Source organism: Triticum aestivum, chromosome 5D (genome assembly GCF_018294505.1).
Source record: "Triticum aestivum cultivar Chinese Spring chromosome 5D, IWGSC CS RefSeq v2.1, whole genome shotgun sequence".
Lineage (NCBI taxonomy): Eukaryota > Viridiplantae > Streptophyta > Magnoliopsida > Poales > Poaceae > Triticum > Triticum aestivum.
The window spans coordinates 566,315,214-566,453,749 of NC_057808.1; the positions used below are offsets into that span (position 1 = coordinate 566,315,214).

At 46.2% G+C, this 138,536-nt stretch overlaps 4 protein-coding genes across 5 annotated transcripts; 2 read left to right on the plus strand and 2 right to left on the minus strand.

The window, feature by feature from the left end:
- Positions 1-10,367: 10,367 nt before the first annotated feature.
- On the plus strand, positions 10,368-22,895 carry LOC123126288 (ankyrin repeat and SOCS box protein 5-like). Of its 2 annotated transcripts, none has more exons than XM_044546649.1 (11): positions 10,368-10,572; positions 16,110-16,280; positions 16,483-16,614; positions 17,328-17,467; positions 18,264-18,350; positions 18,757-18,876; positions 20,055-20,204; positions 20,802-20,903; positions 22,041-22,211; positions 22,313-22,392; positions 22,608-22,895. In XM_044546649.1, exons 1-11 carry the CDS (start codon positions 10,449-10,451, stop codon positions 22,657-22,659), a joined length of 1,329 nt encoding a protein of 442 aa, XP_044402584.1. In that variant the 5' UTR covers positions 10,368-10,448; the 3' UTR covers positions 22,660-22,895. The 2 variants fall into 2 exon arrangements, with proteins under 2 accessions (XP_044402584.1, XP_044402585.1); XM_044546650.1 differs by lacking the exon at positions 10,368-10,572 and adding an exon at positions 15,893-16,029.
- Positions 22,896-38,284: 15,389 nt separating this feature from the next.
- Positions 38,285-38,822, minus strand: LOC123126289 (DNA polymerase delta subunit 4-like). Its single transcript, XM_044546652.1, has 2 exons — positions 38,678-38,822; positions 38,285-38,558 (listed from the first exon to the last, which is right to left on the minus strand). Exons 1-2 carry the CDS (start codon positions 38,820-38,822, stop codon positions 38,350-38,352), a joined length of 354 nt encoding a protein of 117 aa, XP_044402587.1. The 3' UTR covers positions 38,285-38,349.
- Positions 38,823-58,336: 19,514 nt separating this feature from the next.
- LOC123126290 (heat shock protein sti1 homolog) lies at positions 58,337-59,639 on the plus strand. The gene is made up of 3 exons (XM_044546653.1): positions 58,337-58,504; positions 58,603-58,682; positions 59,543-59,639. The coding sequence occupies exons 1-3, from the start codon at positions 58,337-58,339 to the stop codon at positions 59,637-59,639; spliced, it is 345 nt and encodes a 114-aa protein (XP_044402588.1).
- A 3,021-nt stretch (positions 59,640-62,660) lies between these two features.
- LOC123121255 (methyl-CpG-binding domain-containing protein 9-like) lies at positions 62,661-82,121 on the minus strand. The gene is made up of 11 exons (XM_044541162.1): positions 81,351-82,121; positions 71,023-71,152; positions 70,358-70,680; positions 69,063-70,187; positions 68,278-68,952; positions 67,227-67,520; positions 66,187-66,522; positions 65,897-65,992; positions 65,070-65,579; positions 63,424-64,875; positions 62,661-63,241 (listed from the first exon to the last, which is right to left on the minus strand). Exons 1-11 carry the CDS (start codon positions 82,119-82,121, stop codon positions 62,993-62,995), a joined length of 5,961 nt encoding a protein of 1,986 aa, XP_044397097.1. The 3' UTR covers positions 62,661-62,992.
- Between the last annotated feature and the right edge of the window lie 56,415 nt (positions 82,122-138,536).

Below are 138,536 nucleotides of genomic sequence, written 5' to 3' on the forward strand. Positions count from 1 at the left end.
ATGGCTATGTGTGCAGTGCTTGATGTGCTTCGATTATACTCTTGTATCATATCATGGGAAAGATTATGTTCCGTATCTACTATCACCTTCAGATTACTTACTTGTTTGTTTGATATATTCGGAGCTGCAGGCACCCTCCGTGGATGAGGACGACAACCAGGGCATCCATGGTCGACAGCTCGATGGCTCCTCGGGGGCAACACCCCCACATGGTCGCTTCAGTTTTCAACGCCTTCTTTTCTGTTTGTGTGGGCTGAAAATGTGTGAGCTTTATATGGCACAAGGGTGTGCATTCACTGATGAATCATTATATCTTTGATATTACGAATGTTTGAAGTCTGAACCTCCTATGTACGACGATGTGTATATTCTGTAAAATGTGTATTTTCATCATTTGTCCGACAGTCTAATACTGAGCTTAAACATGTACTCTTGGATGATATGCGTGAGTTGTGGACTTCCTGCCCTTTATCACAAATCTACAGTACGTGCTTCAGAATTTAGTTGGCATAAGATTAATTGTGCTTTTTATTTTGAGGAGGAAAGAGTACCTTGTTGAACCAACTCTTTGGGACTAATTTTAGGGAGAACCTACTCGGCGGTCCTGATGTTGCACTCGGCAGCGGCGCCGGCGGTGGCATCGTCTTGTTTCAGATTTACTAAATGTGAGTGTGCATCAAGTTTCAGATTTGTGCAAGAATCATCTTGTGTCTTTCGCGTTGTGTCTTTGTGTTGTTGAATTCAGGTTCCTGTCTTTCTGTTCGTGGAAAATCTTGTTCCTCCAAATATATTAGAGAGAGAGGATTGCGATCTTGCTTGGGTCGTGTAATCAGATTTAAAGGACACTATTTATAGTAGATAGGCATATGGTTCATTGCTAGCTTGCTAGACCTGCGTGGCAAATGCCAGTGTGTATTTATGCAAGGTATAGCTTTCTGGATAAGTAATACCCCTTTATCTGTACATATAGTGGCCATGAAGGGTGGCTGAGCCATCAGGAGCGGCAGCGGTGGCCTGCTGCGGACGCTGCTGCGGCTCCCTGTTCTTCATCGCCTGCGTCTACCTGCTACGTGCCGACCCCATGTATATCCTCTCCTCCCCGTGCTTCTCTTGCCTGGGAGGCAACTCTTCAGTGTGCTTGACATGGTCCATCTTCTCCTCCCCATTGCTCTCTCTAATCCCCAATGTTCACATTTGGTCTGCTCTTGTCTTGTAGATGTGCAGGAAGAAAAGGGCCATAAGATTGTACAGGCAGAACAGGATGTTGTTCTGTTCAACCACATTGCCCCTGGTAAACACGATGTAGGCAGTGTGCAGGCCCGGTCCTGAGATTTTGAGGGCCCGGGGCAAGATAACAAAAAGGGGCCCTAAACCCACATAATTTTTTTTCTATTTCAAATGCAAATGAATACTAATTACACTAGAATTTACGTTAGGTTGTTATTCAGCAATTTTATCATCCTATAATTTTTGGCTAGGTTGTTATTCAGCAATAACTAACTAAAGCTAATTCCTCGAAATCCCTAGCAGAGGTACTTTCTTTATTTGCAGGGAATTAGTACATGTACTTTTCTGGGACTCAATAAACTCATTTGCATGTTCTCTTTTTTTTCACGTTGTTAGATGATATTATTCAAATAAAATCTACAATACAAGAAATTAAGAACAATACTAATTAAATAGTATATAAATGCTAAGAAAGAGTCATGGAGCGATGTACCTGGATGGCTAGAAAATTCAAAATTGCAAGCTTTTGCTTCTGCTTACGAATCACGAAGAGAAATCCGAGTTTCCATTTTCTATTCCCAAACAATACAAGAAATTAGAGTGTGAGAGAGATATGCACGAGAATTAACTTCACGAACCGAACAATCTGACAGGACTAAAAACAGAAGATTTGCGTTGAAGAGGAGGTTAATGGAATCTCCGAAAATCACAAGTAGACAACGCAGGCGACCTTGGTATTAGACTGGCTGTTTCGTTCCAGAGAAGAAGTAGAAAGATGAGAAGACCACGCGAGTGCGGCAAGGCCGGAATTAATCTATCTGTTATAGTTGTTTCCCTTTTTGAGAATCAGTCAATCTGTTACATGGGAAAGAATTCTTTCCTAAAAATCACACATGTTAAAAATCACTCGATCTGTAAAATGGGAAATAATTAATTACCTTTTTAAGAATCACTCAATCTGTTAACATGGGAAAAAAATGCTTTCCTAAAAATCACAATTATTTTCTAATCTAAATATCACAATGTAAGGAAACCAAGTCATTAGCCATCGGGGGCCCTTCCTAATCCGGGGCCCGGGGCGGCCGCCCCTCCTGCCCCCCTCAGGGCCGGCCCTGGCAGTGTGGCGTGGATAGCCGATGCTTTAAAATAATTGTAGCGTTGATCCACTTTTCACATACTGAATCCTAATAACAGGGAATAAGGGCTAGGATCAAATACAATGAGTAAGTAGCAAAATTAGAACGATAATTGTCAATTAGAAGCATTCATCCGGATGGATTTATGAGATGCATATATAATGATGGCTCTAGTTCAAGTGATGACATAGCAGTAGCTGAAATAGAAATTCAGTGAGCATCTTCGCGTTAGATTTCATTTAGTTTCAATTAGCATTGGGCACTGGCTGGTTTCAATCTTGCTACCATCTATTTGGGAGCCCCCTTCTAGGGGTTGGCACGGGTGAAGTGGCAGCCACTGATTGCGTTGTAAACAACATGAATAGTGAGCCTGATGAGCAGGCTAACGGTGCGGGCGAGATCAGTTAGTACGACAGATAGAATGTTCATGCATATTGAAATGTGCCTTATGGACTAAATTTGATATTAACATGTGTCGTTCACCTTACGCGCAGATATGGTTGCAAAGGTTGAAGAAGAGTATGTCGATCCGGAGCCTGAGCAAGCTATATTACCACCCCCAGCCAATAGTAAGTTCCTGCAAGACAAACACAACAACATGTGTGTGGCATAAGTAAATAACTGAGTTAATTTTGTTCCTATGATATGACCTGAAACATCTTCGCGTTAGATTTCATGTACTTACTAATGCTTTGACCTGAAACTGGAACCACTGTAGCTGTTCTGCTGCCAATTTAACTTCGTTTGCATTTAGTTTGTCGTAATATTAATTCAGGTTCTATATTCTGCTAGGTTAAGTTGTTTATTTAGTTAAGTTCCCATCTAATTGCCTGAATTAGTCATGTATGGAGAGCAGCTGAAAGTTAGAACAGGGTATGCAACAATAGTGTGATTTATGTTGCTGGAAGTACTGCCAATGCTCTTGTCATTTTTTAGCTTTGCTCTCGGTTTTGTTGGCAAGGGGTCTTTGGTCATGAATCCATTGTAGAATGGAAATAGTTCAGCACCAAGGGACAATCGAAATTACTATCATGATATTCTAGGTAGTAATTACTCAAAAATAATTTTTTTTTGTTCTTTCATTTTTCTCCTTTAGTTTGGTATGATGATGAGTTGATGCCCCCGTCATGTAATTATTCCAAGATAGCCTGACTGTAATATTTCTAGGAGAAATATTATTACGAATGGAGAAAGCTTTATTTCAGGCATCTCAATTATCGTCCTAATATTACAGTCAGACTATCTTGGATGAAAGACATAGTTCGTGTGCATCATGACATTCCCTGCAATATTTCTTTCTACGTAATCATTCATGTGTGTATATGTGGGTATGTTTGTTGGTATCTACTCACTATATTATATACTGTGTTATTCAGAGATCCCGGGCCCTGCTGGGAGATCAAAGGCTGGAAGTGCATGCAAGAGGGCATGTTAATCAGGCAGATTATCATTCAAAGTCTGGATCTACGATGCTTCTGGCGCAGGTCCTGTTTCTCTCATTCCTCCCTCCCAATCCTCAACTTTCTGGATCATGGACGTAATCTCGGCACAGTCACATCTTTTTTTGGTAAATGCATATGAGCAACGAACTTGGGAGGATTTTTATTCTGTTGTTAGTTTGCTTCATCTAAATATATGATGTATTAATTTGTACGCTGATGAAAAATTTGGCTGATACATATGGTTCCTTAGCTTATATTTCCGACCATTACAGTTAGGTGTCTTGATTGGCTTTGTGACTTGATAACATATTGTGGTTCGACCAGATTGGATTGCGAGATGCGACATTATGCAGGGGAGTCCTATTTTTATTTCAAAAGCTCGGTATTTTTTTACAATGGATGGCACAACTTAGGCACGCTTCGCTTCTTTGCCCAACCTGTTCCCGGAATGTTTATTTTAGTTCCTTCCCGCATCAGTTCTTTTTTATCTTTAGGCTGAATGATAGAGTGGAGATGTTAAACTCCTTCATGATTAGAACATGGTGATTAGGAGAACATCTTTTTTGAGTTATGATTTATTTGAGATGTTTAGACAACGATTGCTACTTTCAAATTGATTTGATATGTTTCTCTGAAGTTTCATTCATTTCATGTGTGTTCAGGTATATATACTAGAAGTTGTTATGGCTCACTTCCATTTATATCATGTCGACACGGCGAATCAGCTGATTAGAATTCTGTATATTTTTCTTCACCTTGTGAGAGGCACATCTTTCAACCAAGAATGTCAGTGACTATCCAGAGGACATGGTAAGAATACAATCTCAGCACTTGCATTTTCATCTCCTTCTACCTTTTTGTTTCTTGAGGTGTTAGAATTTGTGGGAAACAGTTCTGGATTTTTGTGTGTATGGTAGTTTGCAAGTGAATTTGCGACTATTTTGGATACTGCCCCCAATTAAGGTTAATTAGAAATTGTGGATGCACACGTGGTTTGTGTTCTTTATCATGGGGTATCTGTTCTTTTGCACATAGGTAGAACGTGCAATATAAAGATTAATTAAAGGTATACATTAGTGTCTATGCATTTCTAATCTCTGTTGAACTGATGAAAGGATCCACAATTATGTTTCTACTTAGGAAAACCAGTTTGATTAGAGTTTTTCGTTCTCGTGAACTTTGGGACGGTCAATGTGATGTTCATTTAGCTTTCGACTATGCAATGTGAGGCAAGCCGCGCCCCCTATATCACGTTTGTGGTAAATGTAGCAAAGCTTGTGCCTACCCTTTTAGTATCAATATGGTTCAGATGCAATATTTTTTATTTCATTTTTTTTGCTTCCATCACACATATGGCATTAAAGTTCTTTATCATGTATGTAGGCAGAGTTGCTTTATCACTTACTGATGCTCTTATGGTAAACTGTACAATATTAAGGTGTTGGGCCCAGAAACAGGACGAGTAATCCTCTTTCAAGGTTAGTTTTGTGCCTACTTCTTTATGTACATAACTCGTGATTTGATGAATAGTTAAGTTCCCTATATTTTAGTATTTCTTTCTCTTTCTCTTTCTCTTTCTCTTTCCTATTTATGGTTCCGGAACTGAACTTCTACCATTTTCTACAAAATTAGAAGAGCAAATAATGTTGACAAATGATTATGATTGCTTATTTATTTTCTTGGTGTTAGATTACTAATGTGGAGAAATGTAATTACTTACATACCAATACCATGAGTCCGCTGTTCATTAATGTTCACCAAAAATGATGATAAATTGGGTGATTAATTGGTGTCTATTAAGTGTAAACTTTATTGAAAAATATTTTGTGTTCCGGGCCTATGAGTCTTTGTTTTGTTTGTTTTCCAGAGCACACAGTAAATACAACAGAGCACAGAGCACAGAGCAGTAGCCTTTGGAGCAGGTTACAATTTCTACTTGGTGTTGGAAGAATTTGGAGCAGGCTACATCTATGATGACACGGATTGGTTATGCAGGATCTCTTGGTAATGAAACTCTTCCATTGGTTGTACCTAATCTTGTATGTTCCATTCTTTTTCCTTTTGAGTGGATTGCTATATGGAATACCATCTATTTCTAATGAATTTATATGTTGCTTGCTGCCTTTTTTAATTGGATAGATCCAATAACTATACCAATTAATAGATTTTTTTGACTGATATATGATTCAATGATATAAATGCTATATATTTTGTATCCGATATGCAAGGTTACTTGAATCTCCTCGCATATTTTTTTTGCCATTGTTGCTTTGTATGGAAAATAGCCTACTTAGTTGATTTTGGTTTAGCCTTGGATGTGGTTTGCTTACTCAATATTGACCTCAGTGCCACTATGCCTGCTTTTGAAACTCTTTAGCACTGATAAATATGCTCTGTTACTCTTAATCAAGCTGCTTTTATACTGAACTTTATGTCATGCTGCACTTACTCAGGCTAAATCCTTCTGCTTTACCATTAGGACAACAAATAGTGGTTACTTCTCATCTGAGCTTGAGTTGTGGTGAATGCGACCGATGTTTCGACCGCATATGAAGATGTAGTTCTTTTGGTTTATCAACTAATATTATCGTATATAGACGTGATGCCTGTACAGAGGCGATTTGAATCAGTATGGTAGCAGATTACCCTGTCCTTATCATAAATTATGTGTGATCACCGCTATGAGACAGTCCTTCAGATGGATTTACCACTCCATGGTTATTGTAAATTATGAACGAATTATGTAGTTTTAGTATCGGTTCTTTAATCTACTTCCTTTGCCTGTGTTATTCTTTGTTAATGCATATACAAAACCTGGATTCCTACTAACTTATCATTACCTGGTTGACCAAAATGTTGGGACCGGCACCCTCGCGCCAAGGCGCGATCCCGATCTAGTATTGAGAGATTTCTGTACACCTGAGGCATGTGTGCAGCACTTGCGTTAGCTTGCTATTTCGGCATGGAACGTGTGACACTTCTGGGCTAGTGCAGATGATGATTTGTTCAGTCAGCTAGTCTTTCTCACACTCGCAAAAAAAAAAGCTAGTCTTTCTCACAATGTCAGCCTGAGAAACGAACCCAGCAACGGCCGTCCTGGATAGCAAGGAGCTCTCGCCAAAGCCCTTCTTGACGCTGACGGCGAGGTAGCTCCGGGTGGCGGCGGCAAATCCTTGGGTCACCCGCCTCGATGTTCGGTCCATCATTGGCCGGTGTTGGCGGAGGGCAAGTGCGCGGCATCAGTGGATGTCGACCTCCACTGCCGTTAGCGGGATGAGAGAGGGAGTGGGGCCGGGCGGCGCCGAATGCGGTGTCGGCGTTGTGGTGGCTTCCAGATCATTTGCGTGAGGTTTCCGGTTCGAGGAGAAAATTTGAGGCAGGCAGGAGGTGGACGAAGCGAAACATTTCTAAGGGGAGAGGAAACTTTTTTTTTAGGTTGTACCAATTTCTATCCATTTCCGCAACAAGTAATTCTGAAAGGAGAGAATAGTATAAAGTTGAAAATTACAACACATGGATCACTTTAAACAGCACTAGAGAGGACAATCGTATTGGCACATAAGAAAAAACACCCGGTGTAAAAGAATTTTACGGGTACGACTTTGAGGGAGTTGACCGCTGAACGCCTGAACCAAATCGTCATCGTCCACCATCCACCAGCCACGGTGTTGATGTCATTGTCATAGAAAGCGCAACCATCAATAAACCCTATTGCATCACTGCTTTGTGAGCCGTAGAAAGCGCCACCATGGACGGCGGAACGCATATCGATGTGGCGCATTGGTCGGGGTTCAACCCTGTCATTCTTGGGCCTCAGATCCGCCGTCCCTAGTTGACGAATACCACCGGATCCGCCTGCCTGTAGACCATAACCCAATGCTAAATCAACAACCACATTGAAAGAAACCGTCGTCGCCGCCGCATGAAGCAGCGGCCGACGACGAACTCCTGTACGTACATGACACTTTCCACTCACTCCTCGGAGCCTCCTCAAGAAGAAGCCCTGCGATGGGGCCGAAGTGAGGAACACCTTATTCTCCGCGGTGGCGATGCCCACTGTTCAGAAAAACTACTAACCCTAGACCACCAACCAGCCGGATACGGAGCACCGAGATCCCCACCTCACCTGCTACCGCTGAAGCAGCAGGCGGATGTGGAAGGGATCCACGAGCCAACCGGCTGAAAGCGACGGGGACTTGGTCGCCTCCTCTTCGCCTGGGAAAGAAATGAAGACTGGATCCGCTAGTCGGGTTCACAACTCTTGAGTTAAGGTCAACGTGCCAAATCGCTCGCAAATGTCCTCATCATATTGTTCGGACATTTTGTTGTCACCCAATGGCGGTCGAAAAAATGTCAGGACCCGCAAACCGACATCAAATGCAGGGAAGTTTGGTGGAGTCCGGTTGTCTGTTGTCCGACAGCCATGGCCCACCCAAAGCCTTTCCCCCCACTTTGTCCCTTCCCCGTGATGTGTATCTGCACCATCGGTGACCGACGTTGCTATTTATCACCGTTCATATATGTATTCCCAAATTCAAATGAGTATGCATGTTTGATAGACCAATCTCCGTTCATATCTTCGTTTAGCCATTTGCAATGGTACAGACCATCGATTTCTGAGAGAAAACATAAAAAATGTTACATAGGTCAAGAATTGTATTCTGGACATGTGGGTCCATTTTCCCTGTAATTGCAACCGGAAGTATATGTGTGATCATCGAAATATTTCAGAACTTTCATTATACATATTTAAGATTTAAGTATGTGTGTTTGAATTCGGTTTAGCTAAACCTCAAGTGCCTGAAAAATATTCTTGGTGTCATTCACCTTTTTCTTCTTCCCGAGCGCGTGAGATGGGGAGGTTGGACCTCGCTGCAGACGAAGTAACCTTACTATCTATCTAAGGGATGTGGGGGTGCATGTTCATTGAGAAAGCAGCAACCTCACTATCTGAGGGACACGAGGGTGGGGGTGGGGGGCGGGGGGGGGGGGGTGTCGTCGGAGTTGTTAACCATGCATGGCTTAGAAGGATGGTCGGGGCGGCGACCAACACTACGGGGATGGGGGGAGAGGAGGGCGGGCGGTGACAGCCGCTGGCCGGGGGAGGGGGGGCAGTCGGTTAGGGCTAGGTTGGCCGGCAGCTAGCTGCGCGAGAAAGAAGAAGTTGGAGGTTGAAGATGAACGATGCCTTAATCTATTTTCAGCCGTTGGATGGAGATCTAATGGAATGAAAGTAAGTGATCCAACATATTTTTCAGGCAGCTGATGTATAGGTGATCCCGTTTGAATTTTCACATAAATATATACGAAAAGTACCAAAGTTTTGTTTCATAAAACCTAGTTATATGCTAACTACATTATTTATAATCTTTCTTCGCATTTGAATTTTTTTATTTCTAGTTGGTGCCTTCCAGCTCAGTTTGATGTGGTTGGTGGCCTCCGGCTCGGCTGGATGTGGAGGATTCAGGCCCGATCTAGTCCTCTATCAATCCCAAAGCCCGGCGGTGGTTTGGACTGCGGCTAGTTTTGGCCATGTCCAGAAAACCCGGGCCAATGGCTCTATGCCAGGAGGTAGACCGTGGCGGCGAGGTGATGAAACCGGTCATGGCTTGGTGGTCGTGATCAAAATTTGATCGGCTGAGTGGGGTAGCTGCGGATTATGTTGCAGCGATCTCATACGGCTCCGCGATGGTGATGGTCACCGAAAGATCTTCAAGAGTGTTCATCACTCAAGATCTAGTGGGTCGATTTTCACGATGAGATGCAAATTATGAACGACGACTTGACGCGGAGGGATGGTTATGCTGTGGCGGCGGTCGCATCGCATGTAACTGCTGGAATCGTGGAAAAATGGTGGCGACAACACTTGAGTGACTTCGATGGTGATGCTAATCAAGCACTTGGTCACGAGCTCCAGGATGAAAACCTAGGCCTGACCAGTGACGGTTATACCTGGCAATGTCGATGTTCTTAATTACGTCGTAACCTAATTGAAGGCATTACTCGGATATGTTCGGATCGATTCTCCAGGGTGAAAGCTTAGATTCTGGCCTTTGTGGTTGGATCCGGTGACGACGATGCTTGATTGTCGCTACCTTGTTGAAGGCGTTGCCGTTGAGGAACCTTGTCGTCTATGTGATGTCATGAGATGGTTGGTGCGGATGCGGTATTTATTATAATCTATCGATCACGGACCTGATCACTTTGTTTTTTTTCCCGCCTACATATAGATTTGGTCTTATGTGACTTTGCTATTTGCCGACGTGTTTCTGTGTGTGTGGGTTCGTGTTAGTTGTGTGCCGGGTGCATCCTAACTATGCAGAAGCCGGGTGTGTGCTCTTTGGGTTTGTATCCTCTTAATGCTTCTTTTTTTTGAGCTAATAAAATTCAATCTTTATAAGAAAATCGTAGCTATACGGACATGGATGTATTTTTTTATTTCTAGTATTCTTTGTACTACCTTGACGGTAGGTTTTCAAGAAAAAAAAACAGAACAGAAGGTAGTGCTAGTCCAGTCCACGCCCGTGTACACCCAAAGCGTGCGCGCAACATTTTACATTTCAACCTTTGACTGACACGCCGCCGTCCTCCGCCCGCTGCCACCCCCCTCAAAAACCTAGGCCCATCGCCGCCGCCGGCCGCCATGGCGCCGCCTCGCTCCACCGCCGCCCCTCCAAACCTCCCTATGCCCGACCCTACGGCCGTCGACGAGTTCAATCTGCATCTGCTCCACGCGGCGAGCGAGGGCGACCTCCCGCTCTTAAAGTGTCATCGCCCCTAATCTGGCAGGCGATGCAAAGCATGGCAATGAACCACCAAAGGAGGCGACAAGTAACAGTGAATGATTGAATTCAAGTAATTGGGCTGAGTCGAGTTAGTGGGCCGCGGGCCATGTAATTGTGGTGGTAGCGTGTGAGTGGGAGAGCCTGATATAAGCTCAACCTCTGTAGCTGTCCGGCAGAATAGAAAATATCTGAAATGAAATAGTCTATTTTCCCCTCCCGTGCTCTGTTTCTCCTTCTCCCTGAGCTTCTTCTTCTCCACGCCGCTACCTGCTTTTCCCCGTCCCAAATCCTAGGGTTTACCCAAGGCAAGGACACGACAGTTGGTATCAGATTGCCTCTTCGATCCGTTGATCCCCGCTTCCTCGAGATGGGACTATAACATCGACCGATCGGTTGTGTGGCTGCTCCGGTAGCCGCCTGTAAATCCGAGATCGGCGTTGGTCCGGTTCAGAGAGGGTGACGACGGCGCCGTTCAAGCCGAGCGCGCAGACTCGACATCTGGTGGACGTAATGCCGACGTTTGAGGAGTGCGTGTTGAAGGAGTTGGCCGCCCTCAAGGAGATTGGTGAACAGGTCGCGCGAATCGACGGGATCAGTGCACGGCTTGATGGCCTCGACATGAAGTTCTCCAAGCAGGTGCAGCGCCTGGACCAAGTGCAAGCGAAGGTTGATCTCTTGGTTACTTCCATCGGGGAGATCCACCAGGAACAAGTGCAGGTGGCTCGCGTGATCAAGGAGTCCCATAGTACTCAAGATGCAGATCTGGACCGGCTCGCGCAGCCCAGCTATTTTGCGGCGTCTCCGACAGCCGCGCAGGCAGCGTCCACCACCCAAGTACCCCCTCCGCTCCGTCGACCCTTCGATCCTGGACGACCACCGCAGTCCCCGCGCCCCCTGATGAGCAGAGCTCCAAGCGGCCATGGATGCCGAAGATGGAGTTTCCCCGATTTGATGGCGAAGGGGTGCGCATGTGGTTGGATAACTGCGAGGTCTACTTCCAGCTGTACCAAATTCCCGAAGGATTCAAGCTTATGTCTGCGTCTCTGCATTTACAAGGTAATGTTGCCCATTGGTATCAAGCATGTAAGCACACAGATGCATGTGCAGACTGGCCACGGTTTAGAGCAGCAATTCTGCGGGAATTTGATGTCAATATCCATCGTAATTGCCCACGCGAGTTACTATTACTCAAACAAGATGATACAGTTCAGCAATATCGTACGGCGTTCAATCAGCCGGTGTATCAAGTGAGACTGTATGACGCAACTATCAGTGAAACTATGCTGGTCACTCAATTTATGCTGGGACTGAAAGAGGAAATCAGGTCTGCGGTTGAGATTCAGTTACCTGCTACTGTGGGACTGGCAGCAGAATACGCCTTGGTGCAAGAAGCAGTTTTAGAACGTCAGAAAGTGCAGACAACAAAAATTCAAAAACAGTTCAGCAGTCCCAAATACACTGCAAATCGCCAAGACCAGTCTGTTCGACCCCAGTTCACTGCAGGAGACTTATGGCGTGCAAAACAACTTAAGGAATTCAGGAGAGCAAATGGACTCTGCTACAGTTGTGGAGAGAAATACAATCAGGGTCATGTGTGTGCCAGCAAACCACCTCTGCAACTCAAAGCTCTGCAAGCGCAGGAAATTGAAGGACAGTTATCGGATGAGATTCTGAACGCCATTTCTGCTGAGGAGGCTGTAGAAGAAGTAGCAGCTTACTTATCTGTCAATGCTATAGCTGGTTCTGAAAATCCTAAAACAATCAGACTTTGGGCTCTAGTTGAAAACAAAGTTATGTTACTACTAGTGGATTCAGGGAGTTCTCATACATTCATTGACAGGCAATTAGCAGACAAACTGAAACACAAAGCAACTACTCTCACCAAACCACTGCAAGTGAAAGTGGCCAATGGAGATCAACTTCAATGTGATACTGAAATGGCAGGCTTACAATGGTGGATCAGTGGACACACTTTCACTTCTGACATGAAAGTTATTGATCTTGGTGGGTATGATGCAATCTTAGGTATGGATTGGCTTGCCAAGTGGGGAGCCATGACTTGTCACTGGGAAGAGAAGTGGCTACAGTTTGATAAACAAGGTCAACAGATTAAACTACAAGGGGTGATAGAGAAAGAGCAAACTGAACTCAAGGCCATTTCTATGGAACAAATGCTCAAATGGCACAAAGGTAATGACATATGGGCTACTGTTGTACTATCTCCAGCTCTGCACACTGAAAATCAGGAGATGCCAGAGTGCATTACCAAAGTCCTAGCAGATTTTACTGATGTGTTTGAAGATCCTCAACAGTTACCACCCCACAGAGTGTTTGATCATGCAATCTCACTGCTGCCTGATAGTGCACCAGTTAATGTAAGGCCTTATAGATATAATCCACAGCAGAAAGATGAGATTGAGAAACAAGTCAATGAGATGTTAGCTTCTGGACTGATTAAACCCAGCATGTCACCATTTGCTTCTCCGATGCTGTTAGTCAAAAAAAAAGATGGGCCATGGAGATTCTGTGTGGACTACAGAAGACTGAATGCTTTGACAGTGAAGAACAAGTTCCCTATGCCTGTAGTTGACGAATTGCTTGATGAGCTAGCTGGGGCAAAGTGGTTTTCTAAATTGGACCTCAGATCGGGATATCATCAAATAAGGATGATAGAGTCAGATGAAGCGAAAACTGCATTTAAAACTCATCATGGACAGTACCAATTCAGAGTGATGCCCTTTGGTCTCACAAATGCTCCTGCAACTTTTCAGTGCCTGATGAACATCATTTTTGGCAAATATGCAAGAAGATTTGTTCTGATTTTCATGGATGATATATTAATATTCAGTGAAACACTGGAAGAACATGAGGACCATTTAAGACAAGTCTTACAAACTCTGAGGACCAACCAGTTGTATGCAAAGATGAGCAAATGTTGTTTTGCAACCCAGCAAATCAGCTATCTTGGACATGTGATTTCTGACCAAGGTGTGGCCACAGATCCTGAGAAAACAAGAGCTATGGAACAGTGGCCCCAACCCACCTCTTTCACTGAGTTGAGGGGATTTCTGGGTTTAACTGGGTACTATAAGAAGTTTGTTCCACATTATGGCATTTTGGCAAAACCACTGACATCTCTGTTGCAGTTGAAGAATTTCTAATGGACACCTGCAGCACAACTGGCCTTTGAGAAGCTCAAAACAGCTATGTCTTCCACACCGGTGTTGGCCCTGCCTGATTTCTCCAAATCATTTGCAGTAGAGACAGATGCCTGTGATACGGGTATTGGTGCTGTCCTCACTCAAGAGGGCCACCCTGTGGCCTACTACAGCAAAGCTTTAGGAGTCAATAATCATAAATTGCCTACTTATGAAAAAGAATTCATGGCAGTAATGATGGCAGTGGATAAGTGGAGGTCTTATCTCAACAGAGGACCATTTGTAATTAAAACAGATCACACGAGTTTATGCAACTTGCAAGACCAAGTACTTCACACTGAATTGCAGAAAAAAGCAATGGCAAAACTGGCAGGCCTACAATTTAAATTTCAGTACAAAAAGGGCACAGAGAATAAGGCAGCTGATGCTTTATCCAGAATTGGACATGTCTTTGCTGTGCAAGCAGTGTCCACTGCTCAACCAGTTTGGGTGCAAGAAGTGGCAAACTCTTATGCAGTGGATACCAGAGCACAAGAATTACTAACAAAATTAGCTATAACACCTGAGGCTGAACCTGGATTTGCACTGTCACAAGGTCTCATCAGATTTAAAGGAAGAATTTGTATTGGAGCTAATGTTGGACTGCACACCAGGTTAATTGAGGCCTTTCATGCATCTCCTATTGGGGGACACAGTGGAATTCAAGCTACTTATCAGAGAGTAAAGAAGTTATTTCACTGGAATGGCATTAAACAAGATGTGCAAAATTTTGTACAACAATGCCAGACATGTCAGCAGGCCAAGCATGAACATTGCAAATATCCAGGTTTGCTTAATCCTCTACCTATTCCAGCCAGAGCTTGGGAAGATGTAACCATGAACTTTGTGGAAGGACTGCCTAAATCAAATGGACACAGTGTCATTATGGTAGTGGTGGATAGATACTCTAAGTACAGCCACTTTATTCCCCTCAAGCATCCATATTCTGCTGCTACAGTTGCTCAAATGTTCATGCAACATGTTGTCAAGCTTCACAGCATGCCTCCGACAATCACTTCTGACAGAGATACCATCTTCACTAGCCATTTCTGGAAGGAATTGTTGGCAATCTGGGGTCCCAAATTACAGATGTCCACTGCTCGACATCCTCAAACCGATGGGCAAACGGAAAGAGTGAACCAATGCTTGGAAATGTACCTGAGATGTGCGGTACATGACTCTCCCACCAAGTGGCATAATTGGCTAGCTCTGACAGAATTATGGTACAACACTACTTATCACTCCTCTTTGGGCTGCTCCCCTTTCAAGGCTTTGTATGGGCAAGATCCTCACATGGGACAGTTCCTTAGACCTCCTGAAGAGGCATCTCCTGATGTGCAACAGTGGCTTCAGGAAAGACAAGCTTATGCTGAACATCTGAAACATCACCTCCAACGAGCTCAACAGAAGTGCAAAGCAGATGCTGACAAACACCTCTCACCTAGAGAATTTACAGTGGGGGAGATGTGTTCCTGAAACTGCAACCTTATGGTCAACTGTCTTTGCTCAATAGACCATGCCCCAAGCTTGCTTTCAAATATTTTGGACCTTTCAAGATCGTGGAGAAGATTGGACCAGTAGCATATAACTTGGAACTGCCCACAGATGCTCAAATCCACAATGTGTTTCATGTCTCTCAGTTGAAGCAACATGTGCCTGATCACACTCCAGTATTTCAGTCCCTTCCAAAACTACCACAATTGGATACTGAAGATCTTTCTCCTACCGAAATTCTGGATCGTCGTTTGGTCAAGAAAGGCAATGCCGCCTTGTTACAAGTGCTCGTGCGTTGGGCGACTTTGCCAGTTGAGTTTGCCACATGGGAAGATTACACGGCGCTCCAGAAGAGGTTTCCACGGGCAGCAGCTTGGGGACAAGTAGCTCCTCAAGGGGAGGGCACTGTCATCGCCCCTAATCTGGCAGGCGATGCAAAGCATGGCAATGAACCACCAAAGGAGGCGACAAGTAACAGTGAATGATTGAATTCAAGTAATTGGGCTGAGTTGAGTTAGTGGGCCGCGGGCCATGTAATTGTGGTGGTAGCGTGAGTGGGAGAGCCTGATATCAGCTCAACCTCTGTAGCTGTCCGGCAGAATAGAAAATATCTGAAATGAAATAGTCTATTTTCCCCTCCCGTGCTCTGTTTCTCCTTCTCCCTGAGCTTCTTCTTCTCCACGCCGCTACCTGCTTTTCCCCGTCCCAAATCCTAGGGTTTACCCAAGGCAAGGACACGACATAAAGGGTACGTCTTTCGGGTGGGCTGGCGTCTGGGATCCCAGGGCAGGGAGGTACTGATTTCCCCCGGGGTTCGTCGTGTTGCAGGGCTGGTGCGGGCGCTGGAGAAGAGCAGGCGGGATCCCAGGGAGGTGCTGGATGCGACCAGGGAGGCAGGCCTCGGGGCGCTGCACATGGCCGCCAGAATTGGGAGCGTGCCGGTGTGCAGGTACCTGGTCGAGGAGATAGGGGTCGATGTGGACGCCGACGGCACTGAATGTACTTTCCTCTGGCCCTTAATTTGTCTCTAAAAAATGTACTCCAGCCCTCTTGGTAGGTGCGTTCGGAATATAAAAATTCCTAGGCCAGCAATAGATTCCATGCTGTTAATTACTGTAGACAACAAAGCATGCTCTGATAGCCAGAGATCGATGATCCCGGTATACATCTCTTTTCACTGACGCTCGACTTAACCTGATAGCCGTAACACCTCTGCTTTGCGCAATGTTTGGTGGAAGCTTGGATACTATCCGCTATCTTCTCGATCATGGGGCTAATCCAGACAAAGTTGTTAGCGACGGCTTCATCCCGCTTCATCATGCCGCTGGAATGGGTACTTCTCTGCTAGCACATGGCATCTTTCTTCCAGTAGTATTGTATTGCAATATTGTTCTACTCTGATATGATTCCCATGCGTGTTGGAAAGAGAGTATGTAGAAGATGGTATTTGCAATAGATCTACTTTGGGAGTGGCAAAGTATTCAGATTTATTTCCTAGCTTACGCTCTTCTTTTGAATAGGATTCCTAGCTTATGATGACAAACATAAACGGCTAATCAACCAAAACTACCTAGCTTACATCAAGCCATCTACTAGTTTCTTGCTGGTATTTGACTTATGATGTAAAATTATGCGCCTCAGCTTCTTGCTGATATTTCACAGCCATTTTCCTTCCCTGAGCTAATGTAAGGAAAATGGGTTATGTTCACACTGATAGTTAAATTGATGTGAAGTCGACAACAGCCAAACTTTTACAAAGTGACCCTCTTTTCATGGGGGTGTTCTATTGTTGCCTGGCTAGAAGTTGTCTGACAAATTTTTCATGGTTTTTATTGTATACTTTGGATATCAGTGCCATTTCCTTTTTATCTCAAAAGTTGCCCATTTTCTCATATTCTTCTCCCTTGTCTGTTTGTAACTATTCCTGGGAATGTAGTTTTAATTGGTGTGTGTCTTGATCATATAAAATCCCCCCGTCACACAATTAGTTGTACTTTGTAGCATTTACATGTTGGATTCTCTTTTCATCTTTTTTCCTTCACTCAGGAGACCGTGAAATGGTGGAACTCTTGCTTACAAAAGGAGCTTCTGTTGACTCAGTATCTGCCAGTGGGACACCATTGCATATCGCTGCCTTCAGAGGGCAGGATGAAGCTATGAAAGTTTTATTGGAGAACAACGCAGATGTAGGTTTAATAACACATTGTTTCCTCCCGAGGTGTAATTTTGGCTAGCTGCATTGTTCCGATGAAACTACGCGGATGTTTCATTTGCTTTGCTGGTTGTGTTGAGTCGGCTTTACTGCTTTTGTTCAGTTGTTTTGAAGTCCGAGGGCAATTATGAGCTAACTTAATACATTTTTCTAGCAACTATTAAAGATCATGCCTTTGTAGCAGTGACTAAGTGCACCCTGTTAACTTTTGTTTAAATTCTACTGAGGCCAGAGTGGTTTCTCTGTACTCCATAGGCTGTAGCTTACATCCCATTCGTACCTGCTTCTTCAATATAGGCTCCACTATACACGCAACTATATGTTGTCCAAATGCCAATTTTAAGGGCATTGCAACATTCTGAATTCGTATCCCCTCTAGTATTCATGATGATGTATGTTTTTCTTTCACATACGCTTATTCTGTCTGGTGGCTCTTGGTGGGTTCATCCCTAGGCTCTAGCCTACCCAGCTTGGCTGGGAACAAAAGGGTGTGCTGTTATGTGGTACTTCTCCTTCAAAGGGACACATGGGACAGAATTGATAAAACGGTCTAATTGCTTAACATGGCCACTAAGGCATTAATGCTCAATATATTATTTCAGAAGCTCTTGTTGATACATGTTTGCTTTTGCAAAGCCATTGAAAGATTTTTCTTATTACAGAAGGTCCTAGGACCACAAATCATTCTCCTTTTTTATTTTTATGTTCTTTCCTACATTTTACTTCAGTATATATATTTAGTAACTCATGTGTTATTCGTTTCTCACCAGCATAACAAGATACTGCCTGGTATTGACACCCCCCTTATTTCTGCCATAACTGCTTCCTCAGTGAAATGTGTCAAGCTCCTGGTTGAGGTATCATGAATACAGTCTCATTTTCATTGCGTCAGGCCTCAGAATTACTTAAGAAAATTTCGGTTCAATGCTACTCCTTCCGTTCATTATTATAAAGACGTTCTAACTTTTTCTGATTCTGATGTATATAGACACATTTTAGTGTGTTTGTTCACTCATTTCAGTCCGTATGTACTCCGTATTGAAATATCCAAAACATCTCATATTTGTGAACGGAGGGAGTACATTTTTGCACAGTAAAGTAGGTTTGGCCTTCTTTAACGGTGTTTGTTATGTGATCTACCTTTGAGACATTTTTGTGGATGCGCTACACTAATTATTTCCACAAGAAAGTGTCGTTTCTAATCGGCAATGAGCTCATAGAGTTCCTCTAGAAACTGATTCTTGAGATCATACTTTTTGGTAGGCTGGTGCTGATGTCAATGACGGTCTTGTACCCCCTTTAGCTGCTGCTGCGGATAAAGGCTTAACTGCATGCTTGAAATGCTTACTGGAAGCTGGTGCTGACCCTAATGTTCCTGACCCCGTAAGATTTCTTTACCTCTATGCCACGGCATGCCAATTGCTTGAACATAGGTACTGCTGTTCACACACATAAGAATACTATTTAGAGGTTTTCATGATTGGGACCTGCATTACATCACAGATACTTTATGAGTTTTGATAGCGCAATCTAAGATCTACCAGATTCTGCAAATTGGAAGCCTGGCACATATTTTAAAAGTGAATTCTTGGAGCTGTTGCTCTTCCAAACAGGTCCAATAATTCATGAAGCTGGGTATCCATAGTTCCAAGAATTCACTGAGCTGGAATTGGGGGGTTTTGGGTGTGTGTTTTGTTTGTTAGGCTTAAATCATCTTATTTTAGCCTACATATTATCCAAGAGGGTGAGGTCTTCCAAACATGCCCTAAGATTCTTGCTATAATAAAATTGTTCCACTCAATCCAACATCCTAGAATCTTATATTTAGACTGTATGTGCTGTCACATGTTGCATGCAAATATAATTCTAGGGGTCATGTGTTTTCTTATGAAATTAGACTTAATTAAAACTGCCATTGAGACTTTTGGCTTTCTTCATTTGTTAGACTTAGGCGCGCTAACCATTGTATTAGAAATATTTCCATGATCGTAATACATCCTAGCAATTGCATACACACTTACCTTTCTGAATAACACTAGAACCAGTGAGCTGCTGGCATTTTTCATTTCTTTTTAGGACTGTTTATCTATTTTTTAGCATGCTGTGTTACGTAATTGGAATGGGAGGCCATCAAATGATAAAAATACATCTCTAGTAACTCTTCAATAATGTCGTATACATCGCCAAGTCATTTTGAAATCCTGCGTATCTTGTATGAGTTAGTTGTACAAGATTATCTTTACTAGTGTTTAAAGACATAATGTCATTGCCAAAGAAATATTTGTAAGACAACTCGGAATCATGTTTCAAGTTGCATCAGGGCTGTCAGTTTGCAGTCTGAACGAGGGGATATGCCAAAAGGAAGGGGTTCAAATTTTGATTGGACAAACATGGGTTTTTGACAATCATTTTAGCAATTAGTTCTCATATTTTTTTTCATAATTATCTAAACCCTTTTTATCTTACTAATGATCTAGTGGAGTACACTTTTCCGCCTTAGCTTCCATTCCCCCTGGCCTTTCTGAAAGTGCCTTTCTGAAGTTGAACTTTGTGTACAACAGTCGGGTAGGCTGCCAATAGAACTCGCTGCACTGAACGGTACAAGGGAAGATGTTGAGATCTTATTCCCTGTAACTTCTTGTATTCCAACTGTGCATGATTGGAGCATCGACGGAATAATACGCCATGCAAAGTCAGTGTCTATGAAACAGGTATGCATTAGATCCTGTGTATTTCATATATTTTCTAGTTTAACAGTGGGATCAACTTTGAATCCATGGTTCCGAGTTTGAATTACCATACATAAATTAGCCGTGTTTCTATTTGCCACTTTTGATTCGATGAACAAGAATTTTATACATGCTATTGATAATATTTTATAAGATTCTTTGGTTGGGGGTGATGGCCTGATAGGGCTTGTGAGGTTATATTTATGTAAAAAGTGCTATCTTGGTAGTATTTATAGAAGTTTCTAAAATACGCAGGAGAACTGCGTACCTTTATTCAGTAAAAAAGAACTACTGCTATGTTGATAGTGTGGGCTTTTGTGTGGGTGGGTGGAAGATATCACGAGTTCTCAAAATTAATATTTCCTTGTACTATCAGGAGCAAGACTGCGGACCGAGATGTTTCTGTAATTAAACATGACTGTTCTGCTACTTTTTTGTGGCAGAATATTATGCGCTGTTTCAAAAAGCGGCCGCACCAGTCAAGCACCTATCGCTTTTAAGAACTAAGATAGTATATGCACTGCTTTATACTGGCATTCTTGGGTCTTCTTGATTCACTTGTTTTTCTTGATCATTTAGGGTGATTATTCAAATCTAAGAAGAATAGAAGAGCTGAAGTCACTCGGGGTTAAGTCTGTCAAGAGAAATGATTATTCTACTGCGGCAACAATGTATAGTATGGTATGCTATTATACCTTATTTCTCAATGTGCGGTCTTGCATATATCAGCTGAAGTTACTTGAATAGAGGTTAGGTGATCGTGATCTGGTTTCACATAATTCTTGTCATACATGCTCCCTTTAGAGAGTGATCATCTTTCTGGCCGATATGTACAGTTGGCCTCACGCTTTGCTTTGAGACACATATCTCTTCAATTTATTGAAGATAATTTTTATTGCCATATGTAAGTTTGACTATGAGGATCTGACAAGGACTTCTGTATCCTTAAACAGCAGCAGAACTGTTGTTGATTTCATTTTTTGATGGGGGACGGCAGGAGCTCTGCTTTTGCATTGTAGAAGAGGGAAAAACACAGTACAACTGTACAACAGAGAAAAACGCTAAGACTCACACATGGAAGTTAAACTAAGCAACCCATCACCCTAGCTCGGATGAGCAGACTTGAGGATCGAAACATCCTCCTGGATGAAACTAGCTAACGCAGCCGCTTTCATCACTTTCTGCTCTAAGATCCTTCGGCTTCTTTTTTTCTAGAGATGCCAAACGACATAAACTGTGATGTCTGCCTGACCATGATTCCCTTTTTCCGGGATCCTCCTCCACGACTTGCAAATCCTGAGCGAGGAAAACACAATGGAGGAAATTACGGGGTCGTCAAGCTGGAATTGTTGCCACACATCCTTTGCATAGAAGCACTTGAGAGAAAGTTGCAGTGCACTCTTAGGTTCCTGGTCATGCAGGCAGCAAATACCGTTGTGTGGCCAACCTCGTGCACTGAGCCTGTTCACTGCCTAGTTGTTGATTTCTGGGCTGTGGGTTTGGACTTTAAGAGACTGATATCTCTTACTTGCAAGGAAGAGTGGAGATTATTTGTACATATAGATTGAACGTGTTTGACAATTGTCCTCACTTCAACATTGTCCATTCTTGTACTTTAGTTACTGCTATAAGGACATTAGCTTGAATTGACTATATTGTCCAGACTAGTGCATTTTTAAGTTCTAATCCATCAGAAATTCAAGGTTTTCTTTCTTGCCCTGTGAAGTACAAAAAGTTGCAAGCAAGATGTGATTATATATATATATAATCAGATCAGACATGTCCTAAGTTTGGTCTCAAACTGTTGGATGCATGCAGGCAATGGAGCATGACCCTCATGATGCTACCTTGTTCTCGAACAGGAGCCTTTGCTGGCTCCGCATGGGCGATGGACACAAGGCTTTGCAGGATGCCCTTGCATGCAGAGAAATGCGGCCTGGCTGGCCAAAGGCCTGCTACCGGCAGGGCGCAGCGCTCATGTTATTGAAGGTGTGGTCGACTATATCTATCTGGTTGGCTGGTTTGTTGCTCCTTTATTATACCGCCGCATGTTGTCCATTGTTTTACACCTTGCATTGTATCATCATCAGGACTACGGGGGTGCACGTGATGCTTTTCTGGATGCAGCCAAGTTGGACCCGCAGAGCTCTGAGATCAAGGCTGCGTTGCGGTACATTTCAGTCTCACCCATAACCTGTCATATCTGAATCTACAGCCGATTTGCACAACTACTGATCTTGATCTACATACATACTCGAAGGAGATTTATGCACTGCATACATTTATTTGTTAGACAATGTAGTCATGCATTGAAAAGCCTAAGCCTAATTTTGCCAAAACCCTAGTGATTCTGATATACAGTTGGTGTTGGAATTAAACATGCAGGGAAGCTATGAGTTCCCTGGAGATATCCCATGGCGCAACAAAGACCACTTGAACAGTATGGAACTGGAGTTCCCTGGATCGGCCTTGTTGTTTCATTGGTTAAGTTGGTGAACCAGTATGAGGAAAGAAGTAGCATTAGGGATCGACGGAGGGCACTTTTGTCATTTCCAGCTGCTGCCTCGGCTCTTTTGTTTCCTATTTTCTTTTACTTTGGTTAAAAAAAGTAGCAAGAGATGCGTCGACCTAGTCATCAGTGGCTAAGTAGCCCAAGATACATGGACCAAACTCCAAAAGAATATGCAACAGAAGAAGCAAACAATGCAATATATCTTTGCTACTCATGTACTCCCTCCGTTCCAAATTACTCGTTGTGGTTTTAGTTCAAATTTAAACTAAAACTACGATGAGTAATTTGGAACGGAGGGAGTAGCAAAAGAAGTGGTCTTGGTGAGAGGAGCAATTAAATCCTCTCTCTCCCAGAAAAGAAAGGAGCTGCTGGTGGTGGTAATGGTACCGGTGGGTCGATGGCCGGCTTTGTCCCGTCGGTCCACATATATGCCAGTGTACTATTGCCTTAACTCACTCGACGACTCCCACGCTCAGTAGACATCGGCTTTCGTGAGTTGGCATAGTTGTATGTTGAGAACAAACAAACCATGCGTCTCCAAGAGAACAGAATTTAAACGAATAATGTTACATCTATCCGGGAGTTGCGGAAGATTTACGGGCTAACTAGGAAACGAGTTGACATGGCTGCCAGCCCGTGTGGTATGCGCAGCTATTTTATGATGCAAGGAAAAACCAGAAGGCAACTCAGTTTTTCCAAAGGGAGACGAGGTTCACTTTTTTGCATCATTCTTCTTTTCTTGATCAAGTCCAAGTATATATGCTACAGTTGGTGTTTTGAGTTGACTCTTGAGTTGATTTGAAGGAAAGCAACGTGCAACTTGAACACGAGCATAATGAATCTCGATCACATGCGTTACTTAGAGATCCTGAATTGGGGATGATCTTTCATACTGAGAATGAGGTGCAAGAGTACCTACATCAAATATGCTAAGGCAAAATGCTTTGCTGTGACGAGAAGAAGCTCAAACCATGACAAAGATGGACAACGGAAGTACCTTACACTTTCCCACTCTTGCTATGGCAAGACCCAGTCCAACTTAAGTAGTATGTCGAGGCCCAAATCCAATTGGCGAGATAGGATGTAAAGATAAAATTAACATCTTCTCAAAATAAAAGAAGAAGCTAAAATTAACATCTTCTCAAAAAAAGAAGAAGCTAAAATTAACATTACTCGTGGTCCTAATGGGAAACTTTATATTTTGACGGTCATTTTGGATCATAATCACACACGAAGTTCACATAAATCTTGGTTCACATACAACAATGAGTTGGATTTACATGTCAATTGAAGGCTTGAGCTGAATGATCGGGCCAGAATATGACTAAACAGGAATGTCAATTCTTTTGTTGTGGCAGGAGATGGTCATGCAAACCTAACTTTTGGTGAGAAAAATTGTTGCAATTTTCTAGAGAAAACAAGAAGGTTAAAGCTTGGCAGTGGTGATGACGAAGCAGTGTGTCTGTTTTGTCAAAATGCAATCCAACACTCCATTTTTTGGCTTGATGCAAGAAGTAGAGCAGTGTGACTCTTTTCATGATGTCATTACTTTTGAAACAACATAGTTGATGAACAAATATGATATGTCTTTTGTTTGTTTTGTCAAACTCAATCATCACGGCCAATCGGTGTCATGGATTATGAGTCCAAGGACTAATCAAGACTAGTCTATGAGTCTCAACTTCAGGGCCGACTAGACTTCAGTGTCGACTAGTCTATGAGTCGAAACTCCAGTATCAATTCGTGTCGATTAGTCACGCTTAGTCTACGAGTCTCAACCTCAGAACGACTTGTCGACTCATCGACTCGTAAACCTTGATCGGTGTTGCTAGGATGTGCTTTATTATCAGATGAACATTTCTTTGGTTACTTCAAGCATGCCTTACATGTATGTCAAATCGTCAACCAAAAGATATCATAACTGACCAAGCAAAAGCAATTCAGAATGGTGTGGATTTTTTTTCCAGAATCTCGCTCCATATGGTGTTTGTGACATATAAGGAAAAGGATATCCGAGAAGTTAGGTGGATACGATGAATATGATCACATCAAGGTTGTCGTCGGCACGGCAATTTATGACTCATTAACAATTATGTAGTTTGAAGTTGGTTATGCTTGTGAAGTATAATCTTGGTGACAATGAATGGTTTAAAGGGTTTTATGACATTAGCACCATCAGGATAATAACTCGGATTCAAAATTTAAAGGTCAGATTATCTGGCTAGAAAAAACGGATTATCATGCTGCGTCATATACTAGTAATTAATACCATATCCTATTAGTCGGCCTCAAATTCAGATCGGATTGTTGTCGTGTGTCAAAAATCCTACTCCCTCCGTTCGGAATTACTTGTCGCAGAAATGGATGTATCTAGACGTATTTTATTCTAGATACATCCATTTCCGAGACAAGTAATTCCGAACGGAGGGAGTATGAAAATGGATCCGCGAACGGTTTCGAACGGAAATTGTCCTAACCGTTTTGACCTTACAAGGAAGAGGACCGGACATGTCCGCGGACAAACGGGTACCAAATTTGAGATTTGTTGTGTACACCCGAAGCGTGCGCGCAGCATTTCCACCGCTGATTGACTCGCCGCCCGCTCGTGTTCCCGCCTCCGCCTCCCTCCCTCCCCTCCGCTCTGCCTCCGCCTCCGCCCCCCTCCAAAATCCCACCACCTCGCCACCGCTGGTCGCCACCCATGGCGCGGCTTCACCCGCCGCTACCTCGCCACCGCTGGTCGCCATGGCGCGGCGTCACCCCGCCGCCACCTCAGCCAAGCGCGGCGCCGCCCCTCCAAACCCTAGTCCGCCCCCTCCGCCCGCCGACGGATCGATTCCGCTCCTCCACGCGGCGAGCCGCGGCGACCTCCGCCTCTTCAAGAGTACGTGGGCGATTCCGGGCGGGTTTTGTTTGGATCTGGGACCGGGAGGCACTGACTTGCTCGTTCGTCGAGTCGCAGGGCTGGTGAGAGATCTGGATAAGGGCAGGGGCCGTCCCAGGGAGGTGGTGGAGGCGGCCAAGGACCAAGGTCTCGTGGCGCTGCACTGCGCTGGCGGGAAGGGAAGGCTACGGGTGTGCAGGTACCTGGTCGAGGAGCTAGGGGTCGATGTGGACGCCGTCGACGATGGAGGTGCGTTTAATTTGCCTCTAAACTGTAAATGTGTCTGAACTGTACTCCTATATGGCTTGCGTTCAGAATTGGGCTATAGGAAACTGTATATTGACCAGCAATTTACAACCGTCATGCTATTTTGTGAATCAGATGCATATAGACACGTTTTAGTGTGTTCGTTCACTCATTTCAGTCCGCATGTATGTACTTCATACTGAAATATCCAAAACATCTTATATTTGTCAACTGAGGGAGTAGAAAACAAAGTGTTATGTTATGACACATTTATGTATTAACTTTGTACATTCTGACATTCTCTAAGAGGAAACGTCTTCATTTTGATAGGTCGAACACCTCTGCTTGTGGCATTGATTCATGGAAGCATGAATACCGCCAGTTATCTTCTTGATGATGGGGCAGATCCAGGCAAAGCTGACGACAAAGGGTTCGCCCCACTTCACCATGCTGCTAAAGCAGGTACTTCTCTGCCAGAACAGCACATGGCATTTTTCTTCTAGTGCCTTACAATACTGTTCCATTATGATGTCTATGTGTGTTGGAAAGATGTAGAAGAAGAACTTGTTTGACAATTTTTTCATGATTTTAATTGTATGTGAGTAGAAGAACATTGGTGCCATTTACATTTTGTCTTAGATGATTCCCTTAGGATTTAAAAGTTTTCCATTTTCCCATATTCTGCCCTCTTGTCTGTTTTTAACTATTCCAGGGCATGCACTTTTAGTTGGTGTGTATCTTGATCATATTGAATTTTCCCCATCACACAATCAGTTCTACTTTGTAGTAATTGCCTATTGGATTCTCTTTTCATCTTTTTGCTTTAATTAGGAGACCGTAAAATGACGGAACTCTTGCTTGCAAAAGGAGTTTCTGTTGACCCAGTATCTTCTGAAGGGACACCACTTTATGCCGCTGCCTTGGAAGGGCATGATGAAATTATGCAAATTTTGTTGGAGAACAATGCGGATGTAGGTTTAACAACATACTATTTCCTACTAATTTTGGCTAGCTGCATTGTTTCATGCTTCGTTTACTTGGCTGTTGTGTTGAGTCCGCTTTACTGCCTTTCTTCAAAAGTTGTGAAGTCTGAGCGCAATCAGCTAAATTAGCACATTTTTTAGCAATTATTCAAAATCAGGCCTTTGTAGCAGTGACTAAGCGCACTCTGTTAGCCCTTCTTTTAGTTCTAGTAAGGCTGCATTCTCGAAGAGCTCTGGCCATCTATGATTTCTTTACTTCGCAACAAAAATCTAGCTCCATGCATACTCTACACACCATATCTTCTTGCAGCTCGCCAGCTCCACTCTACTTGCTTCTTCAATATAGGCTCCACGGCAACTTTCTGAATTTGTATTCCCTCTAGAAATTCATGACGGAAGATGTTTTTCTTTCATATACGTTTACTCCTTTTGGTGCCTCTTGGTGGGTTCATCTCATGGCTCTAGCCTACCCAGCTTGCTTGGGAATAAAAGATTAAACAGGTGTGCTGTTATTGTTGTACGTCTACTCCTTTTAAGAGATACATGGGACTGAATTAAAAAGAAAGGTCTAATTGCTGAAAATGGCCACTAAAGCATTAATGCTCAATATATTATTCCAGAAACACTTGTTGATACATGTTTGCTTTTGCAATGCTATTGATTTTTTCCCTTTTTCTTTAACAGAAGGCCACAGGACAACAAATGCATTCTTCCTTCTATTTGTTGGCCCTTTCCTACATCTTACTTCAGTATAGTAAATCGTGTGTAATCTGTTTTTGCCAGTGTAACAAGAAACTACCTGGTGGTGTTGACACCCCTCTTCTCGTTGCTATAACTGCTCCCTCACTGAAATGTGTCAAGCTCCTGGTTGAGGTATCGTGCCTGCACTACCAGAATAACTGGTTGCGCCGACGGCCTCATCTATGCCGACGGCCCCCGTCGGCATAGATGGACCTATGCCGACGGCCAAGGACAGGCCGTAGGCGTAGAAAAGCCGTCGGCATACATCCATCTACCGTCGGCATAGACGAGGCCGTCGGGACCGCTCGAGATATGCCTACGGGGACCGTCGGCATAGGCTCGGCCGTCGGCATAGCCCGGGCCCACCTACCCGGTCAGCGCTGACCGTTTGACGGTGTTGAAACTACGCCGACGGGAGGTAACGGCGGCCGTCGGCATATCTATGGCAGAGGTATGCCTACGGCATAGCCGTCGGCATAGACCTGGCCCATGCCCCTCTGCCACGTCATCGATCCGTGTGCGCAGCTATGCTGACGGCCTCGCCGTCGGCATATGTTTATTTAGTTTTATTTTTAATTTTTCTTTATACTATCTATGGCAAAGGTATGCCTACGGCATAGCCGTCGGCATAGGCCGCTCTGCCACGTCATCGATCCGTGTGCCATGCCACGTCATCGATCCGTGAGACTGCATCTCCGTGTGTGCACAGACTTGCCGTCGGCATACATTTATTTTACTTTATTTTTTTATTTTTACTTTATTTTTTTATTTTTACTTTATTTTAATTTTTGTTTTTCCATAAGATAATTATGCCTTATCTAAAAAAACATACCCCGATGGTATATCGATTGCCCTCCATTACGAACGTCGCTATCGCCGTGTCATGGAGGGGGGGAAACGGTCGACACGGAGGGAATTCTGGTTGGTGGGGGATTCGGGGTGTAGCTATGTCACCGAAACATCGCACGGGTCCTGATGCATATGTGAAAGTGTTCAGGCATGCGTAGATGCCCGTCTTGGGGCTCCGCGGTGTGCCCCCCTGCACGCAAGGCAGTGCCGCCGTCACTTGGAGGGGGCCAAACCCCGGAGACGCGTGCCGCCTCTTCGGACATGCTACCACACCGTACGGCATGTATGAGGTCCCGGTGCGATGCTCGGGTGGCATTGCTACCCCCGTAGGCCCCCCGTCCCGCCTAACCCTGTAGCGTTTGACCACGGGATCTAGTCCTTTGACTTTGCATGGACGGGCTTTGAGCAGTGGACCTATCCACCCGGTTGTGTTAGGTAAGCCCATAGGAACACTTTGGAGCAACATCCGGGCCAGACCCACAGCAAGATCCCCTTCGTGTAGACCCGGCGCATCCGTTTCCCCCCTCCAGGTGCCGGCGGCGGCACCGTCCGTGAGGGGGGGCACACCCCGGAGACGTGTGCCGGGCGTTTGCACCCGCCACAACACTTCCAGACTTGTGAGAGGCCGCCTACGCAAGATTTGGCGGCATGCTAGCCCCCGGAGGCCGCCGACCACAGTCGTAGACACGCAAAGAGCAATCCGCATAGAGGGAATTGTTTAGATACTACTCCATCACGAACAATTATGAAAAATTACCATCAGTCCTACAACACATGTGCCCGCGTCATGTAAAAAACTCATGATTTTATCGCGCTCCGAGTATTTAATAATATTCACGCCGCATCGTTACCGTAGAACGTCTACTACCGTGTCATCGCCGTTCGAGAGGGGGGGCACACCCCGGAGACGCGTGCCGCCTCTTCGGACATGCCACCACACCACCCCGCATGTATTGGGGGCCCGGTGCGATGCTTGGGTGGCATTGCTACCCCCCCCCCCCCAGGGCTCCCGTCCCGCCTAACCCTGTAGCGTTTGACCACGGGATCTAGCCCTTTGACTTTGCACGGGCGGGCTTTGAGCAGTGGACCTATCCACCCGGTTGTGTTAGGTAAGCCCATAGGAACACTCTGGAGCAACATCCGGGCCAGACCCACAGCAAGATCCCCTCCGTGTAGACCCGACGCGTCCGTTTCCCCCCTCCAGGTGCCGGCGGCGGCACCGTCCGTGAGGGGGGGGGCACACCCCGGAGACGTGTGCCGGGCGTTTGCACCCGCCACCACACTTCCAGACTTGTGAGAGGCCACCTACGCAAGATTTGGCGGCATGCTAGCCCCCGGAGGCCGCCGACCACAGTCGTAGACACGCAAAGAGCAATCCGCATAGAGGGAATTGTTAAGATACTACTCCATCACGAACAATTATGAAAAATTACCATCAGTCCTACAACACATGTGCCCGCGTCATGTAAAAAACTCATGATTTTATCGCGCTCCGAGTATTTAATAATATTCACGCCGCATCGTTACCGCAGAACGTCTACTACCGTGTCATCGCCGTTCGTGAGGGGGGGGCACACCCCGGAGACGCGTGCCGCCTCTTCGGACATGCCACCACACCACCCCGCATGTATGGGGGCCCGGTGCGATGCTTGGGTGGCATTGCTACCCCCCAGGGCCCCCGTCCCGCCTAACCCTGTAGCGTTTGACCACGAGATCTAGCCCTTTGACTTTGCACGGACGGGCTTTGAGCAGTGGACCTATCCACCCGGTTGTGTTAGGTAAGCCCATAGGAACACTTTGGAGCAACATCCGGTCCAGACCCACAGCAAGATCCCCTTCGTGTAGACCCGACACGTCCGTTTCCCCCCTCCAGGTGCCGGCGGCGGCACCGTCCGTGAGGGGAGGCACACCCCGGAGACGTGTGCCGGGCGTTTGCACCCGCCACAACACTTCCAGACTTGTGAGAGGCCGCCTACGCAAGATTTGGCGGCATGCTAGCCCCCGGAGGCCGCCGACCACAGTCGTAGACACGCAAAGAGCAATCCGCATAGAGGGAATTGTTCAGATACTACTCCATCACGAACAATTATGAAAAATTACCATCAGTCCTACAACACATGTGCCCGCGTCATGTAAAAAACTCATGATTTTATCGCGCTCCGAGTATTTAATAATATTCACGCCGCATCGTTACCGCAGAACGTCTACTACCGTGTCATCGCCGTTCGTGAGGGGGGGGGGCACACCCCGGAGACGCGTGCCGCCTCTTCGGACATGCCACCACACCACCCCGCATGTATGGCGGCCCGGTGCGATGCTTGGGTGGCATTGCTACCCCCCCAGGGCCCCCGTCCCGCCTAACCCTGTAGCGTTTGACCACGGGATCTAGCCCTTTGACTTTGCATGGACGGGCTTTGAGCAGTGGACCTATCCACCCGGTTGTGTTAGGTAAGCCCATAGGAACACTCTGGAGCAACATCCGGGCCAGACCCACAGCAAGATGCCCTCCGTGTAGACCCGACGCGTCCGTTTCCCCCCTCCAGGTGCCGGCGGCGGCACCGTCCGTGAGGGGGGGCACACCCCGGAGACGTGTGCCGGGCGTTTGCACCCGCCACAACACTTCCAGACTTGTGAGAGGCTGCCTACGCAAGATTTGGCGGCATGCTAGCCCCCGGAGGCCGCCGACCACAATCGTAGACACGCGAAGAGCAATCCACATAGAGGGAATTGTTCAGATACTACATCATCACGAACAATTATGAAAAATTACCATCAGTCCTACAGCACATGTGCCCGCGTCGTGTAAAAAACTCATGATTTTATCGCGCTCCGAGTATTTAATAATATTCACGCCGCATCGTTACCGCAGAACGTCTACTACCGTGTCATCGCCATTCGTGAGGGGGGGGGCACACCCCGAAGACGCGTGCCGCCTCTTCGGACATGCCACCACACCACCCCGCATGTATGGGGGCCCGGTGCGATGCTTGGGTGGCATTGCTACCCCCCCCCCAGGGCCCCCGTCCCACCTAATCCTGTAGCGTTTGACCACGGGATCTAGCCCTTTGACTTTGCACGGACGGGCTTTGAGCAGTGGACCTATCCACCCGGTTGTGTTAGGTCAGCCCATAGGAACACTTTGGAGCAACATCCGGGCCAGACCCACAGCAAGATCCACGGGATCATTACCTTGTGGTACATTTCACCGTTTTGTGTTGACATGCCATTATGCTTTCATTATGTAGTTGTTACCAAATTGGTGTTATGGAAAAGACGAGTCCTGGGCGGCATTGGTGGATCTTTGGTGTGATTAGGCTGGAGCCTGGGCGGCTATGAGAGTCAAAAGCAAGGCTAACCGAGGGAAGGAGGGAGTACATGCTCAGGGAAACCGAAACCACTATCTCCACAAGGCAGTTAATGTATGACTAACCCCATTATACATTCTTCTTCTTCTATTTACCATTACTTTCTTATGTATGACTAACCTCTGTTTGGTGGTGCAGGAGGAGAAACTGAAACGGCCGCTCTCACACATGCAGGCGTGGGAGATCGCCCATACGCGGAAGGACCCCAAGCCTGGCGAGCCTAAGTACTACGGCAAGAAGACCGCGCATAGGAAGAAGGCCTACTCCGATGGGTATCTGGCGTTACATCCTGACACACCTGACCCCATTGCGGCGGATCTGGACGAAAGGGTGGTGGTGGGCATGGGGCCGAAGGAGCACGGTCGGGAGGCGGTTCTCGATGCTGTGATCACTCCTACTATCTCCTACACACAGCTCCATCGGATCGACCCGACCCTGAGCCAGCGCACGAGCACGCCCATGAGCAGTGCACCGTCACTGTCCCTCTTTCAGGAGCAGCAAACTGTAAGTATTTTCCCTTTTATCTTCATTGCTCCCTTTATTTTCCGCATTTAGTAGTTTTATGAGTTTCATCATGTCATACTGTAGGCCTACATGGAGTACACACGCCAGGAGACCATGGCGTTGGCACGACCGCCTTCATGCATACCATCAGCAGAGGGATCGCCAGATGCAGCACGCTTTTCAGGAAATGGCGGCCGGCAGGTGTCCTCAATGGCCATCAGCAGAGGGTCCTCCAGCACAACCAACGTTGCTGACCTTTGAGGAGTTTGTGGCACTGGCACTGGACGCTGGCCCCTCGCCGGTTAGTTCATCCCCAATCTATTCACTCAAAGCATATCATGCCTTTCAACACAGTCATATATCCCGTTAATATGTCTTTTCAACATTCAGGGAACCGGTGGATCAACCGTTGGCGGTGGTCTTCGCAGCACTCCCGAGTCACGGAGCCCGACCACTCCGATCCATGGAGGTGGAGGCGGTCTTGGCGGTAGCGCTGCCGCTAGCACTGACGACCTGGGCTTCAGCGGTCTTGGCGGTGACGACCTCTGCGGTGCTCGACGTCCTGGCGCTTAAGCCTTTTGGTTACTTGTGTGCTTATGCTTATGTATCTTTAGATGACTTGTGTGTGGTGATGATGATAAACTTGTGGTCTTTGATGGTCCTTTAGATGACTTGCGTGCTTCTTTATATGCTTATCCTTATCTTTATGTTGATTATGATGATGCTTATGCATATATTGTTGTGATGGTGACGGATGATACTTAGATGTGTTCTATATGTCTATTTCCATCATATATATCTGCTGATATGTGCTGTATATCTGAATTGAATTGATTTGAAAACAAACAGAAAAAAGAAAAAAAAATAAAAATAAAAACTATGCTGGCCTGAGCGCCCAGTTGCTGACGCGTGGCATCTATGCCGACGGCTAGTCGGCATAGATTTAAACTAAGCCGACGGCTAGGCCGTCGGCATAGATGCCACGTGTCATCAACTGGGCTCTCCTGGGGCAAGGCTATGCCGACGGCCTAGCCGTCGGCATAGATTCAAACTAAGCCGACGGCCAGGCCGTCGGCATAGCCTTGCCCCAGGAGAGCCCAGTTGTTGCCACGTGGCAGGCCTATGCCGACGGCCTGGCTGTCGGCTTTAGTTTAAATCTATGCCGACGGTCCTGGTCTCATGGGTTGCTCTTGCGACTCACAGGACGACTCGCCGCCGCCGCCATAGTGAGCGTACTCACGGCACTCCTCCCTCGCCGCCTGCGTCCCTTCCTTCTCCTTCTCACCTCTCCACTTGATCCCGCGGCACCTCCCGGCCTCCACGCGCTGCTGGTCCCTGTTCGTCTCGATCTGGTGACTCAGACGCTTGTGGCGGCGCTTTGGCAGATCGGCCGCTTCATCGGGCTCCCATTGTTGTGCCTCGGGCCAGGTCAGGGCCCCTGCCCACGTATGGTCTGGCCGCAGCCAGTTCGTCGGATCTGACGGCGGCTGGGTCTGGCTAGCCGTTGGTATCTGGATTGCACGGGGATCCGACCCGTGCAGCGCGGCGGCGGCGGCGGCAGATCCTCTAAGGCGTTGATCTGGAGGGCGGCGGCGCCGCCCGCGACGGCTTCTCCAGCGACGGTGTTGCGGGGCGGCGGTGGCCGGTTAGTGGCTTGATGGGATCGTGTAATGGTTTGGCCCTAGCGCTCTTCTTTCACCAAGTCGTCTTTCTGCCGGATGTCGACCTCTTGGATCTGTCCGCTGATGAGTTCCGGTATTCCCCATAGGGGATCTACACGGATTGGCGAATTTTGCCCCTGGATAACTTTATTGGAAAGGCTTCGGTCACGCGCGCTCATATTATCATCCAACGTGGCCTGAAGAGGGTGCGACGCGAAGCTTCGATTTCTTATTGGTGTCATGAGACATGTCTAAGTCAAGATTCCCAAGGCATTGATAGAGTGGAGAAAGTCATGGCAACTGCGACTGGGATCTTGAAGCTTTGGTGGAAGGGTGTATTGGATGCGATGAAGACTCTGTGCCAGGTGCCAGGTGTTTGGTGACTTGCAATAGCGGCCTCGGCAAGTGGGGGTGGCAGCACTGGAGGACTGCATTTTTGGTGGTGCTCCTCGAGTACCGAGTCTCGATTCCAATGGTGAAAACCCAAGGTTTGGCTTTTATTGGTTGTACCTGGCAATGGCCGTGTTTAAGGCATTGTTTTTGGGTGAACTCAGACTTTTCGAGGGTGAAAACCCAAGATCTTCGATCGGGCAACAACAACGCTTGTGCATTGTTTCCTTCTTGAAGGCGTTGCTTTTGGAGAACCTCTTTTGTAATCTGAGTATTGTCTTTGGTGGTGGTTAAAGTGCTGTTGATGCTAGTGATTGATCACCATCACGGAGTCTTTTTTTCTTCTGTTCTTTTTATTTTCTTTTTTGGCTGTGTGTATCCTGGTTGCCTTTGGGCATCTTGTTGGTACAAAGACAGGGTGTAATTGATATCTTCACGATATTAATATATTCCCTTTGTCGAATTGTTTGGCGTGGGGGTAATTCCATTAGTCGACCATAATCATGGCTCATAACGCCATGTACAATGCAAGGCGCTTGGTGGAGGTGCTTTGTAAAATAAACCTGGTTTTGTTCAAGCACCGGTGTTTGTCCCTATATCAGGGGCGCTTAATTAAGTGTCTATCCTCTACAAATAAGCATCAATGCTTAGAAAATTTGGTTTATTTTTCTAAGCACCTCCCATAAGCACCCTACATTGTACAAGGCTTAACAACCATTGTTCTAGGAGTAGGGTGTTATCTCCAGAACATGGCGCCGGAACTTGGGTAAAACCTCTTATGTGTGAAATCCCGTACCTAGATCATCCAGGTGCGCCTCGCTTGCACAAAACCCACAAATAATGAGTATTTCCATGAAATCCCCGCGATAATTGACGCCCACGGGCAAGCGCGCGCGGGAGGAGTGGTCTAGTTTGGATCTCCTCTGGCAATCGGCGGTGGGCTTAGGCCCAGGCAGCTTGTGCGTTTTGATATGTTCCATTTCGTCGCCGATGACTCTGCATGCATCCTGCCTCTGCAGTGCTTCTTGAGGGCATGACGACCTTTGCTGGGAGCATGCACTTCATCGCCAAGCGATCCGACATAATGTGCCTTCAACAATCTTATTCGCTCTGACTGGCGGGGTCGAGTCTCAGGCATTCCGTGGGATCTCCACTAGCGATGCACGTCGACAAGGCTGCTTCCCAGCTTGTTGGCATGGTCAATTCCAACTTCATTTTGCCATTCTTGGATTCTGAGTCTGGCTGGCATGAGAGCTCATATAGTTCCCACTTCCGTGGCGGAGGTGTACATGACCAACAACAATGTTGGCGCGGCTGCGACAAACACAGTGGCCTGAGAGGCGGTGGATGATCATGCATACCCTCGTCGAGGGCGACTAGGAAAAAAAAAAGGATGTCAAGGCCTCGCGCACGGTTGTTTTTGCTGAGAAGGAGTAAATTGCACAGAAGTATCACAATTGGGGCATTGAAAGCAGATTGGTACCAAGTTTGGTAATTTTTACATGTCAGTATCAAGTCTGGGGCTACACGTTACAAAAAGGTCTAAATCGCGTATAAACGCGTATTGACAGTATATCTGACCGGCAGGGCCCGCCTGTCAGCTCCTGACGTGGCATTTTTTTTGCAGAAACCCCCCCACGGTGTCGCTCCGCGCCCGCCTCGCCGCCCTCGCCCTCGCCCTCTCCCCGTGGCGACCTCCTACCTCAGCCGGCGCGCGCACGACCCCAGCGCGCCGGTAGCGCCTTCTGACTGGTGCTCCCGCTTCGCCTCCCCCGCGGCCGCCGCCCCGCCCTCCGCCACGCCGCCGCCGCCGCCCCTCTTCACGCTCGACGACCGCTTCGCCGCCGCCGACTTCTCGCCCGACCCCACCGCCTCCGACCTGCTCCCCGTCGCCTCCTCCCCCTCCCCCCGCGCCGGGGCGGGCGCCGGCAGCCGCTCGCCCTCATGGGACCGCTCCCGCGGCAAGGCCTCCGCCCCCGGATCCCCCATGGACGGGGTCGTCGAGCCGCCGCCCCGCAAGGAGCTGCTCGCGCTGCCCCCGCCGTCCAGCCCCTGCACTCCTCCTCCCCCGACGGCGACGGCCGTGACCCCGGCGACGGAGCCGGCGGCTCCGGCCAGCGAACGGAAGGCAGATGGCGAGGAGTGGGTCACTCTATTCGGGTGAGGAAACCATGATGCTCTTCTTTACTTGTTTTTTCAGGAAGCTATAGCCTGCCGCATGCGCATGGTAGATTCAGTTCTGCAAGTAGTAGTATCTTGGTGACCGCTGGACATGTATGTAGCCATGGAGCTGAAAATATTGCTGCTTTGCGTAGGTTCATGGCCCTGGCATGTGCTTGCTCCTGTGTATGTCAATGAGCAACAGCAAAATCGATCATTTAGTAGCATATCGCTCTTAGACCTTAGTGCTTGTCCTAGCAAGTGGATATACCGGTTTCATGACACCATTGATCATCTTATATGTTCGTGGAATTAATGGTTGTCTACTTGTTCAATTCACACGTTGTATGGCTGCACTCAGTTAAAGAGATGCCTTTTCGTTCAATTTTAAGATGGATTTAGCCTAAAGGTTGCATTCTCTTTATTCCAGTTTCAGTGATACTAAATGCTGTGGTGTATGATTTGGCTATCTTTTGAACATGAAACAGATAGTGAAGTTGGTTTTGGCCTGTTGAGTATGTTTTTCATCATCACATGTTCTAGTCTGGATAATCTGTCTTTGTGCATTCATGCATGATGTGAATTTTTATAGGTTTCTCTGGCCTGTGATTGCTGGGATAAGATTTATTTAAAGTGATTTCTGATGTCTGGAACCTAGCTCTTTTCTTAACAAATGTTTATCTCAGTTCCGCTATGCCCGTGCATCACATGATAGGTTTCTGCATTATGGTGCGACAATTAATTCCTCTGGCCTTCCATCTTAAACTGACAATTGTCTTCACAGCACTCTTACGATGCCAGGAAAGCCCTCCAAAAGAATGGTATCCAACTATGCAGTGGCGTCATAATTGGAGTAAAGCATATTGATCCAGTGCACCGACAGCAGCTGGATGATAGGCTCGCTGGAATCAATCAAGGAGGCTTCATGGTCTCCCTGCCTTCGAAATCACTTGTCCTGAAGAGCAGGACAGGTGCATCAAACCAGTTGGGGGCCTTGCCTGTTGGCTGTTGTAACTTTGTGTTCTGGTGGGTGCTGTCATGAGCAATGGCTCTGGATGAAGGATGAAACTGAGATCTCAATATGTATTTATTTTGTCCGTTGTAATCTACATGAGCTCTGATATATTTGAGAATGTTTTTTTAAGAAATGCCATCATGGCCACTATATTGAATTGGTAATATGGTTACATCGTTTACAATGGCATTCACCAGGAAAGCTGGGGGTTCATCGACCCAATTACAAGAAGCATTATCGTCATAAGCAAATTTCGCTAAAGAATGAGCTACCTCACTTGTATCACAGGCATAGTGTATAAATTCAGCCGATCCTATCAATCTATCATCCCAGCCAAGATGAAACACTATAGATAGCCAAAGCTTCACCCCAAATTCTATATCTTGTCCTGCACAGGCATTGATAATTTGAATCGAATCCGACTTGGTCTTATTGAGTGTAGCAGAAAACTGCATTTTTCTTCTGATTTGATTTGAGAGCGTTCGTATTGGATCAAGTGCGGTCATATAGAACGTTCATTCTAATTTTCAATCAGGGTCATCCGCGTGCATTCCCAAATAACATTGCTCAAAAAACCTCAACTGTAATGGGATATAGAGAGATTTGCAACACACCAGATGCAGCAAAGATTATACTGAGATTAATACAGCATCGCATCGGATCACACGGCATCGCACGCACCCAGCAAGATCGACACAAACGTACAGACGAAGACTGAAGACAACACGAAGACTGATGGCTACAAAAGAAGCAGTAGGCAGAACCACGAGGAGTGGCGGATCGGTGATACGACGGGGCCCTGGGGCGATGCCCTAGTCTAGACGCGGCCCTCCCAGAGGCACGGCTGGTCGTCGGAGCAGAGCGCGTGCGGCGGCGGGGCGAGGCCCAGCGCGGCGGCGCGCTGCCAGCGCTGGGCGGGGGTGACGCCGAGGCAGGGCCCGTAGCGCATGTCCATGTCGAACTCCCTGGCCTTCCTCTCCGCGTTCTCCGCCTCCTCCCTCCTCGCGTCGGCGCCGTCGCCGTGATCTGCCGCAAAAGCAACAGCAGATTGAAAATAAATAAACACCAGATCGATCGATCGAGCGGTCAAATCCGCGTTGGGCGTATGAATCGGCGGAGCTCGAATTGGGCGTACGGCGGCGTACCTGGCGTCGGGCGCGCCGCCGCTTGCTTCTGGTGGTGGTGGTGCGCCGGCTTCTTGGAGACGCCGCTGGTGGGCTTGGCGGCCGCTGCGCCGGAGTGGGCCTTCCGCTGCCGGAAGAAGGACTTGACGTCGCCGCCGCTCCTCATGGCTCTCTCTATCTCTCTCGCCGGCGGCGCGATCTCTCTGTTGTATTTCATTTCTCTCTCTCGCCGGCGGCGCGATCTCTCGCCAGCGGCGCGATCTCTCGCCGGCGGGGTCAGCACCACCGGCGCGCTGGGGTCGTGCGCGCGCCGGCTGAGGTAGGAGGCCGCCACGGGGAGAGGGCGAGGGCGAGGGCGGCGAGGCGGGCGCGGAGCGACACCGTGGGGGGGGGGGGGGGGTTTCTGTAAAAAAAAATGCCACGTCAGCAGCTGACAGGCGGGCCCTGCCGGTCAGATACACTGTCAATACGCGTTTATACGCGATTTAGACCTTTTTGTAACGTCTAGCCCCAGACTTGATACTGACATGTAAAAATTACCAAACTTGGTACCAATCTGCTTCCAATGCCCTAATTATGATACTTCTGTGCAATTTACTCGCTGAGAAGTAACGTCTCACTGAGGAAAGAGCGGCCCTTGGCACACAAGAGTGTGAGCTGCCGTCGGCGTTGGCGCGTGGGACACGGCGGACGCGCCTGCTATGGGGTGCGTAGCTCCATGAGAAGCCAGGAGACAGAGGGCGCGCACATTCATCGTACACCTGCCAAGAAGCCGTTGTGCGCTTGCCAACTTCCTCTTACTCGTCGCGTTGCTGTGAGTAACTGTGGAGCACTAGAACATGGCCATGTCATCACAATGCCTATTGGCTTCCAGGTCAGTACAGTGCATCACCTTGGACTCGTCTAATCCAAGTCGATCCGACAATCGCCGGCCTAATGCGCCTAACGACACCAATTGAATCCGCACGGAGCGACATCAGCTTTGCCCTCCTCGGGGCCGGGGACCAGGACCTTGCGACATGTGGGATGACATCGAGGCTATCCGAGTGGCCAAGGTGTGTACCAATCGCCTTGGAGATGAGGTTGGTTGGTCGTCCGGCTTAGGTCACTTGATCTTATGTGCTTCAGTTGGCGCATATGGATCAAGCCTTTTCTAGAGTGATTCTAGATACTTGGCTTGCTAGCAACATTGGTGGAGGCAACGAGCATGTTGCCCTCCGTACACCGGTAGAAAAAAGCCCTTTAATCCCGGTTCGCAACAGCCTTTAGTCCCGGCTGTGCAACCGGGACTAAATATGCGCGACTAAAGACCCCCCTTTAGTCGCGCCTCTTACGGACCGCGACTAAAGGCTTTAGTCTCGGTTCTTGTGGCTGACCGGGACTAAAGGCCCGTCCACGTGGGCGCCAGTGGTCCGTCGGGGCGGAGGATCTTTAGTCCCGGTTCTCGTGGCCAACCGGGACTAAAGGCCTCCTCCGCAGGTTTAGGGTTTTAGCCCCCCTAAACCTGGTTTCTTTTTAGTTTGGAGTGTTTTATTTCTTTTATATTTTATTTTGTGTTTTATTTTAATTTTGATAAAGTTTCAGTACACATATTCTACGCTACTATATACATGCATATGAAATTTCAAACAAGAAGAATTCAAGAGGAATATATAATATATATTCAATCTCGGGTGACCATATACAACTTCGAACAAGTTTCCATACACAATTAGGATGGATGACCATATACAACTTCGAACAAGTTTCAATCTCGGGTATGCATATAAATTTCTTCGTCCTCGGTATAGTGTTCTCCTTTAGGATTGATGACTTCCCTCATGAAAAATCCTGCTAATTCTTCTTGAATTGGTCGGAAGCGAGCTTCTGGACTAAGCCTCCTCCGCAAGTTATCCGTCGCGTTCCGCACGCTATCCGATGCCTTCCGCTCAGAGGTGTGTCTCCGGATGTTCTCACAAACATAGTATCCACATAGATTGGTCCCCGGTGGCTGCTTATCCACATTAACTAACCTTCTGAAACCTAGCTCATGTTTGAATTCATCGACAATTTCTTCTGAGAACCGTCTCCAAACCCTACAGGGCAAAGAAAATTAAATGAGCAAGGGAGTTATTAGTTACTTGATATTAGGAAATGAACGAAAGAGACCGATCGATATAGAGCTCAAATGATTGAAAATAATTACTTTTGCAGCATTTTTCTCATGTCGGCCCAACGCTTTGGATCCGAATCCATAGAGTCCATGATTAGAACTATGGAGGTGTGAAGTTCAATATTTAGCAGAATCCAGTGGAACCTGCGGACACGTTACATGCACAGTCATGCATAACTCATCGATTAGACATACCATGCATGGAGTAAACAAAAGAGAATGGCCACAAGAGAGAAACACTCACCCAAAATGGTAAGGAAATAGAATATGACTTTTGAGTTGATGCTTTCTAAGAAACTTGTACAAGTCTTTCTCCACGTCTTCGGGGTGATGTTGTAACACATGTCCATTAACGATATGTGGGTCAATGAACCCAACATCATGGATGTTTCTTATTTTGCATTCCCAAATCTTCAATCTGCATAATAGCGTACGCAACAATATAGTTAGGACAATATATATATAGTGCAGGCAATGAAGAACGAGATGAGGTAGAAATAAATCACTTACAGAACGTAGCAACTCAGCATAGATTTGTCGAGGTCGCGCAGATTGAACAGCTGGAACAATTCACTCATATGAACTTGTACAGAGTACCGTTTGGTGTGATGCTCATCTGTAACATCCGCATAAACATATTCTTTGTCGGCCCATGTTATGAATTGCTTGTACCAACGTAGCAGATTTCGCATTTGTGGTGGTAGACTCTTTTCCCGCGCAGGCTCGACGAGAGGCCCATTACGCACATATTGTAATGCTATCTCACATACTGGCGCATCCTCAAGGCCTAAGAAGGCACGAAGAGTCAAACCCATCTCGGACGCTTGTTTCATGGCACTCGCTACAGTCAATCCAAGTGCTGCCGCAGCTGCTATGATCTCGGGGTCCTCTTCCGGACCGGCTTTCACTATGAGCGGGGGGATCGATTGTTTCTTCTGCATCCCGAGCTGGTCAACTTGTTTCCCGCTTTTTTTACTTTCTTCTTTCTCCTCCTTCAATATTTTTGCTTGCCTACGAAGTTCATGTCCATAGTCGTCAGGCATATTCAGCTCGGCTTGGGACGGTGTCGTCAAAAAATCCTTAGCCCACTTCTTTTGCTTCTCAGTGAATACTTGCTTGGGCTCAGGCTCTTTTATCGCCTTCATATCCGCCTTCCATTTCTCATAATCAGCAGACGCGGCCAATTTGGTTTCAGCTTCACTAAGTTCCCAAGGCCTTGGGAGGAGAGGCTTCAGTGATGGCTCCGGTACCCTTGCGGTCTTAGGTACATAAGGGTCTGGGTTAATAGTCCAGGAGCGGGTTTCCTTGCTGTCCGCCTGCTTCTGCTTCTTCGCCGGAGGTGGATTGGGGGGCGTCGTACCCGCCGGAGGAGGATTGGGGGGCGTCGTACCCGCCGGAGGTTGTGGATCGGGGGACGGCGTCGAATGGCGTGAAGGAGGTGTAGGTGAACCACCACGACCACCACCGCTGCCACCACCGCCACCACCACCACCACCACCATCGGAGGGGGGTGGACTTGCTAGCCTTGGCGCCTCGCCTGGAAACACTATGTACTTCTTTTTCCATAGAATGATCTGGCGCTTGACATCTCCAAGTCTTCTCTCCCCTTCGGGTGTAGGTTTGTCAATCTCCAGGTCCTCAAACCCTTGGACTATGTCTTCCACCGTGACACGAGCATAGCCATATGCAATGGGGTTGTTGTGGTGGAGTGCTCCAGGTGTACAGGGTAAAGCACTGCCGCTAGCTACCTTCGTGGAAACGTTCCCCACGGGATAATGCAGATCACATTCTTTCATCTCCTTTACATCATCCACGGGGTAGTGAGGCTCCGGTGCACGAATCTCGATCATCGGTGCATTAGCACCAGGCGGGGCATCCGTGGAAGCCACGCTGCTTCTCCGCTGCTGGCTTCCGCGATCCGCTTCATGATCTTCATGCGGCCCTGCAGCCGATTTTTCTTTTACTAGTTCATGCACGGTCTGCTTCAACTCATGGAGTTCCGATGCAAACTTCGTCATAAGATCTGCATCCCGGTCCGTCTTTCTCTTACGGCTTCTGTAACAGTACGGGTCATTGTCCTGGGAAAACCCTACTTTCCACGGAACTTTGCCTTTGCCTCGTACACGTCCTCCGTGTTCATCATTCCCGAGGGCTGTTGTCAGTGCGTCTTTCTCTCTGTTGAACTTGATCAAGCCCTCTTGAGCTTGGGTCATTGCGTCAATAAGGGCTTGGGTGGGAGCAAACTGTCTCTGCCGGTGAACACACACCCCTGTCTCCGGGTCTAGCGATCCCCCATGCCCGTACCACCAGCTTTTGGCCCTTGGGTCCCATCCCTCTGTACCTAGAGGGATTCCTCGCACCCTCAGGTCCTCCTCCATCTTCTGCCACCTAGGCTCCGAAAGGCGGTATCCTCCTGGCCCCATAATATGATGGAACTTTTTCTTACTCGCATTATCCTTATTTTTTTCGATATTTCCTTGAAATGCTCCGATTGCTTTTGCCTCACAAATTCTGGCCAATCATCTTTCAGTTTCTCATGTTGTCCATTGAAATCCGGAGTCTTGCCCTTGTTGACATAGTCACGGGTTAAATTTTTCTTGAAGTTCCGGAATGCTTCGCCCATCTTCTGAAGAGCGAACTCTTTAACTAGCCTCCTCCTCTGACGTCCACCCGGAACCTCGTTACCGAATTCATCGACTTTGTTGTATTCCGGAGGTAGAATGAAATGTTCCATAAGCTTTCTCCAGCAATCCTTTTTCGTTCTCTTGTCGACAAAACTGAAACCAAGACGTGCCTTCTTTGGCTCCTTCCATTCCTGGACGGTGATCGGGACGTTGTCTCTAACAACGACTCCGCATTGGTTGATAAACTTTGAGGTGTGCTGTAGGGGCTTGCCGGTTTCACTGACAAACTCAATGGCATATGTTTCTCCTGTTTTCATCGCCTTGGATTTGCCACGCTTTGTCGTACTCGATCCGGAGGGCTAAAAAAAGAAAGAGAGTCACGCGCGTTAATACATATGTATTCACATTTCAGTAAGTTTGTATCACGAGAGGCTCAATGTATATATATACCTCGCCGGAGGTGGTTGCTACTTGCAATTCGAGATCGTCGTTTGTTGACGGTTGACCTCCGTCGACAATGTCCGTTCCTTCACCTTCTTGATCATCGACAATCTCTGTTCCACCGTCAAGGTTCAGAAAAGAAGAGACTACATCCTCTTGTTGCTCATATTCTGAGCCCGGCACATAAGGAATCTCGTTGTTGATGATGCCCATTAAATAACGTTCAGCCTCCGGATCCCTAAGCGGCTCGGCTCTATCGTCCGCCATATGTCACTCCTGCATGTAGTAAAAATTCTTTAAGTATAAAGGAATTAAAAAATAAGATTAAGGGGACATAGAGGAGGAGGAATTAAAAAATAAGATTATTGAGCACTGCCAAGTATTTTGTTTTGTTTTCTTTGTTTTCTTTTGTTTCTTGGTTTTCTTCTTCCTTTTTTCTTCTTTTTTTCTTCTTCTTCTTCCGTTCTTCTTCCTCTTTCTTCTTTCTTTCTTCTTCTTCCTTTTTCTTTCTTCTTTCTTTCTTCTTCTTCCTTTCTTCTTCCTTTCTTCTTCTTTTTTTCTTCTTCCTTTTTCTTTCTTCTTTCTTTTGGTTTTCATTTTTTTCTTCTTCCTTTTTCTTTCTTCTTTTTTTCTTCTTCCTTTTTCTTTCTTCTTTCTTTCTTCTTTCTTTTTTCTTCTTCCTTTTTTCTTCTTTCTTTCTACTTTCTTTTTTTCTTCTTCCTTTTTTTCTTCTTCCTTTTTCTTTCTTCTTTTTTTCTTCTTCCTTTTTCTTTCTTCTTTTTTCTTCTTCCTTTTTCTTTCTTCTTTCTTTCTTCTTCCTTTTTTTCTTCTTCCTTTTTCTTCTTTCTTTCTTCTTTCTTTTTTTCTTCTTCCTTTTTCTTTCTTCTCTTTTTCTTCTTCCTTTTTCTTCTGTTTTCTTTTGTTTTCTTTTATTTTTCTTCTATTTTTTTCTTCCTTTTTTCCTTTTTCCTTTTTTCTTCTGTTTTTTTCTTCTGTTTTTTCTTCTTTTTGTTTTTCTTGTGTTTTATTTTGTTTTTTTCTTTCTTCTTCCTTTTCTTTTGTTTTCTTTTTTTTCTTCCTTTTTCCTTTTTTCTTCCTTTTCTTGTTTTCTTTTGTTTTCTTCTTCCTTTTTTCTTCTTCTTCTTCCTTTTTCTTTCTTCTTCTTTCTTTTTCTTTCTTCTAGCTTCTTCCTTTTCCGGCGGCGGGAGCTGCGCGGAGGACGGCAGGTAGGGGCAGCGGGCGGCGGGCGGCGGGCGGTAGGGCGTCGGGCGGCGGGCAAGGGCAAGGGCAGGGGCTGCGGCGGGCAAGGGCAGGGCACGGGCGGCGGCGGCGCTCACTGGGGACGGGGGCGGCGGCGCGCAGGGCTTCGGCGTCGGCATCGGGGCAGGGCTTCGGCGTCGGCGTCGGCGTCGGGGCAGGGCTTCGGCGTCGATCGGCGTCGGGGGCAGGGCAGGGCTTCGGCGTCGAGAGAGAGGAGAATGGGAAGTGGCGAAACTGCTAAGTGCAGTATATATAGACGTACCTTTAGTCCCGGTTGGGGAGGCGGACCGCGACTAAAGGTACCCTTTAGTCGCGGTTGGCCACACCAACCGCGACTAAAGGGTACCTTTAGTCACGGTCCGCCGCCCCAACCGGGACTAAAGGGTTTTGGCGCCGCTTTCGTTCCCGCGCAGAAAGACCCTTTAGTCACGGTTGGGGACAACAACCGCGACTAAAGGGTACCCTTTAGTCGCGGTCCGCCTCCCCAACCGGGACTAAAGGCATTGTGCTGCTACCACTGCCGCTCCCCTCGCTAGTTTAGTCCCACCTCGCTAGTTGAGAGGGGCGCGCAGTGGTTTATAAGCCCCACTGCCGCTCCCCTCTTGAGCTCCTCTCCATTGCAGGCTTACGGGCCTAATTGTCACTGCTATGCCTGATGGGCCTACTGGGCCTTCTGCGGGCCTGAATCCTGGCCCAACGATGGGTTTCTAGTCGTATTCAGGCCGTGGTGGCCCAGTAGGTGGCATATTTTTTATTTTTTGCCTGTTTTTTGTTTTCTTTTTTGCTTTATTTATTTTGTTTTGTTTCTACTTACAACAAAAAACTTATTTATTTTATTTTATTTTGTTTCTAATTACTTATTTATTTTACTTTATGATAATTATTTTTGCTATTAAAGTTTCTAACAAAAAAAGTTCTTTATGAAAATTCTTTTAGCTTTCAATGATTTTGAACAGAAAATACTTCGATAATTTTAGTTGAATCAATTTTATTTATGTTATTAAAATTTATTTTATTTTGTTTGTACTTGTATATTTTATTAAAGTTTATATTATTTTGTTTCCAATTCATTTTAAAATCTTTAAAATACAATTATATATAAAAAATCAGAAAATAAAACTAATTCATTTTAAATTCTTAAAAATACAAATAATATATCAAAAAAAACAGAAAAATAAAACTAATTCATTTTAAAATCTTAAAAATACAATTATATATCAAAAAAATCAGAAAAATAAAACTAATTCATTTTAAAATCCCTTGAAGGTTTGACAAAAGGTTTGATACATCATTCAGTTCATCGACCAAATACAAAGTTTGGTACAATAAATTATTACACATCAATTCTTCCCTTGTGTCCCTGCTTGCTTACGATTGTGCCGTATCCATGGAGCATCCTCATCATTTAACTTAATGCTTGGGTCAGTGTTCACTTTGAAGGGCGGAATTTCACCAAACATATTATAATCTTCTGACATGTCTGTCTTGTCCTCCACTCCCACGATGTTTCTTTTCCCTGAAAGAACAATGTGGCGCTTTGGATCATCGCATGATGTACTGATCGTTTTCTTATCTTTCCGTTTCCTCGGTTTGCTACTCATGTCCTTCAAATAAAAAACCTGAGCGACATCTTTGGCAAGGACGAATGGTTCGTCAAGGTAACCAAGATTGTTGAAATCCACCATTGTCATTCCGTATTGCTCGTCCACCTTTACCCCACCTCCTGTTAGCTTGAACCATTTGCACCGGAACAAAGGGACCTTAAAGGAGGGTCCATAGTCAAGTTCCCATATCTCCTCTATGTAACCATAATATGTGACCTTTCGCCCATTCTCGGTTGCTGCATCAAAGCGGACACCACTGTTTTGGTTGGTGCTCTTTTTATCTTGGGCGATGGTGTAAAATGTATTCCCATTTATCTCGTACCCTTGGAAAATCGTTATAGTCGAAGATGGTTTCTTGGCCAACATGTACAGCTGATCTCCAACATCATTGTCATTCATTAAATGTTTTCGCAACCAACTGCCGAAAGTCTCCATGTGGGCCTTTCTAATCCAGGATTCAGGCTTCCCCAGGTTGTCCGAGCGTAAAATATTCTTGTGTTGCTCGAAGTACGGAGCCACAAAGCTGGAATTTTGCAGAACTGTGTGGTGTGCTTCAGTCATAGAATGACCGTCCATACATATCATGGATTTCCTTCCGATCTTGCCTTTTCCACTTAGTCTCCCCTCGTGCCGCGATTGAGGAATACCTATCGGCTTAAGGTCAGGAACATAGTCAATACAGAACTCAATTACCTCCTCATTTCCATAGCCCTTGACGATGCTTCCTTCTGGCCTAGCACGGTTACGAACATATTTCTTTAATACTCCCATGAACCTCTCAAAGGGGAACATATTGTGTAGAAATACAGGACCGAGAATGGAAATCTCTTCGACTAGGTGGAGCAGGAGGTGCGTCATAATATCGAAGAAGGATGGTGGGAACACCAACTCGAAACTGACAAGGCATTGGACCACATCGTTCTGTAACCGTGGTAGCTCTTCTGGATTGATTACCTTCTGAGAGATTGCATTGAGGAATGCACATAGCTTCACAATGGCTACTCGAACATTTTCCGGTAGGAGCCCCCTCAAAGCAATCGGAAGCAATTGCGTCATAATCACGTGGCAGTCGTGAGACTTCAGGTTTTGGAACTTTTTCTCCGCCATGTTTATTATTCCCTTTATATTCGACGAGAAGCCAGACGGGACCTTCATACTGCTCAGGCATTCAAAAAAAATGACCTTCTCTTCTTTGGTAAGAGCGTAGCTGGCACGACCTTGAAACCATTCCGGATGCCGGTCATCTGGGTCTTTCAAAAGTTGCTGGTCCTGCCGTGCTTCCTTTGTATCATTTGTCTTCCCATACACACCCAAGAAGCTTAGCAGGTTCACGCAAATATTCTTCGTAACATGCATCACGTCGATTGCAGAGCGGACATCTAGGACTTTCCAATATTCTAGCTCCCAAAATATAGATTTCTTCTTCCACATGGGTGCGTGCCCGTCAACTCCCCGCGGAACTGATTGTCCGCCAGGACCCTTTCCAAAGATGACTTTCAAATCCTTGACCATATCAAATATCTCAGCACCAGTACGTTCCGCAGGCTTCGGCCGGTGATCTGCCTTGCCGTTGAAATGCTTGCCTTTCTTTCTTACGTTATGATTTCGGGGAAGAAATCGACGATGACCCAGGTACACGTTCTTCTTACAAGTAACCAAACGTACACTTTCAGTCGCATGTAAGCAGTGCGTGCATGCATTGTATCCCTTATTTGTCTGTCCCGAAAGGTTACTGAGAGCAGGCCAATCGTTGATGGTTACAAAAAGCAACGCTCGTAGGTCAAATTCCTCTCCTTTGTGCTCATCCCAGACACGTACACCAGGTCTGGCCCACAACTGTAAAAGTTCATCAACTAATGGCCTTAGGTACACATTGATGTCGTTCCCGGGTTGCTTTGGACCTTGGATGAGCACTGGCATCATAATGAACTTCCGCTTCATGCACAACCAAGGAGGAAGGTTGTAGATGCATAGAGTCACGGGCCAGGTGCTATGGCTGGAGCTCTGCTCGCCAAAAGGATTCATGCCATCAGTACTTAGACCAAATCTTATGTTCCTTGCGTCAGCTGCAAAATCTTTGAACACTCTGTCGATCTTTCTCCATTGCGTTCCATCAGCAGGGTGTCTCAACTCCCCGTCGGACTAAAGGCCTTCGGGGACCTTCAGTCCCGGTTGGCCAGGCCAACCGGGACTAAAGCCCCACCCATCCGCCAGCTGGATGGGCCTTTAGTCCCGGTTGGCCTGGCCAACCGCGACTAAAGGCCTTCGGGGACCTTTAGTCCCGGTTGGCCAGGCCAAGCGGGACTAAAGCCCCTCCCGTCCGCCAGCGTGCGCTGGGCCCAGATAGTTGGTCGCGGGTCTCCTCCCGAACCGCGACTAAAGACCCCTTTGTTCGTGGTTCGATTATTTTGGGGACTAATGGGGGCGTATGGAAGCCTCTTTTTCTACTAGTGGTAATCTTCGCTTGATGTTGGAGGGTTAGGCGTGAGCATGGCTTAACAACTTGCTAGTAGACAACATTTACGAGGATGACCTATGTGATACCTTTCTCAAGAACTTTGAGGGCACGTACGCAAGGGCCCGACAAAGTGTCAGAATCCTTGAAATTGCGTCTAGAAGGACGAAGCGCCTGTTCGTGAATACATCAATCGCTGGTCCCGTCTTCGCAACTCCACTGAGAACGTCGTAGAGCCGCAGGCCATTCAGGCCTTCAAGCAGGGAGTTACCTATGAGCACCTGAGGTAGAAGCTGGCCTGCACCGAGGTGCTGACCATGGGTCGGCTCATGGAGATTGCCAACAAGTACACCATCGGTGAAGAAACCATATGCCCAAAGGTCCCGACTGCTTAGGACAAAGGCAAGGCGAATGTCGAACCCTCTAGGAAGAAGGATCGCTCTGACTCCAACGACAGCGACAATGTGCAGCATATCCACTAGTGGCAGTATAGCAAATTTTAGAAGTTATCATTTGATGAGATCCTCGATCAGCCCTGCAAGTTCCATGACATGAAGGAGAGGCCATCCAAGCATCATGAAGCGCCTTCAGTCGGAGAGGCCATGGAGGTCGTATTCGGCGACGATGACAACTTTTGGTTCAAGATCCTTAGCTTTGAGGTGGTTAACCTTCAGAGTGGCTACCACGCCATCTTGGGCTGTCTGGTTATGCCAAGTTAATGGCTAGGCTTTGCTACGTCTACCTCAAGCTCAAGATGCCAGGCCCTAATAGGGTGATCATGATCTCGGTGTCACGACCCAAGTACGGAGATGGGATGGACAGACGGATTCAGTACCAATCGTTGATACAAGTTGAAGATACAATGAGGATTTGGGATGAGAAATCAGCAAGGAGATGTGAGGAATACAGAGAGGTGGTGAGGGGCTTCAGAAGTTTCAGTCATTCATTCCCTGACTTCTCCTGTGATTCCCTTGTTATATATGTAGCCTCGCATCCAGTGACTTCCATGTGGGACCAGCCTCCAAGAGATGTCCCACCACCTAGTTGTGCTTACTAGTGGATAGGCCGGGCATGACACTCGGTCAACCCTAAGCACTCTAATCAGTGCGATGACGCCAATGCGGCCATCATCGAGACCCTGATTGTGACTGAGGAGCTGGTTGAGATCCAGAAGGAGGCTGATGCCGAGAAGCTGCCATCACACAAGAAGCTGACCACCAAGTCCTCCTTCCAGTTGGTAAGGACACCAAGAAGGTTTGAATCCATCCCGATGACTCATTGAAGACAACGCAAATTGCCACCGATCTTCTTGCCCAAGGAAAGTGCGCTCGTGGAGGAACTCCATGAGAATTAGGAAATTTTCGTCCTGGCATGCCAGGGTCCCAAGGGACATTGCCAAGCACAAACTCAACGTCATTAAGGGGCGAAGCTGGTAAAGCAGACCCTTAGTCGCTTCGCGGAAGACATGCGCAGAGCCATCAGTGAAGAGATCACCCGACTACTCAAAGCCGGCTTCATCCGAGAAGTCTTCCACCCGGATCGGCTAGCAAACCCAGTCATGGTTCCCAAGAAGAACCAAACATAGCGCATGTGTGTTGATTACCAACCGTTTGAAAAAGGCGTGCTCCAAGGATCCATTTGCTCTGCCCCGTATCGACCAGGTGATTGATTCCACGACTAGCTAAGAGGACGCCTATTTAGGCTACCACCAGATCAGAATAAAAGAGTTGGACGAAATCAAGACTGTGTGATCTCAGATCCAATGTTCACCAAGAGAGCTCGTGAATTTTTGCAAAAATCCCCTAGGAGTTTGATAATTCTCGCAAAATCTAGATCCAACAGCAGTGTTCGCGCTGGAGCACCTAAGCTTATGTGGTCCTGGAGCATAGGTTATTCTCCCGACCGACCCCCATGATGCACAGGGGCAACTAGACACTGCAATTTCAGCCGGCCACAACTTCAGCAAACATCTAAATCAACACAAGTACCGAAAAGCAGGGTCCTCGTTCGAGCATCTTCACTACACACGCCGGCTAGTGCATCCGACCTGGGGATTGTTGGTGAGGGCGCATGATTTTGCGTCTCTGGGTTTGTCGGCGCGGCGTGCGTTTGCTTGGCTCCGGCTCTTCCTGTGTCCCGTTGGGCTTTGGCTAAGACGTTTCCGATCTAGTAACCTCGTAGCCACCCTTCTCTTCGGAATTGTTGTGGTTGGGGGATGGACCTCGCTCACATCATCATCCTTGTGATCGTCTAAGAGGCCCAGCAACTAATCCATGCCTTCCATCATCTCCTCTTCGCGCACCACATAACCTTTGTCATCAAACATGACCTCTAGCTGAGGCATCTATGCAGCCTGACCACCCTCGGGATCGGGCTGCATGGAGGGGAGGATAAGAAATCCTGTGAAGTGAAGATATGTATTTAGTGTGAGAAACAGATAGAAGAAATTTCACTTGAGGGTTTCAACCAACTTACATCGGGAGGTTGGTTATCAAAGTCGAAGGCCGGTACTGGTGCCAATGGGAAGAGCTTCTCGCGTTCCTTAGTCATGCTCTCCATCCAAGCAAAGAAGTGCTTGTCTTTGGAATCTTTTGGGGACGTTCAAGTGGAGTCATTGGTGCCTGAGTACTCCCACATCGGGTGAGCTCTCACGTGGAGGGGTTGGATGCGTTGATCAACCGAAGTCATGATCATGTCGACCCTAGTGAGTCTGTGATTCTTGAGCTCCCGAATCCTCTCCATCAAGAGCTTGGCTTCATGCCTCTCCTTTGTCAGCTGAGGTTTCCAGCCAATCGAGCTCACGGGAGGTCTTGTGGCTAGCTTGTGTGCGCACATCCTGGATGTAAAACCAGTCGGCTTGCCAGAGCTTGTGAGTGTTGGAGAACATGAGCGAGAAATAAACATCTTGCGACACAAGCTGAACGCCGGTTCCCCCACAGACCGACATCCGCCCACCTTTCTCCATTGTATGTGGCTTCATGACGAAGATCCACTTCCAGAGACCCCAATGTGGATGGGTGCCTAGGAAGCACTCACACAACATGATGAAACATGCAATGTGCAAGACTCCATTCAGATTTTGATGGTGGAGTTCAATGATGTAAAAGAAGAGGAGCCCTCGCACGAAATCGTGTAGGGGCAGGGACATACCTCGGTCAATGAATGGCTTGTGAAGTACATGCTCGCTCTCCCGTGGGTTCGACACTGCCTCTTCGTTGGGCATCCTTCTCCAGGTCAGATCTTTCGACGGGCTCATCCGTATGGAGGCAAGTCTCTCCATCCGCCCCTCATCCTCTCGACGTATCCTGTCCAGTCGGTTGCCGAGGCTACAACCACGCCACGCATGCCTCGCATGGGAATCTGAGGAGCTTCTTGGGGCAGTGCCCCGGGTGGCATCCACTTGATTGCTCGCATTAATTGTGCGTAGTCAATGAGACATTAAAGTGATCCGTCTGACAGTCGCGGCCCTTTGTGCGTCGTAGAAGTCTCTTTGACCGAAGCTTGACCAATTCAGACGGTGTCGCTGGCGGTTGGTGGATACAACATGATTTTGACTCCGCTCACAACACACCCGGTTCTTCACTGGTTGCATCCGCTCGGACACAAGCTATCCTCAAGAGATGGCGTCGACGATCTGCTCCCTCAAGTCTCAGATCACTTGGCATTGCCAACACTAAACAACAGACTCAGCTTCCCCAACGGCACTAGTTGTTTTCCCAACCAAATGCCCAAGTGCGAGAACTCGGTTCTGAAAATGAAGATCGAAAGAATGAACCTTCTTAGGTGAACAACCGACAATGACCCACTCGGATAAGCCCAGTTCTTCAAGGATCACTTGGAATTTATGATAGGCTTCCCTACAAGCCATAAGCAAAGCTCTTAGGCGAGTGTGTTAGGTATCAGTGAGTCTTTACTACAAACAACATATACCTTTTCAGGTACTTTTCAAGACCATCAAGGGCTCTCATCAAGCGGCGCGACAACTATTTCAGTTGGTTCTTCCAGGAGAACCTTCCTTAATCAAGGAATCAGCACCATCCCTGAGACCTTGAAGGACTTGGGGGCTATTGACGGCGGGATCCCCCCAAGGTAGGCCCATGACAACGATTTAGCCTAGCAGGTTTGAACAACCCGAGTCCACATCAGGAGTCACTCGGTTGGGACGACATCTTAAAGTCCATCAAGCTAATAAATGTCGTGGCGTCCATCTGACTGAACCAGACGTGGTCAATAAATGGAGGCATTATGGCGTTGGGGGTAATTCCATTAGTAACGACCATCATCATGGCTCATAACAGCCATTGTACTCTACATCCTCGTCGTCTCATGTAGGAAAAGGATGGCCCGAGATCTTAGAAGAGGCGAAGACAGATATACGAAGTCTCTAGCAGACACGCCATCCATGGTCATCACTCGTCAACCCCTTATTGTAACCATACTGTTCATATGATAGAAAACATCCAGCAGGATAGGGTGTTACCCCTAGAATAGGGGCCCTAACCTAGGTCATCCACGTGTGCCTTGCCTTTGCAAAATCCCCCAATCCACGTGAAATTCCTGCGACATTTACCATTTGGAACAATACTAGAACCAATGAGGTGCTGGCATTTTTCATTTCGTTTTAGGACCGTTATATCTATTTCTTGAAGCACCTATCTCTTAGCATGTGCATGGGTGGAGCCACAAGTGGACATGGGTGTACATACACCAATTCATGGTAAGAAATCATAAACTAAGTATATAAAATACATTCAAATTGGAAAATAGCTAGGGAATTTATAAAATCTTGAACTCTGTACACTCATTCTGGTAAACCTGGCTTCGTCATTGATACTGTGACATATAGCTAACTTGACGACACCACCATCTTAGTTTAAGCTGTTGTGCTATTGGCATTGTCATATAGTTTGATCCCTTTGATATGTGAAGGGTTGGCCGCATTTTGAGAGTGCCGCCTGATCTTGTGGCTCAAATAATCCAGATAGATGATTGGACAACAGCAACAACAACAAAGCCTTTAGTCCCAAACAAGTTGGGGTAGGCTAGAGGTGAAACCCATAAGATCTCGCAACCAACTCATGGTTCTGGCACATGGGTAGCAAGCTTCCACGCACCCTTGTCCATGGCTAGTTCTCTGGTAATACTCCAGTCCTCCAGATCACTCTCTACGGACTCCTCCCATGTCAAGTTTGGTCTATCCCGACCTCTTTTGACATTACCGGCACGCTTTAGCCGTCCTCTATGCACTGGCGCTTCTGGAGGCCTACGCTGAATATGCCCAAACCATCTCAGACGATGTTGGACAAGCTTCTTTCAATCGACACTACCCAAACTCTATCTCGTATATCATCATTCCGGACTCGGTCCTTCCTTGTGTGGCCATACATCCATCTCAACATACGCATCTCTGCCACACCTAATTGTTAAACATGTCGTCTTTTAGTCGGCTAACACTCAGCGTCATACAACATTGCAGGTCGAACTGCCGTCCTATAGAACTTGCCTTTTAGCTTTTGTGGCACTCTCGTCACAGAGAATGCCAGACGCATGGCGCTACTTCATCCATCTGGCTTTGATTCGATGATTCACATCTTCATCGATATCCCCATCCTTCTGCAGCATTTACCCATATTCGAAAGGTGTCCTATTGAGGCACCATCTGCCCATTAAGGCTAACCTCCTCCTCGTGCCTAGTAGTACTGAAACCACACCTCATGTACTCGGTTTTAGTTCTACTAAGTCTAAAACCTTTGGATTCCAAGGTTTGTCTTCATAGTTCTAACTTCCTATTGACCCCCGTCCGACTATCATCAATTAGCACCACATCATCCGCAAAGAGCATACACCATGGGATATCTCCATGCATATCGTACATGTCCTTGATGAGGTTAATGTACTTTGCCGCGACTTTGTGTTTCTCCAAGGCCCACCACATGGTATGTTATCGTAGGTCTTCTCTAAGTCAATGAACACCATATGCATATCCTTCTTTTGCTCCATGTATCTCTCCATGAGTTGTCATACCAAGAAAATGGCTTCCATGGTTGACCTCCCAGGCATGAAACCAAACTGATTTTTGGTCACGCTTGTCATACTTCTTAAGCGGTGCTCAATGACTCTCCCATAGCTTCATTGTATGGCTCATCAGCTTAATTCCACGGTAATTAGTACAACTTTGAACATCCCTCTTGTTCGTGAAGATTGGTAATAATATACTCCGTCTCCATTCTTCTGGCATCTTGTTTGCCCGAAAAATGAGGTTGAAAAGCTTAGTTGCCATACTATAGCTATTAGGGATACAATCAGGGCCCATCGCCTTGCCTCCTTTCATCCTTTTTAAAGCCTCCTTGACCTCCAACTCCTGGATTCTCCGCACAAAATGCCTGCTAGTATCATCAAAGGAGTCGTCCAGTTCAATTGTAGAGCTCTCATTCTCCTCATTGAACATCTTGTCGAAGTACTCCAGCCATCTATGCTTAATCTCCTCGTCCTTCACCAACAGTTGGTCTGCTCCTCAATGATGATTGGAAAATAATAAAAATAAATCTCTAGTATATCTCTATTCTTAATCATGCAATTCTTTGACTAATTTCATCACCTAGCTCTTCAATGGTGTCGTAGATATCGCTAAGTTGAAACAGCTTCACCATTTTTTTGAAATCCTGCATATCTTGTATGAGTTAGTTGGACTTGTACAAGATTAACTGTACCAATGCTACTTATGTTTAAAGACTCAATATCATCGCCGAAGAAAACAAGACAATTTGGAATCGTGTTTCGAGTTCCGTTAGGGTTGTCAGGTTGCAGACAGAACGAGGGGATGCTAGAAGGAACAGTTTAAAGTGGAAAGGGACAAACACTGTTCTTTTACAGTCATTTTCACAATTAGTTCTCGTTTTTTTCTTAATTATCGGAACTATTTTTTATCTCACTAATGATCCAGTGGAGTACACTCCCTGGCCTTTCTGGAAGTGCTTTTCTGAAGTTGAACTTTGGTTATAACAGTTTGGTAGGTTTCCAATAGAACTCGCTGCACTGAGTGGTACAAGGGAAGGTGTTGCGATCTTATTTCCTGTAACTTCTTGTATTCCAACTGTGCATGATTGGAGCGTTGACGGAATAATACGGCATGCAAGAGTGTCTATGAAACAGGTATGCATTAGATCCTGTTTAGTTTATATAATTTCTAGTTTAACATTGGCATCAACTGTTAATCTATAGTTTCTCAGTTAGAATTACCATACATAAAATTAGCCATGTTTCTTTTTGCCTATTTTGATTCAATGAACACGAATTTTATACATGCTATTGATAATCTTTTAAAAAAAATTTGGTTGGGAGTTGATGGGCTTGTGAGTTTATTTGTATGTAGAAAGTGCAGATCAAGGTAGATGATTGCCGAGCCCAGGATAAGTAGTTTCTTATACAAGAAACTTAATAGCCGCCATATTCATAGTGGCCTACTGGGTGATGGGCAGAGGGGGGGGGGGGGGGGGGGAGGGGAGGGCAATCTGGCACACACACTTCTTTATGTGGTAGATAATTTTTGTTGTACTGGTCAGATGATAGATGTCATGAGTTCTGGAAATAAACATTTCCTTGTAGGCTTGTACTATCAGGAGCAAGATGAGGATCAAGATGTTTCTGAAATGAAACATGACTGGTCTGCTAATTTTTTGTGTGGAAATCCAATTTGGCTCCTGGGAGCACGTGCTCCTGCGTGCGAAAATGATTTTTTAAATGTCAGAAAAATCCCAACAAATTTTTTATGTCTTCATAGTCACATCCAAATGCTAACTGCAAATTCTTAGGCAAAATGGTTAAACATTTTGGACTGTGCAGAAAAAACAAAACCAATTGAACACCAGATGTTACCCCAAATTTGTTTTTTCACCAACGAAACACTATTGCTCCGTTTCGCATGAAAATTATCAAGGACGCTTGCGACACGAACATCCACAAAAAAGTTCAGAATTTTTTGAAAACATTTTACTACTTTTGAATTACTGTTCATGCGGGAGCACGTGCTCCCGGGAGCCAAAACGCCTCCCCCTTTTTTTGTGCCACAATATTACACACTGTTTCCAAAATTGTCTGCAATAGCCGAGCACTAGGCACCACCCTGCCACCCAATTAGTGCCTATCGATTTTTAGAACTTTAATAGTATAGGTACTGCTTTATACTTGCATTCCTAAGTCCCGATTCATTTGTTTTTCTTCGTCTTGTAGGGTGCACATTCAAATGTAAGAACAATAGAACAGTTTAAGTTACTCCGGGTTGAGTCTCTCAAGAGAAACGATTATTTTACTGCGGCAACACTGTACAGTGCGGTATGCTACTACACCCTGTTTCTCGATGTGTAATCTTGAACTGCATCTCATTAGCTGAAGTTGCTTGAATAGCTGTCAGGTGATCGTGATCTGGTTTCACATTATTCTTGTCCTACATGCTCCCTCTAGAGATAGTGATCATCATTGTGACCGATAAGTACAGTTGGCCTCACTCTTTGCTTTGAGACACATCTCTCTTCAATTTATTGAAGATAATTTTTATTGCCAATGCCATATGAAAGTTTGATCATGAGGACCTGACAAGGACTTCTATGGGTCCTTAAACAGCAGAACCGTTCTTGTGCTTGAACAGTGTAGCTCTGCTTTTGCATTATAGAAGAGGGAAAGAAAGACAGTCAACTGTAAAACAGAGAAAAAATGCGAAAGACTCACACAGGGAAGCAAATACCCGAAGTTGCAGCGCACTCTCAGGTTCCTGGTCATACAGGCAGCAAATACTGTTGTGTGGCCAACCTCATGCACTGGGTCTGTTCGCCGGCTATTTCTGGGCTGTGGGTTTGTACTTTGGGCTACTGTGATATCTCTTACTTTCAAGGAAGAGTGGGAAATTATCTTTACTGCAACATTGTCCTATTCTTATACTTTAGTTACTGCTATAAGGAAATTTGCTTGAATTGACTATATTGTCCAGACTAGTATACTTCTAAGTTCTAAAATTCATCAGAACTTCAATTCGTTCTTTCTCGCCTTTTGAAGTACAAATAGTTACAAGCAAGATGTGATTATTGTTTTTATATAATCAGATCAGACATGTCCTAAGTTTGCGTTCAACCTGTTGGGTGCATGCAGGCAATGGAGTATGACCGTCATGATGCCACCTTGTTGTCGGACAGGAGCTTTTGCTGGCTCTGCATGGGCGATGGACATGAGGCTTTGCGGGATGCTCTTGCGTGCAGAGAAATGAGGCCTGGCTGGCCAAAGGCCTGCTACCGGCAGGGCCAAGCGCTCATGTTATTGAAGGTGTGAACGAAGATATCTATCTGGTTGTCTAGTTTGTTATTGATGACTGTCGCCACATGCCCTTCATCGTTTCTAATCTTATACTGTATCATCATCAGGACTATGGGGCTGCATGCGATGCTTTTCTGGATGCAGCCAAGCTGGACCCAGGGAGTCCTGAGATTGAGTCTGCGTTGCGGTATGATTACAACTGACGACGAAACCCCCCCTTTTCAAAGAACCCACCCCACCCACCCATAACTTGTCATATCCGAATGTACAGCCGATTCTGATCGTGATCTGCATACATACTCGATGGAGATTTATACATTGCATACATACATTTGTTGGACAACGCAGTCAAGCATTAAAATTCTAACATACTCCTTTCGTCCCATAATGTAAGACGTTTTTTGACACTACTTACATTATGGGACGGAGGGAGTACATCGGTGTTGGGAACGTTGCAGGGAAGCTATGAATTCACTGAGGACATCTTGTGGCGCAGCATAGGCCGTTTGAACAACACTGCACGGGGCATGCGGTTTCTTTCGCTTCTTGTGGAGTGGAGCTATGCAACATCCCAGAATCGGCCTTGTTGTTTTACCAGTTAACTCGGTGAACCCCGATGAGCAAAGAAGCAGCATTAGGGATCGATGGAGCGAAAAGTGCCAACAGAGGACAGGCTACAGTGAGGACTTAAAAAAAAACGTAGTTCTGCATCTAAGAAAAATCGAGTTTTTTTTTGTACATACACAAATACATACATAACTAGTTTAGGGAGATTTTCGTAACAATATAGTACATGGCATAGAAAAAAAACAAATATGTACATGAAAATGGGCCATTTTTTTTTGGCCTGGGATTTTTTTTTGTGCAGCTTGCGAATCATAATATTTTTTAAGGGGATTTTATAGATCCGTTAACGTTGTGAACATGTATGGGTTTTCACAGAAGGATTCCGTTGCCATGACCCTGGCAGCCGCTCGTAGGGATGAAAATGGAGTGGAAACGGACGGAACTAAGTGCTATCATATTTGTTTTCATATTTGTTTGCAGAAGCGGAAACAAATACAGAAACCTCGAAAATGAAAACGGAAACAAATACTACCGGAAACAGATACAGAGCAAATACAGAGCGGACACGGAAACATAAGTGCTCATTGTGTGATTGTGTGTTGTTTGGTGGTTGGGCTGCAAAGCAGTCATAAGCCTATAGTAAACACAGAAACTCCGTATTCACGGAAACGGAAAGTTCCGTTTCCATGTCTGTTCCACCAGAAAACAACGTTTCATTTTTGTTTCCGTTTCCGTATAAAAAATTCCATTTTCACTTCCGTTTTGCAAATTTTCATTTCCGTTTTCATATTTCCTCTTCATTTTCATTTTTCTTCCGTATAAGCGAAAAGTTTTCACTCCATTTTCATCTCTAGCCGCTGGGATTGCCCGGGTATTATACTAGAATGCTTGTATCAACTAAACTTGGTCGAGAGGCTTGGTTAGAAGGTCGCGGTGATTCTTCTAGTGGCCAGGAAGAACTTCAAAGGTGAAGATAGAGGTTCCTTCAAAGGTGAAGATCTTCCTTTGGCGACTGGTTGGGAATCCAAATCAATCTATCTAGACGCCTTTGCTCGTGTGTTCATAGGCATTACCGATCGAACCAGCTGTCCTTGAAGCACTGGCTTGCCTTAAAGCTTTGGCATGCACTAGCTTCAGATCTGGGACTAAACCAGGCGGTAATTGCCTCAGACTGCAAGGAAGTGGTAACAAACATCAAGGATGGCAATGGTTGAAAACTTGGCCATATCATTCGCGAAATTCAGACGATTATTGCTTCTGAGATTCATTGTCGAAAAAGGGTTTTCCCATGACTTATATTATAAAGCAACCATCACCACATACATCTGAGCGAGCCGAACAAACGCACGCCACCACGAACACACCCAAGGCTAGATACAAAGGCCGGGCACCTTCACACCACTCGGGCACAACCAAGCAAACTAAATATGAGCTATGAAGAACCACTTGAAGCCACCGAGCAGGGGTGAGATGGACAATGACGAAGTAAAGGCTCCAAGACGGTGCCTCCCAGAAGGGTACGATCACGGATAGCCGCCACCGTCCCATCCACAGATCAAGTTTTCACCCGGAGCGACGCAAGGGGCAGGAGCACCGCGACGGAGCCTTCAAGAAGAATACAACGTCCACAGACGCCGCCACCGACGGCCAGATAGGAACTGTGCAAGTGATGAACCCCGACACTCACACCCCTCCAACACACCCCTACTCCGCCAACCACCTGCAGCCACGTCCCCCGCAAAACCATGGCTGCCCACCCGCACCTAAGAGGCAGGTTCCACCCCCAAATGCCACGCCTCCCGCCACCAGGGCCACCGCCCAACATCCAGAGATTCCCAAGACCATCTAAAGAGATCAACTTTGCACCGAAGGAACACCACCGACCGACAACCACAACATACGTCCTGCCTTGAACATCGCCGGAGCTGTGACAACCAGCACGCGGCCGGGGAATGGGGGAGGCGGGGGAGCGGACGCATCCGGACCGGCACACCCCTGTGCCAGTGACGGGGGCCCGAGCACGTCGGCGCCACCCATCCCTCCAGCCAGCCTCCCTACCGGTCACACCCCTGTGCCGCCTCACCTCAGCGCCCGACGCAGAACCGCGCAAGGCCACCGACGCAAAACCCGGCCACCGGCAAGGGGGACCCAAGGATTGTTGCTGAACGGCAAGAATACTCACCGGGGAGCCTAATTGCCCTGTCGCCGTCGTCCAGCTGACAGGATGCCTGGATCCCAACCAACACGCCCATCTGCCACCGCCGCTGCGCCTCCACCACCACCAGCCGAGGCCACGGCAGGGGCGGACGCCCATAGTCCGCGCCGCCCGTGGCCCTCGCCGACTGGTACCAGATCTGGTCATCTGCCGCCGCTGAAGCCCACCGCGCACCACCTCCGCTGCAGCCCCTTCAGGCCGCCGACCACAACTCGCGTCGCCGTCTCCAGCTGCTGCCGCCGCGCCGCCACTCGACCCGTAGGCCCTCGCCTGCCGAGCCGAGAGGCGAGGGGAGGGAGGCATGAGGAGGGAGGCGGGAGGTGCCCGCACGCCGTGGGAGGGGGGATGGGGATGATGTGCTTTCCTCCTCTTGTCATCGCTTCTGAGATTCATAAGACCTCCTTCATCTTTGAGGGAAGAATCTCTATTTCAAGCATATAGCCTCGCGAAGCATGTGTTAGGTTTATCAGTAGGGTGCCATCTTTGGCTTATACATCGTCCTGATATCATTTTGTATGGGACGTGCTATGTGTTGTCGGCGGATCATTTTAAAAGATCTGCCAGGCTGCGAGCCGTCAGATCCTAAGTAATCTTGTGGCTGAGCGTTGTCCTCACTTTTGCAACACACAGTCTTGTTGTATAATTCTTTTTGTAACAGAGGTCTTGTTGCATTTTTTTGCAATAGAGGACTTGTTGCAGATTTTTTTTACGTCTTTACTTTTTTCAACATAGGTGATGTTGCGGAAAATATTACAACAAAGATGTAGTGGCCAGTGAGATAATGGAGAATAGTGTGGTGGGCGGGCCACACTTGGGACATGCGTCACGCATTGGAGGCAGCGGACGCCCCTGGCTGTTCCCAAGCTTTTTCCCCAATTGTATGCTCTCAAATTGATAAATGAATAAAGCATGTGGTTAGCTTAAAAAAAAACCTCGCCCGCAGCGCTTCGGCGAGGCTGCGGTAGGCGGAGGAATCGTCGACGCGCGGCCCATCAGCCCGCTGGAGCTTGCCATTGCTGTCAATTGGCGTGGGGGAGGATTTGCAGGTGTCAATGCCAGCACGGTCAAGCAAGTCTTCGGCGTACTGCTGTTGGGAAAGGAAGAAGCAACCTGCGGTGCGCGTGACACGAATACCAAGGAAGAATCTCTCTGAAAAAAAAACCAAGGAAGAAGTGCAGAGGGCTCATGTCCTTCATGGCAAATTCACCAGTGAGGTGATGAACTATGTGCTGGAGCAGTGCCAGAGTATTGACAATCATGTGAATGTGAGTACAAATTAAATGGCACCAGATCCTCGGGTTTTCAGACCTAACATAAATGATCTGTATCCCTGACCCTGAAAGCCAAAACAGGTTAGCCCGAAAGGAAAAACTAGTACGCTCTCATGCATTGCAGCTGCTCCCGGCGGAAAAATTAAACGCCAGCTCTTTGCCGCTACCATCCTCGAAACAACACACTTTCCTTCTTTGCTGGCCCAAACATATCTAAGGCGCACAACTATATAGTCTGATAAATCTGACTTATATTAAGATGAACGGTCAAGGTTGCACCCTTGCAGGAACACCAGAATCAAAGCTATCCCTAAAGCCTCAAGGGACCACATAATAACCAAACTCTGTCTATAGTACCATCTCTGTCACCACAGCGTCATATTATTGTTGAACTGTCTGCGGAACATCTAAGTTTGGGGTATACAATAAATCGAGCGGCGCAAATTACGACGCTGACGGTTCTGGCTCTTTCCCCTTCCTCCCGTTGTTCACAACTTTTGTACTGTCAGCCGGCGGCACGGTGCTTGGCTCCTTGGTGTACATGATACAGTCGTCGAGAGTGTAGATCCTGAGAGCGAGTGAGGATACAGTTGAGGTCTTGATAGCTACTGTGAAGGAGGACCAGTACCACCAATCATTTTTCAAGAACTCGGATTTTATCACTCTCTCCAACATGCTGGTCGCCAGTACCATCTGGAAGAGGCACAGTATAGATACGATTAATCAGTACAGTGGCTAATAACAGCCCTCTCAAGCATTTATTTTGTATGGAGATGATGATGTTAGAGAGCTTTTAATATAATGGACAGGCACAAAAATAATAAACACTTTTTTTGTGGCACAAATTAAGGTGAAGAAATAGATGATGAAGTCACCTCGGATATTGATTCTGCACGCTTCACAAAAGAACGCCATGAACGCCTTCTCATTTGTTGAGACTTTGAGGCTCTGAAAGCTTCCTCAGGCAAGGCTGCTTCTATATCAAGCAAATTGATCTTCTGTTGCTTTAGGATATGGGAGTTTCTTCCTGTAACAGGTCTCAATGATGACTCCGGAACCAAGCCACCGTTAACAGCCAGCAATCTTGTTGGCTTGTCTGTTGCAGAAGATGCTGCTTCCTCACAGGAAGTAGTATCAGTATCAGGGGCTGGCTCCTTACTTTTTGACACATTTTCATCACAGGAAGTACTAGCTGCAGGACAATCTTGAGCAGAATTGGACCCCTCCTGCCCTAAATTTTGTGCAGACATTGCCTGGCATTCCTCTAAGGAGCTGGAAATACAATCATCATTTCGGATGTCATCTTGCTTTTTGTTTTTATTCAGAATGACTGGAGGATCAATAAAAGCTGCACGTGAAGGGACAAAAGACGGAACTCCGTTTGATCCAATGAGTCCAATATCCTTCACTATCTCCTTGTTTGAATCATTGGTGACAAATTTTCTGCTAATCTGTTCAAAGTCATATGGGCATGACTTGAGTTTTGTGGACTCAGTGGTGGAGCTAGGATCAACCGAAGAATCCTTGTCCTTGTTAACATGTCCATTGCACTTTCCAGCATGATCTTCATACTCCGTTGATGTGAAGTAAGTCTCGTGACATGCTGTGCAGTGGTGTTGAGCAGGCCATATAGGCTCTAAGCAGTCGCAGCGGCATGTTTTCCCCAAAATTGCTGCAGCCTTGGTACTGGGAAGTTCCATAAGCTGCTGCTCGCTGCTGTTCGATGACCCCTTGGATGATACTGGAGGATCACTGAGAACAAAATTACCCAGCTGGTGATGAAGATGCCTCTGCCGCTGCCGCTGCCACTGCCACTGTTGGATAGCACGTTTCAGCTCCTTCTCCCTTGGATCGTATTCCCTTAGCCAGTCAACAAGGCTATGGATTTCTTCATCCGATTCATAAACAACGACAGATGCAGAATTCCACCCTTTACAATCAGAAGTGGATGGTGGGTCCCTCTCATTGCTTATCAGCATGCTTCCATCAGCGACCAGTAAAGGACGTTTACCAGATCGTCCTAACACCCAGTACAGTCGACCCAAGGAATCCTTTCCCAGAAAATCTCTTCTCAGGCATGCCATATTAAGCTCTGACTCTACTGTGCCAATTGACTCCTGCACTTTTGAAATCTGGTCCGATAAAGTATCCATTTCACCATATGAAGTCCTCATTTCCTCCTTATCTTTAAGATCCTTCAATTCATAATTCAAAGCATAAAACTTCTTCTGGAGATCATTGAACTTATCTGGACATTTTTCTATATGTTCTCTTATCAGGACTGTGTTGAGCATTTCATCACAAAGAAATTTCAGCATATCTATTCTCTGCATTTTGAAGATAAATGTTAGACAATGTAGGTTGTCACTTTGTCCACTATGAAAATCAACACAGAGAAATTATTAGGTCAAGTAAAATCATATAAAGGAATATAGCGAAATGTGCAATACACAAAGAACTAAAACTTCCAAACAGTAAATAGTAGAGATATTTACTTGAAACATAGAAGAGAAAACCATACCTCTTGTGTGCTAAGCTCCCAGTACTCCTTTTGTGCCACTGTTGCAGCTAACTTAATAAGCATGTCATGATAGGGTCCTTTCCGTTGTGGTTTCAAATCCTGAGTAGCCTGGTCAAGATGTGATTTGTTTTGAGCTAACATGCACGATGGTTTGCCGTGAAATGCATGAGACTCTGCTCCTTTTCGCTGTCGTTTAAAATCCTGAGCACCCTGGTCAAGATGTGATCTCTCTGGCTTTAACTTGCACGATGGGCAGAACCAGTTTCCTCGTGGTATACGAGTTAGTGGTGGTCTCAGGCAATAAGTATGGTACTCCGCGTCGCAGCCATCACACAAGAGAACAATGTGATCATCTCTATCAATGCCACATACTTTGCAAATACCCACCTCCCATGGAGCTTTAGGTAATTTGGTCGCTGCAGTCACAATGTCATGTAGCTCCTCATGGATTTCTGAACCAGTATTCTCATTAGAGAGGTAACTATCAAATCTCTGAACAAGGTCAAGCACCTGCACCAGCCATGTAAAAAGAACAGAAAGCCAAAAGGTTTACTAAAATCCTTAGAAATAATATAACTTAGTAAACAGGAAATTTAACAGTAAGCTAATATATGCTCAAATCAGCATAGATAATCCCAATGAGATGGTATAAAGCTAACTAAGTGACCCAGTTCTTTTTCTATTTGCAATATTATCTTGATCAAACAACAAGGAAAGACAGAGCATGTTCTGCAATCAAAAGACACAATTTGCTAAAAATGTCCTTTAACCAGTTGAAAAGTAGGTGTTCGAAGCAGTAAACTACCATACAGAGAGGGATAACAAACCTCTGTCTTATACAATTCAAAACTCTTAGAGAAATCTGCAACCAGTTCCACTATATCCGTTCGATCGGCACATACAGCATACAGATTACGGATTACCTGCAGGTAAACATAACAGATCAGCGTAGTTTGTGCACAAGCTAACAGACAGTGTGCTGAAACTAGAAAACCAAGTTAACAGTTAGCTTGTGCAGGAGTATTTGCAGGCACATGAAGTCATCCATGGAAAATCTGAGAAAATATCCCATGCGTGACCATGGCATAATACAAAAAGGGTGTTAAGAAAAATGTACCTCTTGCACATCCTCAAAAAAAGTCTCCCAGGATCCACAGTAAGCTCCCATAGCCAACCTTATATCAATTGTGCGGAAGTCCAAAGGGCGTGGCACCATACCAGAAAACCCAAGGATGCCCTCATCCTCATACTCATTAGAGTTCACTACAATAGTTCCAAGCAGATCCCCAAAAAGCTTATATTCATCTGAGGAAATGGCATGGCGCAGGGCAATACGACACTTCTTCAAGATAATCTCTGAGATGGAAATAGTTTTCCTTTCATTTCTTGGGTTTTCAGGCTTTTGTGGCACTATTGCACGGCATGCCTCTGACAACACAGATAAAACAGCTTTCTGTAAAAAGAAAAAAAATGTTTACTGTATTTTCCAAAGTCCCCTAGTCACAAGGGTCCTCAAAATAAAAGATAGAGAAAAGTATCATGGCAACGAATAAGTCTAACAAGGCAGCGGGCGAATACATTTCACAACATAAGCATGGCCATGCTATGCACTGATTTCTCTTCGGGCAGCTATATATATAGTAAAACTTTGGTTAAACTGCGATGCTGACAGAAAGTTCATGTTAACCGAAGTTTCCTGCCCAGGCTAAATAAACAAAAACATGTAAATACAAAATACATCATCTGACTGTTTTCCAAGGTTTCAAACAAAATTCTACAACGATTCCTGTCATCCTTTTAAAGGGATACAGTACTTCATCACATAAAATAGTAAAACAAAAGAAGTGTTAGGGGAACTAGAAAACGGAATTTATGCATTTGTATTGACGGCCAAGGGCAAAATACATGAGGAGCTGTAATCTAGACCGCAACCCACACAACAAACGGTACTAAAACATAAACTAATACAAACTCATACTTTTATTTTTGCAACTCGTTACTTTTTAAGAGAAAAACACCATAAGCATTGCAACTCGATCTATCAATAAAAAGGTTTTTATAAGGGCCTGAGAGCAGGTCGAAGCCAGAAAAAGGAAATTAAACGCAGTCTGGAACAACAAGAATACAATGACTGCAGCCTGCAGGAGCATTACTAACCTTGGTTCGTCCAGATGCATTAGCCTTGTAGACCTCTTTACTTATCGAATGTTCCAAAATTTTCCTTGCCCATTCTGGTGGTTTTCGGTACAAAGCTTCATAAACACAATTTCTAATTCTCGTTCCCACATTTGTCGGTAATTTTCTCACAGGCTCTAGTGCTTCTGCCCAATCTGGCAATGTTCTGTTATCAGCAATAGGCACCTCAGCAGAATACTTGTAATCCATCATATAAACCTTGTTTCCTTCACTTGATAGAGAACTGCATATCAAATTCTCTGCCTCCAGAAGCAGCTGAAAGTACAAGACAATAATTACAGTGCAGCAAAAATAAACATAAATTTTACCATCGTCTAAAATAAGAACATGGGAAATTTATAATATCTCACAATGAACGCAACACAACATCCTTATAAATTATATTCGATATTATCAAAATATCACACAGCTGGACAAGGAATCAATGTAGTCAAGATATCTCCAGCCAAATAAGCAAAATCAAGAATCTTGTCTCCACAGATAATATTTAACAACAAAATTCCTGCAAACAGGTGGAAAAGCTCTGAAAAATATCATAGAAAAAAACAAATGGGCAGAGTCTCGTAACTGATTATATATGCTCGCCTTGCTAGGCTTGTACATACCTCTTTTTATTATCACTACGAAATACATATAAATACAGAGTAATGGCATTCCCTGTTGTTTTACCCTAAAAAACAGAAAGCAATACTGATGGTGACAGGTAACCAAAAAACCAAGGTTTTTTCCTAAGCACGATAAAACAGGGATATGTGTTATGTCCCTCATGGAAACAACATAGAAACATACTATTATGTAGAGTTAATGTGTATAAAATAATTGTACAGGGTTGCAATCAAAGCAAATATTAATAAATGGAAATAAAAAGTTAAAAGAAAAGTCTAAAAACAGATAGCAAATAACCATAGCATACAGCAAGCTAAAGACAACTCATGTCTGATTGAAGAAGGAAAGGAAGGAATGATCCAAATGAATCACAAGGTTCAGCTAATTGTTGAAATAAAATGCTTACCAGGGCATCCTTCTCCATGCCGGCAACCCCAGGTACTGCTCCGCACAGGATGCCACCATCACCGTGTAGGCAGCGGAATAACTTCACCCTTTCTCGACTGGAAATATCTGACACATCCATGCACCCATTTATGGAAGAAATAGCTAACATATACCTTCTAGCCAACTCTGGCCAAGTCAACTTGTTAGCAGTTAGCATATCAAAGTTAAAATCCTTTGTTGAAATAAGGCTCTCAGTGTCCTTCTTTCTTCCGCGCCTGGGTTTTGATTCTTTGGGGTCAATGCTGAGCTTTGATAATACCTCACCAAAAAGAACCTTAATGAGTGCAAGATGAACGCCGGGCAATACTGTACCAGTGCACCTCCCAAGTGTCTGGGCTGCCAATTTATCTAGACGAGCTTCCTTCATAGAGGAAGTTTCAACAGGAATAAATATAGACACAATCTCTTCATTATTAGAGAGACCAGACTCACTATTTGAATGTGATGTAGAAGCATTTGCAGGGGAATTCATTGGTGAAGAGTAATCCCTACATTCCTGAATGCCCTTTGACAGTGTTTCTTTCTGACTTGCACAAATTGGCCATGGGTCAGCAAGTTCATCTTCTAATTGTTCATATGAAGGCACTTCTTTGAGATCAATGATTTCAGCAAAGCGCCCCAAGAACTCCCATATCTGCAAGAAATTTTCAATAAGATGGATGCAAGAATAAAAATGAAATGCACAACTTTGTAAAGATGTGTTTCTCAAATAGTAGAAACAGTGAAAGATATGTAAAGAGCTACCTGGAAAACATCTGCCGCCGATTCTGGTTGAAGCTTATGGCTAATAGGACGCCCCGGAGGTAGCTTGCGGATGCTAGAACCGCTGGGCTGAGCAGGATCGTGTAGCCCAGTCACCCCACCATGTCTACCATATGGTGTATCTACATTACTTTGACCATCTTTATGCACAGATAAAAGTAAACCACTTGCAACTGTTACAGAAGAACGAAATTCTGCCCTATTGCACAAGAACTGGTAGTTTATGCAAGACCTGGATCTAGGAAGAGACTCCACAATTTCTTGAACAAATTCCAAATCAAGCCCAATTCTATCATGGCATAACCAATTCTTCAGTAATGTATAAGTAGATTCCACATCATTCTTCTTTTCTGTAACTCGTGGTATACTGGGGCCATTGGATGAGCAAAATCTAGTTAAGGGAGCGTAAGGACCATCAAAGTTCTGACATCCCCTCCCCTTGTTTAATAAATAATTTTCGCTGCTGTGTGTGCATGAGAATACCAGATGCCCATGTTCGTTATACATTTTTTCACATGCTTCCACCATAGCAGAAGAAATCATCCCCCATACTGAAGAGGGCGATGTTCCCTCAAATGTAAACTCACCAATTTGGTCATTAATATTGGCTTCTTTACCTGGTGGAACATTCTCAGAATTTGATAGTAGTATTTGTGACATCATATTTGAGCTCTGTACATCATTGCGACATGAAGAAGTCCTTTGATCCTCCGTATCACTGGTAAAAATTGATAAGAAATCTTGACTGGTCTCAGAGGGAGTATCCACCATCATATAAATATCATCATCCATATCATTAGCAGTATCTCGAATAAAACTGCTACTTTCCTTTGTTTCAGCGGCCTTTGTTGCACCATTCTGAGAGAGAATGGTCGAGGCTTCTGGAAGGGGGAACACTGAACATGGTAACCTTCTGACCTTAAACAAAGGCGCAAAACTCCCTCCATCACACACCTCACACTCAAACAGTGAACCAGTGACTCTATCATGCCAGTAAGATGTAAAACCCACCGGCCATATCTGGTGGCAATTGTGGTAGCTTGCATGTTTATCGATTTCTCCCAAGTTAGTTATGAAGAAATCTTGATATTGAACAGGTAGGCCAACCTAGAGTAACAACACAATAAAGCAGTGTTATCAAAATCAGCACCAAAGTGAACGTAAGATAAGAGTACTGCAGTATAAAAAAACAAAGGATGTACCAGTAGGAAACAATAACATCTAAAATGGGCACAGGATGAAGAAACAGAATCTGAAACAGGTAATGAGATACTCACACAGTGATGATGTTGTTGACGGTTGCAATTTTCCGCAAGAAATTTTGGAGGCTTTGGTGGATTTCTTTCTTCTGCAGGACTCGGGGTTTTTGCTTTCGTAAAAAATGATGGCTCCGTAAATGTGCTGGAACTTCCAAACTCGTGCTTCTCAGAAAACTTGCGAAATGCTGATTTTTGTGGAAAATCTCTTCTCCTGCCACGTGTATGATTTGACCTCTGGTCTATGTTTCCATCAGCAATGAAATTTTGATCCACAGGAGGAAATTGTTGTCTCGTGCTAAAACAACGAGGAAGACTAAATGCTGGTATAAAGTGATTCCCATCTGCAACATGATAGCCAGAAGTAGATTATTATAAGATGCACCACCAATGATGGTCAATAGTTACATTAGAGACCAGTCAACTATAGCATTAAAACGGTAGCATGACCCATAGTTTTTTGGAACTGGAATTAAAATTGCCCTTTATGGATAAACACATACTACGCCTAAGTGGCCGCACATGCACTGAACATGGGGCAAGCAGAAGTTTATCTTGATGGTGTTAGCACAGCAAATTGTTATCTAAAAAGTTACAGTGCATAAAAGATTAAAAGGTGTGGAAATCTCCAACAAAAAGCAAATACATCTCTCTTGCAGTACATATGATTGCTCTAATATCCTTACCAAAAGGAGTTGTATTATTCAACTGCAGCCCCTCAAAATGTGGAGTAGCCAATTCAATCAAATGAGCTCCATCAGCAACACTTACTCTGCGAGGATCAAAAGAAAATATTAACTCTTCTGATGATAATGTCTGTACAACAAAGGTTATTAGAAAATTTCCTATAACATTTCTGATATTATTATTTCAGAGCACCCAAAAACAGTCCATTTTATAAATTTTATCGCAAAATAGTTGCGACAATTTTTTTTTTGCATAAACAGAATTTCAAGAAATCAGAAGTTTTTTTTTGTACTCCAAACAGATCTTTCAAGAGTAGTCAAAACAATAACCATGTGACAATAAAACAGCGAGCATCATGTAGAGTAATGAAAGCACTGCTCTGTAACACAATGAACCAGCTATTAAAAATGCAAGCATGCTTTCAACGCTTATTCTCTTCAGCATAGCACATAAAAGTAGCCTAAAACAATGGAAGGATATTAATGATTTGATTGTTCTACAATTTAGTTTACAGTACTACTGAGAATTAATGGAACGCAACCTATTCACAACTGTTATGGTTGTAAACTTCTTAACACACTGATATGCAAAGACAATTGAGAAAATTCAACGCCATAATAATCACTAAAGGTACAGAACAACAATCATCAAGATAACTAAACATTGTACAGAACGATGGCACATATATACGGCCAAGTCTTGATAATAATCACTGTAGGTACTTTATGTACTTTTAACAAATTCCACATCACTGTTCCAGCATGTATATCTTACAAGAAATGGCTGTACATATAACCAATAAAGTAGAACAATTTGGTGTAGGGACACCTGGTTGAATGATTTCTGTAAGTACATAAGCATTTGTGTTTATGTGGATCTAAATGTGATATTAAAATAAGTAGAAGAGAAGTAGAAAAAAAGGGCATACATGAGAGTTGATGATCGAAAGCATAGAACGTTACTTTCTGACCGACATTCATTTTCTATAAATTTAGTGTGAAATATATCTTTTCAAAATACAAGAACCAAGCAATCTGACATGTGACCATGGCCCAGTCTCCAAAGGAGACTATCCTTGCAATATGTATGGAATAACTCAACCAAAATAGGAAAGGACTAAAACCATAACATCAGTGCACTCTAACCTACACTTGAAGTCAGGCCAGAGTCCATCACTAAGCAGTTTGACAAATGCTCGCCTAATCTTATAGGCTGTATATGATATTGAAATGCTTAATAAAGGAAAGGCGTCATTTGCTAACAATTGGGTAAAATGCATATGAACTGATCAGAAAAATTTGCAGCCATGTGAGAGTTGTCATCAATGAAAAAAAATAGCACGATACCCGCAAAAAATAGCACACAATCAAATATAGCTTCGCCCTTCTCCAGATGCTACACAAGTTATAGCACGCTAATAGCATGCTATATTTGAAAATAGCATTTTGCAAAAAAATGCCAAATATATCCAGAAATAAAGGATTTCAGCAACTACATTTTTTCCTGGAGCAATACATGCACAAGGTCCAATTCCATGGCATAAACATGCACATTCCTTTCATACCCAGATTCAGAAGTGGTTTGGGCTTGCAGAGGACAAACAATAGTAAATTAGTAATACAAGAGAAGAACAAGTGGACACGCATAGATACGATACCATCAAGCACAACAGATGTAGTATTAGGTTGATGCCAAGTACTTATAATTAAGATAGGAAACTGTAGTTCCACTATAGGTGATCTAACAGAGAATCAACATGTTTTGTTCAATGAAAAAATTGCAACGGCTGGCGACGAGGAGCAACAAGGCGGCGGCAAGTTCAGCGCGACTAGCTTCCTCTGCCACGGCGACAGGAGCAGCAGGAGGACGATGCGGATGGGGACTTGGGTGAGGAAATAGAATGAAGCCGACACTGCTACTTGGAGACTGAATGAAGAGAGGATGCTCTCACTTGCCGGCTGACTTGCCAGCACCGGCGGCTTGGCTGACATCGGCGCGGCGCCACTGACTTGTTGGAGTTGGAGATGTGGCTGACGCCGCTACTTGGAGACGGGAGGAAGAGAAGCCGCTGCCGCTCACGAACCGCCGCCGTCTCCTTCACTCATGAGTCATGAGATGCCGCCGCCGCCGCCCTAGGTCACGAGCTATTGAGCTAGTGGGAAATGGGGGATGAGGGTCACGAGTTGGCTAGATTAGGTCGATGGGCTGTTGCATTTGTTGCGTCTACGAGAGAGAGTGAGAGTGGGTTGGGCCGATATCAGATGGGTCGTGTGAATGCTAAAATGCTAAAACGTTTTTTTGTTAGCGCCGGATTAGCATCGTAGCGAGCAAATTAGGTAAAACATAACGTGGCCCTTCCCGATATGCTATAGCAACGCTATAAGGCCGAAATAGCACGCTATTTTTTAGTTGGTTGTCATGTTAAAAGAAGAATAGAATAGATGATTAGTGGGTTTCCTATACATAACTTGTTAAGGGATCCCCTGGTAGACCTCAGGTAACTCACAATTAGGAAAGGCATTCTTGACATCATGTTGAGAGACAACCTAGTGTCGAACAAAAGCCACGACAAGGGTGCAAACTGTGTTTATGTGGGCAACATGAGCAAATGCCTTGTCTTAGGCATGACCATTCTCATGATGAAAGCCACGAGCAATAAGACGAGCCATGTAGAGCTCAAGAGAACCATCACGACCAGTCTTAACCTTTGTAGACCCACTTACAATTGATGGGAGCGTGTCGGCAGGCAAAAAGGACACGGGTGGGGTGGACGCTCGAAGGCACACGAGAGTGGCTTTCCAACGGGCCCGATGGAGAGGAACGGCTACCGAGTGAACCTGATTAGAGCGAGACAGGCAATGATTGTCAATCTAGGCAATGCGAATGTGGCTAGGAACAAGGGGATGCAGCGACAACAAGGGGATGAAGATGGTGGTGAGAGATCAAGAGGAACTCGACTAGAGAAGACCGGGAGAAAAAGATTAGGAGAGAGACGAGTTGCGGCTTCATGAGTAAAAATCAAATCCCTAAACATAACTTCTGGCACCATGCGAGGAAATATGCAACTTTTATTTCCACGAGGCCATAGGCTGTGGCCCCATAAGGCAACGAAACTAAGAGATGATATTGCTGTCACCCACATGTGAGGGGAATGTGATTTGGATAAGTATTGAACTGGACCATTTAAGAATCCAATTTATAAATAGGACATGGTATGAGATTTTTTACATCTAGACACTATATGCTCCGATTTCGAACCCGGCACACTAGATATATTATTCCTAATATGCGACGGTACTAGGATTATGGAGTTTTTTAGCAAGATTAACCAACCCTCTTAAATAGGATAATCTGACTTCTATAGAACTTGAATAACAAACTTGTCATATGGATATTACTTGTTTATGGCATGGTGTGGTTGCCTCCTAGTGTTTTACTCGTGGAAGTTTACAGCCTTCTAGAGTTTATTATGTGCTTCTAGTTGTTATATACGCCCTTTACTCTTGTGATTTTGTCTGACATTTAAATACTCTCCGCATGTGTATTACCCGTTCACTTGTGTCTATTATCGTAATGAGGCAGTACACTACCCTGCCAAGTCTAGCTCCGACATCATCTGTATTTGTATCTACATCCTAGTGCTATCCACTCTGCTTCTAAATCCAACAAAATAATGTGGTATAGGGCATGGTCTGAGCAGTATCCGATCAAATCCACTGCACTTGTACCTGTAGGCTACAAGGAATGGATCATGCTCCACGCCACCTGATGACGAATAACACCCTAAGGTGTGAAGACATTAATCATGAAATTACACCATACTTCCTATTCCTTGGTGGAGACACCAATGGTAGAAAAATAGGATGAAATGACATAATCTGGGCAAGGGTGGTAGTGGGTCACCAACACCGAGGGTGTTGGTGGCAGGGTGGCATCAAGACATCACACGATGAGTTCCGTTGCTCCTTTATTGCGGCCAATGTTTCCACCACATCCTCCTATATGATCATAACATATTGTAGGCGGTTTGATGTTCTCGAAGGTGTCCATGGGTGGGTATGGCCACCATATTGTTGTTTCTGGCCTCCAACTTACCCCAAGAACACTTGATGGCAAAATCAATGATGAGCACAAGGAATTATGTATCTTCGTTCATGGCGCGGTAGATGTCATAGGAAGTTGTTGGTTGTTCCTTGAATAGGACGAGGCACAAGTCAAGAGAAGAGAATGTATGATTCGGAGATAATTTACTTCATCATTTATTGTTTTCCTCTCAAGCATATGGTCTTCTACATACATAGGAAACTCCTCTTAGCAAGTTCACCATGAAGATATCGGTAAATGGGAAAAATCTTCAATCCAGAAAATATGGCAATGTGATCATGAGCAAACCGAGTACACCCTCAATCCCAGGGATTCTCATAGATCTTGCAATATGTGAGTCCTCTGGGATGTAGGTTGTCAACTCAATATAAGAGGTTACTCAATGACATGGCTCGCATGATGTCTCTTCCTTGATTCATCTCCCCTACATGGCCTAAGGTAATTCCCTTTGTGTGGCGAAATCGTCACATAGAAGTTCACATAGATGCCATTGGCTAGATAGGGGGATACCATGGCATACCCCTCCGAGAATCACCATCGATGCGTGCGTTGAAATGTAATGTCTCATGAACTTAACTAATCGCTTGTGTAGAAGGTCCCACTTAGACTCCTATGAAGATCCACAGAATTGTGTCATGGTTCCTTAAACTCACAAAATACAAGTGACACTGGCGATCAAACATTATTTGTCTTAAACCTTGAGAGTTTGCTACTCCAAGTCTTCAGAAAGTACCTAATAGCTTTTTAATGTTCAGACGCAACGACGATTCCAATTTCACATCATAACTATGTTTATAGTTGGTCGAATGACAGAAAGAAAGATAAGTTCACATCTCAATCGAACCTTTATAAGGAGTTAGAAAAAATGACCATCTACAAGTAATGTGTAAGAAAGAGTTGCCCCGTTAATGAAAAATAATGGAAATAGTTAAAACTAGCAATAGCAGCCGCAAGTAGAAACATAGTGACGATAATTTTGAGCTGCGGCAATGGTCGCTGACTCCTTATAAGGGTATACATAAATGCCAAACAGGCAATGTTAGGGAAAGCAACAAACCAAAACTGCCCCTGCATCCTCCGCCTGCACGACACGGGCGGCCAGCCGATCCATATTTTCAGGCGGCCGTCTTCCTGAGCATCTTCTCCTCCTCGCTGCCAGGAGTGGCAATCGGGCTTGCCTGCATAGCTGACGACGGTGGCAAGGCTCCATTCCTGTTTTCGTCCAATAGTCCTTGGTGATGTACTTTCCGACGGCTTGACTCAGTAATGGCACACGTGATGCAACAGCGGCATCAGTTTGTGGCTGGGCAGGGGCTACATCACGCCTTCCTATTCCCGATGGCGTTGTCTTGCCGCACGCGCCCCAGTGGTGGAGGAAAGGGAGCCAACACAGCCACCATGTCCTTGATCTGGAGAGCCTATTCATCTAGCAGGGGCTAGCACTGCTCCCAAAGCGCCTCCTCAGAGTTATGGCATGGTTGGATGAGGAGGTGGCAATGCAACAGATGTCGCGACCATCACCCGTGTACCAAAGGGTATGTGACGGTGGCCATGCAACAGATGTCGCAGCCATCGGGCCCGATATGGCCGATACGCTGTTGGGTACTATCGGTCATGCTTGGCTAACTAGCGTTGCCTCCATCGACGCGGCATCGGCTGAAAAATGGTCGCCGGAAGGGTTGGACCTCAAGATCTAGAAGGTTCGTGTGTAATCTGCTGCACATGTGGTGATGTCTCATGTAAATCTATCATCTACTGCCACTTGCGAGGATGGTGTTGGTATGCCTAATCGTCTCAAACTTGGGATTTGGGCGGTGCATGTGACCTTCTGCCCTCATCAAAGTATGTGTTGTGTTTTGGCAAGCGGATCTTGTCGTGGTTCGACCGCATGCTCATGTGGGCCTGGTCATCTCTTGCGTGACATCTCACGTCATGACCATGCGCATATGCAGTTGCGGGGGTCGTGGGAAGTGGAGGAGATAACATATGATCATTTCGATTGGGTGGTGCTTCTGGAGTACCCGGTCTTGAGCTCCGGGGGAAAACCCTAGGTCTAACCTTGGTTGGTTATACCTGGCAATGGCGGTGCTTTTGCGTGATTACCCTGTTGAAGGCATTGCTTGCAGTTTTCTCGGACCCGATCTTCAGGGTGAAAACCCATGATCTGGCCTTCGATGGTGGATCCAACGGCGGGAACGCTTATACGTCATTTCTTTGATGAGGGCATTTCCTTTGTAGAATCCTTCTCATAGTAATATGTTGTCAAAAGATGGTTGGTGTTGATGGTCGTTGTATATATCATCGATCGCTGTTGTGTCGCTTTAGACTTTTTCTTTTCTTTCTTTCACCTTGGCATAGATTCGGTCTTATATGACTTTTCTTTTTGCCAATGAGATCCTTGTGTGTGTCTGTAGTGGTGGCTGTGTGCATCTTAGTTATGCAGAGATCGGGTGTGTGTTCATTATGCTTGTATCACTCAATGCTACACTATGAGTTAATAAAAAACACCCTTTGTCGAAAAACAAAAACATAAGGGAAAACAAGTCATGGGTGAGAGAAGATATTGGAGTTGGACCATGCTCGATCGAATTAGGATGGACCATAGGGAAGAAAGAAATGGAAAGGATTCAATGGAATTGGTCAAATAAGGAAGGGTTGTGACAATCCAAGGAAATTACTGGCTAAAGGAGACAAAAATATTGATGATTTTTGTGGCTTTGGATGAAGTTGAAGACAAACAAAAAACTCGATGGAGTAACAAATAACCATGGACATGCCAAATTAAAAAGATCCTTTAGAGATCTAGCTAAAGAATGCGTAGTGAGGTCGAGAGGTCAAGGCCGACAATCCTAAATCTAAAGAAAGAAAGCTAACAACAAGAGTCGTGTCCACTGATATTGAGCAATGGCACGAAGATAACTACACAAGAGGCACCGAAATAGATTGCCATGGTGATATAGGTTAGGCGTGGATGCTAGCAGAAAGACGCAGTACATGTTTGTTTGATGTCCCATACATTGTAGTGCAGGATAGAGATACTGTTCACAATGTTGTGACTCGCAACAAATTCTTATCATGACAAGAATGTAGATTTCATTCAATCTTGTAGAAGCTTTCTGGATTATGTGAATACAAAAGAACTAGTTCTGTGGGAAGGTGGCACCAGTGGTACATGAGTGCATTCAACCATCGACCATGTAAGCACAACGCCCATCCTCTTTTTGTCTCTCTTACCATACATCAGTAAGCCTATCTGTCAAGGCATTTAGGTGCCTTCTTTGTTAGGCTTGTGTTTGGTGGTGGTGGCCCCATGGTGGTTTCCCAACTCCATCCTCGCCCTAGTGTGGCCATCACGATCTACCTCGTAGAGCTAGTGATTCTCAATGCTCGTTAATTTGGGCTTTGCGCCTTCTCTACTAGTTGTATGGCTGAGCAACAGTTTGGCAGCCTGCCTTGCAAGGGGTTTTTGGTCATATTAGGTTCTCACCACTTGAGCTAGGCAACTCATGTGGCTGTGCAAAACCTATATATGGTTGGCCTGGCTTGTGCAGGTTTGATCTTTTGTGGTTTCATCACCGAAGACATGGAGAAACATCAGACATTAGATCGAAAGGACATTGATGTAACTTGGTTTTATCATGGATCTTCTTTGTTGGTGGTATTTCAGTTGTTCCGGTCCATTGTACTATCGTTAATCAATCAATATAGCTAGCCCATTGTTCTAACGGAATCCCCAGCTACCATTTCCTCCAGATTAATTTCCATCCGCAGCTCCGCAGCCAGACACCTTCATCACCGATGCTTCATTTCCTTCTACTCACTACTAGTGATCCATTCTCCAATTAATCACACCAAGCCAAATCATCTTCTCTTGTGAACCCGGTAGATTCATTAATTTACTGGAACAGACTAGGTGATACCTAACCCCAAACTTAATGGACCGAAAGAGAACCCACAAAAGAGTTCATGATACACATTAAAGAGAACTAGTTCAAATCTCCACACTGGAATTTTGGATAAAGAAAATGCCATACAGCAATATCATGCAACAATGCAAGAGAAACCAATAAGATACCTTCACATTGAAAGAAAATAAGAACAACTACAAATTTCTCTCCTACAGATTGCAAGTCATGGTGATTTTAAAATTCCCTAAGGCTGAACTGCATGTACCTGTCAAGACCCAAACATGCAGGTGTCCTACTTCAATAAACTAGTAACACAAATCAAATTAGCGCCACAACTAGAAAAAAATAAAATTATCATTGCGCATGCCCTCACTGTCGTGAAAGGGTGACAACATTAAATTAGCTACAATATCTCATATACCATGTTCTTTGTAGTAAATCAGGGAGAAACATGTAACGACCACGAATGAGACTACAGTGTAATACCTAATTTAATAGCCCCTAAAATAAGATGCAACACATACCATGCCGCACTAATGCTTTAGAAAGCCACTGCTACCAGTTGCTAATTATAGCATTTATTTTAAACCAAGTCATTTAGGTCTCAGTGTTATCAATAGTCAAGCAAAGCAGAAAAATCCAAAGAACATACTAGATTCATATGCTATGTTCTCGACTGGACATCATGTCATAAGAAGTAGCAAACTAAACATCATGTCACGTTCTCGACTGGACTCACCATTAGTACTACTGGCGTTTCATGAACAACAATCTACCTACTTCTTAGAGCTAGCATATATAAAATTCACTGATCAAAATAAGATCTAAAATCATAAGGAGATTATTAAGAGGGAGCTGAGATAACTGCCTGGTGATGTCTCAGCTCAAAAGTTCTTATTTTCTACTGGATTAAATTTATCTTGACAACTATCAAACTCATCAATCAGTATGGTGATATCATCTGGGTGAACTCTGTAGCTATAGCAAATAATGTCATAAATCATCTCTCATCTCCCAAAACAAAAAGGCACATCTAATTTTTTCTTGGGGTCTGTCTATGGCACATTGAGTGACCTAGTTGCTACACAACTAAGTGACTCAATCAAACATAAAAAGAAGAGAAAAGGGAAAAAAAAGAAAACACCCACACGAATCCCGCGAAAATCAACGACATAGGACTTAATTAGATGGACACGAGCCTGGCGATCACTTAGGGCACATCTAGATGTGCTTTAGCAAAACCAAGGGAAAAAAGAAAGACACATCTAATTTATAAATTAATCAATGGTCTTGCGTCGTAAGCCAGCCCGTTAATTATACTATAGGTAATGCACAAATCTACCAGAAAAATAACTGCACGGTATACCTTCAGGCTCGATTGCTGGAGGAATAAATCAAGTGATCGCCGGGCTCGTGTACTCGATGATGGCATGGCGCATCGATCGGTACCGCGGCAGCAGGATCTACACGGGCTGGGACGGCGGGACTATCATGGCGCCGCGGCGGTGTCGGTCTGTGGCGTCTGGCGATCTACCGCAGCGGTAGGCGCAGAACGATCTACACGGGCTGGGACGGCGGGACTCGCTAACTGGAGATGTTTTTTTTTTTTTGAGAAGAGAACTGGAGATGGCTAGTCAACTCACGGTGCTGACCTAAACATTAAACACGGGCTGTTCTAAAAAAAAACATTAAAATGGGCTTGTTTTGGGCTTGGGTATACAGCGGTTAACTTTGGGCTTCTACGGATCCCGTACAATGCTACAACTATATACTTATCCGTCAGTACCCCTTAAAAAACATATCCCTCAGTCGACTCAAAAAAACTTATCCCTGAAAAAAACGTAGTATATACTTCTCCAGTATATATACCAGTGCAATAATTCCTCAAGAAGAAAAACCCAGTGCAATAAATCAAATTAGTGCCACAACTAGAACAAAATAGAATTATCATTGCGCATGCCCTCATTGTTCTTTGTAGTAACTCAGGAAGAAACATGCAAAAACTACGAATTACTCAACACTATGCATGCTGGACTCTTGCTAATTAATGCTTTAAAAAGCCACTGCTACCAGATGCTAATTATAGGCCACAGGGTTATTAACAGTCAAGCAAAGCAGAAAAATCCAAAGACGGAATGAACAACAATCATAAGAAGTAGCAAACCAAACATCAGCGATCGATCTAACCTTCTGAAAAGTACTTTCCCTCCGTCCGATTTACTACCCTAAGCAATTCCGGACGGCATGAACAACAATAATCTACGCACTTCTTAGATCTACATATAAAATTCGCTGAACAAAAACAGATGTAAAACCGTAAGTAAATTATCAAGAGGGAGCTGACATAACTGCCTGGTGATGTCTCGGACGGAGATGTCGAGCGGCACGGCTCCTGGCGCACACTCCGGGCACATCCACCCCTCGTTCACGCCCACCGGAGGCCGCCGCACGACGTGGACGCAGGCTTGGTGGAACCCACGTTCGCAGGCGTCGCAGATTACGGTTGTCCCCGGCAGCTCGGGGAGGCCGCAGGACGCGCACGGGTTCCCGCCCCACCCCGCTACTCCCGGATGCTGCGCTGGCGCTGGAGGCAGCCCCTCCACCGACGAACCTGCCGTCGCGGCCGCAATGGCCGACCTCCACCACAATTCCCCACGGTGGTACGCCAGCACTATCTCGCGGGCTTGGTGCACGACCAGCAGCTGGGTCTGCACGTTGGCGGGAGGCGGGAGCTGGGCTGGCCGCGGCGGCGGAGGAGCAAAAGCGGGCGACTGGAGAACCGGCGGCGGCGGGACCTCCAGCGATGAACCAGCGGTCGCGGGCGCACTGGCCGTAGCAGCAGCTAGCCTCCAGGATTCCGCACGGTGGTACGCCAGCGCTAGCTCGCGGGCATGGTGCGGCAGCAGCAGGTGGGCCTGCACGTTGGCGGGAGGCCGGAGCTGTGGTGGCGGCGGCGGCGGAAGAGGAGGAGCAACAATGGGCATGGCGGCAGCGAACTCGCGCGGGGGCGGCTGGTGAACCGCCGGCGGTGGCGACGGCGGGGGCGGCTCGTTGAGGTCGAAGTCGAGATGTGGCGGGCGATCCATGGCGAACAGGGGATCAGGGTCGCGCTCAAGCTCAGGCTAGGGTTCGATTCCGGGCATAGCAATGGGGAGGGAGGGAGGGAGGAGTAGGCTAGAGAGACAGAGCGTGCAAGGTAAAGCACAAGCGCACGAGGGATCCCGGGGAGAAGAAACGGACGGGCGGACGGAACACGTGGACGAGGGGCCGGGGACGCGTAGGTGGAGATGGGCTGTCAGTGAGCAATGCCGTGCCTGCGTAGATGGGTTGCGGTGGCGCGGAGCGCGTGACATGAGCTCTTTCGCCCGTGGAGTGGTGCTCTACCGTCGGTTGGTGTTGATTGCGTCTACTGTCAGTTGTACACAGAGACAAAATATGTTAAGTGTATTGCTAAGACAGGCAAAAGCAGCTTTTAATTGCATGCTTTGCTGAAACACGAGATATACATTGAAATCATTATCAATGTCTTTATTTATTAGCTTCTATATTACTATTATATATAGAAAAATCTTGTATTAGTTCGGTGCTTTGTTAGAATACGAGAAATTTACTGAAATCGTTCATTAATGTCTTCTTATTATACGAAATATATAGAAACCATTTATTAACATATATCTTGGAAAATCTTGTATTATAATTGTGTGCTCTGCTGGAATACGAGAAATATACTATTGAAATCAGTCATAAATATATATTTTGAAATGGACGAACAACTGGCTGGGGACGCGTAGGTGGAGATTGACTGCCAGTGAGCAATGCCGTGCCTGGGGAGATGGGGTGCGGTGGCGTGCAGCATGCGACGTGAGCTCTTTTGGCCCGCGGAGCGGTGCTCTACCGTCGGTTGGTGCTGGCTGCATATACCGTCTGTTGTACACAGAGACAAAACACGTTCAGTGTACTGGGTGGTAACGTATGCAAAAGTAGCTTTCAGTTGCTTACTTTGCTAGAATACAAGATATACATCGAAATTGTTCATTAATGTCCTCATTTATTACCATTTATCTCACTAGTATATATAAAAAAATCTTGTATTAGTTCCGTGCTTTGCTGGAATACGAGGTATATATTGAAATCATTCATTACTGTCGTCCTATTATAGAAAATAGAAACCATTTATTAACATATATCTTGGAAAATATTGTATTAATGTGATCACATCTGTAGTCCTAATGATTTTCTTACATAATGATTGTTATTGTCGTGACTTTTTATTTGCGACTTGAATTAGAGTATATCAAAGCTATAAATAAGAAATATAAAACAATGATGGATATTGTCTACCTTAGTAGTGGCTTGCAGATTTTCTAAAAAGCAATTTTACGAAGATAAAGATTGATGTCAACTTACTTTGGTATTGTATATGTTGGCCTTCGTTGGGTTTGGATGTTGGTTTACACACTGCCAAAAGAGGTTCAGTGCACATTTGTGGGTTTCATTAAGCATACTCTTTCTGGCTCATAAACGAGAACCAAATATTAAGGTATGTATTTAATGGATTTTTAGATTTCTGCCCTTAGCCGGTGCTCACCATACGATTTTGCCCCTACTTTCAAAGGGTGTTCAGTTTTGCCCTAAACAACATGACATATACTGGCACAGCGAAACGTCTTTGACAAGATGGGAATTAAACATAAGGGGCATTTGTATAACCAAACACAATTGCTTTGGGGCAAAATTGAGCATAGTTTAAAACTAAGGGCAAAACTATCGAACAAGGCACGAATGTGAATATCTCTTTATCTACATGTCATGTGTACGACGCAAAATTGAACCAATAAAACTCTAAAGGTGGAGATATTTTTGACTTGTCATAGTAACCGGTGACTAATCTTTTAATGATGATATGTTAGTAGTGACCAACTAGTGTGTTTACAAATTATAAAAGTTTCATTTCATTGTTGTTATGGTAATTTATCTAAAAAATGTTCACAGGTTAATGTGATTATATATTGCAGAATGGATGAACTTTTGATAATAATTATTACTATAATTGTAAATTTATTTTCATCCTAGTTTAGAGAATATCTTAGCCATAAATATTGAATAATAATCAAGTATAGAAAGCATTTAGGTATGGTATGGATATTTTTGATAAATAAATTTTCAAAGGATTTTTTAAATTTTGATCAATGGCAAAACCTAAAATGTATTGATTTGGGTTTATCTTTGCTGTTGGATAGTGTGCTTGTTGTCAGATATCCAACAAGCTTGAGTTAGAAGTTATGACAGTTTTGGTCTTACTTGCCTTCCTCATTGGTGCTTGGGCCTTTGGCAGAGCCCAAGCAGTAGTACCACGTGGCTCCACGGTAGTACCGCTTAGGCGGTACTTCCGCTATGAGCTACCGCGGCTACTACCACTTGGGAAATGCCTTCTCTCTGCTCTCTATTAGCTCGCGGTAGTGGCACAGTAGTATTGCTTGTGCGGTAATTCCGCCTATTACTACTGTTGCTACTTCCGCTTGTGTTCGAGGAGTGTGCAAGCTTCTGTTGCCCATTTTTCTCTAGCAGTAGTTGGACAGTAGTTACATTGTAGTACCGCTTTGCGCGGTACGTCCGCTCTGGTGCCGCTCCACTGCTGCTGGTCCCTCTATATCCAATGACAGTGCCGCTCACTGTAGCCAGTAGTACCGCTCACTGTAGCTAGTAGTACCGCTCCGGTGGAACTACAATGCTTGTACTCTGCAGTACACACTGGCTGGCATTGGAACAACCGCTCTAAGCGGTAGTACCACTCCCCCGAGCAGTAGTACCGCTTGAGCACGAGCAGAGTGCATAACGGTTGGATTTGAACCCCCACTATAAAGGGGGTCTTCTTCCCCATTGCCCCTAATGGTTCTTGGCAAGCTTTCTCCTCCATTGTTGACCTCCAAAAAGCTTTGCTTTCTCTCCATTCCTCCCATGATTCTTTTTTTTGAGGGACAAGAGAGAGGAGATCTAGGTCCACATTCCACCAATCCATCTCTCTTCTGAGTGAGGCAAACCCTTTGGATCTAGATCTTGGAGTTCATTTGTGTTCTCCTTGTTCTTGCTCCCATATTCCTCCATCAGTTTCGTTGCATTGGTGGATTTGATAGTGTGGGGTTTGAGCACTTCGACTGTTCTTGCCATTGCATCAGTTGCATCTGTTTGAGTTCTCCATGGTGATACATGGAAGTGAAAGTTGAGAAGCTTATTACTCTTGGGTGTTTTGGCACTCTAGAGATTGTGCCTCTTGTCGGGTGCTTGGGCGCCCTAGATGGTTGGTGTTGTTGTGGAGCTCAATCGTTGTAGTGTAATGCTCTGGGCAAGAGACAGGGTCTCCAATTAAGTTGTGAAGATTACCCCGAGCAATTGTACGGGCTTGGTGACTGATGAGTCCAAATTATATGATTATTTTGTTGTTAATTTTTGTGCCTACTCGGTAGGCTTTGTGGAATTTTACCGCGTTCGGACACTTCTGTTTGTCGTTTTTCCTCGGCTAAAAATTGTTGGACCAAAAAATACATTGTGGAAGAAATCTCATAAAAATGGTGGTGAAATCACATATTTAATGTGATAATCATTTACCATAAGTAAGGGGATCTAGAGGAGCAAAGGAGGAGCCGATGTGCCGCCTCCAGAGCGAAAGACGACGTACAATGCGACTGCAACTTCTTGTATGAGCGGTCGTATGGAGTGCCAACCACGCCGACTCTTCCATTATTTTCACCCCATGGAATCGGATCAGGGATCATACGCATAAAGAGATTAGAAACTCGCCCAGAAGGAGGAACCCTAACCTCCGGAGCGACCCAAAGGGAGGAATTGGCATGAAGGAGGCCGCCGCCTCCACCATTATCACCAGTAAGGCTGCAACATCATCACCACTGTCATCATCATCATCCCACCTTACTCATTGTATTCTCAAGAACCCTAAGGGGAACAACTTGTGTTACATGTGTGAATCATTCATGTTCTCCATCACCATTGTTATGATGTTTGTTGCCTTCATGAGTGAGTAGTTCCCTTAGTTCTCGGGGATATGGGTGACCCCTAGTGTGCTGTGGATCGTTTGATACTAGGATTTAATATCATGTACGCATGTTTTTGTTAATAATCTTCTTGATGTTGGATGAAGTCGACCATCCAATGTATGCCAATTTTGGATGGAAGGTTATTATTGCTGGCGGAATGGTTGGTTGTGGTCGTGGGTGACGTGATAGACCCCATCTCCCTTTGTCCCATGCCGTTGCAACAGGGGGTTAAACATAGACCACCTATAGGCTGCCTCTCCAAGGGGGACCTTTTTCCTCTTAAACACCATTTGGTAACCGGAGTGGGGAAGAACGGTGGTGGTGATACGGGGCTGCCAACTATATGCATGTATCTGTACCGGCTCTGCCGACAAGTAGAAATATGCAAAGTAGTTTAGAAAGTCGATGTAGCATTGTGTTTAGGCATCACTATAGATGCACACTAGAGGGGATTACGGACTCCCTGGGAACGCTTTCGTCCTATTGATTAAAAGACTCTCGTTTGCAACCCGGCCTCACTATTTACTTTCTTTGCAATATTTAATTTTATGTCTTCTACATCGTTTCTGCTACATTAATACTGCTTTGGGCTACTCACAACTTGCAGGCACATTATTTGAACCGTGTAAGAGACAGAATATTGATTCGTGTGCTCCCTGTAGGATCGATACTCTTACTTTGAAAAGGCTACAACTAAACCTTGTGCACTTGCAGGTCATCAAGCTTTTTATGGCACCATTGTCGGCGAGCTGAGCGCTTTTGATATTTGTCTTAATTTTAGTTTAAATTTTGTGTATTAATTTGTTTGCAGATCGAGGGCAACCATAACTGAGTTTGGACACAAAACTAGCTATCAGCCATGCGCCTTACTGGATCACTTATGCAGGAGATGTTCACGTCGTTGGGTGCTAACCCCACCAGTGTAGCTTATGAGGTGAATCTAAGTGTCCTCTAATTATTGCATAGTAAGAAATTTAAAGGTGAGGATCATTATCAACATTTGCAATTTTTTGATGACATATGTGGGGCATTCAAATTAAATGCCTTTAGCCCGGATGATATGAACCTAAAATTATTTCCTCACAGTGGCTGATGTAACAAAAGAATGGTTGGTGTCTCACACTGCAGGTACCTTTGATACATTGGATAAGCTCGCAGATACCTTCTTATCAGAGTACTACCCTGAGAAGAAATCTTATGAAGAAAGATGAAGGATCTTAAAGTTCCGCCAGAGACCAGGAGAAATCCTGGTAAATGCATATCAAAGGTACTGAACTTTGTTAAATGATTTCCCTCATCATAAACTCCCAAATTAGCTTGTATTAAATCTCTTCTATGGAGGACTTCTGGATGATTCCAAGGAAGAGCTAGACTTAGCTTCTGCAAGTTCCTTTATTACTAGCTTCATGCCTGATGCCCAAGAATTATTGGATGCTAAGCTTGCTAATCACGAAGCTTGGGGAATGATGATGAAGAAGAGGGTAAATTTGATATAGATTTTGACTGCATAAAAGGTTATCTTAATATAGGGAGAGTTAATCTGTCGCCGTGGAGCCGGCGGTCTATGGGGCAATGCAACCCCTTTCCTTGTTTGACAAGGGGGAGCAATCAACGCAAAGATCAAGGGCAACGAGAGGCGCCACGGTTTTACCCAGGTTTGGGCCACTGAGGAGCGTAAAACCCTACTCCTGCTTTGGTGTATTGGGTGAATGTGGAAAAAAGTACACGGGGCGCTCTCCCTCGGCAAGTCGCTAGGAGAAGGCAGCTGCATGGTTACCTATGCGTGAAGATTGCCAAGGGTTCGAACCCCTATAAAGGTTGCCTTGGCCCCCTATAAAGGTTGCCTTGGCCCTCCTTTATAGCTAAAGGGGTTACCACAGTGGCAAAAAGGTCATTACAGGGTGATTATAGACTGATACAGAACTATCATACCTAACTCTGCTAGGTGTCATGTGGAGGAGGAGCCCCGGCAAGGCTGCCGCACCGCTTGCTCAACTATCTCCTATTAGCTTGACACGCCATTAGGACGGGTGTCAATAAAGGTAATCCTCCTTCCTAGCAAGCTGACACAGACATGCTGTCTCCACCTAACCACGTGGAGGCTCGACACCTCACAGATCAGCGGCCAGCTGGTCAGAGAGGTGGAGCACTGGCGTTTGGCGGGAAGTCTGTGCTAGAGGGGCTTGTTGGGTCTTGTCTTGTCGGCTCATTCTTGCCGGGGCCAGTTGCTTCTGTTGTGGATCTTGTAGCTTGTTCCAAGCCTTGGTCTTCTTAATGTGCTCTTTGATCTCACGAAGAGCGGCTTCTCTGGTCTGGTTGTGTATGAGTTCGATTCTTGCTGGGGGGAGCCGCAACACGTCTGTGCATAGGTTAGGGTAGCAAATGTCCTTGTTTGCTGCACCGACAGGAGCCCCATGGCTTAGATCACACGTGCCGCCGAGTATCGTTGGGCTAGGCCCAATAATGCATAGACTCACGCATTGACTTTGCCGCAAATGGCGCTGTGCTTTGAGATCTTCTTTGCTTCTTCATTAATCTGGATTTAGGCCAGGCCCCAGCTTCATCCTGATATCCTTGGTGCATGGACGATGTAGGCCGTTCGCTAAAAACCAGGGGCGCACACGCATGCGGGATGTTGTTAGGGCCCCCGCGCGTGATTTGGGGTATCTGTCATTCCTGCCATCACTTCCCCCATTTATCGCAGCCTTCCCCTCTTTCCCATGATGCAGATTAGGCGCGAGGCGTGGAATTGGTGCAGAAGGGCGGTCGTGGTGGTAGTGCTTGATCAGAGGAGGCAGAACGCCGGATTGGCAAAAATGGGCGATCGATTGGAGCAAGACGCCAGACAGGGATGCAGGGGGTTAGATTGGTGGAGTGGGGCGGTTACCCCAGGGTAGTGGAGAGCCAGCCCCCGCGCTCGCCCTATAAAAGGAGGGGTGCAAGGGGGCGTTGCTTATCCACCTTCCTCTTCTTCCTTTCCTTGCTTCTGCTTCCACCATGGCGAGAGGAAGAGGCCGAGCTCGTTCTTTGGCCACAGCGGCGAGAGCTTCTCCTTGACATCATGTTTCTGCTTCGACTGCGTGATAACCCACAAGTATAGGGGATCACAACAGTTTTCGAGGGTAGAGTATTCAATCCAAATTTATAGATTCGACACAAGGGGAGCCAAAGAATATTTGAAGGTATTAGCAGCTGAGTTGTCAATTCAACCACACCTGGAGATTAATTATCTGCAGCAAAGTGATCAGTAGCAAAGTAGTTTGATAGTTTTGATAGTAGTGACAGCAGCAATAGTAACAGTAATAGTGATAGCAGTAATTTTGTAGCAAGTGAAACAGTGATGATAGCAGTAGTAACTTAGCAGAACAATATAAGATAAATTCGTAGGCATTGGATCGGTGACTTGTTGGATGATATTCATCATGAGACAGTTATAAACTAGGGCGATACGGCACTAGCTCCATTCCGTAAATAGTGATACGTGCTTATGGAAAGAACTTGCATGCCATCTTTTGTCCTACCCTCCCGTGGCAGCGGGGTCCATATTGGAAAGTAAGGGATATTAAGGCCTCATTTTAATAGAGAACCAGAACAAACCATTAACACATAGTGAATACATGAACTCCTCAAACTACGGTAATCACCGGAAGAAGTCCTGGTTATTGTCACTCCGGGGTTACCGGATCGTAACACGTAGTAGGTGACTATAACTTGCAAGATCGGATCTAGAACATGGATATAATGGTGATAACATAAATGGTTCAGATCTGAAATCATGGCACCCGGGCCCAAAGTGACAAGCATTAAGCATGGCAAAGTCATAGCAACATCAATCTTAAAACATAGTGGATACTAGGGATCAAGCCCTAACAAAACTAACTCGATTACATGATGAATCTCATCCAACTCCTCATCGACCAGCGAGCCTACGAAGGAATTACTCACTCCCGGTGGGGAGCATCATGGAATTGGCGATGGAGAAGGGTTGGTGATGACGAAGAACGGAGATCCCCCTCTCCGGAGCCCCAAACGGACTCCAGATCTGCCCTCCCGAGGAAGAACAGGGCTTGGCAGCGGCTCGGTCTCGTGGATCACGATAAATTTTCTCCCTGATTTTTTCTGGAAAAATAGGATTTTATAGCATTGGTTTCAGGGTCTGCGGGGCCACCAGGTGGGGACAACCCACCTGGGCGCGCCAGGAGAGGGGGGCGCGCCCTGGTGGGCTGTGCCCACCCAGGGGCCCCTCTCCGGTAGGTCTTGGCTCCAGAAATTCTTATATATTATATAAAAATTCCTCGCAAAGTTTCGTTCCATTCCAAGAACTTTTATTTCTGCACAAAAACAACACCATGGTAGTTCTGCTGAAAACAGCGTCAGTCCGGGGTTAGTTTCATTCAAATCATGCAAATTAGAGTCCAAAACAAGAGGAAAAGCATTAGGAAAAGTAGATATGTCGGAGACGTTGAGGGAGTCCTGGACGAAGGGGTCCTCGGGCGTCCGGCCTGTTATCCATGGGCCGGACTGATGGGCTGTGAAGATGCGAAGGCCGAAGACTGTACCCGTGTCCGGATTGGACTCTCGTTGGCGTGGAAGGCAAGCTTGGCGACCAACTATGGAGATTCCATCTTATGTAACCGACTCTATGTAACCCTAGATCCACCCCCCTGTGTCTATATAAACCGGAGGGTTTAGTCCGGAAAGGAGATACACATTACCGTAGTCATACAGGCTAGACTTCTAGGGTTTAGCCGTTACGTTCTCGTGGTAGATCAACTCTTGTAATACTCATATTCATCAAGATCAATCAAGCAGGAAATAGGGTATTACCTCCATAGAGAGGGCCCGAACCTGGGTAAACATCGTGTCCCCTGTCTCCTGTAACCATCGACACTAGACGCACAGTTCGGGACCCCCTACCCGAGATCCGCCGGTTTTGACACCGACATTGGTGCTTTCATTGAGAGTTCCACTGTGCCGTCGACGAAAGGTTCGATGGCCCCTTCGATCGTCTATAGTGACGCTGTCCAAGGAGAAACCTTCCTCCCCGGACAGATTTTCGTATTCGGCGGCTTCGTACTGCGGGCCAACTCGCTTGGCCATCTGGAGTAGATCGATAGCCACGCCCCTGGCCGCCAGGTCAGATTTGGAAGCTTGAACTACGTTGCGGATATCCGTGGAGACTTGATCTTCAATGGATTTGAGACCGCGGCGATAGCTCCCCTCGCTCCGATGAACATGACTTAAATCTGTCATCGGACCATATTCAGGAGATGGTTCCTGTAACTGCTACGGCCTTAGATCCGGAGCAGATTGCACCATCCGAAGCCACAGAGTCCGCGGCGTTGGAGCCGCACACAGACTCAACACCTGGGAATATCTGCGTCAACGGAACTCCGGACTCGTTTCCGGCTATAAATTCCGAACCGCGTATGCCTGTAGACACCGAGCTGGATCGGTCATCGATTTCGAGTTCAGCGCTGAAGACGTCTTCCAACACTCGCCCTTGGGCGATGTGCTAAATTCACTAAAAAACCTGTCCTTGGTGGGGGACTCACAACTGAACTATGTCCGGTTTGAACTAGAGGCTGATGATGGGGAATTTTGCTTCCCACCTGCCACTCACTTCATAGCCACTGTCGAGGACTTAACAGACGTGCTTGATTATGGCTCCGATGACATCGACGGTATGGACGACGATGCCGACAAGGAGCAAGGCCAAGACCCGCCATTCACTGGACGTTGGATGGCCACCTCTTTGTATGATGTGTACATGATTGACACACCTAAAAAAGCTAGTGACAATGACAAAGAAGACCCAGTTGCGAATAAACCTTCTGAGACACAGTCCAAGCACCGGCGCCCTAAACGCCGTTCTAAGCCACGTCGCTCAAAAGATGGCCAAACTGGCACTGGAGAAAATAGTACTCCGGACGACGCCGAAAACAATGAAGACCCTGTCGGAGTAGCATCCGAACAGGAGGAACAAGACAATGGGCAAGTTAACCCTGATAAACAGGCCATGCCCAATGACCCGGATGACGATAGTTATCGTCCACTCTCCGAGGATGAGGAGAGCGTCGGCAACGAGGATTTCATCGTGCCCGAGGCACCCCTCGAGTAGGAGCGCTTCAAGGGCCAGCCAATAGCTACTACAAGAAGCCTGAAGAAAAAGCAGCAGCAGCTTCAAGCTGATCAAGACCTAGTCATTGACAGATGGACTGATGTCCAGGCAGCTGAAGAATATGGCCTCAAGCGTCCAGCCAAGAGTTACCCGAAGCGCAAACTGCTACCTCAGTTCGATGAGGAGGCGCCGGAGCCCATACCTCCCTCGGGCAATGCGGAACGACCACCACGTGGTCGGGATAGTGCGGCGGACCGACCACCCCACGGTCGGGATAAAACGGCAACTCAGGCTGACCAACGGCCCGCCCCACCGCCTCGTAAAAACAGAGACAAAACAGCTCGGGACCATACATACGACCTTCGGCAGGACCTGGACAGTAGAGCAGGACACACCAGATCAATCTATGGATCGCGAGGACGCTTTTCGATTCGGGATGACGGCTACCTATTCGGATGTGACAAACCAAGTCACGCCCGGGCCGATAACCGCGGGCGGCCTTCATCGGAGGTGCGCCGCAAGGCGGCCCGATATAGAGGCGCCGCACACCCTCTTTGCTTCACAGATGAAGTGCTGGATCATGAATTCCTCGAGGGGTTCAAGCCCGTCAATATTGAATCATACGACGGAACAACCGATCGCGCAGTATGGATCGAAGATTTGATTCTCAACATCCATATGGCCCGAGGAGACGATCTCCACGCCGTCAAATACGTCCCACTAAAACTAAAAGGGCCAGGTAGACACTGGTTAAATAGCTTGCCTGAAAATTCCATCGGCAGTTCGGAGGACTTGGAAGAAGCTTTTCTTGACAACTTCCAAGGTACTTATGTCCGGCCACCAGACGCCGATGACTTAAGTCATATAGTTCAACAACCTGGAGAATCAGCCAGAAAATTCTGGACTAGGTTCCTAACCAAAAAGAACCAGATCGTTGACTGTCCGGATGCCGAAGCCCTAGCGGCCTTCAAACACAGCATCCGTGACGAATGGCTCGCCCGCCACCTCGGCCAAGAAAAGCCGAAATCCATGGCAGACCTCACGGCACTTATGACCCGCTTTTGCGCGGGTGAGGTCAGCTGGCTGGCTCGTAGCAAAAACACAGTCAACGAGGTAGGCCCCTCCGAGGCCAAGAACAGCACCGGCAAGCTCCGGCGCAATAGACACAAACACCGAAGCAATGGCGATAACACAGATGACAGCATAGTTAACGCCGGATTCAGCGGCTCCAAGTTCGGCCAGCGGAAGAAGCCCTACAAAAGGAACAGTGAGGGACCATCCAGCTTGGACCGCATACTCGATCGTCCATGCCAGATACATGGCACCCCAGACAAACAAGCCAATCATATCAATAGAGATTGTTAGGTTTTCAAACAGGCTGGCAAGTTAAATGCCGAGAACAAAGAAAAGGGATCACAAAGTGAGGAGGAGGATGAAGAGCCTCGGCAGCCAAACACTGGGGGGCAGAAGAAATTCCCCCCTCAAGTCAAAATGATGAACATGATATACGCTACACACATCCCCAAAAGGGAGCGTAAGCGAGCACTCAGGGACGTCTACGCGGTAGAGCCAGTCGCCCCAAAATTCAATCTGTGGCCGTCATTCCCGATCACCTTCGATCGTCGAGATCATCCAAGTAGTATCCGCCATGGCAGTTCGGCCGCACTGGTCCTCGACCCAATCATCGACGGATTTCACCTAACACGAGTCCTAATGGACGGTGGTAGCAGCCTCAACCTGCTCTATCAGGATACAATGTGGAAAATGTGCATTAGTCCCTCACGAATCAAACCCACAAAGACTACCTTTAAAGGAGTCATACCAGGCGTAGAGGCCCGTTGTACGGGCTCAATCACGCTGGAAGTGGTCTTCGCTTCTCCGGATAACTTCCGAAGCGAAGAGCTAATCTTCGATATCGTCCCCTTCCGCAGTGGCTACCATGCACTACTCGGACGAATCGCGTTTGCTAGATTCAACGCGGTGCCACACTATGCTTACCTCAAGCTCAAGATGCCCGGTCCACGCGGCGTCATAACAGTCAATGGAAACACTGAACGCTCCCTCCGTACAGAGGAGCACACAGCCGCTCTAGCAACAGAGGTACAGAGCGGCCTTCTCAAGCAGAACTATAATCCGGCTGCCGAGCCCCTAGACATCACTAAGAGGGTTCGGACCACACTGCAACAGGACAGCTCGGCTCGTCCAGAGCTCGATTAGCAATTCGGACTCCATCCCAGCCCCGATGAGGTAGCGGTATTAGTACCACGCGTACACAATTACGCACTCAAAATCCCATGGGCACCGACGGAGGCACAACAAGCTTGTAGTCCACAATTCGGCTACACCGGTCCCGGACTCAACTGTATCTTTACTATTTCCCTTTTTCTTCTTTTTTCTTTCAGGTCTCTTTTATACAGGCCTCCTTCGATGGCCTGATTACCGGTCCTGTCAAAGGACAAGTACACTAGATTGGCACAGAGCACAAGCATACAGAGGAAGCTCTAGAGGACAGTCCAACGATTACTGTACCTGTTTTCAGTACCCGAATGCAGCTCTCCTTTGGGTATGGCATGTTAAATAGCCGGTTGCTTATCGCACTATTTCTATAAATGCGCTTTGACGCATTAACCCAACTATAATGGAAACAGTTCACGGCCCAAGTCAAGGGGCCCCAGATACTACCTCTGCCCTCTTTCTGTTTTCCTTTGCCATTACTTACTTATATTCTCGCACCCGTGCACTTTGGTAGGTTTCATATTCGCCAGGGGCTTCCCATCGCCCCATAATACGGCAACAAAGTCCGAACACTTCTTACAGGTAAGTTCGGCACCACAAATTTAGCATTATATGCATTGGCCCCGAATCATGTCTTTGGTCAATAGTTGGGTTGCCCGGCTCCTGTGCTTGCTACCCTACATTCCGCTACATCGGCTAGGTTAGTAAAGGGAGAACTACTGCGATTGTGCCCTGGTCTAAACCAGATGAGCACCTCAGTAGAGAAAGCCGAAAACTGACTGTCATGATGCGGCGAGAGCCGATCAGCTGTTCGGAGGTCACAAATCGTTGGAGATTTATTCCGCATTTCGCGAAGGATCGGTACTTCCTGATCAGACGCTGACAGCACTCTGATTCGTATACCAGGGGCTGCGCCTATGTTTTATTATAAAACTCCTATGGCTAAGTGAGGGCGTTTAAGCCGCATAGTCTGATTGCCTGGTTCGTTGTGCTAAACAACTCCTTCAAGGACCATACAATTGGATCAAGATTGTTTAGATTCCATCCCGAACACCTCCGTACTACCTACGTGAGGGCAGAAGCCAACGACTGGCCAACCCTCAGGTTCCATGCAAACACGGCCGCACAGGAGGAAACAATCAAAACATAACAAACATTATATTACAAACCGGATTTGTTTTCATCATACAACGCAAAGACAAAAAACGAATGTATTCATTTGAAAATAATGTCCTGCCCGCACTGCGCTGCTGCAAGTCGAGATCCCTCCAGGACATCCGCAGAATATCGCTCGGGTGTGCGGTGCTCCTTGCCCTTCGGCGGCCCCCTGGCCACCTCGACGGTGTCCATCTTCGCCCACCACATCTTGCAACGAGCAAAGGCCATGCGGGCACCTTCGATGCAGACTGATCGCTTGACGATGTCTAGCCGCGGACAAGCCTCCATCAACCGCTTCACGAGGCCAAAATAACTGCTAGGTATAGCTTCGGCTGGCCATAGCCGGATTATTAAATCCTTCATGGCCAGTTCGGCCACCCTGTGCAGCTCAACCAACTGTTTCAGTTGATCGACAAAGGGCACCGGATGTTCTGGCACAGCATATTGCGACCAGAACAACTTCTCCGTGGAATTCCCTTCTCCAGCTCGGAAGAACTCTGCAGCATCAGACACGCTGCATGGCAGGTCCGCAAAAGCCCCTGGGCAACTCCGAATCCGGTTTAGTAAAAGGTACTTCCTCTCCGCATATTTTCTCTGCATGTTAAAAGCCTTACCCGCTGCGATCTTCTTGGCATCCTGGATCTCCTGGAGAGCGCCCCGGGCCTCATTCCGTGTGGCCTCCACGCTCTGGCGAGCCTTGCTAAGTTCGGTCTCTCGAACCGACGCTTCACGCTCCAAAGCCTCACACTTCTTCACCGCGTCCTGGAGCTCCTGCTGGATCTCGTCGACCCGGGCCTTGAGCTTCTTACGGGCAGCTTGCTGCTGGACAGCCTTCCCCTCGGCTTCGGTCAGGGCATTTTTCAGGGCCTCGACCTCGGTCGCCGCCCTTACACATATTATGACACTCCGGTCAATACTCACCGATTACTTTTTCCGAACACACAGCAAGTCGTTACTGACCTTGCTTCTCGTGGAGTTGAATCTTCACCTCGCCGAGCTTGTTCTCAGTCCGCTCCAACCTCTGCTTCAGTTCGGAGACTTCGGCAGCATGCGAGGTCGCGGCCAACAGCGACGCCTCCTTATTCATAAATATCAAATTAGCCTCCTACAAAGGGTTGATCCTCTGTCCGGCCGTTCTTTCCGAATACCGGACAGTGTCTCAGGGGCTACTGTCAGCACGGGGTGTTCTCTTTCTATGTGACTTACCTCGAAACCTGTCAATAGATTGTTGCAGGCCTCGTTTAGTCCGCTCTTGACGGACTGAACCTTCTCGATCACCGTACCCATAAGGATACGGTGCTCGTCCACAATGGAGGCACCTCGTAGTGCCTCCATCTGGTTATCCGGCGTCCCTGGTTGGACAGGGGCCATCGGTGGAATTGGCGCACCCCCCTCCTTCGAAGGAAGGTGCGCGCCGGATTCCGGGGCCGTATTGGTCCCCGGAATCACATTCGGCTGAGGGCCAAACTCCATGGGGATCTGCTCCCCCATATGTCCGGCAGCGGAGGTCTCGCCTTGCGGCGCCTCCTGGACAGCGTCCTGGGGCCCTCCCCAGCTCGGAGCGGTCCTCCGGGACAACACCTTGGTGTCGTCCTTGGCTTCGGGGGAATAAGCGGTCGGCGGTGACATGCTGGCCATTTTCGCCGGATCCAACGAACCTCCAGATGAGGATCGCTGGATGCTGTCACGGGCCGAACTTCATAGCACAATTAACCACGTCAAAACGATAAAAAGGAGAGGCCGGGTATGCGGGTATACATGAGTCATTGTACTTACGATGCGGCCCGAGGTTTAGTGCGGGGGCGTCGCTCTGGACTGCTGCCAACGTCCCACGCGGTGTTGACCGCAAGGGAGCCCTTCCCCTTCTTGGGCGTTCCCGCCTCCAGTTTCGTGGAAGCCCCCCTTCTTCTTCTTTCCCTCCTCAGGGGAGGATTCTTCTCCTCCTCCTCCTCCTCTTCCTTGTCATCGTCCTCAGGGACGGAGGAATGGGCTTCTTTGTCTTCAGACGTCACGTCTGAAGCGCCCCTGCGACAGGGGCCACCTTTGGCCCCCTTGGCCTTCTTCTCCGGCGCCTTATATGGTGCCGGCACCAGCATCTTCGCCAGACGCGGGATGATAGGTTCTTCAGGCAGCGGAGCCAGACACTGGATCTGCTCCGCCCTCTCCATCCAATCCTGAAAAAGTAATGATAAAAACTCAGACATCATCCTCGAAACAAACAAGTAGGGGATACGTCAAAAATAACATACCTCGCTGGCGAGGTGTTTAAAATCGTGCCCACGGTCTGAATCTGTGGCCGGCGGTTTCTCGTTGCCCTTAAAGAGCAACTTCCATGCACCTTCGTGAGTGGTTTCGAAGAGCCTCTCCAGGGTTTGGTGCTTCTTCAGATTAAACTCCCACAGAGGGCGACTTCTGCGCTGGCACGGGAGGATCCGGCGAACTAGCATCACTTGGATTACATCGACAAGCTTGACGTTCTTGGCTATCATACTTTGAACGCGCGTCTGCAGCGCTATCAGCTCATCAGGCGAACACTAGTTCGGACTCTTCTCGACCCAGGAGGTGAGTCGCATGGGAGCACCGAAGCGGAATTTGGCAGCTGCGGCCGAGGTGGTGCCGCGGGGTTCTGTGATGTAGAACCATTGTTTCTGCCACTCCTTTACTGTTTCCACGAAAGTGCGTTTGGCCAGGAGACGTTGGACAGCTTACTCACCATGGCTCCCCCGCACTCCCCGTGCTGGCCATCCACCACCTTCGGCTTCACGTTGAAGACTTTGAGCCATAGCCCGAAGTGGGGTTGGATAAATGCCGAGATGTTGTGGAAGTTGTTCGGGGACAGATCGTGGAAATCTATCCCGTAATAATACATCAGCCCGTGGACGAAAGGGTGGAGTGGGAACCCTAGTCCGCGGAAGAAATGATGGATGAATACCACCCTCTCGTTGGGCTTCGGCGCGGGGACGACTTGTCCCTCGGCCGGCGGACGATGGGCGATTTCCTTCGCCAAGTATCCGGCCGCCCGAAGCTCAGTAATGTCCTCCTCCTTGACGGAGGAGACCATCCACTTGCCCTGACCTCCGGATCCGGACATGGTTGAGTGCTAGCTTGAGTGGAAAGGAGATAAGAACTTGGGCGCTAGAGCTCGAGATTGGGAGGGCGGAGATAGAGAGAAGGCGTGGGAGAGGAAGAGGGAATCCTTATCCCTTTATAAAGGCAGAATATTGAACGCCTCCCCGCTCGCCTTAGAACGCACCTATTCCCAAGTGCTGTATAAACGGCACATTTGGCATACCCATGCCCGCATTGATGAGAATCCCACAATTAGGGGGCACGATCTCCGCTTTGACAAGACGTGCCAATGGCAACCGCGTCTCGAAACGCGGAGCGGCGAATACAAAAACGGTTTGGAGTTATGACCGGTCAGACGTAATGTCGTGCTACAAAAAAGTTGTCAGCGGATTGGGCTCGTGTAAAATTATATTCTCTCTGCGGTTATATATGGTGGGATAGGTCCGGATACTATCATCGCATCCGAAGACTATCTTGGAGTTCGGATAGAAGGGAACCCGCCTTGCAATGCCGAAGACAATCTACGCGCCGGACTCCTCGTCATTGAAGCCAGGTTCAGGGGCTACTGAGGGAGTCCTGGACTAAGGGGTCTTCGGGCGTCCGGCCTGTTATCCATGGGTCGGACTGATGGGCTGTGAAGACACGAAGGCCGAAGACTATACCCGTATCCAGATTGGACTCTCCCTGGCGTGGAAGGCAAGCTTGGCGACTAACTATGAAGATTCCTTCTTATGTAACCGACTCTATGTAACCCTAGATCCCCCCGGTGTCTATATAAACTGGAGGGTTTAGTCCGGAAAGGACATACACATTACCTTAGTCATACAGGATAGACTTCTAGGGTTTAGCCATTACGATCTCGTGGTAGATCAACTCTTGTAATACTCATATTCATGAAGATCAATCAAGCAGGAAGTAGGGTATTACCTCCATAGAGAGGGCCTGAACCTGGGCAAACATCGTGTCCCCTGTCTCCTGTAACCATCGATCCTAGACGCACAGTTCGGGACCCCCTACCCGAGATCCGCCAGTTTTGACACCGACAGACGTCCCTCGAACTCTTGATCCAGTTGAGGCCAAGGGAGAGTTTCGTCAGCACGACGGCGTGGTGACCGTGATGATGAAGTTACCGACGCAGGGATTCGCCTAAGCACTACGACAATATGACCGAGGTGGAAAACTTTGGAGGGGGGCACCGCACACGGCTAAAGATCAACTTGTGTGTCTAGGGGTGCCCCCCTCCCCGTATGTAAAGGAGGGAGGGAGGAGGCCGGGCGGCCCCTAGAGGCGCGCCCAAGGGGGGAATCCTACTCCAAGTAGGAACCCCCCGTTTCCTAGTCCAAGTAGGAGAAGAAGGAAGGAGAGGGAGAGGGAGAGGGAAAGATGGGACGCGCCCCCTCCCCTAGTCCTATTCGGACTCCCCTTGGGGGGGGGGCACCGCCTGGCTGCTGCCCTCTCTCTCCCCTAAGGCCCACTAAGGCCCATTACTTCCCTGGGGGGTTCCGGTAACCCCTCCGGCACTCCGGTTTTATCTGAAACCAACCCGAACACTTCCGGTGTCCGAATAACATGGTCCAATATATCAATCTTTATGTCTCGACCATTTCGAGACTCCTCGTCATGTCCGTGATCTCATCCGGCTCTCTGAACAACCTTCGGTCATCAAATCACATAACTCATAATACGAATCGTCATCCAACGTTAAGCGTGCGGACCCTACGGGTTCGAGAACTATATGTAGACATGACCGAGACACATCTCCGGTCAATAACCAATAGCAACCTGGATGCTCATATTGGTTCCTACATATTCTATGAAGATCTTTATCGGTCAAACCGCATAACAACATACGTTGTTCCCTTTGTCATCGGTATGTTACATGCCCGAGATTCGATCGTCGATATCACCATACCTAGTTCAGTCTCGTTACCGGCAAGTCTCTTTACTCGTTCTGTAACGCATCATCCCGTAACTAACTCATTAGTCACATTGCTTGCAAGGCTTATCGTGATGTGCATTACCGAGAGGGCCCGGAGATACCTCTCCGACAATCAGAGTGACAAATCCCAATCTCGATCTATGCCAACTCAACAAACACCATCAGAGACACCTTTAGAGCATCTTTATAATCACCCAGTTACGTTGTGACGTTTGATAGCACACTAAGTGTTCCTCCAGTATTCGGGAGTTGGATAATCTCATAGTCATAGGAACATGTATAAGTCATGAAGAAAGCAATAGCAATAAACTAAACGATCATCGTGCTAAGCTAACGGATGGGTCTTGTCCATCACATCATTCTCTAATGATGTGATCCCATTCATCAAATGACAACACATGTCTATGGCTAGGAAACTTAACCATCTTGGATTAACGAGCTTGTCTAGTAGAGGCATACTAGGGACACTCTGTTTGTCTATGTATTCACACAAGTACTAAGTTTCCGGTTAATACAATTCTAGCATGATTAATAAACATTTATCATGATATAAGGAAATATAAATAACAACTTTATTATTGCCTCTAGGGCATATTTCCTTCATAAATATCATAGAGGCCATGTTAGTTTTGATTCAACTACATGCATGAACATGTGCCAAGTCAAGCCACTCGAACATTCAGAGGAGGATAACATATCATCATACTACATCACAATCATTTTAACACAATGTTGATATCCAAGATAAATCATTATCCACTCCCAGCTACTTATGCATGGCATGAGAAACTATAATCTCTAATTGTCATTGCAAACATGTTTAATCATAATGGGATGAATCATGGATACTAGGTTAAACATAGTTACACAAACAGAACAAGTTGAGTTCATACCAGTTTCTATCTGCCATGGCCAATTCATCGAATATCGTCATTATTGCCTTTCACTTGCATGACCGAATGAGATGAAAATAATAAGAGTGCAAGAGTGCCGTGGACTAAGCTGGAATCTGTAAACATTTTATTCAACAGGAGAATACAAGGTAAAATGTGCTCTTTTTTAGTTCAACAATTATTCATATGAGAGCCACTCAACACTTTCATCGTGGTCTTCTCCTTGGTACAGCTCGAATAAAAAGAAAATAAATTCAGAGAAACACACTGAAATATTTTTGGAGTTTTTGGTTTTCTTGAACAAGCAAATAAAAGGGAAAAGCATAAACGAGAAAAACTATTTACGCGGTAAAGCACCCAACAAGTAAAAGAAGAATAAGGAAATATTTTTGGGTTTTCTTTTTAATACTACTACTAAGCATGCATAGAAAGTAAACTAACTACAACTAATTTTTTTTGGTTTTTCTAAAGTTTTTCAAACACGAGAAGAAAGCAAGAAAAATAATCTAAACATGGATGATACAATGAAAAAGTGTGAACACCGACAAATGAAATAAGTGAACATGAATGTAAAGTCGGTGGAAACACGTACTCCCCCAAGCTTAGGCTTTTGGCCTAACTTGGTAGTTGATCAGTAGCCTGGAGGGTAGTAGGGGTGCTGAGGAGCGGCCATCCACTCATCCCACTGCTGAGGCTCCTCCCGTGCTACCTCCGTAGCAGCCTGAGCGTACCGGTAGGCGATGATGTCTGCAGGCATAATCCTATATCCGGCCCTGGCAACAGAATCAAACAAAGCAGGAGCAGGCAGTGGAATAATATCAGGAGTTCTCACACTAGGTTATATGGAATGGGGATGTTAGGAGATTCGATATCAGTAAAGTGATGGTGATCCATGGCTGCACGGTCTAGGTAAACCTTGGTAAGAGGTTAATCATGAGGGCGTATCTCAACCTCGAAGTGAGCCGCCAAACGAGTAGCATAAATCCCACCATGTATTTTACCCTAAGATTTATTAAGATGGAGGCGACCAGCAACAATAGCTCCCAAGCTATAAGTGTTGTCGCACTCTAATGCACAGCATAAAACAGCAAGGACTGGTGAACTAAGTGCACCCACCTTCTCCCTAGCAAGCAAGCATTTTGCAATGAAAAGTGCAAAGTAATGAACAGCAGGAAAATGCAAGCTAGCGGCAGTGGTAGCTGACACCCCTCCCTCATCTCCCACTGTCAAAGTGCTATAAAAGGCCTCAAACCCAGCCGGCCTAGGCTCGGCTAAGCTCCCATCAGAAGGAATCAAGCATATGTCACAAAATTCAGTAAGTGGTATCTGATGGTTTTCAGCATATAAATCAAAGCTCACTTCAGGAGGATTATTCCTAGGCAGGAAAGTAAAACTTTGAACAAAGATGTTTGTGAGGATTTGGTGCTGTTCACACTCATCTACGAAGAAGTCGGTGAGGCCGGCGTTAGCAGCAAATTGCAAGAACTCCTGAAGGATTCCCGCCTCTTCCAGGAACGGGGTGTGCGACCATTCACACGGCCGTACTTCCGCCAACCTCCGAGGACGGAAATCACTATCAGATGACTCCCCAATAACACCCTTGGAGTTCTTCTTGGAGCCAAACATCCTAAAGATATTCATGGTTTTCCTATGAATAAAATTCTGAAATTTATTAACCCAGAAAAATTTCTCAACAAAACATCAGAAAATTGATACCAACTACTCATAGGGATGCATAGAGGCCATAGCAAGCATTCAAACTACTTAGAACTCTAAGAATTTAACATGCAAGCACATCTACAGCAGCACCAAGAGTAACTAATTATTCAAAATATAAACCAATAAAACAAAAACTAATTGGACAACGGTGGAGTCACATACCAAGCAACAATCCCCCGAAACAGTTTCGAAAACGAAGCTTCAATCAAAGAGATCGAAATCCGCGGGTTTGAGGGCAAGAACACGGGAGAGAGAGCTATGGAGATTTTTTTCTGGAGGTAAGTGATGATGTGGGCTGAAGGGATAAGTGAGGGGGCCCACGTGGGGACCACAACACACCAGGGCGCGCCTGGGGGTCCTAGCGCGCCCAGGTGGGTTGTGCCCACCTGGTGCACCCCCCTCTGATATTATTTGCACCAGAAATTCAGAAATATTCAAAAAAATCGTATTAAATTTTCAGGGCATTCTGAGCTTTTATTTTTGGGTCATTTTTTATTGCACGGGAAATTCGGAAAACAGACAAAGCATGTCATTTTATTTTATTTAACTAATAAAAACAGAGAACAAAAAGTAGGGACAAAAGGTAGTGCTTACTAAATTCATTAACTTCATACCGCTAAAAAACGATCCACTAATAAGGTTGATCGGGTCTTATTAACAACCACTTTCGATTAGCATGAAACCGAAGAACTTTCATAAATCACTAAGTTACATCAATGCGGATATGCATTTCCCCAACAATAAGCATTTCATATTTCTTTTTAACAGTAGGTAGAGGTATTTGAAAACTTCCAATAGTGATTGCCGGAGATTTTTCAATAACATTAATACCATTCACTTGAAATTGTTTCTTCGGAAAGTGCACCGTAAGTGCATTAAATACTATGAGAAGTTTGATACTTGATAATTTTTTGAGATATAAAGATGGTGATATTAGATTCGTGCTAGTTGAGTAGTTGTGAAATTGAGAAATACTTGTGTTGAGGTTTGCAAGTCTCGTAGCATGCACGTATGGTAACCGTTGTGTGACAAATTTGAAGCATGGGGTGTTTATTTGATTGCCTTCCTTATGAGTGGCGGTCGGGGACGAGCGATGGTCTTTTCCTACCAATCTATCCCCCTAGGAGCATGCGCGTAGTGCTTGGTTTTGATGACTTGTAGATTTTTACATTAAGTATGTGAGTTCTTTATGACTAATGTTGAGTCCATGGATTATACGCACTCTCACCCTTCCATCATTGCTAGCCTCTTCGGTACCGTGCATTGCCCTTTCTCACCTCGAGAGTTGGTGCAAACTTCGCCGGTGCATCCAAACCCCGTGATATGATACGCTCTATCACACATAAGCCTCCTTATATCTTCCTCAAAACAGGCACCATACCTACCTATTATGCCATTTCCATAGCCATTCCGAGATACATTGCCATGCAACTTCCACCGTTCCGTTTATTATGACACGCTTTATCATTGTAATATTGCCTTGCATGATCATGTAGTTGACATCGTATTTGTGGCAAAGCCACGGTTCATAATTTTTCATACATGTCACTCTTGATTCATTGCACATCCCGGTACACCGCCGGAGGCATCCACATAGAGTCATATTTTTGTTCTAAGTATCGAGTTGTAATTCTTGAGTTGTAAGTAAATAAAAGTGTGATGATCATCATTATTAGAGCATTGTCCCAGTGAGGAAAGGATGATGGAGACTATGATTTCCCCACAAGTCGGGATGAGACTCCGGACGAAAAAAAGAGGCCATAAAAAAAGAGAAGGCCCAAACAAAAAAAAATGAGAGAAAAAGAGAGAAGGGGCAATGTTACTATCCTTTTTCCACACTTGTGCTTCAAAGTAGCACCATGATCTTCATGATAGAGAGTCTCTTATTTTGTCACTTTCATATACTAATGGGAATTTTCATTATAGAACTTGGCTTGTATATTCCAACGATGGGCTTCCTCAAAATGGCCTAGGTCTTCGTGAGTAAGCAAGTTGGATGCACACCCACTTAGTTTCTTTTGTTGAGCTTTCATACATTTATAGCTCTAGTGCATCTGTTGCATGGCAATCCCTACTCCTCGCATTGACATCAATTGATGGGCATCTCCATAGCCCGTCGATTAGCCCTGTCGATGTGAGACTTTCTCCCATTTGTCTTCTCCACACAACCTCCATCATCATATTCTGTTCCGCCTATAGTGCTATGTCCATGGCTCGCGCTCATATATTGCGTGAAAGTTGAAAAAGTTTGAGAATACTAAAGTATGAAACAATTGCTTGGATTGTCATCGGGGTTGTGCATGATGGGAGCATTTTGTGTGACAAAAATGAAGCATGGCCAAACTATATGATTTTGTAGGGATGAGCTTTCTTTGGCTATGTTATTTTGAGAAGACATAATTGCTTGGTTAGTATGCTTGAAGTATTATTGTTTTTATGTCAATATTAAACTTTTGTCTTGTATCTTTCGGATCTGAACATTCATCCCACAATAAAGAAAATTGCATTGATAAATGTGCTAGGTAGCATTCCACATCAAAAATTCTGTTTTTATCATTTACCTACTCGAGGACAAGCAGGAATTAAGCTTGGGGATGCTCTATACGTCTCCAACGTATCTATAATTTTTTATTGTTCCATGCTATTATATTATCCATCTAGGATGTTTTATATGCATTTATATGCTATTTATATGATTTTTGGGACTAACCTATTAACCTAGAGCCCAATGCCAGTTTCTGTTTTTTCCTTGTTTTTGAGTATTGCAGAAAAGGAATACCAAACGGAGTCCTATTGACCTGAAAATTCACGGAGATTGTTTTTGGACCAGAAGAAGCCCACGGAGTACCGGAGATGTACCAGAAGAGTCCCGGGGCCACCACGAGGATGGGGGCGCACCCTACCCCCCTGGGCGCGCCCCCTAACTCGTGGCCGCCTCGTGGACCCCCCTGACTTGTTCCCGACGCCAACACCTCTTATATATCCCCAAACTTCTAGAACATAACCTATATCGGGAGTTCCGCCGCCGCAAGCCTCTGTAGCCACCAAAAACCAATCGGGACCCTGTTTCGGCACCCTGCCGGAGGGGGGATCCCTCACCGGTGGCCATCTTCATCATCCCGGCGCTCTCCATGACGAGGAGGGAGTAGTTCACCCTCGGGGCTGAGGGTATGTGCCAGTAGCTATGTGTTTGATCTCTCTCTCTCTCGTGTTCTTGATTTGGCACGATCTTGATGTATCGCGAGCTTTGCTATTATAGTTGGATCTTATGATGTTTCTCCCCCTCTACTCTCTTGTAATCGATTGAGTTTTCCCTTTGAAGTTATCTTATCGGATTGAGTCTTTAAGGATTTGAGAACACTTGATGTATGTCTTGCATGTGCTTATCTCTGGTGACAATGGGATATTCATGTGATCTACTTGATGTATATTTTGGTGATCAACTTGCGGGTTCCGTGACCTTGGGAATATATGCATAGGGATTGGCACACGTTTTCGTCTTGACTCTCCGGTAGAATCTTTGGGGCACTCTTTGAAGTTCTTTGTGTTGGTTGAATAGATGAATCTGAGATTGTGTGATGCATATCGTATAATCATACCCACGGATACTTGAGGTGACATTGGAGTATCTAGGTGACATTAGGGTTTTGGTTGATTTGTGTCTTAAGGTGTTATTCTAGTAAGAACTCTAGGATAGATCGAAAGGAAAGAATAGCTTCGTGTTATTTTACTACGGACTCTTGAATAGATCGATCAGAAAGGATAACTTTGAGGTGGTTTCGTACCCTACAATAATCTTTTCGTTTGTTCTCCGCTATTAGTGACTTTGGAGTGACTCTTTGTTGCATGTTGAGGGATTGTTATATGATCCAATTATGTTATTATTGTTGAGAGAACTTGCACTAGTGAAAGTATGAACCTTAGGCCTTGTTTCCTAGCATTGCAATACCGTTTTCGCTCACTTTTATCATTAGCCACCTTGCTGTTTTTATATGTTCAGATTACAAAAACCTATATATACCATCCATATTGCACTTGTATCACCATCTCTTCGCCGAACTAGTGCACCTATAAAATTTACCATTGTATTGGGTGCGTTGGGGACACAAGAGACTCTTTGTTATTTGGTTGCAGGGTTGCTTGAGAGAGACCATCTTCATCCTATGCCTCCCACGGATTGATAAACCTTAGGTCATTCACTTGAGGGAAATTTGCTACTGTCCTACAAACCTCTGCACTTGGAGGCCCAACAACGTCTACAAGAAGAAGGTTGTGTAGTAGACATCAAGCACTAGAGCAATTCCATAGCTCAAAAAGATTTAAGTGAAGCATAGAGAGCAATTCTAACAAGTCATAGCATAATTTTGGCTCTCTTAAATAGGTGTGTCTAGCAAGGATTTATGACTAAAAATAAAAAGCAAAACAAGCAAAGACTCATATCATACAAGACGCTCCAAGAAAAACTCATGATATGTGACGAATAAAAATATAGCTCCAAGTAAAATAGGGGGCGTGAAAACCTAAATCTCACCGAGGCGAAAATATCCCAGCCGCCTCGTCACTTTTCAACCTGCCGCCTCCACTCTTCTGCTCCCGCCTTGCCCTCAGCCCCTTACCCAGCGAGTGCGCTCGCCTCCGCATGCCGACCTTCCGCGCGTCGCCTCCTCTTCCTTCATGACGGCACGCCTCACCTCGCCTCACCTCACCAGGCCCCACGAGTAGCAGCCAAGGATCTATGGCGGGGGAGACCAAGGAGACGCAGCCGGAAGCCAAGGGGAAGGGGGTCGAACAGCTTCAGAAAGAAAATTAAGCTTTAGATATTCTTTTTGCTTCTCTAATCTTGAAAACGTAGCGGTCCAGAATAGCTGCAGCGTCGCCTCCTACGTGGAGATGGTGAGCAACGTACGCTGGCTCGCCTCCTACGTGGCTGACCTCACGTCGGCCCACGCGCTCTCCTTCGCCGATGGCGAGATCCGGCTTCGACACGACACGCTCCGGGTCGCCCTGATCGATGAGAGGTGGGTGACGGTCGACACGCGCTATCTCCGGGACGGCGAGCGGCTCGACATCGGTCAGAGCGTTTCGTTCCCATGCCACATAGACAGGTGCGGGATCGGATTCTTGTGGGGCACACGGCGGCGCTGGGTCAGATCCGTTCGCGTGATGGTGCGGATGGTGTACCACGGTACACCGCGAAGACGTAGCGCCAGGGCCAGGGCATCCTTGGGCCACATCCAGGCGCGGGCGAGGCGCCGCCATGGATGCGCGACACGTGGACGAGGATCCCGGGCGCCATGGCGGGGAGACAAGTGATAACCCACAAGTATAGGGGATCGCAATAGTTTTCGAGGGTAGAGTATTCAACCCAAATTTATTGTTTCAACACAAGGGGAGCCAAAGAATATTCTCACGTATTAGCAATTGAGTTGTCAATTCAACCACACCTGAACGACTTAATATCTGCAGCAAAGTATTTAGTAGCAAAGTAGTATGGAAGTAACGGTCACGGTGGCAAAACTAATAGTAGCAGTTTTGTAGCAATCATAACAGTAGCAACGGAAAAGTAACTAAGCAAAGATCTATATGTGAAAAGCTCATAGGCAATGGATCAATGATGGATAATTATGTCGGATGCGATTCCACATGCAACAGTTATAACATAGGGTGACACAGAACTAGCTCCAATTCGTCAATGTAATGTAGGCATGTATTCCGAATATAGTCATACGTGCTTATGGAAAAGAACTTGCCTGACATCTTATGTCCTACCCTCCCGTGGTAGCGGGGTCCTATTGGAAACTATGGGATATTAAGGCCTGCTTTTAATAGAGTACCGGACCAAAGCATTAACACTTAGTGAATACATGAACTCCTCAAACTACGGTCATCATCGGGAGTGGTCCCAATTATTGTCACTTCGGGGTTGCCGGATCATAACACATAGTAGGTGACTATTGACTTGCAAGATAGGATCAAGAACTCACATATATTCATGAAAACATAATAGGTTCAGATCTGAAATCATGGCACTCGGGCCCTAGTGACAAGCATTAAGCATAGCAAAGTCATAGCAACATCAATCTTAGAACATAATGGATACTAGGGATCAAACCCTAACAAAACTAACTCGATTACATGGTAAATCTCATCCAACCCATCACCGTCCAGCAAGCCTATGATGGGATTAATCATGCACGGCAGTGAGCATCATGAAATTGGTGATGGAGGATGGAGGATGGTTGATGATGACGATGGCGATGGATTCCTCTCTCCGGAGCCCCGAACGGACTCCAGATCAGCCCTCCCGAGGAAGATTAGGGCTTGGCGGCGGCTCCGTATCGTAAAACGCGATGAATCCTTCTCTCTGATTTTTTTTCTCCCCGAACGTGAATATATGGAGTTGTGGTTGAGGTCGGTGGAGTCCCAGGGGCCCACGAGGCAGGGGGCGCGCCCTGCACCCTCGTGGACAGGTTGTGGGCCCCCTGATGCTGATTCTTTCGCCTGTACTTTTTATTAATTCCAAAACATGTCTCCGTGGATTTTCAGGTCATTCCGAGAACTTTTATTTCTACACAAAAATAACACCATGGCAGTTCTGCTGAAAACAGCGTTAGTCCGGGTTAGTTCCATTCAAATCATGCAAGTTAGAGTCCAAAACAAGGGCAAAAGTGTTTGGAAAAGTAGATACGTTGGAGACCTATCAACTCCCCCAAGCTTAAACCTTTGCTTGTCCTCAACCAATTCAGTTGACAAACTGAAAGTGATAAAGAAAAACTTTTACAAACTCTGTTTGATCTTCTTGTTGCAAATATGTAAAGCCAGCATTCAAGTTTTCAGCAAAGATTATGAACTAACCATATTCACAATAACATTTAGGTCTCATGTTTACTCATATCAATGGCATAATCAACTAGCGAGCAATAATAATAAATCTCGGATGACAACACTTTCTCAAAACAATCATAACATGATATAACAAGATGGTATCTTGCTAGCCCTTTCTGAGACCGCAAAACGTAAATGCAGAGCACCCCTGAAGATCAAGGACAGACTAGACATTCACTACTAGGGAAAACTTTATACACAGAATCATAGTAGCAGCGCGGTTTAAAAACAGACGCTACTGCTAATTAGCAGTAGCGTGCTTGAGGAAACCGCACTACAAATAACCAGGTAGCAATAGCGCTCTAGGTGAAACAAGCGCTACTGCTATAATTGCCACGGCGTTGCCTCCGGGCTCGATATAGTAGTAGCGCCCTTCCCTGGACGCGCTACTGCTAAAGTACTTAGTAGCAGCGCTTTTCTTCAAAACTCGCTGCTGCTAAGTATTGCACCTAATTAAGTTTAGTCCCATACTGCTAGGCGAACAAGGTGTTTACCACCTTAAATATGTTACTTCTCAAACTATCTCGAGCACTTGGTCTTCATTGAACTATATGTGTAGGATTTGTGGCTGCAATATGAATCCTCGCCTGTACCTATACAGGTACAGTGAGGATTCATGTTGACTATTTAGATTCTACACAAAAAGATCAATGATGACCAATGTATATTTTTGATGCATGCTTAGACTTAGTAGTAGCGTTTTTATCTAAAACGCGTTGCAGCTAATTTAGCTATAGCGCATTTCCTAAAGTACGCGACTGCTAGTTCGACTTAACCACCCGCAGGCTCAATATTTCACTAAGTCCTGCTTCCCCCCTCTCCCCCTGTTCCCCTAACTCCTCTGTCGCCGCCGCCCGAGCCCGAGCCTGCCTTCACTGCCGCCGGCCGAGCCTGAGCCTGACCTCACCGCCGCCGCCCGAGCCCGCCGAGGACCGCCGCCTCCCGATCCTGAGCCCGCACTCGCCGCCCCTACCTCTCCGTCGCCGAGCACCTCCCCGCCACCGTCTCTCCCCTCTCTGTAAGTCCCCCACCCCTCCCCCACCCCCTCTTTCTCTGCTTAGTTAGTAGATGTTTTTTAGTAGTAGATGTTAATTTAGGGTTCATAGATAATGATTTTTAGTAGTAGTAGAGGTTAATTAGTAGTAGTAGATGTTTTTTACTATTGTATAATGTAGTTTTTTACTGTTTTTTGTAAGTGTTTAAAATAATTAGTAAGTAAATTAATAAAGTAGTTGAACTAGTTTAGTAAGTAAATTAATAAACTAGTTGAACTAGTTGAATTAATAGAACTAATGTATTTTTAGTAAGAAAATTAATATAACTAGTTGAACTACTTTATTTTTAGAAAGATCTAGTTTTTTTTCTATTTATGGTAAGTTTATATTTAGTAAGAACTAGTTGAATTAATAGAACTAGTTGAACATGTCATATTTGTTGTTATTTTTTTAGTTTAAGCAATTATTCGGGATGTATTAGTGCTAACTTATAGGGTTTTTGCTTTTGCAGAAATCAAGGAGCCCCTCCATCATCCCCTCCGTCGTCCCTGTCACCGACCCCCTCCGACCTCGAGGTGAGACCAGCCAAATCTCCATGCCAAACATGTATATCTTGTGTTGCTCAAATAGGATATGTGGTTGCCCAAGTGGCCGGTCATGTTCAGGTTACTCCTCCGAGTGGCCAATGTTTTGCCGGAGTGTAGATTAATTTCCGTTCCGGCATGTTTTAGGCTCTCAGTATGTCCTTTTTAGCAAAGGTCATGCCGGATTTTTCCATGAATTCTGGCATGACTTGTGCTAGAATATGTAGGAAATATCGAGTGGCCTGGATTTTCTCAAAAAATAATGATCTAATTTAGGTTTTTTAGTACATATATTTAATTGTACAAGTTTAATCTTTGAATTATGAACGTAGGAAATGTCGTACTCGGACAACTACAGTCTCTCGGGGGAGTGCAGTTGGTGCCACGACGATCGAGGTCTATGCGACAGGTGCCCTCACCTAGACGAAGATCGGCGGTTCAGCATTAAGCTCGAGCAGACCTTCGATGTTGAAACGATACGCAACGACGACAAGTTTTTTTCGTAATTAAGCACGACTTCAACTATTTCAACGTCTAATTTTCATCTTTTACAATTCGACTAGCTTATCCCATGCCATGCAAGACGCTATGTCTTGGAGAGGATGGGATTTGAAGACCATGAAAATTTTGAAACAAAGAAAATACACCTAAGGACCCATCATGATATGGATTTTGAAGTAAATCTGTACAATTCTCAGAGCGTAACCCATTTTGGTTGCCCAAATTGGGAAGCACTTTGCAAAATGTATGGTTTTTATGAGGGTATGATTGTCACCATGGATCTTGGTGATCCTGACATCGAGCAAGACAATATGGACATTTGGGTCCTTGTTGATACGCTTCCGTACCGCTATGTGAGTTTGTCAAACATAGTTATTAACTAATTTGTATTGTTTATTTCAAAATAGTTGACAGCTTATTTCCATTGACAACTTATTTTGATTCTTCAAACAGTGTGCGGAAGATGGTAGACAAAACCCACTACACCGATGGCTCTGAATTAACTTATAAGGAGAAAAATCATCTGATCGCATTTTGTACTTGTCTTGAGAATTACAATACATATTATCAAACTCCTCCAAATTATGGTGAATACGTGCCACTAGTGCACGTGTTGAACCACGATAACTTCTATGGAGATACCCTGGTAAGATTTTTTACTATTACGACATTCGTGTATCTTTTGCATACTTCTAAAACTAGTACATCATTGCTAACTACGAAGTTATTACTATGTTTTTCAGCAAAAAATCCCGATGGATTGTGTGCCTCATCTGATGTACCAGAATGGTCGCCTTGAAGTTCTGAACATACAGCCAGGTCATCCTACGGATCTCACCTGTGCATATCGGATTTCTAAAATAGGTGAGCACATGCTAATCAAAGAATGGTAAAAATGTTTGGACATTCGTAAGGAGGTTCTTGGAAGCAACATTAAGCGAAAGGCAAGAATTGGAGACAGGATAATCTCCATTCTCCATAATGGAGAGTCAGGGGCTATCTTGTTTTTTTCTATTTTACCTTAGAGAATATAGTAGGTCCTAAGAGAATTAGTAGGTCCTATGAGGTACAATATGTTTATTATGTGGTACAATGTGTTAGAGTTGATGATGAGGAGTAGTTGTGATTATGACTAGTGACCAATTTGCTATGTGATGTCTCATTGATGAAAACGATGATCTTGAGGAGGTGTTATATGACAATGATTTATTATGATGATAAGTTGTTAATGATATGATGATGATGATATTTATTATATCATTGGGTGAAAGAACCGCGGATTAGTTTCAAGTGGATGTCCATCCACTTGAAACTAGTCCACGGTTCTTTCACACCGTGATGTAATAACTCATTATGATGTAAAAACAATCTCTAAATTCCTGTTGTATGAAAACTTGTATAAAGGTGTATGAATACAACATGAAATAAAAAAGAAATAAAATGCGAAATAATAGTAGTAGCGCGGGCATGGAGAAGCGTTACTAGTAATTACCAGTAGCGCTCTCCTGAGAAAGCGCTACTACTAAGTTGATAAAGCAGTAGCGTGGGTTAAAGCACGATACTGCTAACCTTTAGCTATAGCGCCGTACCAGTAGCACTACTGCCCGCGCTACTGATGGGCCTAAAACCCGCACTGTTGCTAGGCTTTTCCCTAGTAGTGATTGTAATTCATGGTAAAAGAGATCCATTCACAATCATACTCAAATAAATTAATAGCAATGCATGAAAATGACAGCGGTGCTCTCCAACTGGTGCTTTTTAATAAGAGGATGATGACTCAGCAGGAAAGTAAATAGATAGGCCCTTTGCAGAGGGAAGCAGGGATTTGCAGATGCGCCAGAGCTCGAGTTTTGAAATAGAGATAAATAATATTTTGAGTGGCATACTTTCATTGTCAACATAACAACCAAGGGATCTCGATATCTTCCATGCTACACACATTATAGGCGGTTCCCAAACATAATGGTAAAATTTATACTCCCCCACCACCAATGTCGTGGAATTGTCATGGCAGATGTCCTAGTGTGAGGACTTAGTCGTGAGGCCAACACATCTATGTGGTCGCTTGTGAGGGGTTGGTCGGAATCGAGAGAAGCAACACAAGACAAGGGTTCAGACAGCTTCGGGCCCCGGGAAACATCATCCGGTAACAATCCTGTTGGGGATATGACTATCAGGCATGACCCGCCAGGAGGGGCCGGGTCATCCTTATGACGATTCATCTCCATGAAGCCCAAGAGCGTAATGGCGGTTCATAGATCGGCTGAGTAGAGGGCCCAAGCCAAAAGGCGGCTTAAGGCCCACGGTTATAAACCGCCATGTATCTATGACTTGTATTGTAAGGCATATGTAATTGGTCTCCGAGCCGGACACGTATATGAGCAGCCCGGGACTGTGTAGACCACAGGGCATCAACCCGTGTATATAAGGGGACGACCCGGCGGCGGCTTAGGGCAAGAACCAACAGACCGAGAGCCAGGCTAAGCGTATTCGCTCCCTGGTCATCGAAACCCTAGCAATACCACCCCAAACTGGATTAGGCCTTTACCTTCACCGCAAGGGGCCGAACCAGTATAAACTCCTCGTGTCCTTTGTCCTGTTTAACCCCTTTAAGCTAATCTCATTGCAATGGCTCCACGACTAAGTCCTCACACTAGGACATCTTCCGTGACAATTCCACGATAGTTGGCACCCACTGTGGGGCTATCGCACGATGGTTTCAAGTTCTTGGAGGGCAATTTCGAAGGGCTCAAGGGATACGCGGTGGGCCGGATGACCAAGAGTCGTCGCGGCAAGCTCTACATCGACGATGCAGGCTGGGGCCCCGAGGCCGGCTCAATTGAGTACGGGTACTGGGTCCCCTTCGATGGAATTCACGTCTTCGTTGGCAAGATCGGTGAACCGGGCCCTGAGCCGGACATCTGCACCGACATCATCGAGACGGCTCAGCGTGCGAGACCCGCCCGAGTTCAGCCCGCCATGAAGCGTGCCTTCGTGGGATTCATTAATAGTGCGGAATCTGAATAGGTATCTAACGGTGAGACGGTTGTCTATTCAGATGGCGAGTCATCCACCGGTGAGACCGAGTCGTTGTACCAATTGCAAGATGGCCGGCTTGGGGGCTGTTCCGATGGTGACAGTATTCCGGACCCTTACGAGCCGCCGAACCGGGTTGCAATCTTCATGGCCGGTACGCAGCCGGTGCTGCTCTCATCGACTGCAGCAGCATTGATTTCCGGGTTAGCAGTGGCGACGGCTGCCGGGGCAGGAGGCCCTGTGCGCACGCCGGCTCAGGCTTTAACTGACCTGCTGGATAAGTTGATAGCATTGTTAACAATGGTGGTTAACCCGGCGGATCAGGATCAGCACAATGCGGCAGTTGCAAAATTGCCTGATGAGATAGCGCAGGCCAAGGAGGAGCTAAACGCGGAAAATGCTAGGATGGCAGAGGAGTGAGCCACTTTGGATGCTCAGGCGCAGCGGATTCAGTCGGAGTCGTACCGGCTCATGCTAGTTCAGAACGCTTAAAATGAAGTCATGAGAAGGAGGCATCGGAGTCATCTGCCCTCGGTTTACAAGGCAAGAAATCTCTTCAACACGCCAGGAGCAGGAACCAGTAACCCGGCAGTGGTAAACCGGGTCGAGACACCCGGAATGGGCACGCCGGTTCAGCCACGTATGACAGACCCGCCCCGTCAGAACAATAACTAGCCGCAGCACATGCCCACGCCACCGGGTCATTACTCTAACCCTTTGGACAACATGATCACTGCAGCTTCACGATTGGCAGCTCTCCCGGTTGAAGGCGAATCTCCGACGGCGGTTGAAACATGGAGGGCTAGAGAGCTCCTTCAGACTGCTTTGGTTCAGCAGCAGGCTTATTCTTACAGTCGTGACAGGATTCATTCCACCCCTCGTCCAAGCTGGAGTTACAGCAGGCATATCGATGAACCGGTTGTATCAAGCAGTGGACGGAACCATAACCCGCCCCGCTGACATAACCTGGTGGGCGGGGGTGCTGATGCTCAGAACGTAGTGGACCAAGGTAGAGCACATCGGGAGCCCGAGCTGGCGGCTCAGTATGCGGCCCACCAATTTTCTCCGGCTCGTCCGATGACTTCGATAGAGCCGGGCATGACCTCTAGGAATTTGGGTGTGCCGTGTTTGGTACCAGCTCTGCACAATGACCGTCTGCCCAAGGATTTCAAGGGTCCTCACAAGGTGCCTAACTACACAGCCGATTTACCTCCTGAGGCGTGGATCGAGAGTTATGAGATGGCCATGGAATTGCTGGATGTTAGCGAAGCTGCGTGTGCTAAGTATTTCCCCCTGATGTTGGAAGGAACGGCCCGTACTTGGTTGAAGGGGCTCCCCGCCAACTCTATTGGATCACGGGCTGAGTCAAAAGCCCAGTTTATCCAGAACTTTAAAGATACATGCAAGCAACCCATGTCAATTGTGGATTTAGCCTCGTGTGTCCAAGAAGAAGCTGAATCGACGACTCATTGGGTGCGCCGGGTCTCAGCGATCCTGCACTCGTCAGATCACATCAAGGCCGACTCAGTGGTCTTAATGTTGGAAAGCAATTGTCGGTTCACGCCCCTAAAGCAGAAATTAGGGCGGCTCAAACGCCACTGCAATGACATGGGGACTCTCATGGCGGCTCTAGTTAAGTATGCTGACTCTGATGGTACCAAGGACCCCGAGTCTGATGATGAGAAGCCGGGGAAGGGAAAGAAGAGCAGCAACGCCAAGGGGCAGCAGCATAACCCGGCGAACCAGGGAGGCAACGGTAAGCGCAAGGCTGATAACAGTTTTGACTTTGTGGCTAACACCAATGCACAGAATAATGGTCAGTGTCGTAAGGGTAAACCGCCCCCGCAGAATGGAGGATCAGGCATTATTCTTGAGCAGCTGTTAAATCAGCCCTGCCCAAGACACGGGATGCGAGAAAGACCGTCTGGACACCTCTAGAAGGATTGTTTCATTATGAAGGAGTTCAAAAATTCGAATCTTTTCCAAGACAGTCATGGACCGGGTGGCGGCTCAGGATCCGACTTTCATGGACTGGGTTACGGCGGTGGCGGCTCTAATTCCGGGTTTCAAGGAAATCAAGGCAATCATGGCAACCAAGGTGGTTACAATCATCAGAATAATCAGGGGAATCAACAGCAGCAACAGTCTGGTTACCAGAGCAACCTGAAGCAGTTGAATAGTGGACAATATCATGTCTTTACCACTAGCTTATGTAAGCGTGACCAGAAGCTTCATAAGAGGGCAGTCCATGCCGTTGAGCCGGCGGTTCCCCGTTACTTGCGCTGGTCTGAGCAGCCCATTGTATGGAGCCGGGAGGATCACCCGCCCCGGGTTCACAATCCGGGTCACTTGGCTTTAGTAGTCGCTCCTCAGGTCGGAGGATACAAGTTCACCAAGGTACTCATGGACGGAGGAAGCAGCATCAATATCCTTTATTATGAAACCTTCCACCGCATGGGGTTGACTGATAAAAATCTTAAGCCGTCAAACACTGTTTTCCATAGCGTGGTGCCTGGTAAGTCGGCTTATCCGGTTGGTAAGATAGCTCTGGAGGTTGCCTTTGGGGATGATCATGACTCTAGGTCGGAGATATTGACCTTTGAAGTGGTCAAGATCCACAGCCCATATCACGCTCTGTTTGGACTGCCGGCTTACACCAAGTTCATGGCGCGGCCTTGTTATGTATATCTGCAACTCAAGATACCGGGTCACAAGGGAACCATCACGGTGCATGGGAGCCGGAGGATAGCCTTGGAGTGTGAGGAAGGAGACGCTGCTTATGCTGAGTCTGCTTGTGCGGCGGAGGAGCTGAAATTTTATAAGGATAATGTTGACCCGACAGCCAACCACAAAGCAGGATCCTTCGCTCAAATTTAAGTCGGTAGATGACACTAAGATGGTTGATTTTGTTCCTGGCGATTCATCGAAACAGTTCAGTATCAGTGCCAATCTGGATCTGAAATAGGAAAGCGCGCTCGTCGAGTTCATCCGTGAGAACCGGGACATCTTTGCATGGAAACCTTCAGACATGCCGGGTGTACCGAGAGAACTCGTTGAGCACACTCTTAATATTGATCCAAAGTTTAAGCTGGTCAAGCAATTTCTTCGCCGATTCAACGAGGAGAGCCGGAAGGCCATTGGAGAGGAAATGGCCCGGCTCTTGGCAGCCGGGTTTATCGTTGAAGTTTTCCATCCTGAATGGTTGGCTAACCCGGTGCTGGTACTAAAAAAGAATGGTACTTGGCGGATGTGTGTTGATTACACAGACTTGAATAAGGCTTGGCCGGCTGATCCGTTTGCTCTCCCTCGTATTGATCAAATCACTGATGCTACGACGGGTTGTGAGCGTCAGAGTTTTTTGGATGCTTATTCTGGTTATCATCAGATCAAGATGGCAGTTAAGGACCAGGAGAAGACAGCTTTCATTACTCTGTTTGGAGCCTTCTGCTATGTGTCTATGCCTTTTGGGCTCAAAAGTGCCTAGGTGACTTATCAGCGGTGTGTGCAAAGTTGCCTTCGCAACCAGATTGGGCGCAATGTTCATGCTTATGTCGATGACATTGTGGTGAGGTCAAGAAAGAAGGAGACCCTGATTGATGATTTGAAGGAGACATTTGATAATCTCCGGGTCTACAAGATGATGCTTAATCCAGCTAAATGTGTCTGGTGTACCTGCAGGCAAGCTCTTGGGTTTTTTGGTTTGTAACAGAGGCATTGAAGCTAACCAGGAGAAAATCAAAGCTATCACTTCTTTGGCTAAGCCTGCGTGCATTAACGATGTTCAGCGCTTGGCGGGTCGTATTGCCGCTTTGAGCCGGTTCATAAGCCAGTTCATAAGCCGGCTGGGTGAGAAGGCTATCCCCCTCTATCAAATGATGAAGAAGACAGATCATTTTGTTTGGAGTGATGCGGCTAACCAAGCATTTGAGGATCTCAAGAAACAGTTGGCTGAGCCGCCCGTGCTTGCTACCCCTGTTGATAAGGAGCCTCTGTTGTTACGCGTGGCCGCTAATAGCCGGGCCGTCAGTGTGGCCATTGTGGTAGAAAGGAAGGAGGCAGGAAAGGAATATCTGGTTCAACAGACGGTTTATTATATCAGTGAGGTGCTCATTGAGTCCAAGCAGAGGTACCCACATTGGCAGAAGCTTGTGTATGGAGTTTTCATGGCAAGCCGGAAGCTTAAGTAGTATTTTCAGGGTCATTCGATCACTGTGGTTAGCTCTGTCTTCTATGGGGGATATCATCCAAAGCAGGGAAGTAACTGGCCGGGTTGCTAAGTGGGCCATTGAGCTTGGACCACACGAGCTAAAATATGTGCCTCGTATGGCTATCAAGTCTCAAGCGCTTGGGGATTTCATCAATGATTGGACCGAGTTGCAGGCACCAGAGGAAAAGCCGGATAGCACGTATTGGACTATTCACTTTGACGGGTCTAGACAGCTGGAGGGCTTGGGGGCTGGAGGCGTCTTGACTTCCCCACGAGGTGACAAATTTTCTTATGTCCTCCGACTAATGTTCCCTTGTACTAACAATGCAGCTGAGTATGAGGCCTTGATCCATGGTCTTTGGATGGCTAAAGAGATGAATTTAAGCCAGGTGAGATGCTTTGGCAATTCAGATCTAGTGGCCCAGCAGGTCTCTGGTACTTGGGATTCAAAGGATCCGTTTATGGCGGCTTATCATCGAGAGGTCGATGCCATTGCAGGTCATTTGAAAGGATACCAAGTTGAACATATCGATCGAAGGAAGAATGAGGCGGCTGATAATTTAAGCCGGCTAGGCTCTCAGTGTAAGCCGGTGCCACCAAATACGTTCCTGGATGTTCTACTCAATCCGTCAGTCAAGTTGCCTATGGAGGAGGACCTTGCTATTCCTGACCCGGAAGCACAATTGGTGGCGGCTCTTCATGCTATTCCTCATTGGACAGTGCCCTATTTGGCTTACATGACCCGGGGTGAGTTACCTGAGGATGAGATCTTGGCCAGGCAGATAACCCGACGGTCTAAGTCAATGACAATAGTCAATGGGGAGTTGCACCATTGCAGTGTTACAGGAGCGTTTCAGCGTTGCGTTTCTCCTGAAGAAGGCTGTGAGATTCTGCATGAGATCCACGAAGGAGATTGTGGTCATCATGCCGGCTCTAAATCCCTGGTGGCCAAGGCTTTTCGTCATGGGTTTTATTGGCTAACGGCTCATGCTGATGCGGACTTGGTCAAAAGATGTGACGATTGTCAGAAGTTTTCATGTCGAGCTCATGTTCCGGCTCAGGAGGTGAGGATGATCCCAATCACTTGGCCGTTTGGAACATGGGGGCTTGACATGGTTGGACCTTTCAAGAGGTCCAAGGATAAAAAGACCCACCTCTTGGTGGCGGTTGATAGGTTCACTAAGTGGGTCGAGGCAGAGCCGGTCAGCAAGTGTGATGCAGCCACAGTGGTTCAGTTATTAAGAAGGTGATCTTCCGTTTTGGCTTTGCACACAGCATTATAACAGATAATGGCACTAATCTCTCCAAGGGTGCTATGAAAGAATTTTGTCAACGTGAGCATATCCATATTGATATATCATCAGTAGCTCACCCCCAGTCTAATGGCCAAGTGGAGAGAGCCAATCAAGAGATCTTGAGAGGCATCAAGCCCCGGCTTATGGTTCCTTTACAACGAGCGCCGGGTTGTTGGGTGGAGGAGTTACCTTCTGTGTATGGAGCATTAATACTACCCCAACAGGTCTATAGGTTATACACCTTTTTTTCATGGTCTACGGAGCAGAGGCGGTTCTTCCTAGTGACATTGTCGTGGTATTCTCACGGGGGGCTTGCGACTCGACAGATGCCACAAGGGCTTAGTGTGAGGGTAAGACTGCTGCTGATAGGACCGGGAGTGGGTATGCGAGTAGCACGCGCTAGTTTACCCAGGTTCGGGGCTCTCCGGAGAGATAATACCCCTACTCCTGCATGTCTGAGTATATCTGATATATCTGGTACAGAGTGCTCCTGGAGCTGTATCTTTTGTCAGTGCCATAAGCATCTGACTTTGTATATGCGTGTGGCCGGATGAACATGCGTGCTCTCGTGGCCGAATGGCTCTTGGCCGTGGGTGTGTGTGCGTGAGCATGTGTGTGCCCATGGGACTCCATGTGAGAGTGGATGGATGGATGGATGGATAGCTATATATAGTGTGGAGCTAGCTTACTATCTAAGCTATGTGGTGGTATGGGAGCAAGGCATGGTGGGGTGTCATGCTTGTCCCCTGGGTCACTTCATAAATAGTGCCAGGGGACAAGTGACACTATACATGATGGCGTCGAGGTACAGCCGTCTCATCCGCGGTATGGTCGCCACGTCGGGGTCTTGTCGGTGTCGGGTCGGGCTGCAGTCGGCAGCCGGCTGGTCGGCACAGTCGGCAGCCGGCAGCCGGTCGGGCAGAGCAGTCGGACGGGGAGCCGGTAGGAGCAGCCGGGCAGTTGGACTGAGGGGCTTTGCTAGCCCCGATGTCTTGAATTATTGTCTCGCCGTGTTCGGGGTATCCGTGGCCAATTACTCCGATAGACATCCGTCACGGCTCACCTCGTGTGGCGGCTTATGTTGAAGCTGACAATGAAAAAGCACATCAGGAAGCACTTGACCTTTTAGATGAGGAGAGTGACATCGCAGCGGCTCGTTCAGTGATTTACCAGCATGATCTGCGCCGTTACCACGGCCGCCGGGTTAAAACCAGAACTATCCAAGAAGGCGCTCTAGTGCTCCGACTCATCCAGGATCAGACTGATATGCACAAGTTATGCCCACCTTGGGAAGGACCCTTTGTGGTCCGCAAGAATCTGAACAACGGTTTATACTACCTTATCGATGTTCGAGAGCACAAAGACTCACGTAAGTAGGAGGAGGAGACCCACCGGCCTTGGAATATTGCTCACCTTCGGCCTTATTACACTTGAGCCACCGGCTCTTCTGATGTACATATTATAATAATGTATATATTATGATCAATATAATAAAGTCGGCATGCCTATCAAAGTAGGGCCTCTGTCATTTTCTCTTTAAATCATGAGTTTTTGGTCACTTGGGGGCTTCTGCTTTATAGAGCAAAGTTATGATTACCCTTTGATCCGGCTTATAGGCCACACAAAAAAAACTTGGGGGCTTGCTACCCAGGTTAAAGGGACCAAAGAGAGTCTGTTGCAAAAGCACAACTCAAACATAGGTTTCCATTGAGCATAGCTCAGAAATATTACTTGGGGGCTCTTTTGTTCTAAAGAACCTGAGTTGCTATAACCTTGTAATAGGCTTAAAAGCCAGGTGTATTCACCTAAAACCCCGGGTTATCCTGCCTTTTTAAGTGAGCCACTCCGCCCAGGTATTCCTGGTATGACCCGCCGAACGTTTGACAAGTCAATCTCATGCAGACCATGAACTTGTCAAAGTTAAAACGACGATTGGTTAATGTGAGGTCCATCTTATAAGGTTTGTAAAACGGTTTAACTGAGTGGCCTGGCAGCCCGTGAAAAGTCTCGGATTTCGGCCTGGCAGCCCATGAAAAGCCTTGTTTTTCGTTTGCTTTTATTTGACAATTTTTTGAGGTTTATTGAATAAGGATTATAAGGTTTTAAGATTCGCCGGTGTTTATTAACTCGGTTTGGCTTTCAACTATAAGTCGTCAGTACATGATAAAGTAAAATCCGGTGTTTATTAACCCGGCCTGATGTTTGACTCTAAGTCGCCAGTATAAAGTAACATGATATCCGGTGTTTATTAACCCGGCTTGGTTTTTAAGCCGGCAATATATACTTACCAGTGCTCAAATTTTGGGTTATCACCCTTATTTCATTGGCTTGATAAACCAACAATGTGATCAAATATCATAGGTATGCTATATGCTAAAATATATAGTTATTCGTAAGTCCAGCTTTGGTTATAACTTATGATTATTTCTCCATAGATTTATATATTGGGCATTATGACCCGTCCTGCGGTAAACCGTGGGACACTCGTGATCTGTTTTTGTATACAGGAACAGATTCAAAAGGCTAATATTATCAACATCAGTGGCAGATATTCAATTGGCAGGTTCATGCAAAGCGGAACATGCGCGATGGCATGACAGATTCAAAGTTTTGCTACTCTATTACAAGCCTCCATGGGCTTAATGAGACTAAAGTGTTTAGAGCAGCCCGGCGGTTCAGTCTTCTTTGCCTTGTTGCTCGGAGTCTTCTGCGTTATCCTTTGCCGGCTCTTAGTCTTCTTCGGCTGGCTGAAAAGTTGGTGATGACCAATCGATACCAGATAAAGCTTAAAATTCAGCTTCATCATCTATAAGCTCAGACGGATCGACTTCAAGAGCAAAGGTGTGCTTACGGATTGGCGGGATTAAGTCCATCACTTTGTAAGCCGGAGTTGGCATCTTCTTATGCTCCCGGTCATAAGCCGGATGGTACTTGGAGAGATCTGAGTCATTGGCAATCATTGTGGCCATTGGACGAATTTCTTTTACACAGGCTGCAAAGTCTTTCTGATTGAAAGGTGTACCATCTTGTTTCAGACTTGGGTAACTAGTAGCTACCTCAGATAGGTCAAGCTCTGGTACCCATGCCTTGGCCCGACTCAACGATGTCACGGCGCCGGCTCTTGCAGATGATCACTTTATTTCATCAAATCTAACAGGCAGCACAGAGAGTTTCTTCAAAACATCTATCAGCATAGTTGGTGCTTGACCTGTTGGTGAGATAGCGGCCAGTGCACGTTGAGTCCCGGTGTACAGCTGCTCCACAAGTGTATAGACAGCTTTAAGCTTGATAAGCATGTCTTGATTGAGATTGCTGCTCCTGGGACCTGAATATATTGCAGAATGATTAAATGGCGGGTTATATGATCAAAATAATGATTCATTTCTGATGCTTAGTAAGGCAACTTACCAAAGATAGCTGAAACCATCTGATTTACACGACTTTTTAAACCGGTAAGCTCAGTGGTCACTTCTTGAAGCGCTGCCTCTGCCTTCTCAGCACGTTGGGTCAAAGCCGTCTTTTCATCCCCCCGGGTCTTTTTCTCAGCTTCAAAGCTGGTTTTCAGTTTTTCCGACTCAGCCACACTAAACTGGAATTTTGACTCCGCCTTCCGGGTCTCAGTTTCCTGAGACGCCAGCCGGGTCTTTGCATCATTCAATTGGCCCTCTAGTTCAGTAGTGGTAGCCTGTACAAAGTATAGAGTTATCAACATTTATATCAAGCTTACAAGAGTACAAGTCTCAAGTATTTTGCCAGCAACAACACTTGACACTTGGGGGCTAATGTCTATCAACGAAAAAAAAATCAAGACAACGGCTCTAATGAGTTAAGTCCCAAGTACTTTGCAAGCAAGACTACTTGGCACTTGGGGGCTAATGCATACCGTTTGTTTTTTCTTCATCATGAGCCGGAAGTAATGTAATAGTCCCAACCGACTCATGGGGGCTATGCAGTTAAGGTTTCTCTTCTTATACAAAGGCAAATAGGACCGACTCATTCCTGTGGATTAAACCGGCCCTTGGGGGCTACGGACGGAAAACTCAACTTGTACAAACATCTGGTTTACATTTAAACCGGCCAAGGAGGGATTCTAAGACAGAAGTTATGGATTTTTCTAAAGTCTAAAACCTATTCAATCTTGTCATAGTCTGTAGACTTGGGGGATGGCAGGATATGTAGACAAATTACTTAAAAGCTGGAAGTCATACCCCATATTTTTGGTGCATTTGCTTCACCATATCAATTTCGAGGTCGCGGCTGGAGTGGACCTGGCTGAGATAGCCGGAGAGGATCTCATTGCTGCTCAGTTGCACGTGATGAGAAATGTCTCTGTTTCCGCCTCTCAATAACTTCTTGTTTGGCAGTATGTTTGGCCAGAGCTATTGGGTTTCCCGGCTCTACAAAGCCGGTGCCAGTAATTAACACATCATCATCTTGAGGCTCCGACGGCTTAGGTGAGCCCGAGGGGGCAGAAGATGAAGGATTAATGGCAGTGCCATCAACGCTACGATCTGGAATCTCAGGCGGGGTTACAGTAACAGGTTCTTCCGGCTGTTTATCAAAAGCCTCGGGAACAGGGACTTGTTTTTCCGGCTCAGTAATTTCTGGCGCTTCTGTTGGCTTGATCACCTTAGCCTTCTTGTTTGGCTTTGCTTGGCCACTGCAGAGATTATGACAAGTCAGTATTAATATAAGAACATACGAGGTTATAGAGAAATGCTAATTGTTATTACCCAGGGGCAGTCTTGAAAGCCGGCATTTCAGTTTGTGATGAGCCATCAGAAGAAGAACGAGCAAGTTCCTGGTCAATGATCACTAAAAGAGTTAAGTGACAGACAAGTAAGACCCGTTAGCAGATGAGAAGAATTTTAAGGTTCAAGAAAGCACCTCGTTTTGACATTTCCGAGGGGCAGGGGTGTTCGGTAAGCCGGAAGATAATTCATCACCTCCACTGGTCCGGGTCTGGCAATGGTTTTCGTGTTGCTGTTGTTTCAAAAGAAAGTGAGAATCTAAATAAGCCAAGGGGTGTGAAAACCTTACTTTTCGGGTTACCTCTTCTTCAGCTGGAGGAAATAATAGTTACCTCTTCTTCAGCTGCTTGGCTAGCTCCCGTATCAGCCTAATAATAACCAGTGTCAATAAGATGGTTGAAAAATAAGCCAAGAGAGTCAAGGGCTACCTCCGACTCAGAGGTATCATCCAGCTTGAGCATGTCAGAGGCGCTTGGTTTCTTCTTCTTCTTGGCGGTTTTCCTAGCGGCCTTCTTGGCAGCCCTGGCCTTCTTAGCAGCCTCGTGGTCATATTCCACTTTCCAGAATTCCGACTTAGCCTGCAAAGGTTGTCAAAGGTCGAGTTAATCAGACATTCAACTGATGAGGTGAAGATAAAGTAAGTTCAAAGGCTTACATCTGGGGGCGGGTTAAGCTTGCTGAAAGGGGCCAGGCCCAGTTTGACACAATCCTCCGGGTCTTGATTCAGAAGAGATTTCACCATTTCGTTGATTGCTTCCTCAGTTAATGGTGTGGAGCTGTGGCGCAGTGAATCTTTCTCATCACCAGTGTAGGTACACATTAAGCCGATACGACGACTCAACGGGATGATCCGCCAAGAAACCCAACACCTGACTAAATCAACACCGGTCAGCCCGTTTCCTAGCAGAGCTTTGATCTTCACGATAGTAGGTGCAATCTTCTTCCGTTCAGCAGTAGTAGGCTTTTTAGGAAGATTATGTTTAGGGTTCAGGCGCTCAACACGGTAACCCGGTAGAGGATTCTCATCAGCCGGAGAAGTGTCCTTGCAATAAAACCATGTCTGATTCCAGTCTTTAGGGTGACTCGGCAAACAGGCATAAGGAAAGATGGCGTCTCTGCGACGTTGAATTGAAATTCCGCCGAGTTCCAAGCTAGGACCATTGGTGAATTCAGTCTAGTGGTTTAAGTAAAAATACTCTCTAAAGAGTTCAACACTGGGCTGCTCTTGAAGGTACTGTTGGGAATCGAAGCATAATTTAAAATTTTCCTACGCTCACCAAGATGCATCTATGGAGTCTACTAGCAACGAGGGGAAAGGAGTGGATCTACATACCCTTGTAGATCGCGAGCGGAAGCGTTCCAATGAACGTGGATGACGGAGTCGTACTCGCCGTGATCCAAATCACCGATGACCGAGTGCCGAACGGACGGCACCTCCGCGTTCAACACACGTACGGTGCAGCAACGTCTCCTCCTTCTTGATCCAGCAAGGGGGAAGGAGAGGTTGATGGAGATCCAACAGCACGACGGCGTGGTGGTGGATGTAGCGGGTCTCCGGCAGGGCTTCGCCGAGCTTCTGCGAGAGAGAGAGAGGTGTTGCAGGGGAGGAGGGAGGCGCCCAAGGCTTAGATGTTGCTGCCCTCCCTTCCCCCCACTATATATAGGGCCAAGGGAGAGGGGTGGCGCAGCCTTGCCCCTTCCTTGAAGGAAGGGTGCGGCCAGGGGGGAGTCCTTCCCCCCCAAGGCACCTCGGAGGTGCCTTCCCCCTTTAGGACTCTCCCTTCTTTCTTATCTCTTGCGCATGGGCCTCTTGGGGCTGGTGCCCTTGGCCCATATAGGCCAAGGCGCACCCCTTACAGCCCATGTGGCCCCCCGGGGCTGGTGGACCCCCTTGGTGGACCCCCGGACCCCTTTCGGCACTCCCGGTACAATACCGATAAAGCGCGAAACTTTTCCGGCGACCAAAATAAGACTTCCCATATATAAATCTTTACCTCTGGACCATTCCGGAACCTCTCGTGACGTCCGGGATCTCATCCGGGACTCCGAACAACTTTCGGGTTTCCGCATACATATATCTCTACAACCCTAGCGTCACCGGACCTTAAGTGTGTAGACCCTACGGGTTCGGGAGACATGCAGACATGACCGAGACGCCTCTCCGGTCAATAACCAACAGCGGGATCTGGATACCCATGTTGGCTCCCACATGTTCCATGATGATATCATCGGATGAACCACGGTGTCGAGGATTCAATCAATCCGTATGCAATTCCCTTTGTCAATCGGTATGTTACTTGCCCGAGATTCGATCGTCGGTATCCCAATATCTTGTTCAATCTCGTTACCGGCAAGTCTCTTTACTCGTACCGCAATGCATGATCCCGTGACTAACGCCTTAGTCACATTGAGCTCATTATGATGATGCATTACCGAGTGGGCCCAGAGATACCTCTCCGTCACACGGAGTGACAAATCCCAGTCTCGATCCGTGCCAACCCAACAAACACTTTCGGAGATACCCGTAATGCACCTTTATAGTCACCCAGTTACGTTGTGACGTTTGGCACACCCAAAGCACTCCTACGGTATCCGGGAGTTGCACGATCTCATGGTCTAAGGAAAAAATACTTGACATTGGAAAAGCTCTAGCAAACGAAACTACACGATCTTTTATGCTATGCTTAAGTTGGGTCTTGTCCATCACATCATTCTCCTAATGATGTGATCCCGTTATCAATGACATCCAATGTCCATAGTCAGGAAACCATGACTATCTGTTGATCAACGAGCTAGTCAACTAGAGGCTTACTAGGGACAGGTTGTGGTCTATGTATTCACACATGTATTATGATTTCCGGACAATACAATTATAGTACGAATAATAGACTATTATCATGAACACAGAAATATAATAATAACCATTTATTATTGCCTCTAGGGCATATTTCCAACAGTCTCCCACTTGCACTAGAGTCAATAATCTAGTTACATTGTGATGAATCAAACACCCATTGCGTCCTGGTGTTGATCATGTTTTGCGCTAGGGAGAGGTTTAGTCAACGGATCTGCTACATTCAGGTCCGTATGTACTTTACAAATATCTATGTCTCCATTTTGAACACTTTCACGAATGGAGTTGAAGCGACGCTTGATATGCCTGGTCTTCCTGTGAAACCTGGGCTCCTTCGCAAGGGCAATAGCTCCAGTGTTGTCACAGAAGAGAGTCATTGGGCCCGACGCATTGGGAATCACCCCTAGGTCGGTAATGAACTCCTTCATCCAGACTGCTTCCTGTGCTGCCTCTGAGGCTGCCATGTATTCCGCTTCACATGTAGATCCCGCCATGACGCTCTGCTTGCAACTGCACCAGCTTACTGCTCCTCTATTCAAAATATACACGTATCCAGTTTGTGACTTCGAGTCATCCAGATCTGTGTCGAAGCTAGCATCGACGTAACCCTTTACGACGAGCTCTTCGTCACCTCCATAAACGAGAAACATATCCTTAGTCCTTTTCAGGTACTTCAGGATATTCTTGACCGCTGTCCAGTGTTCCTTGCCGGGATTACTTTGGTACCTTCCTACCAAACTTACGGCAAGGTTTACATCAGGTCTGGTACACAGCATGGCATACATAATAGACCCTATGGCCGAGGCATAGGGGATGACACTCATCTCTTCTATATCTTCTGCCGTGGTCGGGCATTGAGCCGTGCTCAATTGCACACCTTGCAATACAGGCAAGAACCCCTTCTTGGACTGATCCATACTGAACTTCTTCAATATCTTGTCAAGGTATGTACTCTGTGAAACACCAATGAGGCGTCTTGATCTATCTCTATAGATCTTGATGCCTAATATATAAGCAGCTTCTCCAAGGTCCTTCATTGAAAAACACTTATTCAAATAGGCCTTTATACTTTCCAAGAATTCTATATCATTTCCCATCAATAGTATGTCATCCACATATAATATGAGAAATGCTACAGAGCTCCCACTCACTTTCTTGTAAACACAGGCTTCTCCATAAGTCTGTGTAAACCCAAACGCTTTGATCATCTCATCAAAGCGAATGTTCCAACTCCGAGATGCTTGCACCAGCCCATAGATTGAGCGTTGGAGCTTGCATACTTTGTTAGCATTCTTAGGATCGACAAAACCTTCCGGCTGCATCATATACAACTCTTCCTTAAGGAAGCCGTTAAGGAATGCCGTTTTGACGTCCATCTGCCATATCTCATAATCATAGTATGCGGCAATTGCTAACATGATTCGGACGGACTTCAGCTTCGCTACGGGTGAGAAAGTCTCATCGTAGTCAACCCCTTGAACTTGTCGATAACCCTTAGCGACAAGTCGAGCTTTGTAGATGGTCACATTACCATCTGCGTCCGTCTTCTTCTTAAAGATCCATTTGTTTTCTATGGCTCGCCGCTCATCGGGCAAGTCAGTCAAAGTCCATACTTTGTTTTCATACATGGATTCTATCTCGGATTTCATGGCTTCTAGCCATTTGTCGGAATCCGGGCCCGCCATCGCTTCTTCATAGTTCGAAGGTTCACCGTTGTCTAACAACATGATTTCAAGGACAGGGTTGCCGTACCACTCTGGTGCGGAACGTGTCCTTGTGGACCTACGAAGTTCAGTGGCAACTTGATCCGAAGCTTCATGATCATCATCATTAACTTCCTCCCCCGTCGGTGTAGGCACCACAGGAACATTTTCCCGCGCTGCGCTATTTTCCGACTCGGAAGGGGTGACTATCACCTCATCAAGTTCCACTTTCCTCCCACTCAATTCTTTCGAGAGAAACTCCTTCTCTAGAAAGGACCCGTTCTTGGCAACGAAGATCTTGCCTTCGGATCTGAGGTAGAAGGTGTACCCAATAGTTTCCTTAGGGTATCCTATGAAGACGCATTTTTCCGATTTGGGTTCGAGCTTTTCAGGTTGAAGTTTCTTGACATAAGCATCGCATCCCCAAACTTTTAGAAACGACAGCTTAGGTTTCTTCCCAAACCATAATTCATACGGTGTCGTCTCAACGGATTTAGACGGTGCCCTATTTAAAGTGAATGCGGCAGTCTCTAAAGCATAACCCCAAAATGAGAGCGGTAAATCGGTAAGAGACATCATAGATCGCACCATATCCAATAGAGTGCGATTACGACGTTCGGACACACCATTTCTCTGAGGTGTTCCAGGCGGCGTGAGTTGTGAAACTATTCCACATTTCCTTAAGTGTGTACCAAATTCGTGACTTAAATATTCTCCACCACGATCTGATCGTAAGAATTTTATTTTCCTGTCATGTTGATTCTCAACCTCACTCTGAAATTCCTTGAACTTTTCAAAGGTTTCAGACTTGTGTTTCATTAGGTAGACATACCCATATCTACTTAAATCATCAGTGAGAGTGAGAACATAACGATATCCTCCGCGAGCCTCAACACTCATTGGACCGCACACATCGGTATGTATGATTTCCAATAAGTTGGTTGCTCGCTCCATTGTTCCGGAGAACGGAGTCTTGGTCATCTTACCCATGAGGCATGGTTCGCACGTGTCAAATGATTCGTAATCAAGAGACTCCAAAAGTCCATCTGCATGGAGCTTCTTCATGCGCTTGACACCAATGTGACCAAGGCGGCAGTGCCACAAGTATGTGGGACTATCGTTATCAACTTTACATCTTTTGGTATTCACACTATGAACATGTGTAGCATCACGTTCGAGATTCATCAAAAATAAACCATTGACCAGCGGGGCATGACCATAAAACATATCTCTCAAATAAATAGAACAACCATTATTCTCAGATTTAAATGAGTAGCCATCTCGAATTAAACGAGATCCAGATACAATGTTCATGCTCAAAGCTGGCACTAAATAACAATTATTGAGGTTTATAACTAATCCCGTGGGTAGATGTAGAGGTAGCGTGCCGACGGCGATCACATCGACCTTGGAACCATTCCCGACGCGCATCGTCACCTCGTCTTTTGCCAGTCTCCGTTTATTCCGTAGTTCCTGATTTGAGTTACAAATATGAGCAACCGCACCGGTATCAAATACCCAGGAGCTACTACGAGTACTGGTAAGGTACACATCAATTACTTGTATATCACATATACCTTGGGTGTTGCCGGCCTTCTTCTTGTCCGCTAAATATTTGGGGCAGTTCCGCTTCCAGTGACCACTTCCCTTGCAATAAAAGCACTCAGTCTCGGGCTTGGGTCCATTCTTTGACTTCTTCCCGGTAACTGGCTTACCGGGCGTGGCAACCGCCTTGCCGTCCTTCTTGAAGTTCTTCTTACCCTTGCCCTTCTTGAACTTAGTGGTTTTATTCACCATCAACACTTGATGTTCTTTTCTGATCTCTACCTCAGCTGATTTCAGCATTGAATACACCTCGGGAATGGTCTTTTCCATCCCCTGCATATTGTAGTTCATCACAAAGCTCTTGTAGCTTGGTGGAAGCGACTGGAGGATTCTGTCAATGACCGCGTCATCCGGGAGATTAACTCCCAGCTGAGACAAGCGGTTGTGCAACCCAGACATTCTGAGTATGTGCTCACTAACAGAACTGTTCTCCTCCATTTTACAGCTGAAGAACTTGTCGGAGACATCATATCTCTCGACCCGGGCATGAGCTTGAAAAACCAGTTTCAGCTCCTCGAACATCTCATATGCTCCATGTTTCTCAAAACGCTTTTGGAGACCCGGTTCTAAGCTGTAAAGCATGCCGCACTGAACGAGGGAGTAATCATCAGCACGCTGCTGCCAAGCGTTCATAACGTCTTGGTTCTCAGGGATTGGTGCTTCACCTAGCGGTGCTTCTAAGACATAATCTTTCTTGGCAACTATGAGGATGAGCCTCAGGTTCCGGACCCAGTCCGTATAGTTGCTGCCATCATCTTTCAGCTTGGTTTTCTCTAGGAACGCGTTGAAATTGAGGACAACGTGGGCCATTTGATCTACAATACATAGTGTAAAGATTTTTAGACTAAGTTCATGATAATTGAGTTCATATAATCAAATTATTTAATGAACTCCCACTCAGATAGACATCCCTCTAGTTATCTAAGTGAAACATGATCCGAACTCAACTAGGCCGTGTCCGATCATCACGTGAGACGGACTAGTCAAGATCGGTGAACATCTCCATGTTGATCGTATCTTCTATATGACTCATGCTCGACCTTTCGGTCCTCCGTGTTCCGAGGCCATGTCTGTACATGCTAGGCTCGTCAAGTCAACCTAAGTGTATTGCGTGTGTTCCGAGGCCATGTCTGTACATGCTAGGCTCGTCAACACCCGTTGTATGCGAACGTAAGAATCTATCACACCCGATCATCACGTGGTGCTTCGAAACGACGAACCTTCGCAACGGTGCACAGTTAGGGTGAACACTTTCTTGAAATTATTATAAGGGATCATCCTACTTGCTACCGTCGTTCTAAGCAAATAAGATGCAAAAAACATGATAAACATCACATGCAATCAAATAGTGACATGATATGGCCAATATCATCATGCTCCTTTGATCTCCATCTTCGGGGCACCATGATCATCTTCGTCACCGGCATGACACCATGATCTCCATCATTGTGTCTTCATGAAGTTGTCACGCCAACGATTACTTCTACTTCTATGGCTAACCGTTTAGCAACAAAGTAAAGTAAATTACATGGCGTTATTCAATGACACGCAGGTCATGCAAAATAATAAAGACAACTCCTATGGCTCCTACCGGTTGTCATACTCATCGACATGCAAGTCGTGATTCCTATTACAAGAATATGATCAATCTCATACATCACATATATCATTCATCACATCTTCTGGCCATATCATATCACATATATCACTTGCTGCAAAAACAAGTTAGACGTCCTCTAATTGTTGTTGCAAGTTTTTACGTGGTTTGTAGGTTTCTAGCAAGAACGATTTCTTACCTACGTATGACCACAACGTGATTTGCCAATTTCTATTTACCCTTCATAAGGACCCTTTTCATCGAATCCGTTCCGACTAAAGTAGGAGAGACAGACACCAGCTAGCCAGCTTATGCAACTAGTGCATGTCAGTCGGTGGAACCTGTCTCACGTAAGCGTACGTGTAAGGTCGGTCCGGGCCGCTTCATCCTACAATGCCGCCGAAACAAGAAACGACTAGTAGCGGCAAGAAGAATTGGCAACATCAACGCCCACAACTTCTTTGTGTTCTACTCGTGCATAGTAACTACGCATAGGCCTGGCTCATGATGCCACTGTTGGGAATCGAAGCATAATTTAAAATTTTCCTACGCTCACCAAGATGCATCTATGGAGTCTACTAGCAACGAGGGGAAAGGAGTGGATCTACATACCCTTGTAGATCGCGAGCGGAAGCGTTCCAATGAACGTGGATGACGGAGTCGTACTCGCCGTGATCCAAATCACCGATGACCGAGTGCCGAACGGACGGCACCTCCGCGTTCAACACACGTACGGTGCAGCAACGTCTCCTCCTTCTTGATCCAGCAAGGGGGAAGGAGAGGTTGATGGAGATCCAACAGCACGACGGCGTGGTGGTGGATGTAGCGGGTCTCCGGCAGGGCTTCGCCGAGCTTCTGCGAGAGAGAGAGAGAGGTGTTGCAGGGGAGGAGGGAGGCGCCCAAGGCTTAGATGTTGCTGCCCTCCCTTCCCCCCACTATATATAGGGCCAAGGGAGAGGGGGGGGGCGCAGCCTTGCCCCTTCCTTCAAGGAAGGGTGCGGCCAGGGGGGAGTCCTTCCCCCCCAAGGCACCTCGGAGGTGCCTTCCCCCTTTAGGACTCTCCCTTCTTTCTTATCTCTTGCGCATGGGCCTCTTGGGGCTGGTGCCCTTGGCCCATATAGGCCAAGGCGCACCCCTTACAGCCCATGTGGCCCCCCGGGGCTGGTGGACCCCCTTGGTGGACCCCCGGACCCCTTTCGGCACTCCCGGTACAATACCGATAAAGCGCGAAACTTTTCCGGCGACCAAAATAAGACTTCCCATATATAAATCTTTACCTCCGGACCATTCCGGAACCTCTCGTGACGTCCGGGATCTCATCCGGGACTCCGAACAACTTTCGGGTTTCCGCATACATATATCTCTACAACCCTAGCGTCACCGGACCTTAAGTGTGTAGACCCTACGGGTTCGGGAGACATGCAGACATGACCGAGACGCCTCTCCGGTCAATAACCAACAGCGGGATCTGGATACCCATGTTGGCTCCCACATGTTCCACGATGATATCATCGGATGAACCACGGTGTCGAGGATTCAATCAATCCGTATGCAATTCCCTTTGTCAATCGGTATGTTACTTGCCCGAGATTCGATCGTCGGTATCCCAATACCTTGTTCAATCTCGTTACCGGCAAGTCTCTTTACTCGTACCGCAATGCATGATCCCGTGACTAACGCCTTAGTCACATTGAGCTCATTATGATGATGCATTACCGAGTGGGCCCAGAGATACCTCTTCGTCACACGGAGTGACAAATCCCAGTCTCGATCCGTGCCAACCCAACAGACACTTTCGGAGATACCCGTAATGCACCTTTATAGTCACCCAGTTACGTTGTGACGTTTGGCACACCCAAAGCACTCCTACGGTATCCGGGAGTTGCACGATCTCATGGTCTAAGGAAAAAATACTTGACATTGGAAAAGCTCTAGCAAACGAAACTACACGATCTTTTATGCTATGCTTAAGTTGGGTCTTGTCCATCACATCATTCTCCTAATGATGTGATCCCGTTATCAATGACATCCAATGTCCATAGTCAGGAAACCATGACTATCTGTTGATCAACGAGCTAGTCAACTAGAGGCTTACTAGGGACAGGTTGTGGTCTATGTATTCACACATGTATTATGATTTCCGGACAATTCAATTATAGTACGAATAATAGACTATTATCATGAACACAGAAATATAATAATAACCATTTATTATTGCCTCTAGGGCATATTTCCAACAGGTACACCTCACAGAAGACTTGAAATTTGCTAATATTTGACACGGAATTGGGTCCGATGTCTTGAGGGTGGAGCTGGAAAAAGTGCAGAACATCTCGGAAGAACTTGGAGCCGGGCGGTGAGAAGCCCCGGTTCATGTGGTCAGTAAAAATGATGACTTCGCCGTCTTTCGGCTGAGGTCTCTCTTCGCCCTGGTTAGGAGCACGATTATGCATCACAGTCTTGGCGGGTAAATACCCGGTTTTGAAATAGTCCTTGAAAGTCCTCTCGGTGACGATGGAAGGGACCCAATTGCATGTGTACACTGTTTTGGGCGGCATTGTGAAAGAAAGCCTAAAGGAAAGAAAAATTGCCGGTTTAAGTTAATTGGTGAAATTACAAGTTTAAGTGCCGACAGTATACATTCAGGATGGCGGCTTAAGTGAGGACTAATGGTATACGAATAATTATAAGCCGGAAGTGTAAGCCGCCATGAGGGGTACAGGTACTCAAAATCTGACAGAGGGTAAAATTCTACTAAGTGTTGGACAAACAGGTTTCACAGATTGCAGTTAGGAATTTGGATCTGAAACTGTGCAGAAAAAGGAAATAAATTTGAAACCTGCAGAAGCGACATGGAAAAGCATAGGTGCTCTAAAAGGGATCTGTAGCAATGAGAGTATATTCTAGTGTTCAAAATAGATGCTAACTACTACCGCGCGAGATTTGTGTGGTTTGTGGATCTAATCCACGGATCTAGACAAAGAATAAAGACGGCGGCGATGAACACTGACGAGCACCGACGAACACTGAAGAACACCGAAAACCCTAATGCCAGATCTATGGCGGAGGAAAGAAGGGCTTACCGGTGCTGATGAGATGGCGAGGAGGTGCCGCGGTTCTCTGGTCCGTTCACGGTGATGGAGCGGCCGGAGCTGAAGACGGAGGCGGAGGTCGACGGCGGTGGAGCTCGTGCAGGTCGGCGCGTTGCAAAGAGGAAGAGGAAAAGGAGAAGGAAAGAGGGGGGAATGAGAGGAGAGCCCGAGGTCTTATTTATAAACCTGGAAGGACAAACAACAGGCGTGAAAATCGAGGAGACAAAAAATGGATATGTGACGAAGCGGGCGCCTCAATTTCCGGAAAGACAGTAAAGTAAGAGATTTATTAAGATTCCGGTTCTGTGAAGCATTAATGACAGGTGATGTCACGGTGGGTTACTGAAAATTCAGCAGATGACGTCATGGCGGGTTACAATATTTCATAGTCAAGATGAGGAAGGATTTTTCTAAATATTGAAGATTGACATGAACAAGTTCAAATCAACCCGGGGCCTAATGTTGGGGATATGACTATCAGGCATGACCCGGCAGGAGGGGCCGGGTCATCCTTATGACGATTCATCTCCATGAAGCCCAAGAGCGTAATGGCGGTTCATAGATAGGCTGAGTAGAGGGCCCAAGCCCAAAGGCGGCTTAAGGCCCACGGTTATAAACCGCCATGTATCTATAACTTGTATTGTAAGGCATATGTAATTGGTCTCCGAGCCGGACACGTATATGATCCGGCCGGGACTCTGTAGACCGCAGGGCATCAACCGGTGTATATAAGGGGACGACCCGGCGGCGGCTTAGGGCAAGAAACAACAGATTGAAAGCCAGGCTAAGCGTATTCGCTCCCTGGTCATCGAAACCCTAGCAATACCACCTCAAACTGGATTAGGCCTTTACCTTCACCGCAAGGGGCCAAACCAGTATAAACTCCTCTTGTCATTTGTCCTGTTTAACCCCTTTAAGCTAATCTCGTGGCGATGGCTCCACGACTAAGTCCTCACACTAGGACATCTGCCGTGACAATTCCACGACAAACCCTACATGATGTTTGTGGCTAGGTCTCATTATGCTCATGAGGGAGTCGCCGTAAACCGGCTCTCCTAGTTGTGTATAGCCTTAAAGATTATTTTCTGTCCTCTTGAGGTGCCCCGCGCCTCCTTATATAAGTTGAAGGGGCGGGTTACATGTAGAGTCCAACTCGGATCAGGACTTAAGCTATTCTGACTTCTCATCACGGGCATTTCTCCATGGGCTTCTTAACGTCTTGGGCTTCTTAATGCCTCGTTCGTATTAACCCTAGGCGACTCTGTTACAATCCGACTTACCATCTGGCTTACCGTCTGGCTTAACATCTGCCGGCTTACCATCTGGCTTACCATCTGGCTTAACATCTGCCGGCTTACCATCTGGCTTAACATCTGCCGGCTTAAAATCTGGTTTGCCCTCTGGCTTAACATCTGCCGGCTTAACATCTGCTGGGTCACCAATGAAACACCAAGTCCTAGCCGGGTCATACCACGGGGTATATCCCCGACAACCAACAAACATCAATCCATGGCTTGTCTGAAACAACGGGTGCCTCCAACTAACAACAATCCTGGGGGAGTTTTGTTTGCAATTATTTTGATTTGAGCATGGGACTGGGCATCCCGGTTACCAGCCATTTTCTCGTGAGTGATGAGCGGAGTCCACTCATCGTGAGAATAACCCAGCTAGCATGGAAGATATAGACATCCCTAGTTGATATATGAGCTACTCGAGCATACAAAACATAATTTCATTTGAAGGTTTAGAGTTTGGCACATACAAATTTACTTGGAACGGCAGGTAATTACCGCATACACTACTGGAATCAGCTAATTTGCCATCTGCCAGATCTTTGCCGTCTGCTAGCTGACGGCAAAGAAGCTCTTTGCCATCAGCTACACATAAACAGACGGCAAAGAAAAGGCTGACGGCAAAGAAGCTCTTTGCCATCTGCCAGGTCTTTGCCGTCTGCCAGCGGACGGCAAAGAATCTTTGCCGTCCGCTGGCGGACGGCAAACAGTGTGGTGGCCCCCACCCCCCGCTCGTTTGAAAAAATCCTAACGGCCCACCTCTTTGCCGTCCGCTAGCGGACGGCAAAGAGGCAGAAAGGCAGACGGCAAAGGCTGGCGGACGGCAAAGAGGGCACTTGCCTAACGGCAGGTACCCCCCGCCCGTTACTCACTTCGTCCTCGACTCGCCCTTCTCCTCCCACCCTGCCGCCGCCGCCG

Bases quoted from the DNA above. Each gene is read 5' to 3' on its own strand.
- LOC123126288 (XM_044546649.1), top strand. From the start codon at position 10,449: ATGGCGCCGCCTCGCTCCACCGCCGCCCCTCCAAACCTCCCTATGCCC. The intron at 18,877-20,054 runs GTAAGATTTCTT...TGTGTACAACAG, and splicing joins ACCCTAATGTTCCTGACCCC to TCGGGTAGGCTGCCAATAGA. The intron at 20,205-20,801 runs GTATGCATTAGA...TTGATCATTTAG, and splicing joins AGTCAGTGTCTATGAAACAG to GGTGATTATTCAAATCTAAG.
- LOC123126289 (XM_044546652.1), bottom strand. From the start codon at position 38,822: ATGAGGAGCGGCGGCGACGTCAAGTCCTTCTTCCGGCAGCGGAAGGCC. The intron at 38,559-38,677 runs GTACGCCGCCGT...CTTTTGCGGCAG, and splicing joins GGCGGCGCGCCCGACGCCAG to ATCACGGCGACGGCGCCGAC.
- LOC123126290 (XM_044546653.1), top strand. From the start codon at position 58,337: ATGGAGTATGACCGTCATGATGCCACCTTGTTGTCGGACAGGAGCTTT. The intron at 58,505-58,602 runs GTGTGAACGAAG...TATCATCATCAG, and splicing joins AAGCGCTCATGTTATTGAAG to GACTATGGGGCTGCATGCGA. The intron at 58,683-59,542 runs GTATGATTACAA...ATTTGTTTGCAG, and splicing joins GAGATTGAGTCTGCGTTGCG to AAGCGGAAACAAATACAGAA.
- LOC123121255 (XM_044541162.1), bottom strand. From the start codon at position 82,121: ATGGATCGCCCGCCACATCTCGACTTCGACCTCAACGAGCCGCCCCCG. The intron at 65,580-65,896 runs GTTTGTTATCCC...TGGCTGGTGCAG, and splicing joins TTGAATTGTATAAGACAGAG to GTGCTTGACCTTGTTCAGAG. The intron at 64,876-65,069 runs GTATGGTTTTCT...TTCAAAATGCAG, and splicing joins GGGAGCTTAGCACACAAGAG to AGAATAGATATGCTGAAATT.